General features: G+C 37.7%; 2 protein-coding genes across 2 annotated transcripts in view; both read left to right on the forward strand.

The window, feature by feature from the left end:
• Positions 1-31856: 31856 nt before the first annotated feature.
• On the forward strand, positions 31857-102168 carry LOC115816398 (low affinity immunoglobulin gamma Fc region receptor II-like; the record flags this gene model as incomplete). The annotated part of the gene is made up of 6 exons (XM_030779354.1): positions 31857-32270; positions 47687-47717; positions 47869-48147; positions 48309-48554; positions 101028-101033; positions 102077-102168. Coding segments are annotated over exons 1-6 (1068 nt in total), but the record flags the coding sequence as incomplete, so codon positions are not given.
• A 4341-nt stretch (positions 102169-106509) lies between these two features.
• LOC115816399 (Fc receptor-like protein 2) overlaps positions 106510-115000 on the forward strand; it is a gene marked incomplete at its 3' end in the record, with an annotated part of 13343 nt that continues 4852 nt past the window's right edge. The window contains exon 1 of the mRNA XM_030779355.1: positions 106510-106621. Coding sequence (XP_030635215.1) covers positions 106510-106621 — 112 coding nt within the window. The remainder of the gene's footprint in view (positions 106622-115000) is intronic.

Here is a 115000-nt window from a genome sequence, read left to right on the forward strand (position 1 = left end):
ATCTGAAATTAAAAATAACATGTAATATACATGCTATTGCCCTGTCTGCATTGCTTAGGAGAGGTCTAGGGGACAATCTGTCAGCACCTCACAAACCACACAGTTAAAAAGAAAAAAAGGGAAAAAAAAAAAAGTACCTTTACTCAAAGTATGTTTTAAATAAGTTACTTTTCATTCTTATTTGAATAGATTTTTACACAAGTAAATTTACTTTTACTTAAGTAGATCAACAATTTCACCATAGTAACAGCATTTTTACTTGAGCAAAATAATTTAGTACTCTTTACACATTTGCTTATTTGACATAACACATACCCTAAACCATTAATGATCAGCTTTAAAATTCGATTTTATCAGTACAAAACTCACATAAAAATGCATTAATCCACATCTTGTCATTAAGGAAACCCTATAAAATGACATGAAAAAGATGCACTGTCATGCTGACCTGTTCACAGTTATGTCTATTCGAGGCATGTCTTAAAGTCTATCGGCTGTATTTTAACAATCTAATGTGTGTGGTCTAATGTGTGTGGCACGAGTGCTTTTATGCCACCTTTGCTATTTTAACGGTGCGTAGAATGGGCGCAAAGTGTAGTGCATGGTTATATTTGAACATTTAATTAACTCATAGATGTGCTTTGGGCGTAAGGTGCAATAAACCAATCAGAGTGTCACCTTCTATTCCCTTTAAAAGCCACCACTACTTGCACTTTGGCAGACTGCTGATATAATGGCGGAATTAGCAAGAGCAAGAAACTAGAGAATCAAGGTGGAGGAGAAAGCGTGAGTAATCTAAACGGTACACAGCTGTTTAGATTACAAAGCAAGCTTACACGGCCAGCCCAAGCCTTTATGAGGCCCTAAACAGAATTTGATTGACGGTCCCCCACTGCCACCAGTACTACTGACTGTTGTTAATCCTCGATCATTTGCACACCTATAGGTATATAGGATTTACAGAATACCTACAGTATAATAACACACCCATTATCAATTTTATTAGTTGTAGCTGTGTTGCTTACATCATACCAAACTGACAAGAGTGGTCTGGTGTTAATTTACACTTTAATATTCAAAGTGCTACAGTACTAAGCGGCGTACTAATCATGGTGTACTGAAAAGTAACAGCATAAACCAGCAGACAATACATTTGCTATAAACAAGTTAACCACTTTCATTGCTTTTAATTAAAAAAAAAAAAAAAAAAAATTGCAACGTGCAAAAATGCAGAACATGAACAGGAGTATTAGGGCTACATTGAGGAAAAAAGATTCTGAGATTTCGAGGTCAGAATATTACGAGAATAAAGTCGGAATTTATGAGAATAAAGCCCTGATATTTCAAGAAAAAGTCGTAATGTTATGAGAATAAAATCGTAAAATTTCACAGGGAAGAAAAAAAAAAAAAAACAATTTTTAGGATTACATTTTACCAGCAACCAACAAAACCTGCAGAGAGTCAATGCCACATTGAGCTTGCTTCTGGTGACCGCTATCTCAGGCGTCATGCAGTACCACACACATCAGTCAGCAGGGAACTTTACGCAATTATCTTATTATTAAACATTTGCTAAAGGCAGTTTTGTTTGTTGAGTAAACACAGGTTTACAGTTTCGTTCCTCATTTTAAAGCAGGCAGCAGGCAGCTCTTCTGATATTTTCCCTCTAAAATAACACGAGGCCTAAACTTATGACTTTATTCTCCTAATATTATGATTTTTTTTGTAAAATTACGACTTCATTCACGTAAAATTACAACTTTATTCTCCTAATATTGGGACCTCATTCTCTAAATCTCAGATTTTGTTTTTCTTCAATGTGGTCCTAATGCCCAATCGTAAGTACAACAATCAACAACAATTAATATCAAATATGCTAACCTAGATAAACTGAAGGATATGTCCTTTTTGCGGCATTACTTTTTTGCAGGTTTTTCTGCGACACAGAGGAGGAGAGTCTAACAGAACAGAACTCTAACAGAACTCTAACAGTCTGACTGTGCTTACATCAAAATGCCTTGCAGAGTCCGGGAGAGGCCAATGTGAGAGAAACTTTTGCGAACTGTTATAAATTGTGCGTGCATTTTCGTTTGTTGTATCCTAGAAGTAGTATAGCGTGGTCTCAAAATGGTATAAAGTTCGCACAACAAAACTTATAATGTGTGCGCGATATACTTTAACGTGCCCACAAAGTAGGCAAAAATTAATTGCTCGTGCGCACGATTTCAGCTCTTCGTGGGTACGTTTCTTAAAACGTATGTACATTTAAGTAGATCGAGCTCACCATGTACTATAATGTGTCCGCGATAAACTTTAACGTGCCCACAAAGTCAGAAAAAAAAAATTGCATAGCATCTCATGGACTCCGTAAAACGCAGTTAATGTCCCTTACAGTGCGCAAGCGCACGAAGGTAACACCAGCTCTAATTAGGCAGCAGGATGATTCAGCCGCTTAGTTCCCTCATGCGTCGGGCCGGCTCTGCAAGCTTATCCTCCTTTTCTTTAATCTAAAATCCCCAGAATAAATTAAATATAAACAGTACATTCGGAATCAGCAATCAGAGTGATTTAAATCTGAATGAAACAAATGTGTGCATGTAACCGTAGCTAATGACACTTGTGCCTTCATTTCTCATCGCGTCGCGGGGGGTGTAAGATAGGGTCTTTTGTTATAATATCAGTATTACATGTTCTTCTCTTCTCGGAATTATTCTTTTCTCTCATGAGCATTTCAAGACTGTCACTGTATTTAAGGCTGATGGCTGACACACTCTGAATCTTCTGTTAAAGAATATGCTTATAGTCTTGTAGGGCAGAAATTGGAGGAGAAGCTTTTCACACTGCAATATGTGGATTAATAAATGTTTAATTAATTCTGAGGTTAATCGTTGCACATACTCTCCCTATGTCCCCCTGTTTCTCTCTCTCTCTCTCTCTCTCTCTCTCTCTCTCTCTCTCTCTCTCTCTCTCTCTCTCTCTCTCTCTCTGCCTCTGACCCTCTTCTCATTCTTTGACCCTTTCTCTCACTCTCAGCTGTTTTATCCCTTACTGTTCCTTTTATCCTAGTTTCTCTCTTATGGCCCAGGCCTCAGTGTGTTCAGGACCAATGCACACCAGAGCAAAAAGTCACTCACTGTAATATCATACAAACACCAGGCTTGTATCTGTACCACATGAATACAAATTGATAGCAATCTATTTTGGGGGAGGCCAGATCGTGTGTGTGTTTGTGTGTGTGTGTTTATGCCCCATGTATTGCTATCTTTCTAGGGTCTGGTAAGTCCCAAGTAAGATAGCATAATCTGAAAAAAGTGTCTGGTTGGAACCAAAGTGCTGGTCCCCACTAGGAGAACAACGTTTTTCTAAGCTATATTGTTGTTACTGATAAAACAAAAAGTGTCAAGACATTTTTTGGTTAAGGTTAAGGTTAGGGTTAGGGTTAGGCCACTGCACTGCAAGCGCCTCTGCCCAGTGAAGAAGATCATCACTTTTGTCAGTGCTGGGGAGAAACTGATAGCATCAAACAGGACCACCTCCTCTGACCTGCTAGTGACAGCATATGAATGGGAGCTGAAAGTGTGGAGTGTGGTCGGACTCTAAATGAAATCACTTTCCGTCATCTGAAAAGTCAGCATTTTGCAATTCATCCAAATTGGTTTCTATGCAGGACTCATACAAGAATGTCGCAATGAAATGTAGTTCTTTATGAAAGGAAAATCATTTTTAGCCAAAATGTTATCTGGAGTTGGATCTTGGCAGTCCATGTTTTTTGACAAGTTAATGAAACTCTATTCAATCCAAAATTATTGAATAATGATGAGCATTTAAATAAATAAAGTTTGCTTGACCAGGTTTCAATATAAAGGATATTGTTGAGGCACAGCTGGAGTTTTCAGCAATTACACATGAAAAAATTTTCATTATTGTTGTCCATACAATTTTATATTTTTATATTTATATTTTATATACCTGTGTATTTGTACAAAAGCTTGGAATTGAAAGAACTGAGTTCAGACTTGGTTTTGTTTTCATATCTCACCAATTTAAACGGAACCAAAAGCTTTTCAGGGCAAACACAAAGGTCTAGAGAATTATAAAGATGATAGACTCTGTGTTCCAGGATCAGTATTTTAGGTGCTGTGTCCAGTGGTATATTTTCTATTACAAACAACAAGGTTTCATGTGCTCTGAACTTGGTCATTTCTCTGTGTTTTAGTGCTGTGTGCTCTACTCCACTCTGGACATACCCAAGGTAATGAACACATTATGAATGTTTTTATTTACTTAACACTGTATTTGTCCTGTTTATGTTAAACTTCACTCACATGACTGAAATTCAGTCCTGCTCATCATCTGTGACTCACAGTCTGTAATAGGACATCAGTGATGTGGTGAATGATGTGTCATTATAAAGAATATACTCATTGTTCCACATTAATTTTCATACACATGTAAAGAATATTGCAGTGTGTGTTAGCTGTTGACATCATGCAGAAATGAGCACAAATTCATCCTTTTCATTTAGTGTGTTTGTATTCAACAGAGAAGCCTAGAGCTGTTCTAACACTAGAGTCTGATGACAGTGAAATATTCATTGGAGACACTGTCACTCTCAGATGTGACATACATGGGGGAGGACACAGTCTCTGGTATCACCTATGGTTTAAGGATGGTGTTCCTACAGCAACTCATTATATTGTCCATCATAAATACACATTAAATGCTACTAATAAGTATCAGGGTGGTAACTACACTTGTATAGGAACACGGAATGATGACCCTCAATATTCAGAGATGAGTAATTTTGTACTAGTGACACTGTCAGGTGAGTCTGTCAGTATACATTTCCATATTGTTAAGCTTTGTTACCACTGACTGCAAAAATATGTCAGTCTTCCTGTCCCTAATATCATGAGTATGATCTTAATGTAAAGTGTTTAATGGCCACATCAAATATTGTCCATACAGTTAACATGCTTTTTAGTTTTACCAGTAGATGAGTTGTTGAATAAAATCATAAACTCACAGTAGATCTCAGATTAATTGTCTGGTGATTGTGAGTGGGATCAGTACTGATGTCAGTTTTTAAAATATGACTATTCATTATTCACATTTAACAATGCTGCTGTGTTTCTCTTTGTTCAACCTGAGTGATCAAGAAACAGAGAATAATGTTTTCTGTGACATTTTAAAAATGAAATGGTTACACTGGAATTATGAGCACTAACAGTGAATATCTATGAACAACGTGTAAAGAGTTTTCTTCTTTTCCACATTTGTACAGATTTACCTACAGCTACACTCACTGTCACACCAGGAGCAGCTGTGTACACTGGAGAGACAGTCAGTCTGAAGTGTGTGATAGAGTCTGGGAGGAACTGGAGATATAAGTGGTATAAAGGCAGCACTCAGACTGCAGTGTCTTCAGACAATCAAAACACATTCACTGTCACCGAGCCATCAGATCAAGAGCAGTACTGGTGTCAGGGAGAGAGTGATAGACCCACATTCTCAAAAAGGAGTAATACAGTTACGCTCACTCTGAGAGGTGAGTGATTAATGTGATACACAAATAAAGGCCAGTGTGATGTTACTGACAGATAATAGCAAAATTTACAAAATTTTAACAGACACTATCAAAATCAACATTTTTGTTTGTTCATAAATGTGATTTAAAACAGACTTTCTAAAGCCATAGACAATAAAGTTTATAGCATATTGTTTCCCTCACCATGAAATTATGTTTGGTGACTTCAGTATTGTTTTATGATTTCAGTAAGAGTAACTAAGCAATTACAGTAAGATTTCACCTTCACCTTACATTAAATATTAGCTTAATGACATCACATCAAAGTCTATTTTAGAAACCTACTTAACAAGTTTTCACTTTCTGGTCAGTCTACACTGAGTGTCACTGAGAAATATTAATTCTGAATTGAATGTATTAGTAACATTTTATTCATGTCTAAAGACTTACCAACAGCCACACTCACTGTGGAACCGGAGAGTTCTGTGTACTCTGGAGAGACAGTCAGTCTGAAGTGTGTGATAGAGTTTTGGAGGAACTGGAGATATAAGTGGTATAAAGGCAGCACTCAGACTGCAGTGTCTCAGTCTAATGGTTCCACTATAACTGGAGACACATTCACCATCAGATCAGCTGCTGTAACTGACCAGGGTCAGTACTGGTGTCAGGGAGAGAGAGACAACAGACCAACAACCTCACAAAGAAGTATCTCTGTTTTTCTCAGTGTGAGAGGTGAGTGATCAGTGTAATGTATGCAGTAGTTGGTAGTTGTGAGTTTTTAGAGAGGTAATTAAACAATATGTGTTCTATCAACTCTCTACTTAGAACTTAGATTTGTAATTCTGCCCTGATGAATACAGGAATTTATGTTTATCTCTGTTTCTTTCTTTGAGGATTTTGTGTTGTCAGACTGATTTATTCTTTTTTCTCTGACATGTCTGATGAAAAGGCATTGTAACAATAGACACACTCTATTGTTATCCAACACTTAAACAGTAGAAAGGGGTGTGCTAATTAATTGTGGGGTCTTGCAAAGGTCATTCATGCCAACCTATTATTTTTCTGAAGTCTTTCACATTGCAACATAGCAGTGGTATTAACACTGCACTGATGGATCTAGGTATTGGTATTTTTTTGTTGGTTTTTGTTTAAATTTTCCTTTATGCAGCTGTCTGATGTGTCTGGGAAAACAGACACACAGTAATAATATCTCCATTCTTCTTTCGCCCAACAGCACAATAACAGAATGTCTCACTTTAACTAGTTTATTATATGCTATTTTATAAAACTCATATCATTATACCATCAGTACCAGATCTGCCTAAACTTATCATCTTACAGAAGACATGTATCACTACAACTGTGTAAAAACAATCTGGCAGCGAGAGAGAGAGAGAGAGAAACACACCCAAAAATTATAAATATCTGGATTCATCAGTAGGAGTGTTTCTCCAAAGCTGTGGCTGACTGAAGGAGACTCAGTGACTGAGCTGTGAGCTTACATGTGTAGAACGACCTCCTTCTCCTGCCACCAGAGCACACTCAACACCAAGTATTGCTAGTCTTTTTTTTTTTTTTTTAATTATTATTACGAGTAACTTATTAATGAAACAAAAGGCTTCAGGGGTGAGCAAGGTCAAAATAAAGAAAATAAATTTAAGAGAAGAAAGAACAACCTTACACATCAAAAGAAAATAAAAAGAAATATAAATAAACTTCCCTACCTCGCTAACTAACATGAGAAAATGGGAACACAAACGAAATGGCATCCACCCCTTAGGCACGCTGATTAACAAGCGAACAGAATAAGGAATAAGGAATAACACGACAACACAACTATTTACAACTTAAACTCGACGTGGACACAAGAGTCCACCGTAAAGATTCAACTCTAAAGATAATCGCGGAGGCAGGGGTTTGGCAGGAGGATCAGACCAGATGTTCCCTGTGCAGCAGTCGTCTTTTAAAAGTCCGTTGCTCGTGTTCCAGCTAATCACGAACCAACAGCAATCTTAAAAGGAAAAGCACATTTTTTTAAAAAAAATTATTTTGATATGGTTGTGTTCCCCATCCCTGTTCAGAACACTGTTAATAATGGAGTATACATTTTCCCCCCAGCACCTGTTTCTGATCTCAAAGCCTGAACAAATGTGAGGTCTAACTCTGTCTGTCTGTGTCTCAGCTCTGTCTCCTCCAGCCTCTCTGATCATCAGTCCCAACACAACTCAACACTTTACATCTCATTCTCTCTCACTGAGCTGTGAGGTACAGAGTAACTCTACTGGATGGACAGTGAGACGATACACAGTTAATGGTGAGGTGTCAGACTGTTCATCAGACTGGGGATCAGTAACAGGATCTACATGTAGCATCAGCTCCCTCCAGTCATCAGACAGTGGAGTATACTGGTGTCAGTCTGACTCTGGAGGGAACAGTAATCCTCTCAACATTACAGTGACCGGTAAGCCACTAGTTATTATTCTGATTACAAAAAAAAAAAAAAAAATCCGTCCTGTTTCTCATTTGAATAATACATATAGCTCTAACTGTGCTTGTTCCTTGTGTCAGCCTTTAAGTAATAAAGAATGAAGAATGAAATAGTAAGAAAGAAATGAGCAGAGATAGGCAAGTTTCACCAAGTATCAGTGGTGAACCATCAAAATCCAAACACAGGCAGAACTTGCAACCTCAAAGGGCACTCAGAGACGGACAGACAATCCAGGGAGCAGACAGAGACCAGATCCAGAGAAGGGCCAATTCAAAACATTGTACAGTCCAAAATCCATCGGACAAAGTCAGAAAAAATCAGGCAAAAATCAAAAACCAAATGTCACTTATAGAAGAACTGGCTAAACCTGTAACTCTGAACGCAGTGACATGAACTGACAAACACTAGTGGAAAAACTGGCAGACTGAAATAGGCAGAGGGCAATGAGGGAACTAGGAACAGGTGTGAGTGATAACAAGTGAGGGGCGGAGCCCACAGCACATGACAAAAGGTAAACAAACAGCGCATGGTGAAGAAAACAAAAACAACACCATATATGTTAAACACTAACTGAGAGGGGGAAACAAAAACACAAAGTTCATGCAGGAATACTGACAGTTTCCCTCTACATACTATGACTGATTTGGTCATTAGGTCTTGCTCCTGTATAAATATTATACTTAAATAGGGATAAGATAAAAATGTTTATGGTATAAGTGTCACTGTATTCTCCACAGCAAATATAACTGTGTTCTGCTCTATAGATGGTGATGTGATGCTGGAGAGTCCTGTCCATCCTGTTACTGAGGGAGATACTTTGACTCTGCGCTGTAGATATCGATATGTCTCCTCAGACCTCAGAGCTGATTTCTATAAAGATGGATTAGTCCTCCAGAGTCAGACTACAGGAAAGATGACCATCCCTACTGTCTCAAAGTCAGATGAGGGTCTGTATTGGTGTTCATATCCAGAGAGAGGAGAGTCACCAAAGAGCTGGATCCCTGTTAGTGTCAGAGGTAAGATAAAATAACATTTCCTTTTGTAACTCCAGTTAGGTACTGCAGAAGTATGAGTGTATCACTAATGAGTGTGCTTTTGTGCGTGCGTGTGTATGTGTACATGTGTGCGTGTGTATGCATTACTTATGTGAATCGATCCAGTGTCAGGTGGTGGATCCTCTGCTGTAACAGTAGGAGTGGTGGTGGGACTGGGTGTTGCCTTTGTGATCATCATTCTCATGGTCCTGTTTTACTGGTACAAACAATCAAAGGGTAAAACACAGGCTCTTTATATTCAAAACAGATTCAATCAATAATGGCATTTATTGTGTACAGCAATGCAGTTTTCTTTTCATTCTAGGTTTTTGCTACAACCACACATGTTTGTGAGTAATTAAGACCACCAAACACTTGAAATGCCAAGCATGCATTAAACTTCTTTGTTTATGTTAGTGATCTCTGTCTCCCTCTAGAGGTCAAAAGCAGAACATCACATATCAGACTGGAAAACGGGATCAGAACAAGAAAGGAGGGAATGTAAACACTCAGGCAGGACATATGACCCTGCAATACAGTCAGTACATGAAATTTTTGACTATGATATCCATGACAGGAGCTGGCCATAGCAACCATTCAAACATTGGAGGAAATCCACTCTTAAAATACAAAGACTTTTACTTTCATATCATAAGAGAACACATTGTTTTATGTTCTAACTCTCCTAAGGTAACTAATGAAGACTGTTTTCATCAGCATATGGCTTTTATTCTAATAATTCTGGATTGCCCTCTCATCAGTCACATCATGAAACCACAACAGTGACAGTACTGAAGCAAGAACTGTGTTGGTTTTTAGATGATGATGGAACTGGACCAAGTGTTGTGACTTATTCTGAAATCAAGATGAAAAACATCAAAATCAGGGACAAAGGTATGACCCCTCACAACTATTGCAACACAATCATTTAAAGGTTCAAGTTTGTGCGTGATTCCACCGGAGATGTTTGTTTAAATATTACATGAATAGTAAAAAACTTGATGTCACATTAGTCCGACTCTCTCCCATTTAGACAAGACCAACACACCACAGGAGGACACAGTTCACTCACAGCTGAAGTCAAACACAACCACAGGTATAGTAACACCATCATTACACTCCCTATCACATACTCACATCTTAACTGAGACTGAACCTGCCTGAATCTTAAGGGCAGCAGTAAGAAAGCAAGAAAAATGACTAAACAGTGAGTAAAGTAGATGTCTGTTGGCTGTGAACGTGTTTATGGTGGAAGAGTGAATCTGAGAAGAAAAATGGATGACACACTAAATCTCTCATTTAGACTGTATGTACTTTACTGCACTATAGACTCTACAGCTGGACCCAGTGATGTGACTTATGTTCAGATTGTACTAACATCAGTGAACAAAAAGAAGAGAAAAGGTACGGTGAATGCTTCGGTAATAAATCAACACTTTATATTAAACTTTATATTAAATTCTGGGACTCATATTCTTTATGAACACTTTGACTGAACTCAATACTATGTGACTGTGAATGTGTATTCATAGGGAACAACATAAAGTAAATTTCTTCTATGCTGAATTATTGATTGTTGGTCTGCAGTCTCTCAGAGATATTAAACTGTTGTTCATATGAAACAGAAACATTTATTTTTCTCTATATCAGGTGAGAGCAGCACCAGTCCAGGGCCTGTTTACTCAGAGCTGAAAAGTGGTAAGTATGAGAAAGGAGGAGTAGTCAGTTCATATATTCTTTCATTTTTCGCCGTTATTAATGTCACTCTTTTGTTACCACAGTGGACAAAGCTGTTGGTTACGAGAGAAAGTTATGTTCAGAAATTATACAATATGCATAAAATATTTTCCTCATGTATAAAGTTATTATACTGATTCTCTTCGGAAACAAATGGTCAAGCTATTGTACTGATTTTCTTCTGAAACACAAGTTGCTGAAGCCAAACCAAACACCCAGGATGTAACTTACGGTCAGATCAATGAGAACCAAAAGAAGGTAAAGAAAAACACTGGTAGGGAAAGACATTTACATTTCTATACTCTTACCTTCTCTACACAGAGATATCCCAGTGCAAAAAGTCATAAATACTGAATAAATACTGAAATCAAATAAATGGCAGTGAGCTATTGAGTCTGATAAAGAATAGAACATAATGTAAATGAGCCTTTATTCTCTTTTTAACAAGAATAAAGTAACAGAGGTAGAGACAGATTCATTCTGAGGTATGGACATACACCCCAAAGGAAATTTCATCAATTCAGGATTTATGTGCTATATTCTAACTAATATTTGTTTTTTGTTTTTTTGTTTTTTTTTTTCATATTTAGAAGAGATGATTTTGTGATGGATGCTGCTGTGAGATTTCAAGAGTTCTAATCTTTTATTTGTCCAACAGGAAAGAAGAGACTTCAGGCAATGAAATAATAGGATATCACATCAGAGGATGATAAAATTCATATCAGCAAATTGACACAGCCATCATATATCTTTAGTTAGTGATAGACAATTAAACAAAGCCTACAATGTGTTGTCATAATGTAGAAATGAATATAGTCACAATAGCTTAATATTGATACAGCTTTCATGAATTATTTAACATGGTTTTCCGTCCCACAAATGTATTGTAGCTTTTCAGTCGTAGCTTCTGTGCTTTTTAAATACATCCACTGTTTTCCAGAGATTTGTCTGCATTTCATTTTTACGATTATGTTCTCAAAATGAATATCATGAATATTACATATGCTTAAATGATTTGTTTTTGTTACCTCATTTGAAATAAAAAGTTTAGTGATATTTATTCTGTTCAGGCCCAAACCAGCCTATAAAACATGAGTACAACCATATCTAACCAAAATCAATTTCTGTATGAAAACATCACTGTCACATGACTAATCAGTTCATGCATTTTATGTGTCATGGTCACTGAATCTTTCCAGATCAATGGTTAAATTGAAGCAAATGAATTTCTCTAGAACTTTAAGTGACTGGATATGTTTGTTTGTTTGTTTGTTTTTTGTTTTTTGTTTTTTTTATCCTGTCCATTTACGGTCCAGGATAACCTGGATGATACACATGAAAACATTTGATTATTATGATTCTTCTTTACCTGAACCATAACTGATCATCTAACTCTGTTAGTGTTTGTTAGTTTCCCCTAATGTCTAAGATGTGTTCTACAGTTAAGCCCACAATTATTCATACCCATGCCAAATTTTATAATGAATTTTTATTTGACCAATAGGTTTCATCTCGATGGAAATGACATAAACAAGTGGCAAAAGACAGTAAGACATTGTGTCAAAGATGTTAATGATAAATTTGAACTATATGTTTTGTTTTTTTTTTTTAATATTTTTACTAAAAGTGCCATGTCCAAAATTATTCATACCTCTTGGAATTATTGCAAATTTTTGAGAGAATGCAACCCCTGCCCTTTCAGATTTTTCACTCCTTGTACTTTTAGATTATGCATTGCACAGTGGCCACTGTTGAAACACTTGGATATGGCTTTATAGACTTTCCCTGTCTTGTGAGCAGCCACAATGTGCAACCGAAAGTCCTCACTAAGCTCTTTGGTTTTAGTCATGACTTGCCATTGACTAGTAACTGACTAGAGAACTACTGCATGAGCTGTTCTCAATTTAGAGTTGATTAGAAAATGCTAGAACATGCTAGAAATTACCAGGAGCATTTGAAATGGTATAGGAGCTTACATCCTCTCAAAAATGTGTGTCAATTTCAAAGGGTATTAATAATTTTGGACATGGCGTGTTTAGTAAAAATATAAAAAGAAAAAAAACAGTTAAAATTTACTATTAACATCTCTGACAATGTCTTACTGTCTTTTGTCACTTGTTTATGTCATTTCCAGCCAGATGAAACCTATTGGTGAAATAAAAATTCACTATAAATTCACATTTGGCATGGGTATGAATAATTTTGGGCTTAACTGTATGTGCCATTAATCTGGTGACCAGTACCTGACCTACAGTTGAACTTCACACTTTGTCCGGCAGATGGAGACAAAGATGCATTGTCTCTAACAATGCCAGCTGAGTGACGTAAGGGATGCACAAGTTTCATGATTCTTCTGGAAGTGAGAGGACAAATCAAAGTGTGTTAGATCAGTAAAATACAGGGCAAAGAGTGAGAATATAAAGTGTTACATGTGAGAGAGTATGTGAATGACTCATAGTGAGTGAAGTTTTGCCTTGAATTAGGAGACTTCACAGTATTGTGGTACTGAAAGAAACAATCAGTTTTATGGTAGCAAAAGCTTGGGGGTTGATCACTCATTCTCTGTGGTTTGAAATGTCAGTAACGAGGTAGTAATATGTGCAGTAAGTGCAATTTCCATCCTCTGTCCCAAAAGCTATCAGAGTGTAATGACAGGATCCATCCAAAACAATGGTTCTGACCTCTGTGTGGTTAATGGAAACTGTTCAGGGCAGTGAGACCATAAGTCCATTGCAGAGTGAGATGGTGTTGGCGAGGGTTTAGGGTTGTGGGTCTTTCCACAACTTTACCCCAAATTCTTCTACATTTTCTCTGTAGACAGCATGACACACCTCTCAGCTTTGCACTACATATGGATCACTCCAGAAAACTTTGTTCATTGCCAAAGTGTATGTGAACATACTCCAAAAGCACTTTAGTGCCAGAACTGAAATGGACCTGATGATTATAGTTCAAAGAAGAGTTTGAGTTTTCAGGACAATGGACTGTACTCTGCTTTTGTAAAGAAAGATAATGAACTGCTTCCAACAATGATGATTACTCACTCACCCACCCACTCACTCACTCACACACTCACTCACTCACTCACTCACTCACTCACTCATTATCTATACCGCTTATCATAACCAGGGTCGCGGGGGTGGGGGGGTGGGGGGGGGGGGGGGGGGGGGGGGTTGGGGTTAGGGGGGGCTGTCTCCCTGTTTGGATCTGTTTTGGCTCTTATCTGCCCTCTGGTGGCTGCAAGGACACCTACAGCGATTCTCCAAATGAGACAGTCTGTTTGAAAAAGGTCACTAGCAGGAGGTGGAGTCAGTCAAGCAGTTGGAAAACAGTCAGGTCCTCTGACAACTCTGTCTCTACTCTCCCCAGTCAGTGACTGACAGACCAGTGTGTGTAATTAAGAGTGCCAGTCTGTCCCAGTATTAACTTTGTTTTTTGAGTCCATTGATTTCAGTGGAGAAGGGTTTCTTTTTTTAATAAATGGTAATACACAAAATGACGCAATATCTAACGTAAGTGAAAGGTCTGTCCTAGACACAGATACGGGGTGGTGACAGTCAAAAATGACTTTGGAGTGACTTGTCTCCTCAACTGGATGGCAGCTCATTTTGAAAAGTGTCTCATTAAGATCATGTCAGGATCATACTTATATGACACCTGAGATTAAGATTGGGATTGAGATTGAGATGGGGATTTCGGTCATTGTCTTTAGAGTGATATTCACACATTCCTGCATCATGAGGACAGGATGACAGAGAGACTACAAAGGAAAATGTTCAGACGCAGAAAGAAAAGTGAAGTCTTGGTGATGTGATGTTGAATTTTTATGAAATAAGACATATAAGATTTCATTTTTAATAAAATGTATGTGTAGGGACAGGCCACTCACACCTGACTTCATTCACTGTCATGTCACTTCACCTAAAACTTGTACAAAAGTTAAAGAATGAAACTGTATATTGAATTGTGGTCACTGAAACACTGCACACACAGTTCTTCTCATCCTAATTCTTCTGTAAGTGTTCACTGATATTTCACCGTGGCTTAGACAGACATAGACACTTCTGTACTCATTTCTGTTTTACAATAGTATCTGTTTTAACAGCTTGTTTAAGTGATGAGCTGAAAGAGCAAATGAAAATCTTCATGCATGTTTTAGGCCAGAGGGTAAAGATTAACACAGTGGATATATCTCTAGAGACAGACAGAGAGACATGCACACGCAAACACACACACGTAGACACACACGTAGACACACACACACACACACACACACACACATACACAAAAGCACATACACATGCATACATACTCACGCAGTAAAGCTCCCAAACCACATCATTTATCTATTTAATACATGAGAACAGGGTGAACACGAGAGCTTGTGGTTTGGTTTCTGTTGTAGGTCAGCCATGCAGGTTTTTACCAGTAAAGGGGTGTGAACGGCCACTTTCTCTCTCTCTCTCTCTCTCTCTCTCTCTCTCTCTCTCTCTCTCTCTCTCTCTCTCTCTCTCTCTCTTGCTCTCTCTTCGAATTGAGGAAGAGGTCTTAAATACAGGAAGAGTTTATAACACACAGTTCACATCAAACAGTCTCTCACTCACACAGTATGGAGCTCAGTCCGCTACATGTGCTGCTCTGTAAGTAACAATCTTTCTCGTTTTCTTATTTATCTCCTTATTTATTCTCAGTTATATCATTCTCTTTTGAGAAAACAACCTCTGTCATGTATACTTGACTTTTTCATACTGCTGTTATCACTTGAAGACATGTAGTCAAATCTAACTCCAGAGCCATAAATTGAACATAATTTCAATAAGTCATGCAGTGAGTCATGCAGTGAGACAGTGTTGTGTTGTCTATGTATCAGTGAGAGAATTTGTCAGTGGGCAGTTTAAGGTCCTGAGTGTCTCATGTCTTCTCTTAACAAACGATAGAACAGTTTATTCACTTCCTCTAACCCAGAGTTTATCAGAACATATCAGACACTCAGTTTCTCCTTTTTTTCACTCAGATAAAAAAAAAAAAAATCCCATGATGGTGTAAGACATTTTAAAGGTGACGGTTACATGTTCTCATCTTGTATTATTTATATTAAGACACTGCACAATTCATCCATGTCATATTGAATCGACACCACGGTTAATGCTAATGCTAGAACAGGGTCTCTAAAAACCCCACACATGGTGCATGATGATGACTGACAGCAGAGCAGAGATGAGAGATTGTGGTTTGGCTTATGTTCTAGTTCTTCACACATGTGGGTTTAGACCAGTGAGTGTAGGAGGGGCTGCCTAATGACTGTTTGCAACACCCACCAACATGTTCACACTCACACAGACCCATGAGGTCATGTTCATGTATAATGTGATAATGTGTACAATTTGAAACCATTCTGCTGCAGGCTTCACTTACAATTCTCAGAGACGATTAAAAAATGATCTGTTTAACAGGTAGATGAATAAATGAGACTTTATCTGTGAATTTCAGTATCAAGTTTGTTAGAGAATGGTCCAGTCATAGAGCATGTTTGTTTGTGTGTGTGTGTGTGTGTGTGTGCGTGTGTGTGTGCGCGTGTGCGCGTGTGTGTGCGCGTGCATGTGCGTGTGTGTGTGTGTGTGTGTGTGTGTGTGTGTGTGTGCGTGTGTGTGTGTGTGTGTGTGTGCGTGTGCCTGTTAGGTAAAGTTAGCTTACAGGAGGTCATGACCTGACTGCACACTCACGGTAAAGTTAGCTTACAGGAGGTCATGACCTGACTGCACACTCACGGTGTGGGGCCCAAAATCGGTGTGGAACACAAAATGCTGTTCCCAACTCAGTGAATAAAGTTTTTCTAAAGTATATTCTTGTTCTTGGTAATCCAAAAAACCTGGAGGGTGAGGGTTAGGGATAAGTTAGTATTCTTTAGTTACATGAAACTGGGGATTAATGGGAATTTCCCGCTTGAATGTGAATACAAATGTGTGTGTGTGTGTGTGTGTGTGTGTGTGTGTGTGAGTGTGTGAGTGTGTGTGTGTGTGTGTGTGTGTGTGTGTGTGTGCGTGTGTGACTGGAATTTGTCTAAGTCAAAAGAAAATAAACAAATATATTAGAACAACTGAATTTCTTATCCCATAATCAAAGAGGTACACAGTAAATAGACATATAAATAGACTGGGGGGGGGGCATTTCATTAAATGGTGACTCATGATGTAGTGTAACAGCAATATAGACAACAAGACAAATGTGTTGAAATGCATAACTGACACACAGGCATGTTTCAGAGTTTTTAATAAAGATTCTTTAAAATTCACTTCTGGTGGCTTATTCATCATCTGAAACACCCCACTGTTTCCACATTTAATAACGTACATATCACCAAAAGATTAAGAAGAAAAATGGAACAAGGAATAAGAAATACAAAGTGTTTGTCTGTAGGGGGGGGGGGGGGGGGGGGGGGGGGGGGGGGGCTGGAGCTCTGTAAGAGATACTGTCATTTCAAACTTATCATCACTGAGTGTCTCTGCAGAGGTATGATCTAAATGTGAGAATATATATGAAGTCATAACACACACTGTGGATCAAACAGTCTCTCACTCATAGAGCATGGAGCTCATAGTCCACTATATGTACTGCTCTGTGAGGATGATCTCTCTATGTCATTTTATCAGTGATATCACTGTCTGAGAATGGAACAGGACTGGCAAAGACTTTGTAGAGGGAGAAGTTAAAGATGTAATTAATGTATGTAGTTACATACATTAATATCATCTAACAGTTGGGGGATTCTTAAGCAGGATTTAAGGTAGTATATTAAGATTGTGTGTGTGTATGTGTGTGTGTGTGTGTGTGTGTGTGTGTGTATGTGTGTTTTATGTTAGTGGACATGGAAGTATAATGTGAATTTAACAGTGGAAGTGTTCAGAGGTTCACTGTTCTCTGAGTTTCTGAACTGTTGTTGTATTTCACTCTTCATTTAAGAGATTCTTACACAAGTGTTGACCTGTGTCTGATACTGTGTTTCTAAAATAACCCTCATGTTATTAGTGACCAATGCTGCTCTTAACAAACTGCAGATGTGTTTTGAGAAACTCAGTGGAGAAAGACTGTAATTATGCCTTTACTATTTCAGTACTAAATGTAAGAGAATTGTCATAAATGCTAGTGTTGAAATGTGGGAGAAAGGTGACTGTTCATGTGTTGTCAGATTTTAAATGCAATAGATTTCTATAAAGAGGACTGAAGAGAATGGTGCTAAATATTTATATAGACATTAGCTGAGATAGAATAAGGATCATTGCTATAACTGAAGAGGATACCATATTCAGGATATATTGTGGTTGCATCAAAAGAGAGAATTGTGAATTGGCTTTATTCCACGCTAATCATGTTCAGTCTTCACAACACACATACTGTATACAGAGTTCATTTTCTCAGACAAACTATTTTCATTGATCAGAAAACAAACAAATAAACAAACAAACTAACAAACATGCAATTGTCTGTCACAGCCTGCACCTCCATTTTGGACTTTTAGTTTGACATGTCTTTGTGCGCCTGTTCTGTGTCTGTCTCCGCCCCTCACCTGTTCCTGTTTGTCTCATTATTAACCTCGTTCCCCCCTTGTTAATTTTATCCAATCATGTTTGCCCTGTTTAGTTTTCCTCTTGTATTTAAGCCCTTGTGTTTCCCCTGTCCGTTGTCTATCGTTGTTTGTGTATTTAGCACACTGTTACGCTGCACCTTTTTGTTATCGGTTTGTAATTGTATTTTGATCTTCATTTGTAAGTAAGGTCTTCCGTTTTGTCACCTTCATCACCGTGTCTTTGCACTTGGGTCCTGCACCACACCACCAGCGTGACATTGTCATACAACAGATGCTATAGAATGTCAAATAATGTTAATGTAAGGACTCAGTTATAATGAATTTACTCAGTATCACACAGAAATAATACAGTGTAGTTAAAATGAATCTAATCAGTATCCTATAGAGATAAGACAGCGTAGTTAAAGATCAAATGTATCTGCTGTGTTCTAAGTTTCTCTGTCTGTGTTTTAGTGCTGAGTTCACTCCTCCAATCTGAACAAACTGAAGGTAAAAAAAATGTTATGACTTTGTTGAAATCTCCATGCTTTTTTCTTCTATGTAAGATTTTTCACATTACGGACTATGTGGTTAGATGGAGGTTCAGTAATGAACTCTGTAATGTGAGACACAGTGTCATAGTTTAATGACTGTATAATGAAACTGCATGTTGTATGGTAAGTTAATTGGTTGCATTTTGCATCTGTGTTATTTTGAGTTTGTGTGTTCATGTAGTTTTAGACTTAGTCTTTGATTTGATCTATTTCCTGCAGGAAAACTCAAGCCTTCTCTGACTCTCCACCCCAAATGGACTCAGATATTCAGTGGAGAGACAGTGACACTCAGATGTGAAATTCCTGGAGGAAGAAAATCTCCATTGACATACACCTGGCGTAAAGATGATTATGTGAATTTAGATTACACAAATAAAAACAATGAATACATTTATCAGTCCTGCAAAAACATCTCACAGTGGCACTTATATATGTGTATCACATCTATATAACGGCGTCTACACTGACTGGAGTGATGGTGTGTCTCTCACTGTGACAGGTAAGTGATCATCTCTGATACATCAGTGTTTCTTCATTTACTCCAGTATCAGGATAAAGGCAATACATACATGAATATACACAGTGGAATGAATGAAACAAGCTATTAAGTGATCAGAGCTAACTGTAGATTAATGAAACTTTGAGTGAATGAATGATTTCAGCATGGAAACTTCAACTGTCACCAAACAACAATCACAATTTGATCTAGTTGCAGAGTTTAATAATGAAGGATGATGCAGAAACATACATAAATCCAGTCACCAGGTCAGTCGGAGGCACAAAGAATGTCGTGGAAAATCCAAGAGGTGAAACCTATACGAACAGACGCGAGAATCAAATAAACAGGACAGTCTAAATACAACAAGGCTCGTTCATGTTTTTAAGAGAGAACACAAGACTTCACAAAGACCAGGGAGAAATCAGAGGTTTAGATACACAAGACTTAACAAGAAAACAAGAGACAGGTGGGCAGGGATCAATGAGACAAACCAGGAAGTAAACGCGCACACACACAACTCCTATCAAAATAAGAGTCCATTAGAATTCTGGGAAAGGGGAGCATTGGGTTGTGACAAACAGTCTCTATATTTGCTGTTTTATAATTCAATTCAGTAAATATTTTGCAAGTGTATAAAATATAAAGAAGGAAAACACCAATAGGTGTAATGAAGCCCTGCAGAAAATATAATGGTTAAGTTTGCTTTTGCGTTTTGTATGTGCACATCTGTATTTACATCAGCATCTGAGCAGTATTTTCTTGGAATTCTTTATTTTCTGTGAATAATAGTATTTGAAACTTTATATGCGGGAAGAGACTAATCTGTTCTATCTGTTCTCTTTTCATGTGGAAAAATGTAAGTTTGTAAAGTATTTCATTTGTACGTTTAATGTATTTGTATGTCAACCTTCCATATCACTGAGGGGGGAGAGAGGTCAGGCTGTGATGAAATACGGGAACTGGAGTAGTGATGGGAAGTTTGAATCTTTTTACTGACTTGGATCATTGAATCTCATTCAGTAAAATCAACGAATCTTTTTTTCCTGTCATTTGTTCATTTCCTTCATTAGAACTAGTGTGGCACTGTAGTTGTCATCTGAGGGGAGACAGAAAGATGGTTCTCAAACACTAAGAGCATTATGGTTTGCTTCACTTGGTAAAATATAATACACAAGTTCACTTTTGCTAAGCTCTTAAGCAACCTTTTGGACCATAGCCTACTGATTTATTCAGCTGAAATGACTGACTTAATTTGCCCGTACGACACCTCTGTGGCTATCAAAGAAAAAAAAAAAAAAAGATCATTCTACGATTGCTGTTCTTTACGGAGCCCCTAAATCCCAAAACGTAATATTTTCTTATCTTGTGTGCACAAGAGAATTCTCTTACTTATAACTTGTGAACAAGTTATTATCCTGTGCGCACAAGAAAATTCTCACACGAACAAGTTAATATCTGCTTTGAAGACCACGGGGGTAAGTTGTATTCATAGTTTTTAAGGGTTTGTTGACTTCTCAAGAATGTTAGAAACTGAGTGCGCTACTGTTTTTATTTTCTGCACAGTTCGCACACATCGGCCGCTTTAATTTAAGGCCTCAACACTCGTGAGCATCATCTCAGGACTGCAACGGGACATTAGTAATTGGGGTTTTCTTTTGCTTTAATGAGTGTTGGCTTAGTATTTCAAGTGTGTGGGCCCATTAGATTTATTTAGCAGTTAAGGAGAATTTACATGGGAGACTAAAACACTGTCTTGAGTTACATGAATGTGATACCTGTAATGATTTAAATTACGTTATTGCTTTTTATTTGAGGCATATATTTTCAACACATTTCAATGTTTATTTTGATGCCTGTAAGGGAAATTCTAGTCTTATAGCAAATAGCTTAACTTTCTCTCTTCTGTGAAATTCATTGTTAGTAAACTGGCTATTTGGTAATACTTAATGACTCATAAGGGACATGTTTAGGATATAATTTGATGTACAGAGAAAATACCTAATGGTTGTCAAATACATTTAAAGCCGCTGCTCCTCCACATTGAAAGGAGCCAGTTGAGGTGGTTTGGGCACCTAGTCAGGATGCATCCTGGGCGCCTCCCTGTGAAGGTGTTCTGGGCACGACCAACTGGGAGGAGACCCCGGGGCAGACCTAGGACATGTTGGGAGAATTATATATCTTGCCTGGCCTGGGAATGCCTTGGGATCCCCCAGTAGGAGCTGGTGAATGTAGCCGGGGAAAGGCATGTCTGAGCCACCCTCCTCAGCCTGCTGCCACCGGGACCCAGGGGCAGAAAATGATGTGATATGATGATTTGATATAATCAGCTAAATGTTATTCTTTGTAGAGTTTAGATGTGTCACTCTCTGTTCTGTGTTTGTTTTGTATTTGTCTGCTGTACATTAGTGTGGTATGTATTTTATTCTACAGAGAGACCAAAGGCTGTTGTGATCCTGCAGCCTGATAAACAGACATTCAGAGGAGAGACTGTCACTCTCAGATGTCAAATACAGGGAGAGAGAGACACTGACTGGGAATACAGCTGGTATAAGAAGAGTTCTTCACTCAGTCCTGTCAGCAAAGATCAGGAATACACAATCAGTCCTGTTTCTGAGTCCCACAGTGGTGAATACACCTGTAGAGGAAAACACAGAAGAGACTCGCAGAACTCAGAGATCAGTGATGCTGTAACACTGACTGTGTCATCGGGTGAGTGTGTGAGTTTAGAGGAGACTCAGAAATAGATTTTCAAATGTTCAAATGTAAAAATCTAAAATGTTGTAAGAAAATAATTAAACCTGTTGAAAAATTTGCAGTAGATTATTGTTACACTATTTCGCTTTATTCATCATGCCACAGTATTGTTGAACTAGTGTGTGTGTGTCTGTGTGCGTGTGTGTGTGTGTGTCTGTGTGCGCGTGTGTGTCTGTGTGCGCGTGTGTGTCTGTGTGCGCGTGTGTGTCTGTGTGCGCGTGTGTGTCTGTGTGCGCGTGTGTGTCTGTGTGTCTGTGTGCGCGTGTGTGTGTGTGTGTGTGTGTGTGTGTGTGTGTGTGTGTGTGCGTGTGTGAATAGATTCAGTGTCAGGTGGTGGATCCTGCTTTACAGGCACAAAAAATCAGAAAGTAAGAATCTACATCTTCACTCCAACCCCAAGTATAAATATAAAAGCCCCCTGATTTAAAATCATAAAACAATTATTTTGTTAAAACCACTGCATTGTCTACACCAACTGTTTGAGATTCATCCCTGAAGATGTTGTTTGTGGTAATAATAACATTTTAAACAAATGATAATGTCAGTTCTAAACAATAATGGGATTTTCTTTATCATCACAGGTTTCTGCTTTAATGAAATATTCTTGTAAGTAATTCTGATTTTTTGTGAGCCATGGCCTTGGCAAACATACTGGGCACACAGAGCTGCTGCACGCATTTTAGTGATCTCTGTCTCCCCCTAGAGTCAAAAGACAGAACAGCACCAATCAGATTTCAAGCCAGGATCAGAACCAGACAGGAGGAGGAGTGGAGACTCAGTCAGATTATATGCCGCTTCAGTCGGGTCAGTAAATACATATATTGTGACATAGTGTGCATATAAATTTTTCAAATGATTTTACCTTTTGAGTTTTAACCATCAAAATAGCTTTCCCTCAAATGTACAGTACCAGTCAAAAGTTTAAACACGCCTATTCATTCCAGGGTTTTTCTCTGTTTTAACTATTTTCTACATTGTGCCTCATCCCTCATAAACATAATGTCTTTGTCTCTCTCATAGGAACTGTTCACATTTATGACACCATTCATACTCCAGATAGAGGTAACAGGAGTAAAGTCTGTGATTAACTTGCAGTGTGGTTTTTTAACATGTCCTTTCATTATGCTATAAACTCTACTATATGTTTTATCATGAAATGGCTGTCAATTCAATACAAATCAGAGTTCACAGATCTTTAAACTGAACTGACTGTGTTGTGTGTTAGATGATGCTGAAGACGGACCCAGTGATGTGACTTATTCTCAGATTGAGATGAAAGATATGAATTTCAAAGAAAATGGTACAGACACTTCCTCTCGTTACCATAACAACCAATGCACAAACATTGAAAGCAGAATATTGCTTGTAAATCTACAATATGTGCTTGTCATGTGTTTCACAAGGAGTAAATAGATCTACAATCATGTATTTTATAACCTTTTCCCTCCTATCAGACAAGACCAGCACTTCACAGAAGCACATAGTTTACTCACTGCTGCAGTCAAACACAACCACAGGTATAACAACACCATCATAACACACCCCAACACTTCCCATTTCTTTCAGGAATAAAATAATGATTGTGTAGATGCTTAAACTCAGCATGATGCTACTGATGTGTTGCTGTGCTAAGATGTTGAATTACATATGATTCATATATTTTTTTTTCCCTGTATCAGGTGAGATGAGTGGACAGTCAGAGCCTGTATATTCAGAGCTGAATGAGGGTGTGTAAGACAAGAAACATGGTTTACTCAGTCAATACACTCAGAGGATTCGTCAGCTCACAGAAAGAATGACCATACTAATGAGGCAGAGGACGTTTTTAACACATTGCCTTTTACAGGATACTTTTGCTTTATACTTGTCAAATTAGTCTTTATTCAGGCTAGTGTAATTAAGATATATTATATAAAGAGATCTCAGTAATTGTGATGATAAGGATTGGCTCCTTACAGGTTTCTCTTTGCGTGCTTCAGTATTGCAATGACTAAAGATGTATCATTCCTTAAGGTTATCTCTGTATTTATTTGTTTATTTGTGTGGTTATGTGAGGGTAAGACCCAGTATTCTCTTGTTTCAAAATTTGTCCATAATTTAGACACTGTAGTCTCAGTGTGAAGGTCTTCTACACCGAATCACATCTTACATCGGATTTAAAACAAAAGCCTTTTAGTGAGTCAGTCTGTGTCCAATAAAGACATGCCGCATACGTTGTATAAATATATTGATTTGCTTATTATATTGCACGTGTGTAAGATTGTATTTTTTGTTTTTTAAATAAATTTCAAATAAAGTTCAAAGAATATTAAATAATATTAATAATACATTTTTTGCTGTCTTTTGTCTGTTGATTGATCTTATTGTTTTTATTTTAAATAAATTAAATTTAAATTTAAAATGACCTTGATACAGTCTTGAACAAAAATAAAGGATCTCATACACCCACCAAAAACAAAAACAAAACTTGTCTGTACCAGTTGAGGAAAAAGCACAGTCTGACTATCTCAACATAAATGGGAACCAGAAGAGTATGACTGGTTACCACTGAGTTGACAGGATGCAGGGATTAATATATCTGATACTGACGAGCCAATTAATAAATTCTCTGAGATTTCACGGGTTTCTGATACCGAGTTCATAAAATCCAAGATTGACCAAATATTCATTAAGTCCTAAAGAGTAAAGTTTAATGTGTACGACTGAAGTTCATGTTCAAATTTTCAAGATTAAGTTTATTTAAAGCCTAATATTACTGTTTACAGTCTCAAAGTTAAATGTTCTGACACCTACCCCTGATTTAGTCTCATCTATTGAACCCCTCATGTTGAAATGAAACAGTACTGAAATCATCTCTGCTGTGGTTTATACACTGTCAAAACAAAAACAAACAAACAAACAAACAAACAAACAAACAGAAAAAGAATGGAACTAATGAGGTAAAAAAAAAAAATAAATAAAAAAAAAATCTGACCCTGACTGATTGGTGAGTGATTTTTAAGATCTTCACACATTACATCCAGTCATTGTAGGTGTGTCTTGCTGTTTGCGCCTTCACAAATATAGAGCAGTGGATGCAGAAGCAGATCCATGAATGATGGATGAAGTGCAATACAGTGAGACATGAGAAATGCATTGGAGCTGTGAGCACATCTCTGTTCTTCAGAGATCAGTGCTGTGTCTACTGTTCAATTTCTCAACTTCTACATTTTCACTCTTTCAGTCTGGAAGTTTGAGCTTTATATTCTCTGTTGAACCATTAGTTTTCTCACAAAATGTCTTAATGCCATATAATTTTTTTCTACGTGTGTGTGTGTGTGTGTGTCTTGGGTGTTGGGCTGGGTTGGGCGTGCATTGGACTTAAATGCTGGAGGGCTGGAGGTGAGAACTCTCTCAGTCTGACTACAGAACTTCATCTGTCTAATCTCACAATCCCTAAACTGAATTATTTAAGAGCCTAATCTCACAGTCCCTAAACTGAATTATTCTGTGTTTTATAGCTAAATCGGATGAACACAAGAGACAGCATGCACTTATGGAGACATTGTAATTTGTCATTAACCAAATTTTATCTCAGTTTCTCTCTGTGGCCACAGAGGCAGTATAGAGTCATTTGTCACTGTAGTGTGATGAATTACCAGGGACAGACTATGAGGAATATATTATGATCCTAGTAAATGGATTCTAAATGATTCCTTATAAAATGATTTCCCATGTCATACATCTTTCATTACAAAGGTGTGTAAAGAGCCATACATGACAAGGTTTATTTAAGTGTATTATTGTAATATGATTCTTGTTACTTCACACATAGTGTCTCTGATTTGTTACAGTAAAGTGAAAAGTGTAAAGGTACAGTTTTCTCATTTTTACTTATATATTGTCATTTCAGTTTTTATCTGATTATATAGAAACATGTATAAACCATGTAACTGTTTGTTTTTATTTCATATACATATGTTCATTTTTATTTCATGTTCATTTCCTAATTTAAATGTTAGGATAAAGTCAATGTTGATTTGTATTTATGTAACAGGGCCTGGTTTTTGTTAAATAATACTAAAATACTTCTGTCATCATCAGTGTAGTAAAGCAAATTAATAGTTCTATCCAATTTCTATTTAATTTTTAAGTTTGAAAAAAAAAAAAAAAAAAAAAAATATATATATATATATATATATATATATATATATATGTGTGTGTGTGTGTGTGTGTGTGTGTGTGTGTGTGTGTGTGTGTGTATTAGCCCAGGGGGTGATTTATCCAGATCTCCAATGGCTGTCATTGAGAATATTTCATCAATAACTCAGCCATTATCATAACCATGTACACTGCTCAATTTCACGATAACAAATCTACCCAGAGATGTGTCTGTTTGTACCAAACCCATCATCATTCTCCACATCATCTCCACTCACATCCTCCCTTTCCTTACCTACTCTAATTCCCTTTTCAAACACCAAGTCTCATCTTAATTAAAGACAACTCATCTCAGAATCACCCTCAAATAAACCTGGACTGAACCCCACTGACGCCATTAACAGTAGACAAGTTTCCCTCTAATTACACTTCAGTTTAAATCACTGTAATGTGGAAAATCTAATCATTTGTCCTCTTCACTCTCACAGAATGACCTTCCTGACCTCTGTCAGTCTAGTTAAAAGGAGTGGTCACTCTACAGAGTCTGTATTCCTTCTAGTCACTGAAGCTCTATATGAAGTGACAGAGAGCTCCTACTACTCTGTCTTCATTGTCTTAGTCCTGTCTACAGTCTTTAACACTGGAAATGATCAGGTGATGAATACAGTGTTGGTCAAAGCTGGATTTGTCTTTTCCTGGACTGTATTGTATCTGATGAACTGGTACTAGGAGATCTGTACAGGATCCTAACACTCTTCTTTAGGACATGAGATCTTTGCAAAATATATTCTTACAGTGATTCCTCTGGTAGGGATACAGTGTTAACAGAGGAGTTAATCAGGAGAAATTTAAATGACAATTTGACAGAATAGGAATTTTTTAAAATGTTATTTCCCGACCACAAAAGACATACAACATATATAGAATTTATGAAATATGCTTACAACAACTGTATGATAATCTGTGAGTGAACATACGTATTCCATTGGCAATTCAATAGTTGATTTGAGCTGTACCTGGTGATCTCAATTAAAGGATAAAAAGTTTGAGCTTTCTGGACAATGGACTGAACTCTGTTTTTGTAAAGAAGGATAACAAACAGCTTCTGGCAATAATAGTTTGCATGTTGTGATACATGCACAGGCTGTCACCCTCTTTGGATCTGTTTTGGCTCTTCTATGCCCTCTGGTGGCTGCAAGAACACCTACAGTGACTGTCCTAATGAGGCAGTCTGAAAAATGTGACTGGCAGGAGGTGGAGTCAGTCAAGCAGTTAGACAACAGTCAGGTCCTCTGACAACTCTGTCTCTACTCTCCCCAGTCAGTGACTGACAGACCAGTGTGTGTAATTAAGAGTTCCAGTCTGTCCCAGTAATAACTTTGTTTCTTTACTCCCTTTTTTCAGAAGAGAAGGGTTTTCTTTTCTAGGTCATTCTTGTACAAAATTTAAAAAATGAAAATGTATATTGAATTGTGGAAACTTAAACTACACACACAGAATTTTCTTCATGCTTATTCTCTAAAATCATCAACACTGTAAATTATCACTGACATTTTACATCAGCTCAGACAGTCATAGACACTTCTGTGCCCTTCTGATTTGTATTTTTTAGCAGAAGGACAGTCAAGAAATGACAGAAATTCTGTTTTACTACGGTATCTGAGTTAACAACTTGTCTAAGTGATGAACTCAAAGGGCAGGTGAAAATCTTCATGAACAATTTAGGCCAGAGGATAAAGTTTAACACAGAGACCCTCATGTGCAGTACACATGAAAATACCGTATCTCTAGAGACCAACAGACTGGCACGCACACAGACACACAGACATATGCACATGCACCCCCCCCACACACACACACACATATGCACATGCACCCCCCCACACACACACACATATGCACATGCACCCCCCCACACACACACACATATGCACATGCACCCCCCCCCCACACACACACACACGCCCCCCCCCCCCACCCCCCACCCCCACCCCCCAAAACCACGTCGCTTATGTCTGATACATGCGAGCTGAGTGAAGATGAGAGTTTGTGGTCTGGCCTCTGTTATAGTTCAGCCTTGTTGGTTTTTACCAGTGAGGGGGTAAAACCAATTCTCTCTCTCTCTCGCTCTCTGTCTCTCTCTCTCTCTCTCTCTCTCTCTCTCTCTCTTTCTATCTTTGTCGCTCCCTCTTTGAATAGAGGAAGAGCTCTCAAATACAGGAAGAGTTTATAACACACAGTTCACATCAAACAGTCTCTCACTCTCACAGCATGGAGCTCAGTCCACTACATGTGCTGCTCTGTAAGTATTGTCTCTCTTTTTTTCTCATTTTCTCAGTTATATCTTTCTTTGAAGGTGATGTAATAACTCTTTTGAGTAATAATCTCATAACTTTCTGAGAAAACAGCCTCTGTCATGTATACATAATTTTTTATTTATTTATTTATTTTTTAATACTGCTCTATTCACTTGAACTAATGCAATCACATCCAACTCCAGAGCCATAAACTGAATATAATATCAGTGATAAGTCAAGTTGGAGTGAGACAGTGTTGTATTGTCTATGTATCAGTGAAAGAATTAGGCATTGGGAGATTTAAGGTCCTGAGTGCCTCATGTCTTCTCTGAACAAACAATAGAACAGTCTATTCACTTCCTCTAACCCAGAGTTTATCACAACATATCAGACACTCATTTTCTAACTTATTCTCACTCACAAAGTGTAGTCATAAGTTTTTGGAGTGAAATGACATGAAATGTCAGGAAATAACTGCACTGAATTTCTCTAGAATTGAAAACCATTTAGTGAGAAAAAAAAATCAGCTCAGACACAATGTGATCTCATGTGTGTGGTGCTGTAACACAGACCTGTTTATTATCTGTATGTAGTTTAATTAGTGCATGTGTTCAGTGCTGGTAATGGAACTGCAGGTTAACTGTTTCTTTTTGGTGACCTCTGAATGGTTGAGGATAAAGATGTAATGTCTGGTGATGTGAGGTCAGGAATATACAGGAAATCACCCTTGAGACGACTGAACTTGTTACTTTGATTCTTCTAGTGATTGAACATTATTTTTCTTGTGTTCATTGTGATGCACAATCCAGACTGTAGTTTATAGTGAGGAGATTCCTCATTCTCTGTTCTCATTCTCCTGATCTACATGCAGTCTTTGACACTCTAACTATCAGATGATTTCAGAATACAACAATGCCAAGGAAATCTATTAAGTGAAAGAGAGTTTAAGATTTTTTATGATTATTGTTAGCGGTGGATGTGTGTGACTGACAGAATAATTAAAAAAAAACATGAGAGATCTCAACTTTTATCTGACCAGGGTTGTGGCATTTTAGCTCTATAGACGTCTGACAGTAGCAGATCCAAGTACACAGACACAGACACACACACACACACACACACACACACACACACACACAGAGTGAGAAAAAATGAGAGAGAGAGAGAGAGAGAGAGAGAGAGAGAGAGAGAGAGAGAGAGAGAGAGAGAGAGAAACTAGTGCACATAGCTGATAGAACAAACAGACTAAAATAGAGTCTGTAATAACCTCACACATGATGCATGGTGCCTGACAACAGAGCAGAGATGAGAGTCTGTGGCCTGGCTTCTCTTCTAGTTCTTCACACATGTAGATTTAGACCAGTGAGTGTATGAGCCTCCTCTTCTCTGAAAGCTTCCTCTCTCTCATGTCTCAGTAAAGACTGTCGCAATATTTACGGCTGATGAGTGAAAGAAACATCTGTTGTAAATATATTTATAGTCTACAGGCACCTCTGTAACCAGCAAAGAGCATTCATTTACCTCTATTCTCTCTCTTATTTGTAATCAGAATGTAATTCTCTCTCTTTTTTTAATTTATTTATTTACTTTTTTGGCAATTTCATTATATATTGGCTCATGATGTAGCATAATAACAATATTAGCCACTAGACAGGAGTGTTAAAATGCATCACTGATAGACGGACATAGGCAGTGCTTTTAATAGCCTAAAGACTCTTTAATGTTCAGACTTGGTTCCTTCCATCATTTGAAACACTACACTGTTTCCATTTTGGCTAACATAAATGTTGCCAAAATATTTAGAAGAAAAAAAAAAAAGTTGAGAAGAAGGAATGAGAACTACAAAGTCTGGTACTTTGGTGGGAACGTTGAAGCATATGGCTGCCTAAGAGATCTCTCAAGGATGGACATAGTTTATTCCCCAATTTAAATATTGAATGTTGGTTAAAATTTATATTTACTAACAATGGAGGGGGGGGGGGGGGGGGGCAAGGGAAAGCAGCCTGGAGGTACGGAGAAGAAGGAGAAATTAGGGAATGAGGATGCCATGGTTGAGGAACAAGGAGAGTGTAATGGCAGATCCGGGCAAAACACAGAGTTAACAGCGGAGGTTATGGAATGTAGCATTGCTGCCATCCCTAGTGGAAATTCCAGTTCAACTCCAGTAGAAAATCCCAGTAGACATCCAGTTGAAATCCAGTAGACATCCAGTAGAAAATCCCAGTAGACATCCAGTTGACATCCAGTAGAAAATCCCAGTAGACATCCAGTAGAACACCAGTAGAAAACCATTTAAAAACAAATAGCAATTTTAACTGGTTCCTATTGGTTTTTATAGGGGAACTGAAACACATTCAACTGGTTTCATAACTGGTTGCTACTGGAATGCCCTGTAGACATCCAGTAGAACACCAGTAGAAAACAATTTAAAAATCAATAGAAATTTCTACTGGAAAGTATTGGTCTGGTTCCAGTTGAGAAAAAAAAAAAAAAAAAAAAAAACCTTATAGAAGCTGCTGTTCTCAAATGGTATGTATTGGTAGTACTGGTCTCAAATGGCCTGTATTGGCTGAACTGGTCTCAAATGGTCTGTATTGGTTTTAGCTGGAGACAACTGGGTTACTGAGTTCACAATGGTGTGTGAAGTGTTACAGTTGGTATTTAAATGGATTAAACTAATTTCAATTAGTGGAACTTGGAATTATAGTGAATACATCACTGCATTTAATTATTTAATTTATGTTGTAACAGTTCACTTCCACCACACCCACACAGGCCCAGAACACACACACACACACACACACACACACACACACACACACATCTTTGTATACTGTAATCTGTACATACACCTTGATAATAACAATTTAACATACTGAAATACAGGCAACAAGTATGTGTATAACAAATACCTTTATTGTCATCGTAAATGTACAAAGAGATTCAGAGTGCAGTACTAAGCTACATAGAAGGAATTAAAATATAACCAGAAAATGCAAATATCAAGAAAATATAGAAACACAAAAATACGAACATAAAATTATTCTTAAGTGGCAACGCAGTGTCTCAGGAAATGTGAGATGAGCTCGGAAATGAAGCTAGAACTGATCAATTTTTGAGACAGACTCAGAAATGACATGAAGAAGAAGTTACCTGACGTAAGAGAAGAAATTCAACAGAAGCTGGGCGAAGTGGCAACGGATCTTAAAAACACGACCGATAGAGCGCGTGAACCCGAGGAGCGAATGGCCGATATCGAAGAATGGAGCGCAGACATAAAAGAGGCATTATGTCGGCCACTAGTAGCCCAGGAAAAAATGCAAATGAAACTGACGGATTTAGAAGGACGGTCAAGACACATATCACCATTTACCCCATAGGCCTACCAGAGGGATCAGAGGGAAACGATAAGCTGCAGTTTATCGAACATTTTATCAGAAAGGAGTCAGAACCCCTTGATGAAGTTTATCGTAGAATACCGCGATGCCACAGAGCGCTTGGCCCCAAACCACCCAAAGAGGCTAAGCCCAGGCCAATGGTAGTATACTTCCAAGAGTTCAAAACTAAGGAACTGGTGTTACACTCTGCCTGGAAAAAGAAGGAGATTCACCACAGCGGCAGACAGATCTATATTGACCGTGACTATCCTGCAGAAACGCTAGCAGAAAAGGAAGGCGTATGCAAACATTAGGAGTATTCTGTGGGAAAAGGGAATAAGGTTCCAAACACCACCATCGGCCAAGCCAACCAAGAACAACTGATTAAGCAAAATACAACCGATAATGGGTAAATGGCAACCACCACAGACTAAAGGGGGCCTTTAGCATTAACGCCAAGATTCTGCTTTGCATTAAGCAATATTGTAAATCTATTGTCTGTTGCCATTTGTTTCATGGTATAAAAGGCCGATCATGGCAACAGTTCTCTGAGTTAATCTTCAGTACAGGCAGATGCGCTGCCGGATTCCATCGCCACCAAATAAAGCTTTTCTCCGAGCTTTTGTCTGGTTTGTTTACTTGTAAAATCACAAGAAAATCCAACTATCCCCTAGATATAAATTAAATATACAAAAAACACAGATTTTAAGCTATAATTATACTATATGCTAAAAAAAAATTGATTTCAAATGGAACTCAACAGTAATTAAGTAGCTGGGGATACAAATACCTAAAGACATCATTAAAATACTTGAAAGTACCTATGGTCCCATGAATAAAAACATAAAACTGGACATCGACAGGTGGTCTCAGCTGCCCCTAGATATGCATAATAATAGGATAGAAACAATAAAAATGAATGCGCTCCCACAAATCTTATATCTCTTTCAATCCAGTTGAAGTAACACTGAAACAATTTAATGAATGAGACAAGTGGATTTTTAGATTCATGTGGAGTGGCTGAAGGCCAAGAATTCAATTCAAGACACTGCAACTGTGGAAAGAGAAAGGGGGTAGATCTTTACCATGTTTAACAGACAGAGTTTCAGAATACTATCACAACTAAAGACAATACCAAATCTAAACTATATTGTTGTTGTTTAGATAAACTGTCAAAAAAATGGAGTTGTGAATTGGCTTTATTCCACTTCATTTATGTTCAGTCTTCACATCACAGGTACACAAAGTGCATTTTCTCAAACAAACTCTTATCATGGTCACAGGAGGAAGAAAACATACTATAAAATCATCATGCAACAGAGACTACAGAATTAATTAAAATGGTATGAGAACTCACACTAGTCAATCATCATGAATCTAATCAGTATCATAGAGAGATAAGACCATGTAGTTACACTGAATCCAATCAATATCATTATCACATAGGGATAAGACAGTTTATTATAATGAATCTAATCAGTATCATATAAAGATAAGACAGTGTAGGTATAATGAATCTTATCAGTATCATATAGAGATAAGACAGTGTAGTTATAGTGAATCTAATCAGTATCATATAGAGATAAGACAGTGTAGTTAAAGGTCAAATGTATCTGCTGTGTTCTAAATTTCTCTGTTTATGTTTTAGTGTTGAGTTCATTCTTCTACTCTGGAGAACCTAAAGGTAATAAAAATGTTATTCACGTCTTTGCTTATATCTGCATGTATTTTTCTTTTATGTATGTTTTTTTTCACATTATGGAGTATGTGGTTTAGTTAGAGGTTCAGTGAAGAACTTAGTATTCAAATCAGAGACACGGTGTCATTGTTTCATGACTATATAATATATTGAAGCTGTTTGTTGCACGATAAGTTAATTTGTGACCTAATGGTATTCATGTTAGTTAGAGCTCCCTCTGTGTGTGTGTGTGTGTGTGTGTGTATGTGTGTGTGTGTGTTTGTGTAGTTTTCGACTTAATATTTTATGTTGCTACAGGAAAACTCAAACCTTCTCTGACTCTGCACCCCAACTGGGCACAGATATTCAGTGGAGAGACAGTCACACTCAGATGTGAAATTACCAGAGGAAAATACCCTGACCTGAAATTTACCTGGCGCAAAGACAATGATATGAATTCAGATTACGAAGATAAAAACAATGAATATACAATCAGTTCAGTAAAAACATCTCACAGTGGCACATATGCATGTATAGCATATCTACCTAATGGTGATGGCACTGACTGGAGTAATAGTGTGATTCTCACTGTGACAGGTGAGTGAACATCTCTGATACGTCATCAGTGTTTCCTCATTTATTCTAGTATCAGAGTTGAATCATTACATACATTATTAACACTGTGAAATGATTTTCTTGAGTGATCAGAACTAGTGTAACTTTGAGTGAATGATTTCACAGTGGAAGCTGTGTTTGTTTTTAGTACAGAGACCCCAGACTTCTTTATCTCCACTGTTATAAAACTCAGATATTTATATGTTAGTCATTTGCAAGTGTGAAAATCATGAAAAAAGTCTAGAAGATGAAAAATAGTCATTATAATACCAAATCGAATTAATGTAATAGCAATCATTGCATAAAAATTTAGTCCTAAATGTAATAAAAAATAAATAAATAAAAATACCTTGAAAACCAGAAAGTGGTGAATCCAGTTCTGTCTCGTATTAAGTCATTATTTTGAGTTTTCTTATTTTGATTTTAAATGTTATAAGACAACTTGAATGTCAGTCCCCACCGGAAATTTTACCAACATGAATTTGAGCATGACCAGTAAATACTGTATGTCTATATTCATAGTTATTAAGAAACAGAGCATGATTTTATGGTTAATATTTTACAGACAAATACTCAAACTCTATAACTGAATGATAAGAGGGAGAGAGTTTTATTTGTTGTATCTGAAGTATTTTTGTAACATTTCATCATTTACACAGACTTACCAACAGCTACACTGACAGTAAAACCAGACACCACTGTGTACACTGGAGAGACAGTCACTCTGAAGTGTGAGATAAAGACTGAAAGTGGATGGATATATAAGTGGTATAAAGGCAGTTCTCACATTAGATTGTCTGCATCTGTACATCACACTGTAAATGGAGACACACTGACCATCAGAGGAGCCGTTGAATCTGATGAGGATCAGTACTGGTGTAAGGGAGAGAGAAAGAACAGACGCGCATCCTCACAACACAGTAAATCTGTTACTCTGACTGTAAGAGGTGAGTAAAGTGTGTGGTATATCTGTGTCTTATTTCTGTTATAATTTATCTCCCCTCTCTGTACTCTGAATCTTGGCCCATTTCATGCTATCAGTTCTGATGCACTGTACTGAGGAATATTGATGGAGAATGCATCTTTTTCTTTTTCTCCTGATACCAATAGCATTACCAACAGCTACACTGACTGTAAAACCACAGTACCCTGTTTTTCCTGGAGAGACAGTCACAATGACTTGTGTAATTGACTCTGAGAATAAGTGGAGATATAAGTGGTATAGAGGAACAACTCAGAATGTGCTGTATACATCTAACCCTTACATTTCACCTGTAAACACATTGACCTTCAGTGTTACTGTAAATGACCAGGATCAGTACTGGTGTCAGGGAGAGAGGAATGACAGATCCACATCCTCACAGCTAAGCAGTCTAGTTATTCTCACTGTGAGAGGTGAGTAAAGTGTGTGATATTCTATGATGTGTGTAATATGTGCGTCTGAACTATTTTCCATTTTGTATTTCTGATTTTCACTCTTCTATTAATATATAGGATTTTGCAGGAAACTTTCATGAAATTACAATTCTGTCTCTCTGTGTCTCAGCTCTGTCTCCTCCAGCCTCTCTGATCATCAGTCCAAACACAACTCAACACTTTACATCTGATTCTCTCTCACTGAGCTGTGAGGTACAGAGTGACTCTACTGGATGGACAGTGAGACGATACACAGATAATGGAAAGGTGTCAGACTGTTCATCAGAATGGGGATCAGTAACAGGATCTACATGTAGCATCAGCTCCCTCCAGTCATCAGACAGTGGAGTGTACTGGTGTCAGTCTGACTCTGGAGGGAACAGTAATCCTCTCAACATAACAGTGACCAGTGAGTCTCAATAATGACTGTTACCATGGAAAGGAAAAAAAAAATGTCTGCGCAATTTTTTTAACATATATTAGAGTAAAATATCTCCTCTTGTCATTTTGTATCAATGATAAATCCTTCAGTGCAGTGTAATAACTGATGATAGACAATGTAATAGACAAAGACAAAATGTTGCGAAATTATAATTCTCATTCAAACACACACACATACACAAAAAGAAAACAAAAAATCATTAACTGGTAAAACATACTGAAACTTTGTATAAGTACTACACCAAAGAAGATGCAGTGTGTTAATTTCATACTAAGCATCCATTTAACTATCAAAGCTGAAATAATTTTTTAAACTTATTATCAGTATCCATATTTACGGCTTGAGCATCTTTTCTCAGCAGTGTGTGTAACTGTGTTCTGTTTTGTAGATGGTGATGTGATCCTGGAGAGTCCTGTCCATCCTGTTACTGAGGGAGATACTTTGACTCTGCGCTGTAGGTATCGATATGCCTCCTCAGACCTCAGAGCTGATTTCTATAAAGATGGATTAGTCCTCCAGAATCAGATTACAGGAGAGATAACCATCCCTGCTGTCTCAAAGTCAGATGAGGGTCTGTATTGGTGTAAGCAGCCAGAGAGAGGAGAGTCACCAAAGAGCTGGATCACTGTCACAGTCACTGTCAGAGGTGAGAGAAACATATGTGTATCTCTTAGCATCCCTAGAATAATTCTACATAAGTGTGACTATATTACTTATGAGTGTGTGTGTGTGTGTGTCTGTGTGTGTCTGTGTGTGAATAGATTCAGTGTCAGGTGATGGATCCTCTGCTGTAACAGTAGGAGTGGTGGTGGGACTGGGTGTTGTCTTTGTGATCATCATTCTAATGATCCTGTTTTACTGGCACAAAAGATCAGAAGGTAAATATTTATATCTTTACTCATACTCAGAGTGTATGTCTTCTATGGATTTAAAGTCAAAAACTGTGATGTGCTGACCCCCCCCCGATGATTTACATTCTTATCCAAATAATTTGTCTGTAGTAACAATATCAGTTTAAGTGAATAGAAGTAATGTAAACTCTAATGACTATAATGAAAGTTTTATCACCATCGCAGGTCTCTGCTCTACTGAAGTTTGCTTGTAAGTATTCTGAGTCTTCATTCTCTTTGTCAAACATGCCATTTCAAAAGAGAGCTGCTTTGCGTGTATTAGTGATCTTTGTCGCCCTCTAGAGTCAAGAGACACAACAGCACCAGTCAGACTCCACACCAGGATCAGAGACAGACAGGGGGAAGAGTGGACACTCAGTCAGGATACATGTCACTCCAGTTTGGTCAGTATACACATATATTATTACAATAATAAATACACACATCTCTAAAAATTAAATGTATGTATTGCGCACCCATAACCATACTGTCTCTTGATAATGCCTCTAATAGGAACTGCTGATATGTATGACACCACTAAGAGTCAAGATGAAGGCAGCAGAGGTAAAGTTTACTGTTAACATACACTGTGATGTTTACATATTGAGCTTCCATAAACATAATGTCTTACTCTCTTTCATAGGAAGTGTTCACATCTATGACGACATTGATACTTCAGATAGAGGCAACAGGGGTAAAGTCTATAACTAACAAACACTGTGATTACATGTCCTTTGATTGTGTCCTAAACCTGTCTTTAAACAAAACACATGATAACCATTTTAATATCTCTGTCAGTCTAATAAAGCTATAGATCACACGTTATTAATAATGACCAGTGACAATAATTAATTAGTTGAATTGATGGTAGTTTGATTGTTTTTTGAATTATTTAATGTTGTTATTGTTGTTGTTGAATTTTAGATCGTGTGGATGGACTAAGCAACACAACGTATTCTAATGTTGAGATGAAAAATATTAACTTTTTAAAATATGAAAGGAAAGAGGTACGTATACTTTACCTCACAACCAAAACAACCCAATTTATGAATATTTGTATATATATGATTTTAGAGAACCACATTGTATGGGATACTACAGTACATGTTGCTTGTGTATTTCCTGAGAAGTCAAAATCATACTTTATTTGACCTTTTCTCTTCCATCAGACAAGACCAACACACCACAGGACGACACAGTTTACTCACTGTTAAACTCAAACACAACCACAGGTATAGTAACACCATCATCACACTCCCCATCACACACTCACACCATTTTAACTGGCACTGAATATGCCTGGGTACAATGAGAAAGACAGTAAGACATCAGGGCAGTCAGAAAAGATAACTGACAGACAGTTTATTTAGAGTTGAAGGCTTATTATTGTTTTAAGATGAAAATAATAATTTTACAGGTGATAAAAGCAGTTTAAACAGACTGTGAAACCGCTTGTGTACCATTGTGTTAAGCTGTCTGGTTGAATTTTATGTGATTCATTTTTTTGTTGTTATTTTGTTTCATATCAGGTGAGATGAGTGGAAAGATCCTGTCTACTCAAAGCTGGATGTGTGTTGTCAGGCCTCTGTTTCCACCCGCCTGTTTCCTGGTCAAAATCCAACAGGACATGATCATCTTGTTCCTTGTTTCCTAATTTCTCTGTTAACTATATTTCTTCTTCCTTTGTTAACCTTGTTTCCTAGTTAGCCCTGTTCTCCCTTTTGCCCTCTGCCCAAAGGTAAAGACCTTTGTCAGTTACCTGACCTCAGTAGGAGTGGTGGGGTTTGAGGTCTGCCTATCTGCCCAGTAGACAGTCTATTGTTAACTGGACCCTGCCTATTTATTGACAGTTAAAGAGCTGTCTGGACTTATTTTCAGACTTTCTCAGTTAATGACAGAAGACTCCACCACCAAATGGATACAGAGCACAAATTTCAGGATTTCAGTTTCTCTAGTGGCACTTTACAAATCCACATAGATCTGGCCACACGGGAACACGTCACAGGAGCTGAGAGTTGAAGAAACCAGGAGTGGACGACTGCAGTCTACATTATCCTCCACATCTCACACCTCCACTGCCACCCAATCTGCTCCTGCTGCCTCCCAGCTCCCTGTATCTGCTCCTGACTCAGTTTCTCCTGCTGCTCCTGCTAACTCAGCTGAATGGTCCAGATTTATGCATGTTTATTTTTCTTTCTTTTTTTCTGTACATGCAGACATATCTACAAACAGCACTACTTGTATTGTCTGTTTATTAAAAAAAAATGCACTGAAGCATTGAATTGTATGAGAATAACATTTTCTCACCAACATTCATGTTTGTATGTATTTCAGTTTGTGACTAACTGTACACAAACATTCATATGTTCATGCCAATATTTCCATCAAAGTCTAGAGATAACCCGGTTCAACAAAAATAGATTTTAAGCCTGTGCCTAATTTTTGAAATTATTAAATAAGCATTAAGCAATTATAAAGTTATTGCTGCATATTTCCTAATAAATTCATATATAGTCACATATAGTCACTACCAAAACAGTGTGATTGCTTATACATTTTAGATCGGATTTTGGTGTCTTATTTAACAATCTGTTTTTTTTTTTCAAACCCAGTTCAAAATGCAATGATAAATACCACTTTATTCATTCATTTTTATGTAACTGGACATCCCGTCTTTTAATGGTAAAAATAAATAACTTTTTCTATTGCCGGTGTTTTCACTGCTTCTGATTTCTGTTGAAGAGTAAATTTCCATCATGGCTGTAGAAAACATGCTAATGTAATCTTTTGAAACACAATTTATGAGTTTCTGGTATCACAGCATTTGGACCTATGGTGTATCTAGTGTGTCATACATCTGATGACAGGAGCCTCATCTACAGCTGGATTAGGAGGAGGATGTGAAACCCAGATGAACTTCAGTCTGAGTCCAGCAGAGGGAGACATTACATAAAATAACATATAACATCATCTCCGATAATGTGAGCAGTCTAGCTTCCCTTGTGACCTTCTTTGGCAGTCAAAAGTTCTGGTATATAGCTCACAAATATACGTTCATATGTATATATGGCCCTGTTTATACCTTGCATTAAGATCCGATTTCAAAAGTACAGGTGTAAACGCATCCAATGTGCATTGAGGTTGCATTGAGATCCGATCACTCAGACCACATTCCGAGGTGGTCTGGACTGCATGTGACCACATTCTTATAGCAGTGTAAGCGAGAATGAGAACTTGACCACATTGAACAACTGCCTACTCAACTGACGTCCTCTGCTTATGCAGAAATATGAACTCATTTGCGCAACAGGCAAAATGGACATAGTTTTGATTTCTTTTGCTTCTTCTTCTTCTTCTTCTTCTTCTGGTGGTCTGGGTTCCATCGTCCATCTGATTTCCACTCTGCCCTTCCTTTCCACCTGCGTCTTTCCTTTATGTATTTTTACACACTGCACAGACACACCACTCCATTTTCCCTGGCCTTGTACTACTTTACAGCAATGATATAATACTTTTTTTTTTTTCCATTTACAAACAAAGCGCACTGCAACAACATAAGATTTCATTTTCACCCAGTATTTACTCACACACTTCTTTCATTATTAATCACAAGCTCTTGTAACCGTGAGAGAGTCTTCCTGTCTTTATTCTCCTAAACCCATCTACAGTCTTGTAAACACACAGATACACGCGCACACACACACACACACACACACACACACACACACACCAGAGCAACAGAATAACTTGATGCAGCATGCAGAGTTGAGAACTGCACTTAAAAGCAACCTCTACTGTTTCCAACCACAGTGGCCCTGTGTGTGATGTCTGAGAAAAGAGCTGAAATGACTGTTTGTGGTTTGGCTTCTCTTCTGCTTCTGCCTCATGTAGGTGGGTGGAGGTGTTAACTGGTCCTTTGTCCTGGTCTGTATTTAATGCTCTCAGAAAGGTGTATGACAATTAAAATGAACATTAACAAGATAATAACACATCTAAAGTTGATATTTCATAAAACTTCACTCTGATCCAAAAAAGATACACTTCGATAAGACTTGCAGAAAAAAAAAACATAACCCTTCAAATCTTTTCATATTTACAGTATTAACATGTATGGCAACAGTATCACAGCTTCAGTATTAATAGGTGACAATGTTACTGGTGTTTTGAGAGTGTTCTTGTCTCCCCAAAAACCCAAAAGAAAATAATCAGCAATTTAGGTAAAAAATTTAATTTCCCAATTATTAATGTTCAGTTCTGATGTGCAAGTAGCTTTTCAAATTATAATAAGTATAGTTAGATAGACAGACAGACAGACAGACAGACAGACAGACAGATAGATAGATAGATAATATGCATAACAACATAGAGCTCAACTGTCTCTACCATATCAACCTTCTCGACATTTCTGCAGAGGTGTGATCTAAATGTGAGAATACAGGAAGAGCTTATAATACACACTGCACATCAGACAATCTCTCACTCACACAGCATGGAGCTCAGTCCACTACACGCACTGCTCTGTAAGTAATCTCCTTCTCTCTCTCTCATTTTCCCATCTTTCATTTCTAAGTGACATAATTTCTTGAAAAATAATTCTACCTGATGTCCTGAGAAAGCAGTTTACCTCTAAAATAAAACCAACAACTACTCTACGTTCGTACAGTCTATTATACATATAACAGGGCTCCAGGCTCAATTTTACCAGTTATTTTACTGATAAGGCTAGAGACAGAAGTTGATTTAATAAAAGGCATTCATGTATATTATATTTTGATATAAAATGTATAAACAGAAAATAAACAAAATCATCGGTTTTCCATACAGATCTTCTTGATTATCTTTACCTTACCTTTACCTTGATTATCTTTTGAAAACTTTCAAAATTTCCAAGATGAATGAATTTTCAAGCATACTGTAAAAGTAAATCTGTGAAAATATTTAATTGTGACCAAGTCTAAAATCCACATCTATTTACAATCAGAAAACATGGTTGGAAAAATAGGCAATCAATTGGCCCACGTGTCAGAATCTCCTGTAATGTGAGTTTCAGTCTAAAGACTTTCAAACTACTCATATGATTTGTCCAAATAGTTTTTTTTTCTCTTTCTTTTTCTTTAATCAAATTTTGTGTTTATGTTTCGAAGAGTTCCTTTTCTTTTGTTTTCATGCCAAAAAACATTGTAGAACTTAACTTGAAATCTAACACACATTAGACAAGTCATCGTAAAAAAGTTTTACACCAAAAATAAGTTGAGAGTTCATTTCATAGCTCACTGAAGCTCAGGATTTGCTAGTAATTTGAAACCACAACATCAGCATCAATAAAACTGCAATAAGAGGAGTCTCTAACTGTCCTTTTGGTGTCATTGTACACACACACACACACACACACACATATTATATATGAGCATTTATTCATTAAAATACACATTCCCCTCATCTGGGATTGGCAATGACTAATTTTGGCTTCTGTGCTGTTCACTCTGTGTGTTAAAAATGTCTCAGACCTTTTTTTTTTCTCTGCTTCTCTGCCTGTTATTGTGTGAAAAGATGTCAAAAGGCAACACTACTGAGCCTTTGATACTCTATCACCCTTCCCCCAGTATAGAAAAAAACAAAACAAAAAAAACACAACCAACCAACCAAGCAACCAACCAAACAAACGAACAAACCAACAGGAAAAAATCTGCAGCCAACAATGGTGCTGTGGTCATGAATAGTTTCAGTCTAAACCCAAACAGACCGAGGTACTTTCCATAAAGTAACAGACAAAAGACTGAATAAAGTAGTAGCGTTTAGGGGACTGGACGCATAACTGATAAAACCTTGTTAAAGACTGATTTGTTAAAGACTGAGTTGTTAAAGACTGACTTGTTAAAGATTAACAGTTGACAGTACTGAATGTAGATGTATTAGAATGAATATTTGATGTGCCCACTCTGCAGGTCTCTGCAGTCACCCAACATCTGTCTGCCCTGTTACCATTTCATTTCTCTTCTCCTTTCCCCTCTTTCCTCTTTGATAACTACATCTCTCTCTCTCTCTCTCTCTCTCTCTCTCTCTCTCTCTCTCTCTCTCTCTCTCTCTCTCCAAAGTATTATCTTTTTATACTTATTTTTCAAAATACATCACTCTGTAAGAGAGGAATAATTACTTTACTCTTTCTTATTTTCATTGTTCTCTTTTTCTTATTTTCTCAGTTGTATCACTGTCTGACATTGATGTCATATATGTATGTATATTTAATGTACACATATGTACGCACTGACGGTAGAATAATGACTTAACTTTTAGAGAGAACAACTGGCATGTATATGTAACTTTTTTATGGCAGTCTATTCACTTGATGACATGTAGTCACATCCAACTCCAGAGCCATAAACTGAATATAATATCAGTGATCAGTCGTGTTGCAGTGAGACAGTGTTGTATTGTCTATGTATCAGTGAGAGAATTTGTCAGTGGGAGATTTAAGGTCCTCAGTGTCTCATGTTTTCTCTGAACAAACGATAGAACAGTTTATTCACTTCCTCTAACCCAGAGTTTATCACAACATATCAGACACTCATTTTCTCCTGTTTCTCACTCAGATAATGAATAAAGCAGATGATGGTGTCAGAGGTTTCAAGAGTGGCAAATATTGTTATATTTATATTATTTACATTAAGACACTGTACAACTCATCAGCAGTTGTATTGACCAGAACATGGCTGCACTGAATTTCTTTAGAAGTGAAAACCATCCAGTGAGAAAAAATCAGCTCAGACACAATGTGATCTTATGTGTGTGGTGTTGTAACACAGATCTGTTTATTACCTGTATGTAGTTTAATCGGCGTATGTGATCAGTCCTGGTAATGGAACTGCATGTTGACTGTTTGTTTTGGGTGAACTCTGATTGGTTTAGGGTAAAGATGTAACGTCTAGTGATGTGAGGTCAGGGGTACAGAGGGAGTCACACCTGACAGGATTGAACTTTGACTCCTCTAGTTAATGAACCTTATTTTTCTTGTGATCTTGGTGATGCACAATCCAGACTGTAGTTTACAGTGATATGAGAGGAGATTCCTCATTCTCTGTCCTCATTCTCCTGATCTATATGCAGCCTCTGACACTTTAACTGTCAGGTAATTTCAGAAAAAAATGTAAAGAAATGCTGAGGAATTATTTTTTTTACGAGTGAACAGATATTTTTTTTCTTCAAATTTTAGTTTCTGGTGGATGTGGGTGATTGATAGAATAATTAAAGAAACAGGAGAGAACTCAACGACCATTTGTACCATTTTCAATTAGTATTTTAACTCAACAGGCCCAAGACAACAACAGACAGACAGACAGACAGACAGACACACACACACACACACACAGAAGGGAGGAGGGAGGGAGAGAGAGAGAGAGAGAGACATCAAAAGTTATATATATATATATATATATATATATATATATATATATATATATATATATATATATATATATTGTATCTGATTATGTATCTGATGTATCTGATATTTGATAGCTGTGTGTGTCACTGAAAATTTGGATTGATCAATAGAAACAAAATTAAAATGCCTGTACATCATTCCTATAGTCATAGAGACGCACTGTAAATAGACATTCATAAGATGAGTTGATCACATGTGTTGACATGTTAAAATATCAGTTACACGTAGCCTCCTCTTCTCTGAATACTTCCTCTTTCTCATGTCTCAGTAAAGACTGTCACTGTATTTAGGGCTGATGAGTGAGAGACTCTGAGACTTCTGTTAGAAAATGTTTAAATGTTTATAGATTTTTGGAAACTAGGACTTCTGTAACCAGAAAAGGTTGTTCCTTTACTTCCATTTCTCTCTGTCTCATCACTCCATCCTCTCTTCATTTAACTGTCTCACCACTCCATCCTCTCTCCATTTAACTGTCTCACCACTCCATCCTCTCTCCATTTAACTGTCTCACCACTCCATCCTTGATCAAGAGGAAGGGCTTTAGAACAGTATCATTGTTTAGTGTGTTTAGTGGTCTCTACATCACATTATTCCAGCTTTATTCCATTTTAATTATGTTCAGTCTTCACAACATTTGCAAACAACATGCATATTCTCAGAAGAACTGATTTCAAGGTCTAAGTAAGAAAATGATCATTGAGTAAAAACAAAGGCTACAGAATTTTAAACAATGTTTATGTAAAAAATCAGTCCTAATGAATCCAACAAGCATCATAGAAATAAGACAGTGTTGTTGACAGTCAAATGCATCTGCTGTGTTCTAAGTGTCTCTGTCTGCGTTTTAGTGCTGAGTTCACTCTTCTACTCTGGACAAACTCAAGGTAATAAAAATGCCATTTATGATTTTTTTTCTTGAGCCTGCATAGATCCCCTGTCAGGCAAGACCAAAGCAGGGGACGCAAGTGCGGGCAAAACAGGATTTTAATCAAATAGATAAACAAAAAGAGCTTTACAGAGCCAAAAAGGAGAGTTCAGGTTCAAAGTCAGCACGAATATAAAACATGCAACAAACAGACGGACCGGCTCAGAGAACACAGGGAAGTGTAGACTTCGCACTGACTGATCCGACGGAGGGGTTTAAATAGGGAGAGGTGTGATGGGAAAACTAAGTGAAGGCAGGTGTGCGGGATGAGAGATCAGGCCGGTGATTAGTAGACCGGCGACGCTGATCGCGGAATGGCTGAGACTGGCGAGGGAGGAGGCGAGGTCGTTACATCCCCCTGGACGATGTTAAGTTCTTCACATTATAGACCATGTACTTTCATAGACATTCAGTGAACAATACACACGGTATCACTGTTTAATGACCATCTAATGGAAGCTGTATGGTATATGATAAATGGTGTCTTTATTAATCTCCTCAGCACATTAATTTCAGTAAGACTTGTGTGTGTGTGTTCATGCAGGTTAGGAGTGAGTTATTTTATCTGTTTCCTGCAGAAAAACCTTCACTAACTCAGCATCCTCAGTGGAGCCAGATATTCAGTGGAGAGACAGTGACACTCAGATGTGAAATTCCTGGAGGACAAATACCTGACCTTCACTTTTTCTGGTACAAAGATGGAGAAACAAGAACAAATGGTAATGAATACAGAATCAGTCCTGTAGAAACATCCCACAGTGGCAATTACAAATGTTATGCTCAGAGTGTACATCATGACTTCTACAGTGACTGGAGTAACAGAGTGAATCTCAATGTTACTGGTGAGTTTTCATCTCTGACACTCATCAGTATTTTTTCCTTCAGTGAATTACCATTACATACATCAGTGTGAACTTAATATAACATGTTGTTAAATGTATTAACTTTAATAGTGTGTGTGTGTGTGTGTGTGTGTGTGTGTGTGTGTGTGTGTGTGTGTGTGTGTGTGTGTGTGTGTGTGTGTGTATGTATGTGTGTGTGTGTGTGTGTGTGTGTGTGTGTGTGTGTGTTTAACAGAAAGACCAAGGGCCTCTCTCCACCTGTATCCTGAAAACACACAGATATTCAGTGGAGAGAATGTCACTCTCAGATGTGACATATATAAGAGAGGAGACAGTGAGTGGACTTACAGCTGGTATAAGACTAGTGACATTCAGTCACCAGTTTACTCTAATGGAAAAAATGAATATACATTCAGTGTTACTGAGTCTGACAGTGGAGAATACATTTGTAGAGGAAAACAGAAAAGTGACTCTCAGAACTCAGAGATGAGTGATGTTGTAACACTGACTGTGTTTGGTGAGTCTGCCCATGTGTTAACACAGCATACTGATATTTTCTCATAATTAATTTCATTATTTACTTTCAGGAAGTAAAACTGACATATATGTAAAGTGTCCTACACTATGTGCAACTTTAAACAGCCATTAACATTAATATTAACATTAGCAGTAACATTAACAGTAACTTTCTTCAGTTACATCAGTTCCTGCAATGGTCCAAACATTCACAAAGATCAAGACAAAAATATGCTTAGACAAAATATTCTAAGAATAATATAACAGCAATGTGTGACACAACCACTTGAAGTTTTACTCTTGTGTTCAATTTAACAGCTTTACCTAAACCTTCACGGACTGTAAAACCAGAGAGTCCTGTGTACAGTGGAGAGACAGTCAGTCTGAAGTGTGTGATAGAGTCTGGGAGGAACTGGAGATATAAGTGGTATAAAGGCAGCACTCAGACTGCAGTGTCTCAGTCTAATGGTTACACTATAACTGGAGACACATTGACCATCAGAGCAGCTGCTGTAACTGACCAGGATAAGTACTGGTGTCAGGGAGAGAGAAGAGCTCTATTCTCATATATGAGTGATGGCGTATATCTCCAGGTTCAATGTGAGTATTGTGAAAAGAAGACGAGGAAATGGTACACTGCACTAATGAATATTGATGGATTTTTAAATGGATCTATTTCTTTTTCTCCTATACCAACAGCATTACCAACAGCTACACTGACTGTAAAACCACAGTACCCTGTGTATCCTGGAGAGACAGTCACAATGACGTGTGTAATTGACTCTGAGAATAACTGGAGATATAAGTGGTTTAGAGGAACCACTCAGAATGTGGTGTATACCTCTAACCATTACACTTCACCTGTAAAGACATTCACCTTCAATGTCACTGTGTCAGACCAGGATCACTACTGGTGTCAGGGAGAGAGAGACAACAGACCCACATCCTCACAGCTAAGCAGTCCTGTCACTCTCACTGTTAGAGGTGAGTAAAGTGTGTGATACTCTAGGATGTCTGTAATATATAAGTCTGAACTATTTTCCATTTCAGATTTGTGATTTTCACTCTTTGAACAATATATACAATATTGTAGGGGACATTCATGAAATTACAGTTCTGTCTCTCTGTATCTAAGGTCTGTCTCCTCCAGCCTCTCTGATCATCAGTCCTAACAGAACTCAACACTTTACATCTGATTCTCTCTCACTGAGCTGTGAGGTACAGAGTGACTCTACTGGATGGACAGTGAGACGATACACAGATAATGGAGAGGTGTCAGACTGTTTATCAGACTGGGGATCAGTAACAGGATCTACATGTAGCATCAGCTCCCTCCAGTCATCAGACAGTGGAGTGTACTGGTGTCAGTCTGACTCTGGAGGGAACAGTAATCCTCTCAGCATTGCAGTAACCAGTAAGCCCCTTTAAACATCACAGAGAAAAAATAAATAAATAAATAAAAGAAGGAGAGAGAGAGAGCGAATTTCTTTTCCGACACTTGAAGTGCCATTAATAAATATTTCATTTTGTCATCATTTCTGTATTCTCAACTGTTAAAATATCTTTACACTGTAGATGGTGGTGTGATCCTGGAGAGTCCTGTCCATCCTGTTACTGAGGGAGATACTTTGACTCTGAGCTGTAGATATCGATATGACTCCTCAGACCTCAGAGCTGATTTCTATAAAGATGGATTAGTCCTCCAGAATCAGACTACAGGAGAGATGACAATCCCTACTGTCTCAAAGTCAGATGAGGGTCTGTATTGGTGTAAACACCCAGAGAGAGGAGAGTCACCAAAGAGCTGGATCACTGTCAGAGGTAAGAGAAAATTACATATGTCTTTTTGTAACTCCAGCGTTATACGGCAGTAGTGCTATTTTATCACTAATGAGTTTGTGTGTGTGTGTGTGTGTGTGTGTGTGTGTGTGTGTGAATAGACTCAGTGTCAGGTGATGGATCCTCTGTTGTAACAGTAGGAGTGGTAGTGGGACTGGGTGTTGTCTTTGTGATCATCATTCTAATGATCCTGCTTTACTTGTCCAAAAATTCAAAAGGTAACAATCTCTAGCATTTGTCTAAAAGCCCCTTTGTGCTGACGACATGAAAGACAATAAAAGACAGTAAAAGATTTTTAACTCAGTCATCAAATTGTGAGGCATAGTTTCAATGTAGACTACATAAAAAAATAAACCATACCTTGTGTATCATCACAGGTCCCACATTAAACCGCATAATCTCGTAAGTCATTTTGTGTTCTCATAAATACAGTTTGTCAATCTTATTCAGAATGCTGATGCATTTGTGTCAGTGATCTCTGTTGCCCCCTAGAGCCAAAAGACAGAACAGCATCAACCAGACTTCAAATCAAGATCAGTCCCAGACTATAGGGGGAGCGGGCCCTCAGTCAGGACACATGTCTCTACAGTGTGGTCAGAACACAACTGTGTCTTTACAAATATTTCTCTCACATAATGAACTTCTATGTCATCATCAGGAGAGGTCTGAAGTACATTTTTAAATTTCTATAAATTTGGCAAAATCATAAGTGTGAGCAGTGATAGTCTAATTGTATGTCTTGTGTGACAGCTGATGCAGAAGAGGGACCAAGTGATGTGATTTATTCTCAGATTGTGATGAAAAAGATGAAAATTAAGAACAAAGGTAAATCAACCTCACCTCACACAATAGCATGACTTTGTCTGTTTCCAATGACCTTTGCATAAAGCATTATGCATTTCATTTCATTTGAAATTGTATCCGATTGGGTGAAATTTTCATCCCTGTCAGATAAGACCAAAGCACCACAGGGGGACACAGTTTACTCACAGCTGAAGTCAAACACAGCCACAGGTATAATAACACCATCATCACACTCCCCATCACACACTCACAAATATTAACTGAGAATGAACATGCTTGAGTTTTAAGACCTTTGATAAGAGAGACAGTAACAAGACAGAGAAGTAAGCCAAGAAATGCTGTCTGTGTGAAGAACATTCCTTTAAAGTGTAAGGGTTACAACTGTTCCAGGAGGAAAACGATGATGAACCACATGATGGCTAAATATGAGATGAACTAAATCTAAATTTATTTACACTGTGTGTAATCTACTGCACTATAGATTGTGTAGCTGGAGCCAGTGATGTGACTTATGTGACTTATGCTCCTATTGTGATAAAACAGAGCAAAAACAAGAAGAAGACTAAAGGTGAGAGTAATGTTGAATAAATAAGTAGTAAAGTGGTAATAAATCGGTATACTGTTGCATAAATGCATTCATCTCAAAAAACTACTTAACACAAGTTAAAATGTTCCCATGTTCAATGTCTAAGTTTTGATATTCGGTCTTGCAGAGTTTTAAAAATGTTTCAGCGAATGTGACAAAATGTTTTGTTCTCTGAATCAGGTGAGATGAAATCCAGTACAGAGGCTGTTTATTCAGAGCTGAAACAGGTATGAGAAAGGACTGGATTTGGAGTCAAAGCTCTTGGAGCACTGGTCAGTTCATATGAAGATTCTCTCAACATGGATGAAGGAGATTTTTAGCCCTTTATAATATGGCTTTATGTTATTACAAACACATGATTAGACCAACGATATGTCAATCAAAAGCCAGAATGGTGAGAGAAATCCATTTTTATTTTCTTAAGAGAAATATGTTAGTACAGAAATGTTGTCATTGTTTAAGCATCAATGTTTGTTTTCCATTTTGAGGTAAACATGTAATGAAATAAAAGGCATTATGTTGTTTACTTCAGTAAGGGTAAAACACTGTATCAGTGAGAGCTCACACAGATAAGACTAATGCACCAAAAGTTCAGTTAGTGTGCTCTGAAAATAGGTCTCTTTCTCTCTCTTTTTATTACAACACTTCTCTCACTGAAATTAATGTTCTAACAGGTTAGCTATGATTCTAGTGATTCAAATGAGTCAAAAAACTATCTAATGTATTTTTTCAATTGATATCCTCAGACCTTTGTGCATTGTATTACTGATGGCAACTGTAACTGAGCACTGTGTTTTATAGGCAACAAATGTTGTATCTTAGATAAGACAAGGATTTTAATATGTAACAGGATCTGTGTTTATCTACTTTGCCTTTGTTTTTCCTTTCTTGTTTACAGAGCTTAGGGTATGGGCACCATTGGCTTATGTTTCTTTTGCTATTAAACTGTTTTATAAATGCTGTTTTATCAGTAAGAGGGGCAGATAGACCTAAAAGTACAAGTTCACACTGTTTTGCTGAAATACAGTATTGTCACCTGGTCAGTAAAGGGTCACATTAATGCTAGAGCTTCAGGTGTATATTTTAGATAGTAATAAATCTTGTGTACAATTTTCTCACATTAATAAATAAAAACTGCCATACACTTCCATAACAGCATTCACTGAGCATTCATTTCTGAAGAGACTGTGATGTAAAGAATTCCTTTTATCATGCCATTAAAAGATGAGTGTTTTGGGGAACACAGAGTCATTTCACATAATGGATCTCTGCCCCCCCCCCCCTTTTTTTTTTTTTTTACATTACGCACATGTAAATGTCCTTATGCAATAACTACAAAACAATAAACCCAGTCACTCTTCCCAGAGAGAGCCTTGTCCTCTCAGTTCTCTAATGACATTATCTCCATGTCTGTTACTGTTACTAGTGTCTGTTGTATGGGTAGTCAGACAACAGAGGGGTTTTGATGTGAGAAATCCCATTAAAATAAAAGAAATTACTTTTAATGAATAATTGAATCAACTTGATTTTCTTTTCCTTGGCTGTTTCACAGCTGGGTCTCAGAAAGGTAGGACATACCCTGCACAGAAGAAATAAAAGTCCATGATTTGTAGGAATACAGGGTGTAATTCTCTCCATGGCCACAAGGGGGAAGTATCTGGTCATTTCTGAGAGGTGTGATATACTGAGGTGGAAATAAGAAGAGGAGTCTTTCCTGGGTAGAACAACATGCTGAAAACAACAGATTTATTACACGGCAAATGCTTTTTGACAATGTTATGTGAGTAACTTTAAAAATAAAACAGATCACACACCAACTTACATAACTTGCCCTGCTGATTTTAACACAAACTGACCATCATTAATTTCAACCAAACCAACTGTCAGAGTGACCACTCTGCATAGACTGTTTTTATTGTAATCACTGAAGCTCTAGTCACTGTGAGAGAGTCTTCCTGTCTTAATTCTCCAAAACCCATCTACAACCTTGTACACCATCAGGTGATGAATGTGATGATGGCTGATGTGGGTATAGGTGGCCTCTCCTGTTTTGTGTTGAATCTGTATCTACCAGGTCACCTGGACAAAAGTCTTAACACAGAGTCTCTCCATACACCACAGACTGTTCTCTCATCTCAGCAGCAACATTTCAACTGAGATTAAAATTTACACAGATAAATGTCAAACTCAAGTTTACCATATGAGTAATGATGAAGTAAAAGAGCTACAGACAACATATTTTTAGTCAAACTTGGTGGTGAGTCTCTCTCTTTATTAACAGAGTCACTGAAAAAGACAGTGGCACTGAAAGAGACAGTGGAATTTCCCACTACTTTAGCACAGAGAGGACATTTCAGCAAGAGGAAGGGGGAGGGGCGCACCTGTGGGTACACACACACACACACACACTCGGTCAGACACACACGCATGCACGTGTGCGCACACACGCACATGCACACGCACACACACACACACACACACACACACACACTGAAAAAAAACATTGTCATTCTATTATTATTAATATTATTTAATATGCATTGAGCATTATATAAAAACAATTGTCTAACAAGTATCCACATCCTTACACGCATGCGTAATACAACAACAAAAAAAAAAAACAAAACAAACAAAACTGATCAATATATTTACACAACTCATTGGACATGTCTTTATGGAACAGAAAAGCCTTTTGTATTATATTAAATCTGATCTAAGATAAGCACATTCATTCACTCTTGAAGACCTCCATACAAAGTTTACAGGGTCTAAATTACTGACAAAGTTTAAAGCAACATTAAAAACATCATTCTTCCCCTAAGGCTGAAAATTGTGCTTCAGTGGAAGGGCATACTGGGTCATACCCTCACTTAATCCATACAGTTCCTTGATGAGTAATTTATAGGGTGGTATAATTATTAAGATACAGGGAAGGAAAGGAACTCAAAACTGTGGCAATAATATCTACATATCACATATATATTTTTTAACATATGCAGCTCTTTAAAGACTCTTCGTAACAGAGAGTTTGTTCTCAAATTGATTTATTGGCAAGAATAAAAAAAAAAAAAAAAAAAAAAAAAAAAAAAAAAACAAATAAAAACAGAGATAACCTTAAGGTGTGATGCATTTTTAAACATTACAATACCAAAGCAAGACCAAACCTCAAAAGGAGTCAATCCTTTAAACATCACAATTATTTTTGAATGATGTGAAACTCAACATGACATCTTAACAAAGCAACACAACATCAGCCTCAGACTGAGTTTAAGCTGAATTTGAGCGTCTTCACGATCATTATTTTATTCCTGAAGCAAATATAATCCTTACACTATTAATGTATTGTCTGCCAACAGATGTTATCTTTGTTTACTGTCCTGCTATGTTATTATCTTTCTCAGTGCACTCAGACAGGCTCAGTCCCAGTTAGAATGCTGTGGGTGTGTGATGGGGAGTGTTATGATGGTGTTGTTATACATGTGGTTGTATTTGACTGCAACAGTGAGTAAACTATGTGTGTCTGTGAAGTGCTGGTCTTGTCTGATAGGAGAAAAAGGCTAATAAAATATGTGATCATAATTTCTTTTTGCTCCTTGTGAAACACATGAGAAGTATTATAGATTTACAAGCAATATTCTGCTTTCAATGTTTGTTCAGATTGTCTGAAGCCTTATTGGTGCTGTTCTGTCTTTTGACTCTAGGGGGAGACAGACATCACGAACATACATACAGCAGCTCTGAGTGTGCAGTATAATTGCCAAGGCCATGACTTACACAGAATCTGAATTACTTACAAGCATCTTTCATTAAAGCAGAAACCTGTAATGATAAAGCAAAAATCATTATAGTCTAGAACTGACATCATCAGTCATTTAAAATGTTGTTATTACTACATACAACATGTTCACATAAGAATCGGAAACAGTTGGTGCAGACAATCCAAGTGATTTAATAAAATCATTGTTCTATGATTTTAAATCATTGGGCTTTCATACATATACTTGGAGTTGAAGCGAAGATGCAGATACCTGCTCTTTTTTTGCGCCAATAAAGCAGGATGATCAGAACGATGATCACGAAAGCAACACCCAGTCCCACCACCACTCCTACTGTTACAGCAGAGAATCCATCACCTGACATGCACACAAGCGCGCACACACACACACACACACACACAAACACATTAGCAATATACCCATATTACTGCAGTATCACACGGGAGTTAGGAACAGATTAAAAAGATTTTTTATCTCACCTCTGACAGTGACTGTGACAGTGATCCAGCTCTTTGGTGACTCTCCTCTCTCTGGTTATTTACACCAATACAGACCCTCATCTGACTTTGAGACAGTAGGGATTGTCATCTCTCCTGTAGTCTGACTCTGGAGGACTAATCCATCTTTATAGAAATTAGCTCTGAGGCCTGAGGGGTCATATCGATATCTACAGCGCAGAGTCAAAGTGTCTCCCTCAGTAACAGGATGGACAGGACTCTCCAGGATCACATCACTGTCTATAGAACAGAACACAGTTACATACACTGTGGAGGATACAGAAACACCAATACCATCAACACTTCAGTTGATAATATATTCAGTGTTATATCAAGTGTGGTTTAACAGTTAAACAGGAGTTTAATCACTAGTAACTATCAGTTGATAAAGATGTACATGTCACTGTAATGTTGAGAGGTTTACTGTTCCCTCCAGAGTAGGACTGACACCAGTACACTCCACTGTCTGATGACCGGAGGGAGCTGATGCTACATGTAGATCCTCTTACTGATCCCCAGTCTGATGAACAGTCTGACACCTTTCCATTATTTGCATATCGTCTCACTGTCCATCCAGTAGAGTTACTCTGTACCTCACAGCTCAGTGAGAGAGAATCAGATGTAAAGTGTTGAGTTCTCTGGGGACTGATGATCAGAGAGGCTAGAGGAGACAGACCTGAGATACAGAGAGACAGAACTTTAATTTCAGGATGGTGTCCTGCAATATCGAATATATTGTCATAACTCTACTGAATTCATTAATATAATACTGAAATCCCCAGCCAGAGTGTCATAGTCAGACACAGTGTCCGTTTTTTGTTTTGTTTTGTTTTGTTTTACAGTGTCCGTATTAAATCAATAGATGTTCACAAAATTTACAAAGTTAAACATAACATTTATATTAGTCATCTGTAGATAATTCAGTCTGAGTGTTGCCTTTATACCACTTATATCTCCATCAGCTTTCAGTGTTTATCTCACACTTCAGACTGACTGTCTCTCCAGTGTACACATGGGTCTTTGGTTTTACTATGAGTTTAGCAGTTGTTAACACTGTGGACATGAACAAAAGAGGAATACTGCTATGTTTACTCTCTCAATTTGGATAGCGCTGCTCTCTCTCTCTGTGTGTGTATATATATATATATATATATATATATATATATATATATATATCTACAACAGGATGCTTTCAAAATAATATTTCAAATTAACCAGATTTTAGCAGTGTGATTATACACAGAACTGATGAGTTCACTAAATTAAATGACAGTTATATGAGTTTAAAGGTACTATTACTCCATATTCATTTATATGTAGTCAAAATAAAGTGATGCTGAACATTAACTTTTGACTTTTATGTATCACAAAAGTTACTCACTTTGGACATACAGATACACAGGAGTGCTTAGATATGAGGTTGTTCCTCCACTGTCTCTCTCTCCCTGACACCAGTACTGATCCTGGTGAGTTTCAGCAGCTGCTCTGATGGTCAATGTGTCTCCAGTTATGTTGTAACCATTAGACTGAAACACTGGAGTCCGAGTGCTGCCTTTATACCACTTATATCTCCAGTTCCTCCCAGACTCTATCACACACTTCAGAGTGACTGTCTCTCCAGTGTGCACAGTCAGTCCTGGTGTGACCTTGAGTGTAGCTGTAGGTAAGTCTGTACAAACGGAAGAGGAAAACCCTTTACAGATTGTTCATACATATTCACTGTTAGTATTTGCATTTACAATGTAACCATTCATTCAATCGTTTATTATGTAAGCCGTTTATCCTAATTAGGGTCGCGGGGGGTTCTGGAGTCTATCCCAGCACTCATCGGGCAAAAGGCAGGGGAAACACCCTAGACAGGTCACCAGTGCATCACAATGTAACCATAAAACACATAAAACACTCTCCTCTGTTTCTTTAACACACTTCATTCAGATTGAAAAAAGAGATGCAGCAGCATTGTTAAATGTAAGTAATGTATAATCATATTTCAAATCTGACATCAGCACTGATCCCACTCACAGCACCAGACAGTTAATCTGAGATCTACTGTGACCATATGATTTTATTCAACAACTCATTTTGTGGCAGTAAAGTCATGTCTATTCATAATAAAATATTTTCTAAAGCATGGCGTTTGCATACAGGTAATGGACATCGTTAACAAACACTGGCCCATGTAACACTGAGGGTCACTCTCACTTCCTCTACCTGAGCGCTCATGGTTCACTTGTGGTTGTGCTCTGCAGGTTTTGTGTATTCTACAGAGAGTGGCCTTTTGTTCATTCTGCAGGGTTTTTTTTTTTTTTTTTTTTTCCACCGTTAAGCTCCGTGATCACATTTATACTTCACATTTGTCTTGTGAATCGTTTTATCATTCTTCAGCAGGTGACACAGCAACGGTCTTTTCTCTTTTTGTCCAGACAAAATGCCAACTGTTCAAATAGAAAGCTGAAAACTCGGAATAGGACGCTTGATTTTACCGGGAAATCACGAGTTGCAGCAGCCCACTGCTCATTGAGAGGTATTACCATACAGTTACCTATGCTCAAGTTTCCAGAATCGTGTACGGACCTATAGCTTTAGAATAACCAAATCATTTCCGACAGGATAATATTATATGGTGTGTTATCACACACAGGACATCGCAGAATAAAAGACTAAGGGCTCTATTTTAACGACCTAAAGCGCATGGTCTAAGTGCTTTTCGGGCGTGGTTTCGCCACTTTTGCTATTTTAAGGGCAGATAAAATGGGCACAAAGTGTGGCGCATGGTCTAAAGAGGTTGCATCTGAACACTTAATTAACTAATAAGTGTGTTTTGAGCGTAACGTGCAATAAACCAATCAGAGTGTTATTTCTCATTCCCTACACTTGGCTGTATCGCTAATACAACGACGGAATTAGCAAAAAGCGGTGGAGAGACTTTCTCCGGCGTAGGTCGACAGCACGAGCAATATAAACAGCAGACAGCTCCCAAAGACGAAACAAGCGTATCCTCCTTTTTCTGTGATTTAAAATGTCCAAAACAAATTAAATATTCGGTAGACAAGGTTTTGGTCTTTTTCTCAGTCAAATACTTACCAGGCAATAGATGAATCATCTAATAACCAAACATTTGAAGCGTAGGTGCAGCACTCCAATCGGCCTATTAGAGTGCGTTTTTTTTTTCCATGTTAAATGACTAAACATACGTTTTCGATTAAATGGCAATTCAAGCACTGTTGCTGGAAGGATATTCAGGAGGTTGTCAGTTGTCTGTTACAGCCCGGATAAGCATAATTCACGGCGGCATTCCTCTTTGTTGTGGGACAGGTGAGGGTTGAGGGTGCATAAAAGTCGTTAATTAAGACACTTAATCCGTGATCCGTACATAGTTACTGGCACTGTTGCTGTCGCTGTAAAACGTCAGACTAAATGCTGTTATGTATTGCCATAACTGATCAAATAATTAGCCAATTTCACGCGTCTTTCACTACTATATTTCACTGTAGCCTACTTTTTTTAATGCATGTTTGTATGTGCTGCTGTAACAAAGAGGGTTTTGCCTTCTTGTGTTGTGAACCCATGGCCTTTGAGTGTTCTGAAATAGCTTCCCAATCCCAAAATGCGCGTGTTCGCTAAAAGGATTGTAATGATGATGATGACGTGACAGATCCAAAAGATCATGTAGAAATTAATTTACTCAAAAAATATGTATCGTTAAAAGTAAATTAGTAGCAATAAACTTAAAACAACAAAAAAAAATTAAGAACAATAGCTTAAATTTGAATTTAATTAGGTCCCATGTAGTTTTGCAGCCCATGCAACCGGGGAGGATTTCCTCCGGGAGGGTTTCATCGAGATAATTGTTTTTTTACCTCCTGTTTATTTAAATTTGTCTTATTTTCTGTTTTCCTTTGGCGCACTTGATGCCTTGTGTAGGCCTATGTATCGCTGTTAAATGAACTGAATTTAATTTAATCCTGCTGCAGAAATTCTAAATTAAATCTGAAAGTCTGAAGTCTGCGTTTTCCTTATTATGTTTTTTTTTTTTTTTTTTTTTTCTCAAAGACTTTCTGTTGTAAGCAAGCTACTCGAAGTGGACTTCAGCTGAAGAACAGCACCCCCCATCTTTTTGCCGCTGCTACCACTGTATATCCCATCCCACCCCCCAGCCTCGTTTAAACCCTTTTGAGACTCTGACCCTTATTTGCTGCTGTGTGATTAACAACGAAATACCGTACATCTGTTGAACATATTTGTACGGGAGTGTGTTTCTCTGAGTTACTCTAGTTAATATAACCAGCTGTGTTAAATGGTTTTGTTGTGCTTGGTTAATTCTACCCAAAGCCAATATAATTATTGTCTTATAATTTTATTCTAAGCTACTCTGTCTGAGTGGTGGTGGACATCAGCCTGTGCCCAAACAATTAAAACTGTCCCCCTACGGCCACAATCTACTGGTAAAACTAAAACAGATGTTAATTGCCTGCACAGTATTTGTGTGGTCATTAAACACTTTACACGAGGGTCATTCTCATGATATTAAGTAGAGCCTGACCGATATATCAGCGATATGAGCTACTTGCCGATAGATGGTATCGGCGTTTATAACGGCCGATAAATGTCAGTTAGAAAAGAAACGGAGAGACGTTGTTATGAATGTTGTCATTGCGTAGTTTTTCCTCTAGAGGGCACACTACAACTGCATTGTTGGCAACACACATGCGGCAAAGCAACAGCTGACAACGATCTGTCGACCTAACCAAAGTCGAGTAGAGTAGCACACGACGGAGATCATCAGTGATCATGGTAAACTGATAACTGTCACGTGAAATACATTACTCAAATAATAATAAACATACACCATCACTTCTTCTTTCAGCCCAAATAAGCTTGACAACATTCATGTCACCCATGCCTGGTTTCGCTGCAGTAACGCGAAAACCCGTACTGTCAGTCAAACATCCAAATTACTTTAAATGTTAGGGTATTTGAGTGGTGCAGGCTAAGCTGTCGACAAAACTTGACTGTAGGTTTATTTATTAAAGAGTGCAGCAGTTCTAGCGAGTAAACAAACAATGTTCCTATCATTTCTCCCTCGTCACTTCTAAAGATTTTCTGGCAACATCGCTTACAGCGGTTTATAAGCCATCCATCGGTAAATGAGGTTACCCACAAAGCTAGCTAATGCGATATGTATCAGTGGAAGGCCGCTAACGTTAATGTGCGGTTAAACTATAGCATTTTTGTTATTCTGCCTAAATGAAGCAATGGTAAATAAGCTATATCTGCGACTCTTATGTCTGTTGGTTTTTTGGAATTTATTAAACCAGGGGCGCATAAATAAACGAGAGTTGTGTGTGTGTGTGTGTGTGTGTGTGTATGTGTATATGTATATATGTGTATATATGTATATGTGTATATATATATATATATATATATATATATATATATATATATATATATATATATATATATATATATACATACACACACACACACATGTTTTTGTTTTTTTTTTTTGTTTTTTACTTTTTTGTATTTTTATACATTTGACTTTTATTTATCAAAACGTAAATATATTTTGTTGTACCTTTGTTCAAAGTTCTATTTATGGTAACAAAACAAGTTTATTTTTAAACTGCATTATGTCTCATTATTTTGGTGAGGACACTTAAATAACTACATATAATGTTAGGGTAAATCTTTATTTATGGTATGGCTTTTGAAAAAAAAAAAAAGAATATCGGCTGATATATTATTATGTTTTTTGTTTTTTTTTTAATCCTCAAATATCGAAATCGGTATCAGTCTTAAAAATCCTGTATCGCTCGGGCTCTAATATTAAGGACAGAAAGACTGGCATATTTTTACTGACAGTTAATGATGACAAATCTTAACAGTGTAGAAATGAATATTGACAGACTCACCCAACACTGTCACTGATACAACTTCACTCATCTCTGAGTACACAAAGTCAAATCCTTGCCTTCCTTCACAGGCATATTTACCTGTTTTGTACACTGTGAATGAAAGTTTGTTATCCCCATTATAGTAAGGTGTGATATCAACACCATCCTTATACCATAAATAATTCCACCGATTGTTTTTTCCCCAGTGAATGTCACATCTGAGAGTGACAGTCTCTCCTCTGAAGATTTCACTGTCATGAGATTTGATTGTTAGGACAGCTCTTGGTCTCTCTGTTTAACACAAAAAACATCTCTCTGAGTCAAAAAAAAAAAAAATGTTATTCCTCCATAATGTCAAAAGGCAGCACCTACTGGAATTCTTTCTATGTGTGTATGAAACTTAATGTAGAACAGTGAGTATATTCTTTGTGATAATACATCATTCACTGATGTCCTATTACAGACTGTGAGTCATAAATGATGAGCAGGAGTGAATGTCAGTCATGTGAGTGAAGTTTAACACAGACAGGGCAAATACAGTGTTAAGTAAATAAAAACATTCATAATGTGTTCATTACCTTGAGTATGCCCAGAGTGGAGTAGAGCACACAGCACTGAAACACAGGGAAAGACACAAACAGAGATAAAGAGTTAACACAGAGTTGTGTGACCAAAAATGTCTTTTCTACACTGAGGGCCATCTGTGTTAATAAATATATATATATAAAAAAGAGACAAATGAGACAAGTGATTAACTTATTAACTGATTAACTTATTATCTAGTAAATATATTAATGCAAGCTACAACTCTGCTGGTTATATTGCATTATATAATATGATATAATCACAGATGTTATTTGTTCAGTTATATTTCGATCTACAGAGGGTAAGGGTGAGGAATTATGCAGGCAGACTCACTCAGGACCGCCATGCTCACACTGACTGTACACATTCTCTCTCTCTCTTACACACACACACACACACACACACAGACTCACACTCACACACCTACAGCACATTTAATGTCTCTTAATTAACCCATGGCTTAGCCTGGTTTGGCTTGTCTTTCAGCGCTATGTGTTGCAGATATTTTAACACATAGACATGAAGTCATGATGATACACCCTTACTCTCTCACTCTCCCCCTCTGTTGATCAATTGCATTGTATTTCTAGTTACTTCCTGGTTTCCCTTGCTTCATTTTGTGAGTTCAGTTGTCAGTTGTGTCTGGTTCAGTTTATCCTGTCCTTTTTCTGTTTGTATGAGCACTCCTGACATTCCATTGTCTCAGTATGTGGAATTATAAAACACCTTGATGTCTCAACCTGAAGTCTGTGGCAGTAATATTGAATCCTTTAAGTTCCCTGAAGTTTTTCGTTCATCCTGTTTTGCTAAATAAACTGAGCTAATTTGTACATGCATTCAGCATTTCCTTCAGTTTGAGAAACATGGGATAATGATCATCAGTCTAAATGACTCATCATGTTTTGGAACTTCCTTTATGTCTTGTCAAAGAGAGGTCTGGAATTGAGTCTATCAGTAGATAAATGTATCTCAGTGATTTATTTATTTACTGAATACATCCAAGTCATTCTGAGATTTTAGAATTGCAAGTGTAAACTGTAGAATATTAGTGGCAGTTCCTTCCATACACACACACACACACACACACACACACACACTGGTCTAAACCCACATAGCTGAACTAAAACAGAAGGCGAACCACAAACTCTCATCTCTGTTCTCGTGTATCAGATACACAATGTCTGTTCTAAAATAACAGATACATGGGTACTGAGGTTTCCTCTGTTAGACTAACCACCTGAGCAATTTTGTCTGTTAGCTGTATGCATTCTGGTTTGATTTCATGTAAGAGAATGCAAGTCTGATGTTTGTTTGTGTGTGTGTGTGTGTGTGTGTGTGTGTGTGTGTGATTGCGCATGTAAGCAATGGGCATTGAGGAACACTTCCATCACTGATCTCTGGTGGCACTCTTCCAGATCACCCTGCAGTAAAATCTCTTCAGCTTAAATACCAGGAGAGGACAGAATCAGGAGAGTAAGGACAGAGAATGAGGAGCCCCCTCTCATAACACTATGAAACACAGTCTGGACTGACCATCACAAAGACCAGAACTGGATGTTTCTGGGAGGGTTAAACTGACAGGATACTTGGCCTGACATCACACTTCAGACACTCTTCATATTAACATTCATATTCATTACAACTTCATTACAACTTCAGGCAAATCCAGGGAGGAGGTGTTGGCCCCAAAATGTTCTTGTGGAGATTGTAACAGTCGGATTTAGGGAGTGTGCCTTTAAGACATACTGTGCCCCTTGGTGTGAGAGAAGCAGCGTCATTGGACAGCGCCTTGTTTTTCCTTCTTACGTTCATTTTAAGCAGTGCATTTACTGCGGAAAAAATGCTTAGTGCTTAACTACCTTTTCTTCTTCTTTTACTTCCCAACCCAGTGGTAAAACATTTAGGTTACATGTGGCCTCTGTCTTTTGTTCATATGTTAGCAAACAGTAACCGTACAACCAGGCTTGGTAAGGTTGAGTAGTTTATGTGAGTAATAAATAACAAACATTGTGGAAGTCTCAGTACCAGTGTGGCTATGAGTTTTTAAACTGTCACCTTCCTCAAGCAACTCAACCAAGGAACACAGACCTAAACAGTTGCAAGATGTAGCTGTACTTTGGAAAGTGAAAAGATGTGAGACACTCTTCCAGATTCATGCAGGGCTAGTGCAATAGTGGGGATTTATGATTGTACAGTGCATTTGACACGGAGAAAACACTGTAAGATCTCAAAAAATAACAAAAAATAACAATGTTCAACGCCGTGAAATACGAAAGGATAATGAATACAAGTTGTAAAGCATTTCAACATAAAGAATATAAAATGAAAACATACAATTTTCACTTCCAATCCAGCCAACACCAGCTTTGTAATTGATTCGTTATCTGAGTGTGAAAATGGAGAGGATGAGTAGCTGATATGTGCTGATCAGTTCGGGGATAGAGGAAGTGATAAACCAGTGTACTTTTTAATCAAAGTAGAGATGAATTGCTCAAGACCTTAAATCTCCCACTGACAAATTCTCTCACTGACACATAGAGAATACAACACTGTCTGGCTGTAACTCTACTGACTGTTGATAGTATAGATTATCTTACTCTGGAGTAAGACTTAACTGCATGGCATGATATGATTAGATCACCAAGTTGCTTCTCAAGAGTTTAGAGTCTTTTTTTCCACTTTTACAGAAATATATAATTGACAATATAAGAAACAAGAGAAAGCTGTTACTTACAGATTAGCAAATGTAGTGGACTGAACTCCATGCTGTACTAATGAGTGAGTGAGAGACTGTATGCACCACAGTGTGTCTTATTAGCTCTTCCTGTATCCTCACTTTAAGGTCACACCTCTGCAGAGAGAGAGAGAGAGAGAGAGAGAGAGAGAGAGAGAGAGAGAGAGAGAGAGAGAGAGAGAGAGAGAGAGAGAGATGGTAAGCGCAATAAAAATGGGTGTGTTGGGGTATTACTTTAACTTTTCTGCTTCAGTCATACAAGTCTGAGCTATACAATAAGAAACAATAATCTACAGTCATATTTTGTCAGAGGAAACACTTAAAACAGAAAGTGCATTGTTGCAGTTTATTAAATGAGTTTCACATATCATGCAGTGGTGAGCGTACAATTTATAAAAGAGTACTATTGTCTTCTGAAATCTATGCAGATATAGTTTAACTTTCTTTCTAAAGCCTAACTGAAAACTTCAGTGTAGCAACTGCACAAATGACTGTCCTCAAAAGCCTGCCAACAAAACCACATGACTGAACTAGAACAGACACCAACCACAAACTCACACCTGTACTCTGGTCTCTTCCTGAAAAACACCAGTGCTGTGGTTGGGACTTTTACACTGTGCGTGTGTGTGTGTGAGGGAGAGAGAGAGAGTGGGTGTGTGGATGTGTGTGTGGGGGGGTGGGGGGGGTGGGGGGTATGTATTGGCATGTGCATTTAGGTCTGACACATGCCAAGACTTTTGTGTTGAAATGTGAGTAGAAAATCCCATTATCACGGAAAAACCTGAACTATGAGTTTGATCCTCGTCCGCCGACATGCTTTTCAAAACTATTTTAGTTGCAGTTTTTTTTTTTTTTTTTTTTTTCCTGTGGTCAGAGCATCTGTGATGTGAAGTGTTATGACTGATTCAATAAGATTTCTCTTTAATGCTGAGGAAATTACATTATTTCACATTGACTTTGACCTATGAGCTCTGCAAAATGTAAAACGACTCTTCTATTTCATCTTTGTCCTCTCTTCAGAGAACTTTCACTGACACACAGGACAAAGGAACAATTAGCTTCTCTCCCTACCTCCTCACTGGTCTAAACCACATGGCAGAAATGGACACGAAAACCAAACCACAAACACCCACTCCCTGCCTGCTCTCATGCACATTGTGCTTGGGTTTGTTAAAGGCAATATATTAGCTGACCTATTTTTCTCTGCACACTGTGTTCTGGGTGTTCATGTGTATGCGTGTGTGTGTGCATGTGTGAGCGTGTGTGCTTGTGTGCGTGTGTGTGTGCGTGTGACAGAGAGAGTGTGTGTGTGTGCGTGTGTGTCTGCACGCAAGTGTGTGTAGGCGTGGGTGTGTGTGTGTGTGTTCACAGGTAAGTATGTACATGTGTATTTTCGTGTGTGCGAGTGTGTGCGAGTGTGTGCGCGTGTGTGATTGTGTGCACGCGCATGTGTGTGTAGGTGTGTGTGTGTGTGTGTGTGTGTGTGTGTGTGTATTCATAGGTAAGTATGTACATGTGTATTTTCGTGTGTGTGTGTCTGTGTGTGTGTGTGTGTGTATTCATAGGTAAGTATGTACATGTGTATTTTCGTGTGTGTGTGTTTGTGTGTGTGTGTGTGTGTGTGTGTGTGTGTGTGGGTGAGTGGGTGCGTGGTTGTGTGTGTGTATGTGAGACTAACAACAGTTTCTATAAGTAAAATGAGAATGGCTTTGAGTATCCACACTGTTCACCAGACTGATTTGTTTAGGAAGAGAGAGTTTGTTAGGTCAAGTGATAAACAGTGTAATAAGTGTTTTACTTCCTCCAACTGTGTGGAATTTGTATGTGGTCAGTTATGAAGGCTTATCCTATGGCACTGTATTCAGTTTTTTTTGTTTTTTTGTTTTTTTTTTTATAACAGAGGTTTGCTTGTATTGTTTTTTGCATAACTTGTAAAGTTACTCTGGAGAAAAGTTTGAAGAAAAAAAAGCTGGTAGAAAATCTGCGTCTCTAACCGCAGTAAAGGACACCCTGGGGAATCTAGGCCCTGTTTAAAACTTACATTAAGATCCGATTTTCATGATCTGATCACAAGTGGACAGCTCAAAAGTACAGGTGTAAATGCATCCAATACGCATTGAGGACGCATTGAGATCCAGTCACTCAGACCACATTCGGAGGTGGTCTGGACCGTATGTGACCACATTCTTATAGCAGTGTAAACGCGAATGTGAACTCGACAACATTGAACGACCGCCCACTCAACTGACATCCTCCACTTAGGCGGAAGTACGAAGTCATTCACGTGACAACGACGTCACAGTGCAGTGCGATACAACAAGGATAAATAACAAACATGAGCTTTCTGCTCAACAACAAGAAGACATTACATACGCACCAAACATCTTGCCTGGAACGCACCAAGGACCCAGTCTGTATTGTTTCGATTCACCCGTGTGCTAAGTGCTCTGCACAATTCTTCTTCCTCTTTTAATTTCTGGTGGACCACGCACGGAAAAACGCGATGCTGCCTCCCACTGGTTAAAAGCAACAACGCATTTGGTCTCTGTAAACAGAAATGTTGTACGTGTTTATTTGCATATAGAGCGGGTCTGAAGTGGTAACTCGGGATGCATGCGGATACGGATTCTAAAGCCAGGTGTAAACGGATGCATGTGTACGCTGTCCACTTGTGATCGGATGACGAAAATCAGATCTTAATGCAAGGCGTGAACAGGGCCCGAGAGAGCCATAAGGAATTGAGGGGACCAGAAGGACGGGGAGACTCAGGGAGCATGTTTGATGGGACTAGAAAGTCTGGAAGATCCGCAGTCACAGCAGACAGTGGAACTGGAGAGTCTGGAGAATGTGGAGTCAGAGCAGATAATGAAACTGGAGAGTCTGGAGAATCTGGAGTCAGAGCAGACAATGGAACTGAAGAGTCTGGAGGATGTGGAGTCAGAGCAGATAATGGAAGTGGAGAGTTTGGAGAATCTGCAGTCAGAGAAGACAGTGGAACAAAAGGGTCTGGAGAATCTGAAGGTGGGGCAGATGATGGACCTGAAGGATCTGGAGTCAAAGCCTTTTTGGAGGGGGTAGAACCTGGGACAATCTCTGTACCTAGAGGCTCTGTATCTGATGTCAGTGGTCCAGTGCTCAGAACTGCTACCAGACCCCCATTGATGTGTGAGGATTTCACAGGAGCTGCAGCGACCGCAGCAGGCACATAGACTGGAACCTCTGAGACACTGAGGACAGGTACTGGGGTCACTGCCTCAGATATGACAGGAACTGGTGTAGGAGTCTCCAAGACAATGTGGACAGGAACTGTAGCTTGAGACCAAGAGGCTCCCAAAGCCTCTGTGGGGCCAGGAACAGGGACTAGGGACCCAGAGGTGACCAGAGACTCTGCAGCAACTGGAAGACCTGTGGCGACTGGACTCTAGCTGGACACTAAGACAGGATCAGGAGCAGGAACTGGATCTGGGGCCTCAGAAAGCGGGAACAGGGATTAGGAGAGATAGGGGCAGTGAACAGGAGAACGTTGAGGAGACAAAGGGCCAAGACATGGCAGAAGTCAATCCCAAGCAAACAAACACTGGCTAAATAAACAGAGCGAAACAACAACAAAAAAAGGGTCGCCTCTATCTCTTCATCCCTGAGTGAACATTTTAAAATATAATTATGTTTTATTCAACTATTTTAACTGAAAAATAAATAAATAAATACATAAACAAACAAACAAATAAATAAATAACTTGAAAGTTAAAGCTTACTTAAAACTATTACCACCAAACATTCCCTACCACAAAGCACCTCCCCTAAACGAGTTCATTAATTCTCTTTAAAATAGAGTTTTCTTCTTCTTTTTTTTTTGTAGAAATTTTTTTAAACTCATTAATACCAGAAGTTAGAGGGTCCTAAAATCCTCTAAAATATGTATACCAAAGCCAGTACTTTTAACCAAGACATCCTCTTGGTACTTTAAGAGAAGGTGATGTTTTGTCTCCATCTGCTTGAGAGAAGGCGAAGTTCAGCTAGACTCCATCCTCCACACTGACTCTAGAGTTATGGATTTGGATGATTAGGTATTGTTGAAGTAAAGAAAATTTATAATCAAATCTTTTTATGTGAACATTAAGATTATGCTGAAACATACATGCACAGCATCAAAGGAACACACATGAAATCTCTAAAAATTCTCAGAGAAATTTATTTTAATACCCTGACAGTTTGATAAGTCAAATATTATGTAAATTTTGAAAAGGGCATAAAGTTGTTCAGTGACCAGGACACATAAAATACATGGAATTATTAGTTATGTTACTGCGATGTCTGTACATGAAATGTTTGTGTTACATGTGGTCATATACTGTGGCCCTGAAAGTTATCTTTTCTTTTTACTCTTGTTTAAGTGAGATCTGCTCCATGTATTAATCTACTAGGACATTCTTTAGAATGAGAAATGATTCTAGAATGATGTTGACTGCAATTGGCAATATACAAAAAAGACATATGTGCTAAATTTTAAACTTAGAGCATTACAGCCATTATATTTCACACAAAAGTAGAGGGCTATCATACAGTGGGAAAATATATCATGATATATCGCCATATACCACTAATATCATGATTTATATTAGCCTGATGATCTTCTGATGTCATTTTCTGCAGCCATTTGTCTTTACAATCTGTCTTCTCCTCTTGGACCTGTAAAATTTTAAATGTCTTGAAACATTTCATTGAAACATTTGAAATATTATTTTACATAATATATCTCACAGTGTTTTACTTTTCCCCTTCTCTTGTAGAAAAGAAAAAAAGGGATGTAGATCTTCAAGATATATGAAGATCTTTTCCATCTTTGCTTTTTATCTGATTTGCATTACTCTGAGTTTATGTTGCATTCTGTGCTCTTGTTACAGCTGTGTCAGTATGACGAAATGAATGGAAAAGCCATAGAGTTCATAAAATATGATGACTCGTACAATACGAATGGAAAACTCATAGAGTCGTTTCTTTTGGGTTGTGAGGTGAGGTCGATTTACCTTTGTTCTTGGTTTTCATGTCTCTTATCACAATTTGAGAATAAATCACATCACTGGACCCCTCTTCAGCATCATCTAACAACCAAAACATGAAATTTGATGTTGTTATTGTTCATACTTTTACAAGACTTTGCCAGATAAAGATATATTGCTGACGCTCGGCTAATTAATGGCTTAGAGATTAAAGTGGCTTGATATGTAAAAAGGCTTGTGATGTTGCAGTTCTGTCCAGACCAGACTGCAGAGTCCCCAGTCCTCCTCCTGTCTGGTCCTGATCCTGGTTCGAAGTCTGACTGGTGCTATTTTTTCTTTTTGGTCTAGGGGGCAAGAGAGAGCACTGTCACACATAGACCAGTTTTATATGCAAAACTATCTATTGAGTATATTGATGATCACCCAAAATGACTTACATGCATATATTATTTAAATGAGAACCTGTAATGATACAAAAATGCAATTTTAATTTTATTTATTTTAGGTTAATTCTATATTTTTAATATATATTTTGTCATTAATTTATTAATTTCATGATGTTCTTTTGGTCCACACATCAATATTGCTTCATCTCAAATCGGACATATACTCAGTATCAAATTTTTACCTTTTAATTTTTGGGAACATAAAAGTACAATCATCAGAATGATGATCACAAAGACAACAGCCAGTCCCACCATCACTCCCACTGTTACAGCAGAGAATCCATCACCTGACACTGAATCTATAAGTAAGTAATATACAAGCACAGTCATTAGTAAAATGCAGCCCATGCTGAAATATGACAATTTTTTGTTTAAAAGAGGGGGAATAAAAAATCATTTCACCTGAGACAGTGATCCAGCTCTTTGGTGACTCTCCTTTCTCTGGGTGTTTACACCAATACAGACCCTCATCTAACTTTGAGACAGTAGGGATGGTCATCTCTCCTTTAGCCTGATTCTGGAGGATTAATCCATCTTTATAGAAATCAGCTCTGAGGTCTGAGGAGATGTTTCGATATCTACAGCGTAGAGTCAATGTATCTCCCTCAGTAACAGCATGGGCAGTACTCTCAAGGATCACATCACCATCTATAGAAAAGAGCACAGTTACATACACATTACAGAATGCAGCAATGATAATTATATATATATATATATATATAGATAGATAGATAGATATATAGATATATATATATAGATATATAGATAGATAGATAGATAGATAGATAGATAGACAGATATAGATAGATATATAGATAGATAGATAGATAAATGGATAGATAGATGGATAGATGGATATAGTCACTGTAATCTTTATGTGAACGCTAATGCAGAGAATATGAATGCGAGGAGTTAATAAATCCAATATTCACAGTGACTGCTAGTTATTGAGACTCACTGGTCACTGTAATGTTAAGAGGAGTACTGTTCCCTCCAGAGTCAGACTGACACCAGTACACTCCACTGCCATATAATGAAAGGTATCCAACGGTACATGTAGATCCTGTTACTGATCCCCAACCTGATAAACAATCTGACACTTCTCCTTTATCTCTGTATCGTCTCACTGTCCGTCCAGAAGAGTTCCTCTGTACCTCACAACTTGCTTTGACAGACTCCGAATTGAAGTACTGAATTTTGTTTGGAGTTATGATCAGAGAGGCTGGAGGTGACAGACCTGAGTCAAGTATATACAGTATGGAATGATGAAGTTATGTATTACGACACATTCGATCAAACATGTGATGGTGACTGATCTGACAATATGAATGCAACAAAAGACACATGCCAACATCAATAGCAATTTTATCCAATTAGTACAAAAAACAAAGAAAAAAAAAAGAAAAACTAATTTTGTATACAGAGAGCTGGACTTAATATTAGCGTCTTTACTCAAGCACTGTTGAAAAAAAACAACAACAAAAAAAAAAGATCTTTTGTTGACTCACCAGTGACCCATAGTGGCTGTGTTGTGCTGTACTCTGAGTAATAGACTGGGTTTCCTCTCTGTGCTCTGCAAACATAAACTCCTGTGTGTTTAAGAGCAGCAGGGCTGAGAGTGTAGGAGCCTCCAGCTCCTCTGCTGCTGTCTGAGAGGAGTTCTACAGAGTTATAACTAACCCTGGGTAACCCATCTCTGTAGGGAATGACTCTGTACCATAGGAATTTCCAGCCTGTAGAGGAGTCTTTAACCTCACAGCTCAGAGTCACTGAGTCTCCTTCAGTCAACCACATCCTTGGAGAGATACTCACAACTGTCTGCACTATCAATTTTAGAGAAGAGCATGTTGATCGTAAGGCAACTTTTACAGTATCTCGGCATGATGTTCACTTTAGTAAGAAAGATGAATGAGAACTGCACAGAATATTTTCTTAAAAAAAAAAAAAGAAAAAAAAAAAAAAAGAAAACATATGAACTATTCAGTTTTGTTTGTTTGTTTGTTTGTCTCCTTTCAACCATTTGCTCTCAGATTCTGTGTTCCTGTTGTCCCTTACCTTTCACAGTGAGAGTGAGTGTGTTACTTCTTTGTGAGGATGTGGGTCTGTCATTCCTCTCTCCCTGACACCAGTACTGATCCTGGTCAGTTACAGCAGCCGCTCTGATGGTGAATGTGTCTCCAGTTATAGTGTAACCATTAGACTGAGACACTGCAGTCTGAGTGCTGCCTTTATACCACTTATATCTCCAGTTCCTCCCAGACTCTATCACACACTTCAGACTGACTGTCTGTCCACTGTACACAGGACTCTCTGATTCTACAGTGAGTGTAGCTGTGGGTAAGTCTGTAGATATGAAGAAAGTGTTATTAGTACACTGAATATAGCATTTATAATAATCTGTGACACTCAGTGTAGCCTGAAGAGAGGACTGATTTCTCTCCAGTGTACGTGAAGCTCTCTGGTTTTGCAGTCAGTGAAGGTGCTGGTAAAGCAGTGTAAATAAAAGAAAGAAAAAAAAAAACCCTCTAAAAAAACTCATCCAAGATCAAAAATGTGGGGGAAAAAAAAGTTCTGATTCTGCAATATGACAGAAGAATATTACTGATTTGAACCAGAGACTGAAGTACCATCCCACATACAAGGAATGCAAAAGAAAAAAAAAAAAAAAAAAAGGATGAATTTACTCACCCATTACTGTCAGTCTTACAGCATCACTCATCTCTGTGTAGTTATTATCATTCCTCCTTTTGCCAATACAAGTGTAATTACCACTGTGGGCCTCAGTAGCACTGAATGAATATCCATTATTTTCAGTAAATGAATCAGAAACAACACCATTCTTATACAATGTGTAATACCACTGACTGTCTCCTCCTCCATGTATGCGACATCTGAGAGTGACAGTCTCTCCAATGAAGATCTCACTGGCATGAGTCTCCAGTATTAGACAAGCCCTGGGTTTCTCTGTACAATATAAGCACAGGACCATCACTATGCAGAATATAAACCCAAATTCCAAAAAAGTGCATGGGACATTAAGTATCAACAACCATAAGTGACTTGAATATATGAAAAGTTTAACGATGATAAAACAACGTTCACCACCTTGGCTGTGTCCAGGGTACAGTAGAGGACTCAGCCCTAGAAAGACAGAAGGGAATTTAAAAAAAAGAAAAAGAAAAGAAAATCAGAAGTTACATGTTAGTACAGTGCATTTCCTTACACAATAGTCATGAATTGTGGGAAAAATAAATAAATATACACATTAACTCAAGAACACTGTAATGCCTGAGCATATGAATTAGCTTCATTTGCTGCTTAATCATATGATTATCACCATATTTTCAACAGTAATAGTAACAGAAACAAGCAGGGCAATGGATCAGGATGAATATAAACCTGTTCAGTATTACTGTAACTAAAGCTATTGATAGTCTTAAATTTTAGTGGTGATGTGTGGATTGTATGGGTAGATGGATGTGATGACAATGATAACATGTTTGTGTGAGACAGGCATGGCATGGAAACCTATAATAATAATAATAATAATAATAATAATAATAATAATAATAATGTCTATGCGGCTGCCAGAGGACATTAACTAAAACTCATTTCAAAGTATCAGGTAGCTTCTCCTCCCTCCCCCTCACTGCTGTAAACCACACGGCTGACATGGAACAGAAACTAGACCACAGACGCTCAAACTGTCTCTACACTCAGGCATCACAAACATGGCCACTGTATGGAAACTGGTTTTAGTGGATCTGATTATTCATAAGCAGTCACTGTATATATTGTTCTTTCTTTCTTTCTTTCTTTCTTTCTTTCTTTCTTTCTTTCTTTCTTTCTTCTTGACTGTGTTCACTTTGCAGAGTGACTAAAACAAACCGAACAACATTAGGCTACAAAAAAGAAAAATTAAATCTTAGAGGCAAGGTCAGGGTGTCTCTCACATCAATCAAGAAAGCCAACAAACAGGGAAGAGATCAGTACAGCACAGACTCAAGGCGAGGGATCTCTGAGAGGATGCCTCATACCTATAAGATCATTTCATATAAATTCGTTTTATTTATTTATTTATTTATTCATTTATTTATTGTAAATGGACAAGATTGACCAAGATGGCTTCCTAGCTATCAGTTAAAAGCTTTGATTATTCCAAAAAGGAAAAAAAAAAAAAAAGACAAAAAGGTGAGCCCAACAAATTAACAAACAACCCAAAAGGAGAAAAAAAAATCAACTTTATTTAATTTTCTTCATCTCTTTTCTTTCTTTTTTTTTCAACTGAGTTTTTGTTTATGTCGAATTTAAAAAAAAAAAAAATTGGGGCTCTAATCAATATCGTTTCTCATACCGAAGTATCACAGGACGGAAAGTGATTACCATCCACTTGCCTGGTCTTGACAGTTTGCTGTATAGTGGCATGAATCTTTTTGTCTTAACTGTCATATCATCTGTTTGTCTAACTCAGGCAGCATTTCAAATATCATCGGATAGTTACAGCGTCAGTTTGCTCTAAGGCGGCATGAATCTTTCCGTTTTAACGGTCTTATCATCTGTTTGTCTAACTCAGGCAGCATTTCAAATATCATCGGATAGTTACAGCGTCAGCGGCCGCAGATGATTCTCGAACGCGGGCAGACAGGACAGAGTAAGGAGGCTTTTTTTCAAATAAATATCCGTTGATCCTGGATACATCACAATTGCTTTGAAACAGTGTGTGTAGTCAGTGTCACTTGAAGACTACTCTACATGAAGAATACGTTTGTCATTAAGATGGATATTAGTACTAAAGTACAAACTGTCAAGATAAGATTCCCGCTTTTCTTTAACGTCGACTAATCTCCAATACATTTTTAAATAAACAGTGAGGGATATAGTAAGAATACAGTGACAGACACGGGTCAAAATTTGACGAAGTCTTTCAGAAGACAAGACCGTTTGCCCCACTTTTATTTATTTATTTCGTTATTTTTATAATTATTAAGTTTAAGTTGTTGATTTATTAATTGTTCTGCTAACATCTCAGATGTAGAAAAATTCAACACAGCCACTTCAACCGTTGTTGCTTGATCACTCACACACTCACTCACTCAGTCGCTCTCTCGCTCGCTCGCTCTCTCACTTTCAAAACTGCTTATCCAAATTAGGGTCGCAGTGGGGTGCTCAGTGTCCATTGGGCCAAATGTTGTTGCTTATGATTTGTTAAATGCTTTAAATTATAAAACACATGTATCACATAGTTACAGTAAAATCTATAATATTCAACATAAGCGTTAAAAGACAGAAAACAACAAAAACAACAAAAACCTATGGTCTACTGTTGTTGGAGCAATTCTTGGTTACTGTAAGTGAACAAAATGTTATAAATATCAGGTATAATTCATAGAGAAAGAAAATTAGATTACTTACAGAGCAGTACATGTAGTGGAGTGAGCTCCATGATGTGTGAGTGAGAGGTTGTCTGATGTGAAGTATTATAAGCTCTTCCTGTATTCTCACAATTAGAGCACACCTCTGCAGAGACGCCAAGAAGGTTCTATTGATTAAAAAGAGCCAGAGAGGGTGATGGGAGATAAAAGAGAACACAAAATATAATATTTTAAGTGACACAGAGATTGTATCTTTAATCCTCACCCTGAAAAGAAGAATGAACAAACACAGACCAAGACATTTATTTTTGTGTTGAGATACTATGCATATTTCCATTAATGGAAAATGGGCTTATGATGCTGAGAGTAATGTTTTGTGAAATAGCGCCTTCTAATAATAAAGTTTTTCATTGTCTTCAAAGAGTCAAAGGGGGAAGAGAAAATGAAGAAAATGAAAATGATTCTTAGTCTTTGTTTGTGTCTATTTGTGTGTGTGTGTGTGTGTGTGTGTGTGTGTGTCTGTCTGTCTGTCTCTCTCTCTCTCTCTCTCTCTCTCTCTCTCTCTCTCTCTCTCTCTCTCTCTCTGTGAGTTTTCTAAACCAAAGAAATTTACATTAGTACACAATTATAAATTACATTATGTATATACATTAGGTTCGTAAAGCAAGGACAATATATTTTCAAAAACTGTCAACATATGCTGAGGACATTAACAGTCTCAAAGCCCAGCTGTGTCTGCAGCAGTGTGAATAAAAGAGGAGGTATGAGAGGGGGAGATGAATGAAGAGAGAGGTAAAGAGTAGAAAGAGAAAAGGAAGAAGATGAAAGTCTTTGGGCGTTTGTAACAGCCCTGTTGTCATGTGTAGATGTAGATACTTCATTTTCTGGCCTGAAATAATATCATAAAGTCACTGTGAACACTTCAACAGAAAAGATATGTTCAGTGTTTTGTTACAGTAACTTTTAAACCAAGGGAGCACACATCAGTTCAGTAAAGATATTTATAATACAAATGTAGATGTTTGCTTTTCATGAAGGTGCTAACTGCTCTCTCTACGTGATCATTTGGGTAGTTATGTATGATTTCAGTGTGATGCTCTTTTGCTCTTTTGTGAGAACAGAACGATCAGGTAGAAGGACCAGTTAGTACCTCCTCCCATCACTCACTGGTGTAAAACCACATGACTCTAAGAAGAACAAAGCAAACCACAAACCTTTATCTTCTCTTTGCTTCTAGACACAAGGTGCATATGAACTGTTGCTAACAGATGTCTGTGTCTGTCTCAGTACAGTTTCCATCAGAGTACACTGCATGCTACAACCTAAGTTTGTGTGTGTGTGTGTTTGTGTGTGTGTGTGTGTGTGTGTGTGTGTGTGTGTGCGCATTTTCTAAACCAAGGAAATGTATATTAAATCCTAACCTTGAAGGCTTTATATCAATGTTTGGAATAAGATTTGCAAGACTGGCTTTATATCAATGTTTGGAATAAGATATGCAAGACTGGCTTTGACAGTTAGAAATGAAAATGTCCTTACTTAGTTATTTGAGGTATTTTCTGTAAGTTCCAGTAAATTCTGGAACTGGGGAAACAACAAACAAATAAATAAACAAAAAGCAACCAAACACATTAAAAAAAAAAAAAAGGTATTCTTTTACAAATGTACTGTGGAGGTAATCTCATTTAGTTTTCTGACATATAGGTGTGGTACTGAATGTACAATCACTTTTTACAAAATACATTTCGTTGTAATAAAAATATAACAAAAATAAAAAGAGTTGGTATACTGCTTTGTAAGAACAGAATGATTAATCAAAAAGACCAGTCAACTGGAACAGAAGCCAAACCACAGACTCTTGTCTTCACTCTGCTCTCAGACATGAGATGCTTCTGAGCTGCTGTTGACCTGATTGAAGTGTTTGTTTCAGGGCAGTTTGTTTCTCATCTGTGTATTCTGCATGCTAAATTGTGGTTTTATGTGCTTTGGGGGAGGCAGGGCCTGTGGGTGTGTGTTTGTAACTGACTGACTGACTGTGTGTGTGTGTGTGTGTGTGTGTGTGTGTATGTGTGTGTGTGTATCTATATGTGGGCACATGCTCAAACATGCTTTTGAGAGTTGGTGAGTTGAGAGACCCTTGTTCTGAAGTGTCCGTTATAGGTGGTGGAAATTTCCATTGTTTGTCTCAGTACCACTGCAAAAGAAAAACTCCCATCACAAATACTTTATCTTCTCAACTTTATACTCACAAATTATTCTATCCACAACATAGAAAATGATGCCTTCATTCGAACTATGCCGACATGTTCTTCACTCTCCTTTGCACAGTTATTCCTGAGGAGTTGTCCATGTTCATTTAAACCTTTGCCTTTGTAGAGCCTTTGCCTTTCTCTGTCATGCTGAATAGTTCATACTGAGAAGCTGTGAAGCTGAGCAGTAGACTGCAGTGACACTAAAAAGACAAGTTATATGAACTTGTTAAAAATTGACAAGTGAGCTGCATGTTATGAAATAAATCAGTTATTGTCAGCCTGTTGCATAACCTATAAAGGACTACATTGATTGTGTCCATGGGATATTTCCACATCAATATTTTAAACCGCTTGGGAAAAAAGTATTGTATTGTGTACTCTGCCTCCTGTGGCCATAGAGAGAACTGCAGTTTGAATGATCATAAACCATGGAGCTCTGTGCTTGGGAAAAAAATGTTGTGCTGTACTCTGCCTCCTGTGGCCATAGAGAGAACTGCAATTTGAGTGATCATAAACCATGGAGCTCTGTGCTTTTATGATTGCATTCTGTGTCCTGTGTTTGTCAGACAGAGCGTTTAAACAATCAGTAAAAGTAAGATGATTTAATTATTCATTAATTAATTTCATTCTGAGAGATTTGTCACCAAAAACCTTCCACTATTTGACTCCACACACAATGGACACCAGCAAATATGAAAAAAGAAAAAAAGGAAAAAAAAAAAAAAAAAAAAAAAAAAGACCTATCAGTGGACAAAGCGTGTGAAAACAGAAGAACAGATGCAGAGACACACTTCAGAGTGACTGTTTCACGTCCAATTAATGTCATACATAGTGTTTGTTGTTTATATAAAAGCATAAAAATACCAAAGTGTTTTCGTAGAGACCCCCTGATCGAAGATGTGTGACGTTCATAACTTCAAACAAGAAAATGTATATATTAACAAGAGCAACACCAGTGCTTAAACAAAACGTTTTTGTTGGTTTGTTTGTTTGTTTTCTTTTCATTTCACCCACACAATTGACAGTCATGTACACAACGCAGCTGTATGTATGTTGGAGGTCTTTGTTTTGACTCTCAGGGTTAAAAGGGGGTACATTACCAGTCAGGAGGTTAGAGACATTTAGTCAGTCACTTGCATGGGCAGACTCGTCAGTATGTAATAATGTAACACTGTGTAGAAGATTAGCTAGAATATCTTGACCCTTTCAGAAAATGTTGTCATCTGTGATGATACTAGTGCTCTGCATAATCGTCATAAATGCAAGATTTCACTGATATCACAGAGGGCACACTGATGAAAAATGTCTGTCACGCTATCATTCTGATGTAGTTCAGCGATTGTCCAGCAGAGGGACATTACACACCTTGCTGCAACTTTCCAACTTTTTATCTCAGTTGCACCTTAAACATGGTTTCTGTCATAACCACGCTTTATCACATGATATTAGTATCTATGTCTCACATTGAAATCTCATGAGTTATGATACAGTCATATCTCTGTTACAAAAACTATGTAATGTAAAGTGTTTCTTTATAAATAGCCAAAGTTTGTGTTTACATTAGTGTGTGATAACAGGCAGTTGTCTCATCCTTGGTTTTGAAAGATATGGTACAGACACAGCTTATTTAACTGTATGGGTTTGTGAACAGCTTGATTTTAGAACCTTACTGAACAGGAAATAAACAGCAAAAAAAAGGTCCAAAAAATCCTGACAACAGGGATTTCCCAGCGTTTTTAGATGCCAGTTTTAATTGTCAAAACTCACTCATTCACTCACTCATTATCTAAGCCGTTCATCTTAATTAGGGTCACGGAGGGTGCTGGAGTCTATCCCAGTGCTCATAAATGTCAAAACTGAAACATTTAAACAATAGAATTTGGGGAAAAAAAAATCTGGTTTGATCATAATACACATTTCATTCATCCTGGAGGAACACCATGAGCAAAAACAACTAAATATCTGTTCAGATGCTGTGCTGTCCACTTATTCATTAGCCCCCAACTTCAGACTTACATGTAAAAAATAATAATATCTCACAGTCTCTCTGCATGTCTGTTTCTTTTGCACATGCATATCTGATAACACAACACAACTGAACACTTCACACATGAAAATGACCCTCTCCCCCAACACAACAGAATAAAACCGACCATCTAACCTACCAACCAACCAACCAGTCAGCCAACCAAACAAACAGACGCAAAGAAAAAAAAAAATCCTGCAGACAAGAGTGGTCCTGTGGTCAGAAACAGTCTCTGCCAGTGCTCACACAGACTGAAATGATTTAAACAGAGTAACAGACAACTGTCAGGACTTAGAGAGACAAGACCCTGTACAGGCAGTTCTGATGCCACACAGAGGAACACAGATGGAAGAGACATACAGATGAGGGAGGCCAGACTCAAGGCATCAACAGAGAGTCTCATCACTGTGGCACAGGACCAGGGACTGAACACTAAGTTACATAAAGCAGTAATATTTATGGGTCACCAGTGACTCATAGTGTAGACTGTTCAGGGAACAGGATGAGACTGTCACCCATCCTCTGACTGGATGTCAGAAGGTCACCAATACTCTGTACGTGAAGAGACACAGCAGCATTGAAGCACTGGTGAGTGGGACCATCTGAGCGAGAGAGAGACACACACACACATATTTACACAAATAGACACACACACTCATGATGTATCATGCAGCATGCTCTGATGGAAACTGCACTGAAACAGACGCTTCAGCTGAGCAACAGCTCATATGCATCTTGTGTCTAAAAGCAGAGAGAAAATGAGAGTGTGTGGTTTGGTTTGTTCTTTTTCAGTCCTTTGGTTTTGTACCAGTGAGTGATGGGAGGAGGTGCTGACGTGCCAATGTGTTCTCACAAAAGAGCATCTTATGTATACATGTATGTACATAGTGACTTTATATTCACTACCACACTTACATGTCAAATAACTATGTGAGAGTAAGAATACTTCCACAATATGGTGTAAAAATCCACTGTTGTAAAGCACAATTTTCAAAGTATTCATGAAAAACGATCATTTTAATTTGTATATCAAATATCTTTACTGAGCTGATGTCTGGTCCCTTGGTTTAAATGTTACTGTGACAAAACACCACTGAAGATGTCTTTTCTGTTGAACTGTTCACAGTGACTTTGTGATTTTATTTCAAACAAGTATCTACATGTGCATACGACAACAGGGCTGTTACAAACACCCAAAGACTTTCATCTTCTTCCTTTTCTCTTTCTACACTTTACCTCTCTCTTCATTCATCTCCCCCTCTCATACCTCCTCTTTTATTAACGCTGCTGCAGACACAGCTGGGCTTTGACACTGTTAATGATCCACCATCTGTTAACAGTTCTGACAATATACTGTACTGTTGTATTGTATTGTATTGTATTGTTATTGTATTAAACCTGTAAAACATGATTAACATTTAATCAAAATGGATGTGAATGGTTTTATGAAGGATTTATTGTTTATATTACAAACATCTTCTCCATATATAGACATGTGACTGCTATTTGATTTTTTTTTTTTTTTTTTTTTTTTTGTGAAAAGAACAAGGTAAAAGAGATACAAAAGCTGTGTCCAGTATGTGTTTGTGTGTGTGTGTGTGTGTGTGTGTGTATGTGTGTGTGTTCTTTCATATCTCCTTCTATCTGTCTGTCATATCAGCCCTCTCTGCATATCTGTAGAGGCATGTTTCTATGTGTGCAAATACAGGAAGAGCTTATAACACACAGTTCACATCAAACAGTCTCTCACTCTCACAGCATGGAGATCAGACCTCTACATGTGCTGCTCTGTAAGTATTATCTCTCTTTTTCTTTTCTCTCCATACCAATAACTCTGTGAGACTCAAAAAATCAGCTACTCAGACCCAGACCTGTACAGACTTTAAAAGATTAAATAGTTTGACATTCAGAGAGACGGAATAGTGCACATGTGTTGATGTGTTTTGTGTATGCTATCATTTTAAATAACTAACTAACTAACTAACAAAATAAATAAATAATGAAATTATAAATTTAAATGTCACAAATTTCTTGTTGCAATGTTGAGTAACAAAGTGGCTGTGTTGAATTTTTTTTTTTTTTCCTATGGCCACATGATGGAAATGTGAAAGAGTCTGTTTTCAGAGTTTATACACTTTTTCCTGATGTATGTAACTGTAAGCACATTCTCTTAGTCTTGGCCTGAAAAACTTGATTAATAATGAACTGTGTCTGATTCTGTTTCTGAAAGAATCCTTACAGTATGATCGGACTATAAAAAATTGGTTTCAAAAGAAACTAAATGGTTAAAAATGTGAAATACTGGTCCTGAATATGATTGCTTTGTGATTATTCTGATCTGACATGACTAGCAGGAGAAATCCTTTATGGTGCGATCAGCTTCCAAACCAGAAAGTTTTCTCTCTTGTATGAGAGACAAACCCACGCTTTCTCATTTCTGTAGGGTTTTCTCACTGTGGCAATGAGACATTCACTGTGAACTAAAATTGTTTTTGTTTGTTTGTTTGTTTGTTTGTTTTTGTCTGTTTACATGTTGATCAAAAAGCACTATAATGCCCTTCCACCAACCTCCTGTGTTCTAGTGGAGGTTAAAGAAATGCTGAAATCATATGATTTTGTATTCATGCTTGTCCTAAGGGTGTGGTAAATGTATATTTAATTTAGTGTAGTCTGTAGTCTATGCTGCCTCCTGTTTTATGTGTTGGATAATTTAGGACGCATAATTCATCCTGTAATTATAATTATAATTTTATTATTTCATAATTTATTATGTGTCCCCATTCAGTTGATATAAATGTGAGAGAAGCCTCCTCATACTCCTCTGATTGCCATTGTCCATGTTCTAGAATGATCTGCAGTCTTTAATCCTGTAAGGTAATGATGGCACTGCTCACTGAGATTAGTAAAAGGTATTTTGTTGCCTGTGTGCATTTGATGATTAGAGCCCCGAAGCACATGATCGAGTTGAAAAAAGGGAGAGACTTTTTTGATGAAAATAGAAAAGAAATGATTCCATTCTACGCTGACTCATTTTTGAGATCGTGAATTTTTGGAAATCAAGAAGAAGAAGAAGAAGAAGAAGAAGAAGAAGTACTTTATTTGCCACACACACACTGAGCAGTGAAATGCAGCCTCTGCATTTAACCCATCACCCATCCTATGTGCCAGTGAGCACACACACACACACACACACACACGCTAGGAGAAGTGGACAGCCGTCGCCCCTGGACCAACTCCAGGTCTTTTTGCCAGTGCCTTGGTCAAGGTCACTGACAGGAGTACTAATCCTAACATGCATGTCTTTGTGGTGGGAGGAGACCGGAGCACACCGGAGGAAACCCACACAGACATGGGGAGAACATGCAAACTCCGCAGACAGGATTCAAACCCAGGGCCTTTTTTGCTGTGAAGCTACAGTGCTAACCACTGAACCACATGTTCTCAAAGGTCACTTCCATTGGGAGATACTCTGACATCTAGTTGGGTTTGTTTATTTATTTATTTTTTTTTCTTTTTTTAATTGTAATGTCAGGGTCATTAATGTCCTGAATTGGAAGAAAGAAAGAAAGAAAGAAAGAAAGAAAGAAGTAATGACTACAAAAATAATCAAATACACTACAACCAAAGTTTCCACACAGTGGCCATGTTTGTGATGTCTGAGAGCAGAGACAACTTGAGCGTTTGTGGTTTAGTTTTGGTTCCATTTCAGCCGTGTGGTTTACAGTGGTGAGGGGTGGGAGGAGGTGTTAACTAACTCTCTTTCTTTTTCTTTTTTCATTGTCTTTTTTCTTTTTCTTTCTTCTTTTTTCCACCTTTTTAATTAAAGTTCTCCAAAGACATGATAGGAACGACTTCGTGGAAGGGAAATGAATTTTTGTAAACTAATAGATCATGTCTGTCTGTCCTTAAAACATGTCCTCTGAAAACTCCTAATCTATAAACACTGTCATAAATGGGATTTAAAGAGGTTATTCATGAATTCATGAACAGTAATTATATTTTAAAACACTTACTGCCTTAATTACGCTTCTTTTGGAATGAGTGATGTGATGACTTTGGAAGGTAATCGGTGTGAAGAGAAATTCAGTCTCTAAATGTATAAATATGACAGATGCAAGACAGGAAATCTGGTTTTACTGCATCTCTCAGCGTCTCCCTGAGAGAGAGGCAGAAAAAAATGGCATAAATTATTTTAAATCATAGTGCAGTGCATTGGATGTTAATAACTGAAATATTGCTGCATTCTTTTGTTATGGTGCCTTCTCTCCTAAATAAACTTTGTAACAAATTAGCTGCACTCTGATTGACCCTTGGCCTTAATGATGCATTTAAAAGCTTTAATCTGCTTGAGTCCGAGCCATTTATCATGTAGATCATCTGTCTTCTCTCCATGTCAGTCTCCTCCAGTCACACTGTCATGGTCATGTTCAGGGACAGGGGCTTCTGACTCAAACAAAACAACATCCTTCCCAACAACAATCCACACATCACCACTGCAATAGACTGCTGTCACAGCCTGCACCTCATCTTTGGAATTTTAGTTTGAAATGTCTTTGTGCTCCTTTTCCTTGTGTGTTTCCACCCCTAACCTGATCCTGTTTGTTGCATTTATTAACCTCGTTCCCCCCTTGTTAATTTCATCCAATCATGTTTGCCCTGTTTAGTTTTCCTCTTGTAACTAAGCCCTTGTGTTTCAGCTGTCCTTTGTCTATTGTTGTTTGTGTTTGGGCACCTTTTTGTTATCGGGTTTTGTTCCTTTTTGCACCTGTATTTTTATCTTCATTTTGCAAGTAAAGTCCTCCTTTTTGTTACTACAATCTTTGTGTGTTGCGCTTGGGTCCTGCACCACTCCACCAGCGTGACAACTGTTAACAGCTTTAGTTGGAGTTATACTGACAGAGATAGTCCTGGTCTTACTCGTCTGCCCTCTTCATTCTGTTTAATCGTTCCAAACCATGTTATAGATCACACGATTAAACTGCTGTCCAAGTCTGTGTTTGTTCATATTTGCTGTTTGAGTGAAAAGAACTGTTGGGTTTTGGAGACCATTCATCTAGTGGCATTTTACCAGAACACATGCTTCTCCTTAGTTACTCTATATGGAAAGATACTTTTATTGAATTACACATCACATTTTGATATTTTTTTTCCTGTCTTTGATCTAGTACTGAGTCCTCTACTCTACCCTGGACATACAGAAGGTAACACGTGTTCTTTTATCTGCATTTTCTGCAAGTGATTATTTCTCTCAAAAAATGTCTCTCAAAATGACATGCAGTAGATGACTGTTCCTTTGCAGTATAGCAAACGCTCCCTAGTGCATTTACATTGTGTCATATCCAGTAAGAGTTACTACTGATGTCTGCTCATTACTTAGATATAGACTTGCATTGCATCTTGTATCTGTTTATTCTTTTTGTTTTTTTTGTTTTTTCTTGTTTGTTTTTTTTTTTAGCCTTTGATTTCATCTTTGCCACAGTGAGATTTATGTTTGTGTTAAACAGAAAGACCAAGAGCTGTTCTAACACTGGAGTCTAACAGCAGTGAGATCTTCAGTGGAGAGAAAGTCACTCTCAGATGTGACATACGTGAGGGAGGAGACAGAGAGTGGACATACAGCTGGTATAAGGATGGTGATCTGCTTAGAACATATCATAACAAACACAAAAAATATTCATTCAGCGTTTACTACACTGGCAGTTACACTTGTAGTGGAAAAAGTAGAAGAGACTTACAGAACTCAGAGATGAGTAACGCTGTAACACTGACTGTGATGGGTGAGTGTATATCCGCATCTTTTAAACTACAAATATTTTACAGACTTTGCATTTTATGAAGAAAGAAAATGTAATAACATTAATGGAAAGTATTCGTTATTATTGTATGTCTGTGTGTTCACTGGTATTATATATTTGGTATTGTATGTTGATACTGATAGTGTGTTAATGATTGCTGTTTTAAACAGGGCCCAGACAGAGAGACTCATACATTCAAAAACATATTACCATGTTTAAAACTTCTGTTTAACTTAAGAAATATGTGGGGCAAATTGAGGATGGTTTCTTGCTTAAGAGCTTAAAATCAAAAAGTCTTTTTTATTTTTTTTTGTCCTTCATTTGCACAGATTTACCCAAAACTACACTTCTTGTAGAACCAGAGAGTTCTGTGTACAGTGGAGAGTCAGTCAGTCTGAAGTGTGTGATAGAGTCTGGGAGGAACTGGAGATATAAGTGGTATAAAGGCAGCACTCAGACTGCAGTGTCTCAGTCTAATGGTTCCACTATAACTGGAGACACATTCACCATCAGAGCAGCTGCTGTAACTGACCAGGATCAGTACTGGTGTCAGGGAGAGAGTTATTACAGACCCACATCCTCAAAAAGAAGTAATCGTGTTACCCTGAATGTAAAAGGTGAGTGATTAGATAAACTGAGAGAAATATGCTGTAGTATCACAGAGAGATTGTCTCTAAATTCTGTGGTTTTCTGTGAAGTGTCTGAATGAATTCTTAGTAAGATAGCAGAGATGTTTAGCATGTAATGGTTGAATCTGTTGTCTTTTAAGTCGACTTTCTGTATTTGTGTTGAACTCATCCCTGTTAAATCACATTGTCTTTTCTGATAGGTAGAGCCCAACAAGTTCTCTCTGTTTCTCCAAAGATGTGGTTGACTGAAGGAGACTCAGTGACTCTGAGCTGTGAGGTCAAAGACTCCCCAACAGGTTGGACATTCCTCTGGTACAGAGTCATTCCCTACACAGATGGGTTACCCAGGGTTCATCCTAACTCTGTAGAACTCCTCTCAGACAGCAGCAGAGGAGCTGGAGGCTCCTACACTCTCAGCCCTGCTGCTCTTAAACACACAGGAGTTTATGTGTACAGAGCACAGAGAGGAAACCCAGTCTATTACTCAGAGTACAGCACAACACAGCCACTGTGGGTCACTGGTGAGTTAATACAGCGATATATACATGTTGAGATTCAAGGCATCACCAAGCTGAGCCTGTCATTTCTTCCTTAGAGAAAAATACAAAACATCATCAAATTAAAAATCATATGTATAAAATAAATCTAAAACAGCGTGACTAAATCTCACTTGTAACTGTATCAATGTCTTAGCTCTGTTTCCTTCAGTTCATCTGATCATCAGTCCAAACACAATTCAACACTTTACATCAGATTCTCTCTCACTGAGCTGTGAGGTACAGAGTAATTCTACTGGATGGACAGTGAGACGATACACAGATAATGGAGAGGTGTCAGACTGTTCATCAGACTGGGGATCAGTAACAGGATCTACATGTAGCATCAGCTCCCTCCAGTCATCAGACAGTGGAGTGTACTGGTGTCAGTCTGACTCTGGATGGAACAATAATCCTCTCAACATGACAGTGACTGGTTAATCTTTATAAACATCAATCACTTTCATTAAGGGAAAAGTTTTGTATCAATGTTTGAATATCGAAATCAGTAGGTCTTGATTCTGTGCTGTCAATTTGAATTCAAAATGATTGAAAAGGTGGAGTAGTTTATGACCCAGAAACACTACAATTAAAAACACCCCCCCCCCCAAAAAAAAAAAACCCTTTTCTCTCCAATATACAAAGTATTTTAATTGTAATACATGATTATGTAAGTATTAGGCCAATTACACCAAAATGGATAAACTTATAAAAGCATACAAAGTTAATGTCATTATTGTTTCTCTATTCTCTACAGTGTATGTAACTGTGTTGATATTATTGGTGTTACTGTAATCTTCACAGTTTATCTAACTCTGTTCTTTTCTGTAGATGGTGATGTTATCCTGGAGAGTGCTGTCCATCCTGTTACTGAGGGAGATACTTTGACTCTGCGCTGTAGATATCGATATGACTCCTCAGACCTCAGAGCTGATTTCTATAAAGATGGATTAGTCCTCCAGAATCAGACTACAGGAGAGATGACCATCCCTACTGTCTCAAAGTCAGATGAGGGTCTGTACTGGTGTAAACACCCAGAGAGAGGAGAGTCACCAAAGAGCTGGATCACTGTCATAGTCACTGTCAGAGGTGAGAGAAACACATTTATCTGTATTTGTATCTCCAGTCCTTTAGTTACATTCACTTTGGTACTGTACTAATGTGAGTATATTACTAATGAGTGTGTGTGTGTGTGTGTGTGTGTATGTGAATAGACTCAGTGTCAGGTGATGGATCCTCTGCTGTAACAGTAGGAGTGGTGGTGGGTCTGGGTGTGGCCCTTGTGTTCTTCATTCTAACGGTTCGGCTTTACCGGTCCAGACAATCAGGCGGTAAAATATTGGTTCAATTCATCTGATACTTTGCATGAGACTGTACTGATAAACATGATATAATGACTCTATTACTTTCATGTAAATACATACAAAATTTTGATAGATTACAAATATTTTAGAAATAAAATGTATTTCTTTGTATCATTGCAGGAATCTGCTGTAACCAAATATCCTTGTAAGTGATTTTGTGTTTTTATAAATATAATTTCAGTCTTCTCCATTAAACTGCTGTATTTCTGTCAGTGATCTCTGTCGCCCTCTAGAGCCAGACAACAGAAAAGCAATAGTCAGACTTCAAACAGGGATCAGAACCAAACAGGAGGAGGAGTGGAGACTCAGTCAAGTTATTTGTCTCCACAGTGTGGTGAGTATATGTATTTTTTTTTTTTAATTTTTTACATGTTCAACCTCTTTACTCCTAAGTTATTACTAGGAGAAAAACATCAGTATATGTTATTCTCTTTAAGTCGATATCTTTCATTCTTTCGATTCTCATAAGCAATATCTTTGTTTCATGTCTTATGTATCAGATGTTGCAGAGGAAGAACCAAGTGGTGTGACTTATTCTCAGATTGTGATGAAAAACATGAAAACAAAGAACAAAGGTAAATCAACCTCATCTCACAACCAAAGCAGCATCACTCTATAGTTCTTCCATTAATATAATATGAGTCATGAAGAATGGCATTATATAAGAAATCATATCTTGTAAAGTCAAGTTTTTTTTTTTTTTATCAGTCAAGACCAGTATGCCAGAGGAGGGCACAGTTAACTCACTGCTGAAATCGAACACAAACCCAGGTACAGTGACATTATTGCAACACTCCCCTGTCACAACTCACAACATTTTAATTGGCACTGAACATGCTTGGTTTTTGGTAAGAGAAAGAGTATATCAGTCTGGATCAAATATGTTGTTTCTTTGTAGTTTATTCACTTAACAGGAAGTCAGTCATTTGATTTAGACCGAGAAAGGTCACACACCCTATGACGGCTAAATACGGGATGAACAAACCCTCTCATTTAGACTGTATTTTACTGCTCTGTAGATTCTGTAACTGACCCCAGTGATGTGGCTTACGATCCTATTGTGATAGACCAGAAACCAGAAGAAGAGTAAAGGTGAGACTCATGTTTTTGATGTAAATGAAGTCAGTTTTATGTCCTGGGGCTTGTTTGTTTTATCAGAACTATTAATACATTCTAATTACAACCATTTCAGTAATTATTGCTGTTTTTTATCAGATACAATGTAAAATCTTTTTAAACTGAATTATATTGGACAGAGACAGATATTAAATTGTAATTCATTCACAATCAGCACCACAGCAGACAATGAATACTCCAAACTATGATAAAGTTACATAGTGCATGGATTATATAGCTTCTGAATGTTTCAGTGTCATGTTTCCATTCATGAAAATGGCTCTTATAAAATAAAGGGCATTCATAACATATTTATTAACATCAATGAAAGATATTTAATGCATTTTCAATGAGAGCTGTAAATAAGATTCTTATACAGAAAAGACTAAAAGCCCAAAAGAACAGATACCTCACTCTGAGGTAATGTCATATAGTTCCAAGGATAATCTTGTCAAATAAAGTCTAGATATATTTTATGTAAGTGTTTCTGACATTTATAGAGATGACGTGGAGCCATTTTTTTGTGTGTTTGTGACATATGACATGTGCTGTTACACAGTTTCATGAGCTTTTATCCTTTACAGGTGCCAAGTGACATGAGATGTTATAAAGAGAAATGACTCCATGTGTTAAAATGTCAGAAAATCACATGAGAATACAATCAAACTGGGATTACATCATAACTATAACCATGATGAGTCATCAGTTAGTCACAGACCATCTCAAAAGCATACAGTGTGTTGTGTTTAAAGCATTTAATGAAGTTTTTTATTGTAGCTTTAGTGAAAGTAATCTATATTCAGACATTTTTTTGCAAATTTATCTCAAGTATATGTTTATCACTGTATTATATTATTTTCCTGTTTCTTAAAGAGTTTTCATGATTGTAATTATTCTGATAGGTGTTGATTTAGTCATCAATAAAAAAAAAAAAAAATAATAATCCGATTCATTTAATATATGTAACAGGTTTCAATGTAAGAAGTGAATCTGATGATGGTTTTTAAAGAGATGTTATATCACTCATTTATATTTCTTTTTCAACTGTCTTATCATTCGCCTTTTCTTATTATTTATTTTATCACTGATCTTATTTGTTTACTGAGCCCATATTCACTCTTCAACAGCTTTTGTTTCTTGAACCTAAAACTTATTTCATTAATTTAACTTACCTTAAAAAAGAACAACTAATTAGCATCAAGCAGTCTTTTAAGTTTTTTTTTCTTTTTTTTATATTTGTTTACATCTTTTGGCTTTGAGTGTTAATACGCTTAAAATTACACCTTGCCTAATGTTAATACACTTTGCCTTATGTTTCTTTTGTTTTGTTTCGATTTCATCTTCATCATTATCGTCATCACACTATGGTATTTCTGTACCGTGGTATTATCAGTATCACCTTCTATTGCCCATAGAACGAGTGTGGGAGCTTGAGGCCAGTTGAACTTCACCTTTTGTCCAGAAGATGGAGACATTACTTGAAACTGCATTTCCCCCCTCACTGTCAGTAGTGTGTCTGAACACGGGATTGTCCCATGCAAAATGGAGGATAAGAAAATAAATAAATAAATAAATAAATACAACAAGCGTATCTTAGGTTTATATGGCAAATAATTATTAAAACTGATGTTACTGAGGTTGTACCCTGTCGAATCCTCATTCAATATTACTCCTCTGGGACAAATGGCATGAATGTGTAGTGACTAGGCTCATCCAGTGGATCTGATGGCTGTGTTGATGCTGTCCATGGTCCTGAAGTTCCATGTTAATTGCATTGTGAGTTTGGACCAGTTTTAACACTTCTTTGCCCTCTAGTGGTTTCATAGGTCACTGCAGCTTAAAGAAAATTCATGCTATTACCAAATGGACAAGAAATCTCTTGACATGACAGGGCTGTTCAGAGAAGTTATTGAAAGAACTTAGATTCAGTTTGGCTTGAGCCAAGAGGAATGCAGTCAAGTCATCTACCTATCCCTGTGTCTGTTCTCTGTCTGTCCAGTGTCTGAGAGACTGTCTGTTCTCTTTCTGCCCAGTGTCTGAGAGACTGTCTGTTCTGTCTCTGCCCAGTGTCTGAGAGACTGTCTGCTCTGTGTCTGAGAGACTGTCTGCTCTGTCTCTGCCCAGTGTCTGAGAGACTGTCTGTTCTCTGTCTGCCCAGTGTCTGAGAGACTGTCTGTTCTCTGTCTGCCCAGTGTCTGAGAGACTGTCTGTTCTCTTTCTGCCCAGTGTCTGAGAGACTGTCTGTTCTGTCTCTGCCCAGTGTCTGAGAAACTGTCTGTTCTCTGTCTGCCCAGTGTCTGAGAGACTGTCTGTTCTCTGTCTGCCCAGTGTCTGAGAGACTGTCTGTTCTCTGTCTGCCCAGTGTCTGAGAGACTGTCTGTTCTCTGTCTGCCCAGTGTCTGAGAGACTGTCTGTTATTTTATATATATATATAAGAGGTTGTTCAGTATAAGAGGTTGTTTAAGTTCCAAAATGAATTTGAATAAAAGCATGTCTGGGTTGTTTGGTTTCACTGCCCAAGACGAATGTCTTATGAACATGATTCACTTTTACTTTACTGTTTCACTCTTCATTAGTAACAGACTACAGTCACTGTCACATGGGAGGAGATACATATGTTACTGTGTGTGATACTTTGATTTTCTCAAGATGACAATGACATGTAGATGTTGTAGTTCAGTCACTGTGTTGACATTTGAAAGATGAACAAAAGACACTTTTTTAATCATCATCATCATCAGCAGCAGCAGCAGCAGCAGCATCGGCATCATCACCATCATCATCTTCATCATCTTCACCATCATCTTCATCAGACAATACTTGCCAGTCACCAATCACTAGTACCTCTTTGCTGAACTTCACTCTGAGTCCAGCAGGGGGAGACATTACACAAAAACAACATTACGACCAATAATGTCAGTAGGACCTCTGTCCAAGAGAATTTCTCATGTAAGTGGGAGGCAGTGAAAAATGATGGAAAATCCAATAATGGTATTTATTATTATTTGTGTCTGACATTATGGCAGGAGTTCAAATAGCCTGTAAAACCCCATCTCAATTTACCCTCCTCAACAGTGACAGTGGTGTACACATAATTTGGAACTCTGCATTTGTTTATAGGAGAGGATTTGTCTGTAGTGTGTGAGAGAGCTTGATGAGAGAAATGAGACATTTAACTGGGTTAAACCCCAGACTAATAATACAGTATTTCAGTCTGTACAGCTCACTGTAACTGGAGACACGATAAGCATAAAAAGGGCTGTTAGCTTTAGTTTTAGAGAAAGTCTTCTCTTTAAATGGACTGTAGTCTACTGTGAATAGTGTACAAATACCAGATATCATAACAGGATCATATCTGCATGACCCAAGTTATTGCTTGGAGCCAATTATTGTCATCACCACGATTTTAATAATGCACATTCCTGCAATACGGGAACACAAGGACAGGGCCCTGAACTAAAAAATGAGATACATACTGAAAGGAGAATAAAACAATCTATTTATTAAAGGTGACCGTGAAGAGAACCATTACAGACATTATATTAGACTCATGTAGAAATCATGTGTGAAAAGCAGAAGTTATGTGTGAAAAACAAGATGAAAACTCCAGCTCTGTCAAATAAAGACAATAGACAATATGCAGTCACAGAGAGGGAGTAATCTATTATGGCTACTATCAGTGATCTATTGTGAGATTTATGACGTCTGGATGTAATGCTCTTAATGTCCACAGGAGCATAAACACTATGCAACAACATGCAAAACACACACACACACACACACACACACACACACACACACGCACACACACACTCTCTCTCTCTCTCTCTCTCTCTCTCTCTCTCTCTCTCTCTCTCTCTCTCACACACACACACACACACACGCACACACAAGTACTCACACATGCTGAGGTACACATCCTAAGCAGCTGAAACACAGTTTAGATGTATCTGATGCAGAGAGAGTGTGACAGTTTGTGGTTTGACTTGTGATCTAGTTCAGACATGTGACCTTAGACCAGTGAAGAGGAAGAAGGAGGAGTCTTCTGCATCCAGCATCTGTTAAATTCTCAGAAAAGAGTAACCTTAACCCTAACCCTAACACTTTTAAAATCTTCATCATGAAAATGCATTTCATAAGGTACAGCTAATGTAATAGCATATACTAAGATCCTATGCAAGACTTATGTGTAAATATCTGTACCAAAATGTTAGTATAGAAAGAACAGGAGATGTCTGTTGGTTAAAAAAAAAAAAAAGAAGAGAAAGAAAGAAAATCCTGCTCAAAAGTCCTCCTCATGCTGACACATAGGCTTCATTCACCTTAATATTGCTCTGTTAACAGAACAAGAAGTGTATTTTTTATGTCTTTCTGTTTTTGTCATTGTCTTGAAAAGCACTTTGTATTTCACAGATGAAAGGCCTTACAGGTGTTGCTCTGTCTAATCTGTATTAAAAACCTTCATATAAAGTATTTCATACACAGTTTTTCTCCAAATGAAAATTCATCATCCACCATGAGGAAAACTATCATGCACCTCTTACTTAGTCACAAAGATTCATTATAAATGAAGAAAAAAAAAAAGAATAAAAGATTTATTGGGTGATATTGTTATTCTGGCTGATGAAGAGTAGTGACAACATTCTATTACAGAATCACAATAATTTATTATTTACGATAACTTTGTGAGCTCAAATTATGTTTCTCTCATATAAGCACATGAGCAGAATGAGACAATATTTGGGCCTAGTTACAGGACTGACCACTCTGTAGAGACTGTATTTCTAATGTTTGCTGAAGTTTTAGTTACTGTCTGTGTGTAAGGGGAGTCAGGACAAGATTCTTCATTATAATTCAGTAAGGGAATTAATGCAGATTACTACAGATATCCCTTCTCCAGTGTCTCCAGTTTACACCATGGATTATGCATATTTATGTGTGTGTATATATATATATATATATATATATATATATGTATATATATATGTTGTTAGAGAGAGACAGAAAAGTACATACAACACACACACACACACACACACACACACAAAGAAAGTGTGTGTGTGTCTGTGTGTCTGTGTGTGTGTGTGTGAGAGAGAGAGAGAGAGAGAGAGAGAGAGAGAGAGAGAGAAGGACCAGTTGGCACCTCCTCCCATCACTCAGGGGTATAAAACCACATGACTCTAAAAAGAACAAACCAAACCACAAACTCTCATCTTCTCTATACTTCTAGACATAAGGTGCATATGAGCTGTTGCTAACTGATGTCTGTGTCTTTCTCAGTACAGTTTCCATCAGAGTACAACATCAGTTTGTGTGTCTGTGTGTGTGTGTGTGTGTGTGCATTTTCGAAACCAAGTGAATGTATATTAAATCCTAACCTTGAAGGCTTTATATTAGTGTTTGAAATGCCATCTTATCCAAGACTGGCTTTGACAGTTATATGTGGAAATGTCGTGACTTAGTTATTCGAGGCATTTTCTGTAAGTTCCAGTAAGTTCTGGAAGTGGGGAAAGAACAAACAAACAAACTAACAAACAAGACACAAAAACCAACCAAGAGCCCTATGTTAAATACCAGCCCCCTTTTTTAGCAGATACTAAAAGAGTCAGTGGAAATTTCCGTCACACATAAATGCGCACACACACACACACACACACACACACACTTTAGTCCTTATTTAGACTTGTGGTTTTATAGCGGCCAGGGGGTGGGAGGAGGTGCTAACTGGTCTTTTGTCCTCATCATCTGTTAAAGTTCCCAAGAAAGAGCATCACAGTTATTAGCTTTTCATAAGAAACAATATTTTTCATGAAAATTGCATTGTTACACTAATCAATAAATTTCAGTCTCGCATGAGTGAATAAATCTAGTCGCGTAGCATGTGACACAATGTAGAACTAAACTGCTCATAAAAGTTTGAGAATACATTAAAAATATCTTCATTAAACTAATACATACCACCTCAGTTCACATGAAACAATACATAAACATGAAACAAAGCATCTCTGAAGAGACTGTTTTTTTCTGTTAATACTCTTTTCACCTTTTTATTTACAGCCGGTAAACACATTATATGTTGGACATGGGCTTCTCCAGGCACCCAGAAGCCTTTGAGTCCTGCCTGTTTTCTCTCTCTCTCTCTTCATTCAATTACTCATTCACTCAAACCTCTGCAGAACCAAAATGATGGAAAATAATGGTTAATAATCTCATCTCCCACCGACAAAATTCAACAATGTCTCGAGACAGAAAAATCTATCCTGGTCTCTTCTCATCCTCTGTGTGAAAGGATGAAGGACTACTAGGTACAAATGTTATCTCTGGAAAAAGAAAACTAACACATTTACTCTCTTTACCCTCCTCCTTCTGTTTTTTTATTTGTTTGTTTCCATATCAGTCTAGTTTCCATTTCTGCAGGGGTGTGATCTATATGTGAGAATACAGGAAGAGTCTATAGTAGACATTGTCTCACTAACAGAGTCTCACTAATACAGCATGGAGCTCAGGCCTCTACATGTACTGCTCTGTAAGTGACCTCTCTTTCTCTCATTCTCTCAGTATTTCTATGAAATTATGCAGAAATCTAGCACTATGTATGCAACACAGCTGCTAAATAGTGAAGCTGTGAAAATGAGATGGTATTTTGATCTCTGCGTGTTTTATTTTGTCAGAGGGTGCATTGAATTCCTCGGTGGTGCTTCTCTGTTTGAAGTAAATAAAACAATAGTCTATTCAGTTCCACTGACCTAGGGCCTTAACCTAACTGTTCAAACCATATTAGACCTCTAATGTCTCTTCTTTCAGACTCATAGAGTCTGTTGAATAACAAAGTCAGTACTGTGTCTATGTGATGTGTGGTGACTAAATGGTTAAATTTGCGTGTCTTTCATTTAAAATGTTTTGTAATACATTAGCCTCAGAGTTAATTAACGTGTTATATACCATTTTAATGTTTTAATGTGTTCTAAAATAGTGTATAGTGACACAAGAGAACCTTTTGCATGGTATTATGATTGTCACCACTGCTGCTCCAGAATTATCTACAGTTTTTAATACTTTAAATGTTAGGCAACGGCTGTTACGCTTTTGTTCTCTTTGAATGTGACTGAATAACCAGATAAATGGTCTCTGTGTGAGATACACACTCCTCTTTAAACTTTTACACCTTTATATTTTATGTTTAAAATCCCTATGCCCTGCTAATCATTGTCATGCTAATCAGTGATTTAATTTGTTTTAAAACAACTGATAGTGACAAAGTGACAAAGTGTCTCCATTGATCTAACTGTTACAACAAGGGTATTCATAACGATGTGAGTTTTTGAATTATTCAAATTCCTGTAGATATGTTATTCAGAACCTCGGTTGTGATATTTAATGTCTACGTTAAGCAAAGAGGAAAGAGAAATATCATTGCATTAAAAAAAAAAAAGAAAGAAAGAAAATTGAAACCTCCACGCGACTCATTATCTTGTTGTGAGCTCAAATCTGAGGCATCACTGTGAATCGTTTTTGTTCAGTTTTGGTGTGAATTCATCACTTTCATGGTTTGGTCATTTTGTTGGTTTGATAACTACTGCTTATCAGTATTTTCTTTTTTTATATTACTATTATAATTATTTAATGTGTTAGTGCATCGCATGGTGTACAACTTTACGATAAAAAAAAGGTTTTCTAATAAAATGCAGAATATTTTTTTTATTTGAAAAACAGATAATTAGAAAACAGTATGAAAAACATGGGTAAGGCCATTTGGACAGTCAAATTTTCAACAACAGCCAGGGTGTATTGTCATAGCTGGAGTTTGGTAGATTTCTAAATAGTAATAATTTTACCAAAATGATTTTTCAGATTTCAGTATAGGGTGAGGGATTTGGTAAGAGAGTTAGACATGATTTTTAGAGGTTTCAGTTTAGGGGAACATTTAGTATGAGAGTTAAGCTTGATTTTTAGAGGTTTCAGTACAGGGGGAGATTTGGTGAAAGAGTTAGAGCATGGTTTTTAAAGGTTTCAGTTTAGGGGAAGATTTAGTGTGACAGACATGATTTTTAGAGGTTTCAGTACAGGGGGAGATTTGGTGAGAGTTAGACATGGAGAGGAAAGAAGAAGAAACTTTTTTTTTTTTAAATTAAAACAATTTTAAGCATTAAACACACACACACACACACACATATATATATATATATATATATTTTTTTTTTTTTTTTTTTTTTTTTTGAGTTTTCAAAATCCAGAGGTAATAAAGTATAAACACATTGTATTTAAGTAAATAACCACTTAGAGTTTCATGTCATAGTTGCTGAGGACACTTTTGACAGAGCATTTGAAAGAACCAGGTCTGTGCTATAGTTTGACTAGAGAGTAGTGCAGGGTGCAGACATATGCATAGAAACAAACAAACAAACACACATACACATACACACACACACACACACACACACACACACACACACACACACACACACACATACATACATATACACACATGCATCTGCATGCACACTCTGTCAAAAACTCATGCAAATCATGCAAAAATGCATGCCTTAATATATGCATTTTTTTTTTATTTAAACAACCTTCAGGACAAACATTTTCATAACAAGATTCGTACACAAAGCACTGACATGCAACAGGCATACTTGCTAAAAGCTGCCAAACCACAGTGCTCATGAGGTTTGATGTTGGTTTCTACCAGCCTGGCAGTGAGAGGAGGAGCTAACTGGTCTCTTGTCCTTTTCTCATAGTTGCACATGAGGAAATAAAATAAAAAATAATTACAGGGGAGAGTGACATTAACCTTATTAGCATGTTGCATTATCATTGGCTGGTTCTAAAATCACTTTATGATGTCACAATACAACTGTTAAAAACAATACAACTTCCGAACCAATTATGATAAACCTAAAGCTATAATCTCTTAACCAGTTGGACACTTTACACATTGTCTTAATGTAGTAAACAGGCTGTCAAGACAAATAAAAACATGTACATAAAAAATTGAACATGTCAAGCAGTTTCCGCTCTTACCCAGCTGTGACAAGTGTATGTCTGAGAAAAAAAAAAAAAAATCCTGTGTCTTTTTTTCAAATACCGAATGAGTCTGTCAAATAATAATGGCTCTCTTTGAGTCACTATAGTCATTAACTGTCCATGGCTGTATATTACAGCAAACCCACAACCTCCCCAACTACACACATACACACACACACACAAACACACACACTCCCAGCCCTGACAACACTGTTATCAAACATCCATTTTCATATTTGACATTTGACACATCTTTCTTTCTGATTTTTTCTAGTGCTGACTTGTCTGCCATGCCTCTGCTCTGGACAGGCTAAAGGTAATGATGAGTCCACATTCAGATTATTGACAGATTTTTCATTGATTTGTGTTTTCAAAATTTTATCATTTTATCATTTTATCTCTTTGTCATTTATTGATACTGGTAAATTATTATTCACAACACCTGTCAAAGGACATATGCCATTTGATCAGTTGTTTACCAGTACTTAGTTTGACTGATTGCTAACTAACTAACTAACTAACTAACTAACTAACTAACTAACTAACTAACTCACTAACTGACAATCTTGCTGTGGTGACAGAGGCACACATTCATATTGTACACAGCTGCTGTGTGTGTCTGTGTACAGAGTGACTCATACACCACACTCAGAGAGAGGCTGTGGTTTGCAGACATATACACATAAGCTAAACTATTGCATTTTCTGAGGAAAAAAGATGCATCTGTTTTAAATGTATGACTGAAAGCATTCCTCCTTCTGTCTTCTTCTGTGTACCACATTATCCACAGTCACTCTGAGTGTGAAACCAAGCACAACTGTGTACAGTGGAGAGACAGTCAGTCTGAAGTGCGTGACATCATTTGGGGGAGACTGGAGATATAAGTGGTATAAAGGCAGCACTCAGACTGCAGTGTCTCAGTCTAATGGCTCCACTATAACTGGAGACACGTTCACCATCAGAAGAGTAGAAAAGTCTGACCAGGGTCAGTACCGGTGTCAGGGAGAGGTGCAACAGAAACTTACTCACTCATACTCAAGCAAATTTGTTTATCTTCATGTAAGAGGTAAGTAAATTATAGGCATTGTGATAAACAAGGGAGAGATAGACTGGATGTCCATATGAGTGTCTCTGTGGTTATATTAGCTGACTTTCAAAAGAAGAAAAATAAATAAATAAATAAATAAATAAATAAATAAATAAATAAATAAATAAATAAAATGCTCTTGGTAATAGTTTAGAACAACAACAACAACAAAAAAAACATTAAACTATTATCTGTTCCTAAACATAATAAATATGTACTTTTCTCATACAGACCCACCAGGATCAAAACTTACTTTAAACTCAAACACACCAGTCTACACTGGAGAGACAGTCAATCTGAAGTGTGTGATAGAGTCTGGGAGGAACTGGAGATATAAGTGGTATAAAGGCAGCACTCAGACTGCAGTGTCTCAGTCTAATAGTTACACTATAACAGGAGACACATTCACCATCAGAGCAGCTGCTGTAACTGACATAGATCAGTACTGGTGTCAGGGAGAGAGAAATGAAAGACCCACATCCTCAGAAATAAGTAACTCTGTTACTTTCAGTGTGAAAGGTGAGTGATTAATCTGACATAGACTTCCAGGGTAATATGATATTTCTGACAGTGTAGAGTCTGAACAATTCATTATTCTCCTACAGGATCAAAACCAAAACCTCAGCTCACCTCCAAGGAGCAGTACTGAGAGGAAACACAGTTGCTCTGAGCTGTAAACTGGACCAGTCCACAGGATGGGTGTTTTACTGGTACAGACACACACAGGACTCTTCAGCACTGACACAGACTGATAAAGACTCCTACACAATCAGTTCTGTTACAGACTCTGATGGAGGACAGTACTGGTGCAGAACTGGAAGAGGAAACCCAGTATACTACACACAATACAGTGATGCAGTCTGGGTAAATGTTGCAGAGAATCCAAAGCCTGTTGTGATTCTGCAGCCTGATAAACAAACATTCAGAGGAGAGTCTGTCACTCTCAGATGTCAAATACAGGGAGAGAGAGACACTGACTGGGAATACAGCTGGTATAAGAAGAGTTCTTCACTCAGTCCTGTCAGTAAAGATCAGGAATACACAATCAGTCCTGTTTCTGAGTCCCACAGTGGTGAATACACCTGTAGAGGAAAACGCAAAAAAGACTCACAGAACTCAGAGATGAGTGATGCTGTAACACTGACTGTGTCATCAGGTGAGTGTGTGAGGTTAGATGAGATTAAAGAGTACTTACCACTAATTTGTAATTGGAGACATTAAACAGTGATTAAACAGTGATTACTTAATTTGATGAACAAACAAGAGAATGTAATATAACCACTGACTGTAGCATATACTGGTGAAATATTTTCTCTGCTTTAACAGGTAAAGCCCAGTCAGTTGTGAGTGTCTCTCCAAAGATGTGGTTGACTGAAGGAGACTCAGTGACTCTGAGCTGTGAGGTTAAAGACTCCTCTACAGTCTGGACATTCCTCTGGTACAGAGTCATTCCCTACACAGATGGGTTACCCAGGGTTCATTCTAACTCTGTGGAACTCCTCTCAGACAGCAGCAGAGGAGCTGGAGGTTCCTACACTCTCAGCCCTGCTGCTCTTAAACACACAGGAGTTTATGTGTGCAGAGCACAGAGAGGAAACTCAGTCTATTACTCAGAGTACAGCACAACACAGCCACTGTGGGTCACTGGTGAGACAAGTAACAAGTCTTTCCCATTCACCTTTGAATTTATACATTTTATCTGGACCTCAAAGAGATCTTGTCTGAACATCTGTCTCTCTGTATCTCAGCTCTGTCTCCTCCAGCCTCTCTGATCATCAGTCCCAACACAACTCAACACTTTACATCTGATTCTCTCTCACTGAGCTGTGAGGTACAGAGTGACTCTACTGGATGGACAGTGAGACGATACACAGATAATGGAGAGGTGTCAGACTGTTCATCAGACTGGGGATCAGTAAGAGGATCTACATGTAGCATCAGCTCCCTCCAGTCATCAGACAGTGGAGTGTACTGGTGTCAGTCTGACTCTGGAGGGAACAGTAATCCTCTCAACATGACAGTGACTGGTAAGCCTTCAAAATGTTTATCACTTTAATTAATAAAAAGGATTAACCCTCATATGGTGTTCATACTTTTATTACACACTCAGTGTTTGCGGATGTGATGGACCCACAACATTATTGGGTTTTTAAAACAGTACAGCCACAAAGTGTTTGTAAAAATACCTAACAGATGTTGACTTGATCTCAGTTATAACCAATATATACAGCATGCATGGTTAATATCTACTAGATCTCATCTATCAATAAGAGTGCTATTCGTGTTTTGTGATAAATTGTGATCTTGCTGGTCCTGGGGCTGTCTGAGGCTCAATCTCATCCTCTTCTGAACTGACAGAAACGTGACAGAAATGTGATCCTCATATTCTGAAAACTCTTCATCTTCATCTTCCAAAGCTTCTCTCTCTTGTACAATCACCTCTTTACTTTTTTTCACTTACAAGTCCCACACTTTTATTACCCTCAGGTAAATGAGTCTCAGGTTGAAAAAAGTAATTCATTGCACCATTTTTCTTTTAGTAAACATTGAAAATGGGTCCCACAGACCCAAACACCATACGAGGGAAGGATTTTTTTTTTTTTTTTTCTGAAACAAGAATTGTCCCAAACAGTGGAGTGTAGTAGTTCTCTCTTGAGTCCTTCGTGAAGGTCTAGTGTTTCTTCAGATACCTGCATTAAATTCCCAATTATCAAATACAAATAATGGTTTTAAAATCTGGTGAATCATCTCTAAATTTAGAATAACCTTTTAATACTTTGATTTTGGAGCCTCTATATGTCATTGTGAGGTCACATCACATTTCCATACAACTGTTGTATGAGATGCACTCTTCCTTGCGTGGATGAGTCAAAATATACTCTCCAAAATATATTCTGTTCTATATTCTGTGTATTTGGTTCTAAAGATGGTCGTGTGATCCTGGAGAGTCCTGTCCATCCTGTTACTGGGGGAGATAATTTGACTCTGCGCTGTAGATATCAAATCACCTCCTCAGACCTCAGAGCTGATTTCTATAAAGATGGATTAGTCCTCCAGAATCAGACTACAGGAGAGATGACCATCCCTACTGTCTCAAAGTCAGATGAGGGTCTCTATTGCTGTAAACACCCACAGAGAGGAGAGTCACCAAAGAGCTGGATCACTGTCAGAGTCACTGTCAGAGGTGAGAAATACATCTTGTATCACTGCTGGGATACTTCAGATCTCTATGTGTATTACTAATCACTGTATATGTGTATTGAGTATTACTAATCACTGTGTATGTGTACTGTGTATTACTAATCACTGTGTATGTGTATTGTGTATTACTAATCACTGTGTATGTGTACTGTATATTACTAATCACTGTGCTTGTATGCGTATGCTTTCATGTGCAGATGTAAATGACTGCAAATAATATGAGTGCAATGACCAAAAAATTGAATCCAGTTGTAGACGCTGCTTTTTTATAGGCACTGTGTTCAGCTGTGAGTCATACCTGTGTTCAGTGATGGTGGGAGAGAGGTGAGCAGGCAGGTGAAACACTGTGGTTTAAATCAAAATTCCAAAGTAATCAAAAAAAGGGATTTTCCAAGGTTTCCAAAAATGTATAGAGCTTTCAAAACAGCATATTAAACTGAGTTTGTAGAAGTGTAGAAGTGTAGGAGAGTGTAGTATATGAGTGAAGAAGCGGTAAAGAATGTAAGTGGTAAAAAAGTTGTTGGTTCATCAGAGTCTTCCAGTGTCTAAACTACGAGGTTCTACCTGTGCACATGGAAGACACCATCTTCACTGATAAGGTGTCTTGTGGTAAATGTCAAAATAAAAGTCTCTGGCCAAAGGCCACTGAACATAAGCCAAAAATAAGTCTCAAGTTTAAACTCAAATCTGGCTCCTGTAATGAGGTCTCTCTCATTCTCTCTCTCTCTCTCTCTCTCTCTCTCTCTCTGTTTGTGTGTTCACTCCCATGTCCAGAAGCTTCCCTGTCTCTCTCCAGACTGCTCTGTTCTCTACTGGTACTTTCTCCATATCTGCTGGTGACCATTGTGATCGGGGTTAAATGCTGGAGGGCTGGAGGTGAGAACTCTCTCAGTCTGACTACAGAAGTTCATTTGTCTGATCTCAAAACTCTGAATGAATGATCTGTTTTTCTTATAACACCCTGATAAAAGCTGAATGCTGAAAAAGGAAAGAAAAAAAAAAAACAACAACATTAAAATGTTATGCAAAGATTCGAGGTCTCAAGGTTCAAATGATTAATTTGTCTTGTTTATGTGTGTGTTTTACAGCACAGTCTGATGAGGACAAGAGACCGTATGCAGCCATAGAAACTTCATAATCTCTCATTTACAAGATTATTATGTAATTCTCTGTATGACCACAGAGGCAGTATAGAGTAATTTCTCCAGACACTATGACGAATGGACAGTGAAAGACTATGAGGAATCTGAGACTTTTCCATTCCTGTAAAATATTTAATCTGATGTTTATAACATTAATGGTTCTGCAGGAGTCACATTTTAAAGGGAAAAGAGAAAGTGCACTGATATGCTTGAAAAGAAAGACTCTTTACTCTTTAATTTACCTTTCTGATTTCTTAAGGTTTCAAATGTTTAGTGCTGTATATATTTATTTCTTTCTCATTGCTGATAAAAACCCATATATTATGCATCTTTCTTTTTGAATATTTGTGCATATAAGACAGCTTTTATTTTATAGCTCTCTTGTGAGTTAGTAAGTGATAATCATGAAATGGTGTAAGAATAAAATTCTCACCAACATTTTCAATCAAGTATTTCAGTCATGTATTTCAGTTTCCATCTACATGCACATTGAAATATCTATATAATTTAGTAAAATGTCTATCACTTTCTATCACTTCCAATTTCAATGCATTTTGAATAAAATTTTATTTTATAGATAAATTGAGTTAATTTCATTTCAAGGTGTACAGGTTTAAAATAAATAAATTAATAAAATAAACCTTTTTACTAACTCTGTTTAGCTTACCTGCACTTTTTTGTGAAAGTATACATTGCTATAAATATTATTCATTATTTTAGTATGAATCAAAATGCATATAAACATACTGTTATGTCTTGTTTTACTCATCCATTCATTTCATAGTTAGTTCCATATATAATGATAAACATTGCTTCTCTCATTTTTATGTGATTGGGCTTCTCGTGTTTTAAAAGTAAAAAGAAATGACTCCTTTTACTATCAGTATGTAACTGGCAGGACTATGTCTGCCTGGTAGGGTTTGTAAATACCTAAAATCTCTGGATGGATGGAATGAAAACAGATCTGTCTAACGCCCCAGGCCATGTTCTCCTCATACCCTGTCCTGCCAAACAGTATGGGTGGAATAGCTGGGTCTTCAGGATTTGTCATTGTCAAGGTGTTGGCCTGAAGTATGTGGTCAGAGTCAAATGGAAAAGGTAGTGTGTGTGTGTGTGTGTGTGTGTGTGTGTGTGTGTGTGTGTGATGTTTCCATGTGAATCGCGTTGGCCATGAAGGAGTCTGTGTTCATCAGGGAGATGCTGATTTGACTCCCAAAGTAGCAGGAAAAACTTAAAGGAGTAAGTGCCCAAAACATGGCCGATTCCATCACCACTCACTGTCTGCTCAAAAAGAACCATGTCTCTGTGTCTCTGTGTCTCCGTGTCTCTGTGTCTCTGTGTCTCTGTGTCTCTGTTTCCCTGTCTCTCTGTCCTTATGTCTCTCTCTCTCTCTCTCTCTCTCTCTCTCTCTCTCTCTGTTTGTGTGTTCACACCCAAAATAAGTCATTTGCTTATTTTCTAAGCTATATTGACAACAACAAACCCGCTTAAAAGCTGTAAAGACACGAGCCTGTTCTTTGAACTCTAGTGAGTCCAAATCGGTGAACCACTCACATGGATTAGGTCTTCACTTCTCTGTCATTTTCTCTCCTCTTTTGCTCTCACGCAATCATTTTATAATCCACCCTCCTTCTGTCTTGTCATACAGTGATTGGCTATCTTTTAATCACTTACCCTTTGTTTAAATCTGACACAGATACTTCTACTCCGTCTAATTTCTCTCTCAGAGTAGTTTTCCATCAATACAGTAGGTAACATGATGCTAATATACTTTGCTGAGACACAAGTTTATGAGTTTCTGGAATTGGTGCATTTGGACCAGGATCTGTGTTTACAGTTTCTTTCTAAACATCTTTCTAGAACCCTCCAAAACATTCTTTGACATTCAGTGAGAGGCATATAAGTCTCTTCGTCATTAAGGAGCTTTTTGGTTTGACCTGAAACTCTTTAGTTGAACAGTACTGCAATTATCAAAATATACAGGTTTTAATAATAATAATAATAATAATAATAATAATAATAATAATAATTATTATTATTATTATTACTATTATTTAGAGCCCAATATCAATTTATAGTCTCAAAGGGCTTTACATGTCTATAACAAAGTCAAATAAAAATTAAATTATGTATACGTTTGAGAAAATAGATAAGTCTTTAGTCTTGTTTTAAATGTATTGAGAGAGTTTGCCTCTGCCTCTCAATACATGCTGCTGCTGTCACATGCTTTCACTGTAATTTACTGCTGACTGTTCTTTATGTCTTTACATCACTCATTAATCTGTTGGTTCAGTCAGAATCACTGGTCAGTGTAAAGAGTCCATGAATAAGATACAGTGGAGAAATCCTCATCTAGACCAGGTCATTACTGTCTAGTCTACAGTGCTGTGACTCATAGGAGAAAACCTCCCGGTGATCTGTATGTTTATATTAAACTCCTCATCATTTCTCCTCATCACCTCCACTCACATCTTCTCCTTCTTTTATACTCTCATCACCCCCTCTCTCTGTAGAGAACAGGCCTCTGTTTTGGTCCCAGCTTCAGTTAAGATGATTCATCTCATCTTCAAAAACAATCTACACTGCCCCCTACTGATATCTTAAAAAAAAAAAAAACTCACCTCAGTTCAAATCACTCAAAAAGAAAAAAAAAAAAAAAAAAAAGACCATTTTTTCTCACAGAACGACTCTCTGTCAGTTCTTCAGTCAGTTAAGTTACAAAAGAGGCCACTCTACAGAACCTTCTGTTCACTGGAGTTCGTTTTTTATGGTAAGAATTTATTGAGTAACGGCTTATGGTAAGAGTTTTAAGTCTTTAACAGAGGTACTCAAAGAGACAATGGAAATATCCAACAGTTGAGTCCAGACAGGACATTTCAACAGAAGCGTTGCATCAAAATAAAATGCATATGTATGCACGTACCCACAGACCCTGCACCTGGCACACACACACACACACACACACACACACACTGTTATGCCTCAGGTGTGAAATGGTGTCTAGGCGTATGTGTAAGGGACACAGCATAAACGTATTCCACCACCAGTGCTAGTTTGGGACGGTGCAACGACAAAAAAAATCACAGACACAGGAGCAATGTACAAAAATTACAGAACGATATTTACAGATACGGTCAAACTATTTACAATAGTAATAACACAGGGGAATGGGGGAGAGAGAACCGTAGACGGTGCCAACGAAAAGAAACAAGCAAAACAAAACAGCCCTAACCCTCACTGAAGCACACACACACACACACACACACACACACACAAACCAAAGGATGGCAGAGCCAAACAAAACCTAACTACACTGACTACTTACAAAACAAAACATACACAAGTGGCTCCTGCCTCTAACCTAATCCCTATGCACAGTGGAATACTAGTGAGGGGATCCCCCTACTTACATGTCGGGAGCAACCAAAACCAAGACACGATCCAGTAACGAAGTCAGTAAATGATCCAAAATCGAACAAGATACAAGGCAAGTTTGTAAACAGTAAGAAACACAAAGGCACAAGGAGTTAAAGCAAAATAGCAATCTGCACATGTCAAAACAGGCGTCTTTAAATTTAGGTCTTCTCTGATTGGTCGGGAGAGAGGGGGCACTCCAATCCTGGTTGGAACACACAAACACACACGCAAACAAAAACACACACACAAACACAAACATTCAAGAACTGTTTACCATGTTTAGGGCAAAAAGAAGCTTCTGCTGGAGGTCTGGGCATACAGAGGTCACCTCAGGGTCAAGGAGTTCCAGCCAATCAACCAGCCACCCAGAGCTTGATCCTGTTCTTTTCACCTCAGAGCTACAAGAGAAGAGGACAAACTCTTAAAGATACAGCTGAGGAGAGAGCGGTCTCTTCCAAAACTGCCTGTCAATACAAAAATCTCTCATTTCAATTTAACACAAATTCTTTTGCGGGAGGGAAATACCACACCGCTCCTGTGGTAAGATTTGAACTGACTTCAGTAAGTGTCTGGGGTACATACATTTTGGAATCCACCTCCATCTTCACTCCTCTGTCCTCTGCTTCCTGGAGAAGCAAGGAGATCACCATGGCGACAGGGCCAGCCGTGTTCCTGCTCGCGGCACCTGTTTCCGTGCCAACGGTCATGAGCAGGGACAGCAGTTCCTCCAAAAATGGGGACTTGACCTCTATCAACCCTTGTAAAACTGAGCAACAGAGAGAACATATGGTGAGACTGTAATGTTCTGAGAAGTTTCCTTGACTTCTTGTGAAATCCTCACGCAGGTTTGAAAAAGAAAAAGAAAACGGAGCACCCTGAGCCAATGCCACATGGCAAAAAAAAAGAATAAAGACTTTGTATAATTGCATTCCTAAGAAAAAAAAAAAAAAAAAAAAAACACCCTCTCTGGGCCCTTTGCCCTCACCACAGTAACGACCGGACTGGGAAGGCGGGACAGATGGAGATTGACGGCTGCTCTGTGTTGCACCCCTAGAAAGACACTCTCGTGGCAGCTCCTTCTTTGCAGGCAACTTTTTAATAAAGGCCCAGTTCTACAACAAGTTTTCTTTTAACATGTTTCCTCATTGCTTTTTTCATTCTTGTTATGTTTTTTTTTTTTTTCCTCAAAAGATCCTGGCCACTGCCAATGTTGTCACACATACTTAAAGATTTTTAAAGTGACCACAGCTTATTTAACAACACTACTAAAACGTTCAGTTCAAGCATGTAAAACATTATTTTTTTAAACATTTCCTCCTAACTCTGCAATGCATGTTTTTAAAGGGCACAACATTTGCGCCACAGCTGGATATATGCATCAGGAGAGTGCAGTGAGAGAGAGAGAGAGAGAGAGAGAGAGAGAGAGAGAGAGAGAGAGAGAGGAAAACAAAACGCAAAGAAAACAAATGCACAGAGAGGCACACGTAACACACACACACACACACACACACACGCACGCATACACGCACGCACCCATGCATACACACGCACACACACACACACACACACACACACACACACACACACGCACGCATACACAACACGCACACACACACACACAAACATGCTCACACTAAGTACCAACCACCGCACTTATATGTCTGAGTTATGAGAACAGTCTAGAGGTGTGAGTTTGTGGTTTGGCTTCTGTTCTATTTTAGTCGTGTGGGTTTAGACCAATGAGGGGATGGGAGGAGGTGTTAACTGGTCTTTTCTACTTTTGATTCACTGAAGTATTCAGCAGGGTGTGAGAGAGAAACTACATTTTAATAGTTTTCATATGAAAACGGAACTCATTTTATGAAAATGTTATTTTACACTCACTACTGCATTTATATTTCAGATAATTCAATGAGAGAGCTGTCACATTAAAATGGTCAAAGGCCATTCTCTTTCACTGTGATCCCCTAATTACTAATGATGAATCTTTAATTCTTAGTCTGTGATAATAATCGTTTAATAAACTGTCATTTTTGCACTTTCTGTTCTAAATGGTCCAGCATTTTCTTGCTGTACGATTTAGTAGATTCTCATCACTGAAACTGACAGGAGAGAGATTTAAATAAGATGTAACCCCTCCCATTACTCATGTTTTTCTGTTCATATGATCTGTTCTCTCTCTCTCTCTCTCTCTCTCTCTCTCTCTCTCTCTCTCTCTCTCTCTCTCTCTCTGAAGAGCTCTCAAAGATCAAACACAGGAAGAGTTTATAACACACAGTTCACATCAAACAGTCTCTCACTCTCACAGCATGGAGCTCAGTCCTCTACACGTGCTGCTCTGTAAGTGTCTTTTCTTTCTTTTTTAAATTTTGATGGCTCTTTAAGGGAGAAATAACTCGTTTGCTTTTTGAGAGGGCAACCTATAGCCTTTATTGATGACTTTTTTACAGAGAAGTGTTTTCTCTATGACATTCAATCAAGTCCAACTCCAGAGCCATAAACTGAATATAGTATCAATGATACGTCATGTTGCAGTGAGACAGTGCTCTGATGTCTACGTATCAGTGAGAGAATTTGTCAGTGGGAGATTTAAGGTCCTGAGTGTCTCGTGTCTTCTCTGAACAAACGATTGAACAGTTTATTCACTTCCTCTAACCCAGTGTTTATATATAAACACTGGGTTAGATATATCTGGTATATATATTTATATATATATACCAGTGAGTGTAGGAGGAGCTGTTTAATGACCTTATACCCTCCTCACCTACATTTTCTCACTCACACAGACCCATGATGTCAGGTTTATGTCTGACATACTGAACAGTTTAAAACTGTCAGTCCTCTATGTGATGTAGTTACTTTGTTTAGGGGACATTAAATTGACCTATTTAATAAATATATTAGTCAATCTGACTTTAACAATAAACTGCAGCATCAAGTCATTAAGGATGTTAATATCACAGTTTGGCTGTTAAAGGCCCATATGACAAAACACAATCCCTTAACCATTAATGATCAACTGGATAATTTCATCCTATCAATACAAAACTCACATAAAAATACGAGAATTCCATTCCCGTAACCTAAGAGACACCATAAAAAAAGTTTTGCGAGATTTGTAGTTTGCTAGTTGAGCTGTTCACACTTATGTCAGTGTGATCCATTTCTTAAGGTTTCTGTGTTAAAATATCAGTACCACATGTTCCTCTCTTCTCTGAATACTTCCTCTTTCTTGTGACGTTTCTTAGTAAAGACTGTCACTATATTTAGGGCTAATGATAGAAACACTCAGAAACCTCTATTAAATATATATATTTATCTTATATCTTTTATCTTATATTTATATATATATCTTTAACTTCTCCCTCTACAGACAAAGTCTTTGTCAGTCCTGTTCCATTCTCAGACAGTGACATCACTGATAAAATGACATAGAGAGATCATTCTCACAGAGCAGTACATGTAGTGGACTCAGCTCCATGCTCTATGAGTGAGAGACTGTTTGATCTACAGTGTGTGTTATGAACTCATATATATTCTCACATTTAGATCACACCTCTACAGAGACACAGAGTGATGATAAGAATGAAATGACAGTATCTTTTAATTCCTGTTCCCTGTTTTAACTTTTGAAACATTTTGATAATATTTGTTTCAGCAAATATGGAAACAAGGCATGAGAAATAAAGAGTCTTCATTGAAAATACAGGGACAGTAGGTTTATGTCTCAGGAGTGACTCCTATACTCTTCTCCTGTTTGCCTGTGTATCAGCAATGCATTTTAACACTTTCATCTAGTGGTGTATATTGTAATTATATTATATTATCAGCCACCATATCCCAACAAAAAATATACTCAGATTATTGTCTGTGTGTGTGTGTGTGTCTGTGTGTGTGTGTGTGTGTGTGTGTGTGTGTGTGTGTGGATGATGAGATATGAGAGGAACAGTTAAATGGAGAGAGGATGGCATGATGAGACAGTTAAATAGAGAGAGGATGGAGTGGTGAGACAATTACATAGAGAGAAGATGGAGTGGTGAGACAGTTAAATGGAGAGAGGATGGAGTGATGAGACAATTACATGGAGAGAGGATGGAGTGATGAGACAGAAAGAAATGGAGGTAAAGGAAGGACCTTTTCTGGTTACAGAGGTACTTGTTTCCAAAAAACTATAAACATTTAAACATTTTCTAAAAGAAGTCTCAGAGTCTCTCACTCTTCAGCCCTAAATACAGTGACAGTCTTTACTGAGAAATGAGAAAGAGGAAGCATTCAGAGAAGAGGAGGTTACGTGTTACTGATATTTTAACCTGTCGACAAGTGAGACCAACAGAGCACACAACTCATTTTTTGAATGTTTATTTACAGTGTGTCTCTATGACGACAATAATGATGTTCAGGCATTTTAATTTTGTTTCCTATTGATTTAACCAAAATTTCAGTGATACACGCAGCTGTAAAATATCAGATACATAATATCAGATACAGCTTTCTAGAGAATTATACACCCACAAAAAAGCCATTTAAAAATGGTTTATATATTTTATAAAGGACATTAATTGTCTATTAAATAATAATAAATCTAACCTTGAATAAATGTTTTCACTCCCCATTTCTCTCCATACAGAGATGAGATGGTTTAAAAACAATGACTGATTGTGCTTTGAGCTCTTGTCTAGTTGAGCCATGTGTGTTTAGACCACATGTGTCAAAATCCGGGTCCTGGATAGCCAGCGTCCTGCCGGTTTTTGTTTTCACCTGGTGATTTTCACTTTGAAAACAATGAATCAGAGATTGTATTTAGCAGGACCATGGCCTTCCAGGACTGGATTTGACACCCTTGGTTTAGACCAGTGTCTGTGTGGGAAGAGCTGTCACCAGTCCTCTACAGTTTACAGATACAATTCTACAAGCTCAGAGGAGACAGTAATGGACATATTCAGTAAATATATAAATCAGTGACATACTTCTCTACACTTTTTACCCTTTATTCAGGTGGTGCTAACACAACTTTTGACCTGTATCAGGTGCTGTGTTTCTGACAAAACCTTTATTTTGTCAATGATGACCAATGCTAGTCAATAATCCCTCCCTCTCTCTCACTCTCTCTCTCTCTCTCTCTCTCTCTCTCACTCACTCTCTCTCTCTCTCTCTCTCTCTCTCTCTCACACACACACACACACACAGACACACTCACACACACACGCACACACATAAGACTTTAGTGGTCAAACAACATGAAATTTCTGAATGCTTTTCTCACCTATGTGTAGCCAACACCTGTGTTTACATGGTTCAGAGCTCAAAAGTCTTGGCCAGAAAGGTTTATAATGTGTTTTTTACAATATCTCAGCACCTCTGAAAACAGGTTTTTGAAAAGTGTATGTTTAAAGTTGATTTAAACAAAAAATAGATTAATGAAATTCTTACTGCTCTCAGATTACTGGTGCTGAGTTTGTGGTGAATATAAGCATATGCAACACTTTGGGATCAATGTTTTGGATAGGTGAAATATATAAAAATGTCAAGGCATGTCAGACTACCTCAACAGTGGCTGACAGGCCTCAGACTCCAGAGGGTTAAGGGAGAAATAACTCGTTTGCTTTTTGAGAGGGCAACCTATAGCCTTTATTGGTGACTTTTTTACAGAGATGTGTTTTCTCGATGACATTCAATCAAGTCCAACTCCAGAGCCATAAACTGAATATAGTATCAATGATACGTCATGTTGCAGTGAGACAGTGCTCTGATGTCTACGTATCAGTGAGAGAATTTGTCAGTGGGAGATTTAAGGTCCTGAGTGTCTCATGTCTTCTCTGAACAAACGATTGAACAGTTTATTCACTTCCTCTAACCCAGTGTTTATATATAAACACTGGGTTAGATATATCTGGTATATATATTTATATATATATACCAGTGAGTGTAGGAGGAGCTGTTTAATGACCTTATACCCTCCTCACCTACATTTTCTCACTCACACAGACCCATGATGTCAGGTTTATGTCTGACATACTGAACAGTTTAAAACTGTCAGTCCTCTATGTGATGTAGTTACTTTGTTTAGGGGACATTAAATTGACCTATTTAATAAATATATTAGTCAATCTGACTTTAACAATAAACTGCAGCATCAAGTCATTAAGGATGTTAATATCACAGTTTGGCTGTTAAAGGCCCATATGACAAAACACAATCCCTTAACCATTAATGATCAACTGGATAATTTCATCCTATCAATACAAAACTCACATAAAAATACGAGAATTCCATTCCCGTAACCTAAGAGACACCATAAAAAAAGTTTTGCGAGATTTGTAGTTTGCTAGTTGAGCTGTTCACGCTTATGTCAGTGTGACCCATTTCTTAAGGTTTCTGTGTTAAAATATCAGTACCACATGTTCCTCTCTTCTCTGAATACTTCCTCTTTCTTGTGACGTTTCTTAGTAAAGACTGTCACTATATTTAGGGCTAATGATAGAAACACTCAGAAACCTCTATTAAATATATATTTATAATCTATAGGACTCTCGATAAACTACAGTCACCACACAGCCCTCATCTGTGTTCACCCCCCCCAATAAAGGGTAAAAAGTGTAGAGAAGTATGTCACTGATTTATATATTTACTGAATATGTCCATTACTGTCTCCTCTGAGCTTGTAGAATTGTATCTGTAAACTGTAGAGGACTGGTGACAGCTCTTCCCACACAGACACTGGTCTAAACCAAGGGTGTCAAATCCAGTCCTGGAAGGCCATGGTCCTGCTAAATACGATCTCTGATTCATTGTTTTCAAAGTGAAAATCACCAGGTGAAAACAAAAACCGGCAGGACGCTGGCTATCCAGGACCCGGATTTTGACACATGTGGTCTAAACACACATGGCTCAACTAGACAAGAGCTCAAAGCACAATCAGTCATTGTTTTTAAACCATCTCATCTCTGTATGGAGAGAAATGGGGAGTGAAAACATTTATTCAAGGTTAGATTTATTATTATTTAATAGACAATTAATGTCCTTTATAAAATATATAAACCATTTTTAAATGGCTTTTTTGTGGGTGTATAATTCTCTAGAAAGCTGTATCTGATATTATGTATCTGATATTTTACAGCTGCGTGTATCACTGAAATTTTGGTTAAATCAATAGGAAACAAAATTAAAATGCCTGAACATCATTATTGTCGTCATAGAGACACACTGTAAATAGACATTCAAAAAATGAGTTGTGTGCTCTGTTGGTCTCACTTGTCGACAGGTTAAAATATCAGTAACACGTAACCTCCTCTTCTCTGAATGCTTCCTCTTTCTCATTTCTCAGTAAAGACTGTCTCTGTATTTAGGGCTGATGAGTGAGAGAGTCTGAGACTTCTTTTAGAAAATGTTTAAATGTTTATAGTTTTTTGGAAACAAGTACCTCTGTAACCAGAAAAGGTCCTTCCTTTACCTCCATTTCTTTCTGTCTCATCACTCCATCCTCTCTCCATGTAATTGTCTCATCACTCCATCCTCTCTCCATTTAACTGTCTCACCACTCCATCTTCTCTCTATGTAATTGTCTCACCACTCCATCCTCTCTCTATTTAACTGTCTCATCATGCCATCCTCTCTCCATTTAACTGTTCCTCTCATACCTCATCATCCACACACACACACACACACACACACACACAGACACACACACACACACACACACACACACACACACACACACACACACACAGACAATAATCTGAGTATATTTTTTGTTGGGATATGGTGGCTGATAATATAATATAATTACAATATACACCACTAGATGAAAGTGTTAAAATGCATTGCTGATACACAGGCAAACAGGAGAAGAGTATAGGAGTCACTCCTGAGACATAAACCTACTGTCCCTGTATTTTCAATGAAGACTCTTTATTTCTCATGCCTTGTTTCCATATTTGCTGAAACAAATATTATCAAAATGTTTCAAAAGTTAAAACAGGGAACAGGAATTAAAAGATACTGTCATTTCATTCTTATCATCGCTCTGTGTCTCTGTAGAGCTGTGATCTAAATGTGAGAATATATATGAGGTCATAACACACACTGTAGATCAAACAGTCTCTCACTCATAGAGCATGGAGCTGAGTCCACTACATGTACTGCTCTGTGAGAATGATCTCTCTATGTCATTTTATCAGTGATGTCACTGTCTGAGAATGGAACAGGACTGACAAAGACTTTGTCTGTAGAGGGAGAAGTTAAAGATGCAATTAACATTAACGTCAGCTAACAATTTTGTTAACGTTCAGTGAGCAGCTGCAGAACCGTGTTCAGGGAGCAGTTGGGGGTTAAAGACTGTTGATTAAGGGAACTTCAGCAGTGGTTATTGAGGAGCAGTTGAGGGTTAAAGGGTGTTGATTAAGGGAACTTCAGCAGTGGTTATTGAGGAGCAGTTGGGTTTTAAAGGCTGTTGATTAAGGGAACTTCAGCAGTGGTTATTGAGGAGCAGTTGGGGGTTAAAGGGTGTTGATTAAGGGAACTTCAGCAGTGGTTATTGAGGAGCAGTTGGGGTTAAAGGGTGTTGATTAAGGGAACTTCAGCAGTGGTTATTGAGGAGCAGTTGGGGTTTAAAGGCTGTTGATTAAGGGAACTTCAGCAGTGGTTATTGAGGAGCAGTTGGGGGTTAAAGGGTGTTGATTAAGGGAACTTCAGCAGTGGTTATTGAGGAGCAGTTGGGGGTTAAAGGGTGTTGATTAAGGGAACAGCAGTGGTTATTGAGGAGCAGTTGGGGGTTAAAGGGTGTTGATTAAGGGAACTTCAGCAGTGGTTATTGAGGAGCAGTTGGGGGTTAAAGGGTGTTGATTAAGGGAACAGCAGTGGTTATTGAGGAGCAGTTGGGGGTTAAAGGGTGTTGATTAAGGGAACTTCAGCAGTGGTTACTGAGGGAGTGTTGAGGGAGGGGAAAACCCTGAGCTTCTTAAACAATAAGTAAGCTACTATTTACACCGTCTGTGTGTGTGTGTGTGTGTGTGTGTGTGTGTGTGTGTGTGTGTGTGTGTGTGTTATGTCAGTGGACATGGAAGTATAATGTGAATTTAACAGTGGGAGTGTTCATAGTGTCTCTGTTCTCTGAGTCTCTGAATTGTTGTTGTATTTCACT

The sequence above is a fragment of the Chanos chanos genome, chromosome 7 (genome assembly GCF_902362185.1).
Source record: "Chanos chanos chromosome 7, fChaCha1.1, whole genome shotgun sequence".
Taxonomy (NCBI): Eukaryota; Metazoa; Chordata; class Actinopteri; order Gonorynchiformes; family Chanidae; genus Chanos; species Chanos chanos.